The sequence below is a fragment of the Apteryx rowi genome, unplaced genomic scaffold, assembly GCF_003343035.1.
Source record: "Apteryx rowi isolate R43461 unplaced genomic scaffold, aptRow1 scaffold_41, whole genome shotgun sequence".
Taxonomy (NCBI): domain Eukaryota; kingdom Metazoa; phylum Chordata; class Aves; order Apterygiformes; family Apterygidae; genus Apteryx; species Apteryx rowi.
Genome location: NW_020450621.1, coordinates 3,920,940 through 4,055,389, shown reverse-complemented (window position 1 = coordinate 4,055,389; position 134,450 = coordinate 3,920,940). Strand labels below are relative to the sequence as shown.

General features: G+C 43.8%; 2 protein-coding genes across 6 annotated transcripts in view; one reads left to right on the top strand and one right to left on the bottom strand.

Annotated features, from left to right (window-relative positions):
- Nucleotides 1-42,173: 42,173 nt before the first annotated feature.
- MAP2K4 (mitogen-activated protein kinase kinase 4) lies at nucleotides 42,174-110,707 on the top strand. Of its 2 annotated transcripts, none has more exons than XM_026075720.1 (9): nucleotides 42,174-42,273; nucleotides 72,971-73,090; nucleotides 81,466-81,585; nucleotides 83,120-83,171; nucleotides 83,893-84,020; nucleotides 99,468-99,545; nucleotides 100,565-100,713; nucleotides 106,044-106,089; nucleotides 107,514-110,707. In XM_026075720.1, exons 2-9 carry the CDS (start codon nucleotides 73,016-73,018, stop codon nucleotides 107,625-107,627), a joined length of 762 nt encoding a protein of 253 aa, XP_025931505.1. In that variant the 5' UTR covers nucleotides 42,174-42,273; nucleotides 72,971-73,015; the 3' UTR covers nucleotides 107,628-110,707. The 2 variants fall into 2 exon arrangements, with proteins under 2 accessions (XP_025931505.1, XP_025931504.1); XM_026075719.1 differs by lacking the exon at nucleotides 42,174-42,273 and adding an exon at nucleotides 71,254-71,411.
- An 11,208-nt stretch (nucleotides 110,708-121,915) lies between these two features.
- The window catches only part of MYOCD (myocardin), a 279,089-nt gene continuing 266,554 nt past the window's right edge, over nucleotides 121,916-134,450 (bottom strand). For 3 of the 4 annotated variants that reach the window (XM_026075763.1, XM_026075765.1, XM_026075764.1), the window contains 6 exons: nucleotides 133,582-133,707; nucleotides 132,786-133,051; nucleotides 132,281-132,434; nucleotides 130,068-131,021; nucleotides 125,232-125,289; nucleotides 121,916-124,562 (listed from right to left, as the gene is read on the bottom strand). In XM_026075763.1, coding sequence (XP_025931548.1) covers nucleotides 123,994-124,562; nucleotides 125,232-125,289; nucleotides 130,068-131,021; nucleotides 132,281-132,434; nucleotides 132,786-133,051; nucleotides 133,582-133,707 — 2,127 coding nt within the window. In that variant the 3' untranslated portion in view covers nucleotides 121,916-123,993. The remainder of the gene's footprint in view (nucleotides 124,563-125,231; nucleotides 125,290-130,067; nucleotides 131,022-132,280; nucleotides 132,435-132,785; nucleotides 133,052-133,581; nucleotides 133,708-134,450) is intronic. The other variant, XR_003255188.1, reaches the window with a different exon arrangement.

The following is a 134,450-nucleotide window of genomic DNA, read 5'->3' as shown; positions in this document are numbered from 1 at the left end:
CGGTGCCCCCGGGGCCGGGCCGGGGCTGGGGTTCGCCGGGAGCAGGTTCGGGAGGAGGCGCCCCCGGGAAGGGGGCAGGTGCCGCTCGTCCTGAGTGACGTGTCCTGGCCAGAGTCACGCTTCTGCGTGGTGCTTTTCGCTGCTGATAATTTGGATGCCCGCTGTGCGCCTCTTAATCCACGCTCCCCTTGGTCCTCCCACTCTCTGGTCTCCCCAGCCTCGACCCCCGGCTCTGCCCCGCAGGCCGTACCCTGTGCGCCAGCAGGGCCAGCTCCGGGCCTYGCCAGGCCCGCGCCTTGCCCCCGGCTTCCCGTTAGGCTCCGTGCTTCGCCGCACCTCAGCGGTGCCCCTGCACTGCCGGGGGCACGGGGGCTTTTCCCCTTGCTGTCCCCTGTCCCTGCGCACACCGCCGTTTCTGCCTGCGCGCGGCCTCTCACGGCATCCAGGCCTTGCCTGAGGGCTCTCCTAGGAGGAAGGGCAGCTCTGCCTGCGGTCGTGGTGGCGGTGCCCCCCGCGCTGCTCAGGCTGGCTCTCGTGCCACCTGGGAGAGGGGCCGGGTGCTGCTGCCATGTGTACAGGGCCTAACCGCGGCTTTTGGGCCACTAGCGTCCTGTTCCCAGTTCGCTTTGGCTCAAAGCAGGTGTTGCACCCTCCACGTGCTTGCCTGAGAGGAGAGGACTCTTCTGGTGGGAGAGTGGAGAGAAAGGAAAACGGTCAGGAGAGAGACAGAGCCTGGGTGGACTTTTGCTCTGGCGCCTTTCAGACATGATCTGTTTTGTGCCCTTTGCGGCCTCCCCTCTTCCCTCGGTTATAAACCACTTTAGAAGACAGCGTGCTACAACATCTCTAAGATGGGCACACAGCAGCATTTGGCCGCCTCTGCCCCCATACAACTTTCTGATGGCCGGTCCAGGCTGACAAAAGAAGYGTGCCAGGTACCATGTCATGGTCTTTTCCTTTCTTTATGGACACGCTGGTGTTTGTGTTAACAAGATGTGGTAGACCCATGGGGAGTAGGGTGACCACGGAGGCAACCAGGTTAATATTTTTAAAACATTGCTGCCTGTGTTTCAGTTCAGTAGCTAGCCTCTTGCGAACTCCGGAAGAATGGCTGTGATTTGACTCCTGGTATATTCCTCAGTCACCAAGCAGTTTTTATTGCTTGGTGTTTCGTGTTCCTTTGTATCTGTTTATGCATTTTTTTGCAAGGCAGATGTTTAAATAAAAACAGTCTAATAGTGAGCTTCTGGTTAAAATATTCTTTGGTTTATTTTGATGGAAACTTAGAGTATTATAGTAGGGTAATATTGCCAGAGTTCCCATCTGCACTTTTTGATGGTTGACTATTCTTGCAAAAACAGTGGATATTTAGTTTTCAGAAAAGCCACAGCAAAAACCTTTGGATTTTTTTCTTTAAAGTTAGGCCATTGGGACTTCTCTACTTGAGTAACATTAGACTGTGGCCACACAGTGTGGAATTATTTTTTTTAATTTAATACGGGAATTGTAATACTAAAGAAGCTGTTTGCCCTGTTTGGGAAACTTTAAAAAAAAATAATAAAAACAAAAAAGAAGGAAAGATAGCTCTCTGTGATGATAGCATTGGTGCAGGAGCTCTCAGCAACAAATTTGTTTGTCGCAATTGTTTCCTATACTCAAGAGTATTCTATCCTGTTAGATTAGATTGCACTGAAAATGGAGACTGGTATGGGGAGTTTTTTGGGTAGTGAACTGATTATATAAACTGAAGATTTTAATATACTTAGAACAAGATGGTGATTTTATGCTGTTTGCAGCTTCCACTGTGTGAACATCTCACATTTGCTAGATTAAGGAGTTGGGAACTATTGGGCCTTGGGAGGTTAATATTATGCATGTTTATAATATCTTTCAAAAACTATAATCTCAAACTTCCTAAATAAACTGCATGAATTAAAAACTTGACTGAAGGCATGAAATGCAAAAGCAATATCAATAAATTAGAAATAGCAGGATTGCACTGTAGTTTCTAACTCTTTGTGTTGCCCCTTATATTTCTATCTGGCCAATACTTTTCATATTTATGAATCATTCCCCTGAATCTGATGCATCTTTAGGGCTGATCGTTTGGTTTTGCGCCCTTACGTGACAAAAGAACGTGTGATTCAATGCAAGTACGTGATGACATGGAAATATCCACGTCTTGCTYCAGGTAGAGGAAGGGCAGTTATTTCTTCTGCAGTTCATTTAAAATGTGTATTTAAATATGAATTCAGGAAGACGAGGGGTAATTTCATGATACGCATGCATCTGCAGAGAAAGCCGGTGTTAGCTAAATGTGTAACTTCTTTTAAGGTAACGGATGTGTGTTGAGGCACCCTGGGAAGAACTGAGTATATGTATTCTAGGTAGGCTTTAGAAAGCCAGACCTTGCTGCAGAAGTGAGCATGTTACTGTTACAGTGGTTGTGAATGAACGTTGCTTGGAAAGCTCCTGTAGCTGGCAGGAAACTCTTTCTCAGGAGGATAACCCTCCACCAGGATTCCTGTGCTTCTGTACAAATACCTGTGCAAAGCAAGGGAAGGATATGAGTGGGATGGGAAGGAACATTTCTTTAGGTGACTCTGCTTCCTCATCAGGCTTAAGGTGCTTGCTGAGCAGTGTGTTGAAGCTGTGGTACCACGGCAAGTAAAGCTGATAGGAGTAGATGTACTGCGGTCTTGTCCCTGGTGTGTGTTTCCTACCTCCCTCCTTTCACTGACTCTGGTTCCATGTTGATACCAAGGCAAGCTGGTTCAGTGAGCTAAGCTATCAGAAAATGAACCCAGAAAAAAGAAGTGGAAAGTTTTCTGTAGTGCGGATGCTCGGCATTGACTTATTATAGGGTTGGGTGAGCACTGGTGCAAGGAAGGTGGCAGGAATGCATTGCTGGGTGGGGAGAAAAGAAAGTAGGGCTGTGTCAGTGATGACTTAATTGGCTTAAACTATATGGCGAGGTGGATCAGGGAAGTCATTAGGCTGGAAAAAAGTAACTGTAGTAAAAAAAAAAAAAAAAGTTTTAGTTAATTTTCAGCCAGAAACATTCTCTGACCCAGCTTGTGCAACTGCTGATGCAAAGGCAGTAAAGGGATGAGTGGCTGTGGAGAGGGAAAGGGTGGGACAACTCCCTTAGCTTCAGCCCACGCTTATGTGAGCCTCAAAGTGGCCGCAGAACCACTCCCTTAGACTGCGGTTACTTCTGTAGATGATTGCGTTGATAGGACACATGCTTGGAAAGGACGGCCTGTGATAGAGCCTTTTGCTGGGCATTTTCTGTTTTGATGCAGAGGCTGGCGGTTTTGTGATGGGTATTTGCTGCCAGAGAAGATAAGGGGGATAAAGAGTAGCCCAGGAAGTGGTAGTGCAGGGGAAAAGTCTTCATGGAAGACTTCATGGGCCCCTCATGTTGAAGTCTGGAGCTGGGGCAGCAGACCCAGGACATCAGGGGGTCTCTGTATAGGTCATCACCCTGTTTTGTTTTATTTTTAATTAGATCTTCTATACTGTTTCTGTCTTTGTACACAGGCAAGAGCCCCTTCAAGTGGCGCTACTGAGATGAAGAGACACTTTGCTGTCCTCACACTAGGCTTATTGTACAGTGATGACCCTCAGGCCTTGCAGTCAAGCAGGGCATTGCTTCAGATCTTTTCATCCGCAACATTCTGCATGTCCCAGCTTTATTTTTGTGTGTCTTCTCCTGGCTAACTGTATTAGTCTTTCATGCCCATGCACCTGAGAGCTTCATTCCTTCCCAAAGGGTTCCCCTGGCCAGTCTAGTTGACAGTGGTGACAATGCAGAGTTGATAGATCAAAAACAAAGAAGAGTTGGAACTTTAAGTGATGAAAATAGAGGCTATTTCAGCATCTTTGAAATTGTAATTTTTGTTTTTCGTGTACAAACTGAAGTCTGTCTGGATACCAGTGACTGTTGGTGTGAAGAATTGTTGTCTCTCTTAGTTGTGTGTAATGTTAAAAATACAGGAACAGTCTTGCATGTTTTGTGTCCTAGATGTTCTGTGGAGAAAACTGAGATTCTGTGGGAACTAGGATATCCAACTTTGAAAGTGATTAAAAAAAAAAAAAATCCAAACTATAATTGGAGCAATTTTATATTTCTCTCACTGCCAAAATTAGTAGTAGTCTTTACTGCTGATGTTATGCAGAAAATTATCCTTTGAAGAATTACTGTATGAAATTTAGAAATTTTATTAATTCAAAGACAGAAGAAGAATTTTAGCTCTAAATGCAGCCTGCGGAATCGCTCATTATACCTCCAGAGCCAAGCAAAAGTTAGAAATGCTTATAACCAGCTATTACGGAATCAGATTCTATATTCAATATAAGTTGAAGGGTAACTGGGACTTTTTAAAATACTTGTTGCTTGGAATATGCTGGTTTCTTTCAAAATCAAAGCATATATATTGTATATGTCTTTTCAGGATGTGCAGGAATAGATCAGGCATGTTAGGTGGGCTGGGAATTCCCAATATATTCATTGGAAGTTGGGATTCTCAGACATCATCCTGTCTGTACACCCATCCAGGCCTTGTCCATCTCTACTCCCTTGCCCCTACTCCAGCCATAATCTTTTTGGTTTCAGTGAAAATCAGTGAAGTGTGGTATTTGGTTAGACAGACTTGTATGTGGATGTGAGGCAATGAACCTGGTGAGGAAGAGTAGCAGGGAAAGGGCAGAGAAGTATTTGTCTGAGTGCACTAAGTGGCTAATTTGAGTCCACTCTTGCCCTTGGCTGCCATTCAGAACATCATGTGAAGTAGTGGAGTTGGTAGATATGTTTCTGCATAAGTACTAGGAAGTTCTGCCTTGTACTTTTCTTTACCTGGCTGACAGGGAGCTTAAAGGAGGCTTTTAGACAGGTTAAGTATCATTCACGTTTGACAGATGACAGACTTGATGAGCACTGAGGTAGACATCTTTGTCAGTCGCCGTGGTCTGATGGATTTGCTGCCTGTGCGTTACCTATACTGTGTCTTTAGGAGATTTAGGATGTTTTGGGGGTGATCACAGTTACTTTAGACAGTGCTGTAAAAAGCAGAGTATTACTGAAACCGGTTGTGGACATCACTGTGACCAGTACACTCCTTGGTACAGGAATTTACCAAGACACTATCACTCCTGCATCCTCCTTCTCTTTGTGCTGCTCCCTTTGTGAGTGCAGGGAATGGGCTGTTCTCCGCACTAACAGTGCTCCTGGAGGAGGTCCTCAGCGGGAGGAGGGAGACAACAGAGACACTGATGTCTCTATGCTGAGATGTTGCACCTGCAGGGATGCAGTGTGGGCACTGCTTCAGTTCCTGAAGTAGAAGCTGCACCAGTAATGAGTGGGCTTGCAAGTCTGAGAGCAGAGCAATTATTTATGCTAGCCCAAGAAAAGTGAGAGGAAGATGCCTTGAGAGCTGAGTGTCTGTAGGGTGCAGCAGGCAGATAAAAGGCCAAAAGGCTAGAGGATGGACTTTGGTCTGTGAGCTGAAAGGCATAATGTGTGGAGAAGGTAAGAAGGACGAGTCCCAGTAAACAGAAGTTTGCTTAGAGAAGCTCAGAGGACAGAATTTGAGGAACAAGAAGACAGACTGTCAGGATGCGGAGAGGTCATGAAGCAAATAGAGCAGTAAGTGAGCAGATTAGATATGAAGCAGTGTTTGAATAGCCAGGGAAAATGAAACATATAATTTAGTTAAGAAAAAAAGAAAGMTAGAAAAGAACATGATAAAAAGGAGAAGGGATCAAAGAGGAGAATTAATGCTTGTACTCAATAGGTAAAATACATGTTATCTTTAAATGCATATTAATCACCTGTTCTTATTCTAATGTAGGCAAAGTGAGTTATATCTCTAGCATGTGGGAACTGATTGAATAAAATCTGATGTTGGCTGCAATTACTCTTGCCCACCGTGGAATTATAAAACCAGTATGTGTTAATGCGCCCAGCTGATGCAAACTGACATTTGTAGATTTGTTAGATTGATGTGTGTGTGTCATCTTGGATGTGTTTGCATTTATTATGGAAGATAATGATACTTGTGTGGTGAGCAAGTCTACATATTTCAGTCCATTTGTACCTGCCAGTTTATTCATGTGCAGTAGTTCTGCCAGGATATAGCTGACCAGATCTGCTCTATGTGTGTTTGTGTCTTGGTTACACCTGTGCATGCAGTATCATATTTATATGCAAGCACATGTTTTTGCACTTCAGCTTTACATTTTGGTTTACTTATAATCAACTGACATTCCTACACACCTGTTTTCCTAGCAAAGGGGAGGCCCCAAAGTACTAGCCAGTCTAATCAAATGCTAGGAGGTTTTTTTTTTCAGTTATTTTATGCTGACTTGATTGAGTTGACAGGATTGAAAATCACACCGTTGCTTGTCAAAACAACAAACATCCTGTGAAAGAAAGATGTGTGTGTGTGGAAGCAACAACAGAGATTTTGTACTTCCCAAACTTGAGCTTGTTGAAAAGGGGCCACCAAAATTAAACTTATTCGTAGTCCCTGGTGTATAGAATGAAGCATTAATTATGGGATATGACTGCTTTAAATGAAAGTCTTGTGTAACCATATCAAGCTCCCAGTGCTTCAAACAAATATAAACATCTTGCTTATATCTTCTAGTTGGGACATCATCGCTGCTTTTGAAGTCCAGCATCTTCTGTTGGACTTAAGTTTGATAAAACTTTATGTGAGTTGGAAGAAAAATGGAGGCCTACCCTCCAGTGGGGAGAGTAGCTGCTGTAACCTGTGGAGGGTAGGAAAAAAAAATACACAAGAGAAAGAAAAACTGCTCGGCGTGTTTGCGTACTGCTCTGTCCAGCAGTGCAGGAACCAGCAGCAGATGTCCATCTGAGTTTCACTGAAGTGATGTTTATAAAGAAGGTACCAAAAAATCTCTGAATGAATGTTATGCTTCTGGCATCCTCTCTAAGTTCCCAGATCTCACATACCTTATTTAAAATGCACTACACTATTCACTAAAGATAAATGCCTCCTTAGATATGTGTATTTTTGCTGCACTTCCACCAGCATACTGAGACTACAGCATCCTTTTCAGGGAGGTGGTGGTTATGTGCTGCAACAAATTATGAAGAAAACTAAGCTGAGTTTGTCAGTTGAACCTTTTTGTCGTGGTTCTGGGATTGTCACCTAGACTCTTTGGGTGTGGGTTCCTCCCTGGATATTATGGTCAGGAAGGATTATTATAATCATCCAGTCTGGCTTCCTAATTAGGAAAAATGAACAAATGTTTCAGTAATTCCTGTGTTGAGCCTGATCATTTGTGACTGGGTTATAGCATCTCTTTTACAAAGAGAAACCCAATTCCTGTAAAGATGCCAACGTGGGAGAATCTTCTGCTTCCTTAAGTAAGGTGTTCCAGTAGTTACTGCATTTTTAAGTTGATTTCTGTTTCATTTTGGGCAATTTCTGCTTTCTRTTATTAGCTCTGGCTATGTCATTGCTAGCCAGGTAGCCCTCCTTCAGAAATCTTCCTGTGCAGTTACTTATTACATTAGTCTGTTTGCCTGGCAACTATATTTTCAGTAAGGCAAATCCTACACCGTATTATACTAGTCTGTTGTTGTTCCCCGCAGAGGGCCTCTATTTGTCTTCTGGATCCTCAGATTTCTTTTTAATGTTGCAGGCTTGTCTGGTTGCAGAAGAAACTTGTGAACAGTGGGTAACTGACAGTTCAATGCCTGCTGAGCCCTGAAAACTCTCTTCCTTTTAAAGAGGTGTGTTGCTGAACCTGGTTTAATTAATGTGTGGTAGTTAACTCATGGTAAATCCCTAGTGAGAGACACTTTGCCTCTGTTTCTTCAGTTCAACTCGTAGTTAAGCTTGAATACTGTGTCTGTTCTAGGCTTTGACAGTGGAATAGCTAATGAGTGTTAGTTATCCATCCATCCATACATGCCACTCTTCAGTGATGTTGGCACCTCTGTTTGCAGAGTGCTGGAAAAAAATTGCTGTGAGTCTCACCCCCTTTGGTAGGCAACTGACTCAGATGTTTAGGGTGATTCTTCAAAGGTCAAAATGATTAATTATAAAAATCTATAAGAAAAAATGTACTCTAACTTAATTTGAAGGTGCCTAGGGGTTAAGTAGTTGCCCACAAAGCATGAAGTTGCAGGGAGGGTGCACTTGATTACATTCTTCTGGTACAGGGTTGCAGGAAGGATTTATGCAGCCTTGAAACCCTCTTTGGTTTTTCTCAGTGTTCTTCTGGAGGTATGAACAAGACAAAGTCATTTTTGCTATGACTCTGGCATGCTTGATAGCCCCTGCCCCACCTTTTTATACCGTTGGAAAAGTTGGCCTGTTATTAATCTCATACTGATTTTCTTTTTGCTAGGTGAACTTGTTTTATAAACTGTATATAAGAAGCTTGGAAAACTAACACTGCAGGTGGCATGACATGTGGCAGCCTCTGTAAGGGGTATGTCTTAGGAGAAGCACAAGATTCCCGTGTTATGAGCTTCATATTGACTGCAAGTGTTCATAAGGTTATACCTTTAATATAGACAGCCTTGTGTGAGTGGGCTCCTGATTATTTCAGCCTTGCCTGTCTCTCAGCCTCAGCCCTGGAGGTTGTGACGATCTCAGTTCACTTCAGGTTTGTCTTCATTGGATTTAAACAGAAAGAGACTCTAGCCTGCACGTATTTAGCATAATGGCCTGCTTATATAGAAAAAACAACGCAGGTTACATGGTCACTTTAATCTCATCAAGTCTGTCCTGCCCCTGAATGAGTTGACTCATTTGCTCCCTGACTCCCTTCAACCACCAGCCAGGCTCCCCAGTCTGCTCGTTTCTCTCTGCCTTCCCTGCTACCCCTCCAGGCAGGGCAGTGAGCTGGATCAGGAAACTGTTCTAGCTGAAACTGAAGCTGATGAAAATAAGTTAGTTGGTAGCTGGCTAATCTCCTTGCTGCAGCTTGCTGCACAAATGCTAGCGCCAGCACAAGGAAGACACCAGAGAAAATGGTCAGGGCTGGGAGTGGGACAATGCCACTCCTGTTGGTGATATACCAGTGCAGATGAATCATCCATGCCTGGTGCTGTCTGATACAACTAAACTGATCCAATAGGTAGTTGCTGTGGGAAGGGTCTTTGTCCTGCCCATGGTTGCGTGTTTCTGCCCTTATTCGGGCCATGTTGGTCATCCAAGTAACTAACCTTCCCCTCAAAAGTGGCAGAGCTTCCCAAACTGCTCTGCTGCAGGCTCTGATGAGCTCCAGCACTGGTAAGAGGAAGCAGGCATGGATGTGCTGCTGGAGGTGGCACAGAGGAGGAGAACCACTTTTTCAGAGGTAGCCAGCTAGCTTTAGATTGGCTTGGCTGCCTCGGTTGTCAAACCATACCTGTACACAAAAACACTGGGCATATGCTTATCCTAAATCCTGTTCCTACTAAACTAATCTAAGCCAAAGTCAGTTGTTCATGTCTGGCAACAGACTCCCGCAGGAGCTTGCGTTGGGTGTTGATGCTACGTCAACTTCTGAGGCCAGACAGACCTCACAACTTCCTTTGCTAAGAGGACAGAGGTGTGATGGGGTGTCTGCAAGACAGGCTGATGCTTCTGCCTTGCCAATGAGCCACCCTCTGCTGCCCAACTGCCCCACTGCCGAAATAATTCATGTGGCCTCCCCAGCTGTTTTCTTTCTCCAGTGCATCTTTGGAGTGGATAGTATGGGTGGTGGGCTCAATTAGTTGCTCTGGTGGCTATTTTTCCTTGGCTTTTTGTTTTGCCCTTTTTTTTTTTTTTTTGAGGGAACAAACAAGTTGCCACAGTTGAACTGTATTGGCAATCTACAAACAGCTAGAAGTTAAGAAATCGGCACTCTGGGTTACAATAACCTTATGAATTAGAAGAGGGCAATACTGGACCTAAATAACTTCCTGCCTGCCTTTAATCCCAAACTTTTTACCTCTCAGTTACTATGCCTGATTAGATTCTTTCTTCCCCCCCAAGAAACTTCTTGAAGGTGGAATAAAGGGCAGAGTGGAGGGAGGTTGGCAGCAAGGTGAGATTTGAATTAATTCATATGTTTTAATATTGTAAACTTTGTGTGCCCAGAGCACAGGAGGGATCCATTTTAACCCAAAGTAGATGTAAGACAGATAAACTTGGTCAGCCAACTACATATGGAGGTGCTAGTAAAGGGGGGAAAATTGAAAACCTGCTCAGCTTCAGTATTTGTTCAAGCAGCAAAGCTTCATGTCACCCTGAGCATCTGAATTCTGGAAACAGCGTTCTGAACAGGCTGCATACCTGACTTAAATTTTAAACTTTTCACTTTGCTTTATTTTAAGTTAGCTTAAGCTGTATCTTGTTGGCACCTGGAAAGTTATGAGGCTTCCCTTCATTTGAGCCCTCTTATGGTGTTGGGGGGAGACTTTAGACTTGAAAGATTTCTGTAGTATGCTTTTGTTGGTAGAGTTGTGACCTCTACTTAGGCGATTTTGTTGCTTCAATGTAAGTTCTTTTGTTAGTGTAGCTGCAATATGTTTATGCCTCCCTATGGTTAAGTTGAAAGGTAAAAGTATGACTTTTGTCAGATGTCCTAGAATTAGTTAAGTTTCTGTGCACAGTTTGTGAATTTTTGAAAAAAGACCAGACATCAGTAAGTAAAGGTCCTTGTAAGACTCTCTGTGCAGCCCATACAGCCCATTGAATGTCTGCTCCATGCTTGCATAGACCCTACACAAGACATGCATGTCGTTGGCCTGGATATGTCAGGACAGACGTGTGATGCTGCAGAGCATCTTCCAAAATGTGCGACCATGACTTTCGCAACTTTGGCCCTCCGTGGAGGGAACTCTGCTATTATTGTTTGTGAGGAAATACAACATGATGTTGCCAAGCATCTACTCCCTGTCTGCTGCCCAGTTCTGCTTTGAAAGGAGCTAAATTGCAGTTCACATGAACATGGGCAATAACTTTGTGCTTAGCAGGGTAAGACACATTAACTTTTCTATGAGCATCAAGGGAGACAAAGAGTATGTATAGCGCACAAATTACATATTTATTAGCTGCTAAATTGATTTCCTGTTCTCCAAATCAAAGCCTTTGCATTTGCCCTTTACTGAAGGCAGTGTGAGCCCTTCTGAAGGCACACATCTTGCACTGATCATAGAGTGAACAAAGAATCCAAGCACCAAGAATTAGTCTGTTTTGAATAATTCATCCAATATTCTTTCTGAGGTATTTTCTGAGATGCCCTTTGGCATAAAGAGGACAGCTGTTGGGAGCAGATATAGCTAAACTGAAAAGGAGTCGGCCCTTTTTATCAGTTTGTGTTCAGGCTTTTCCTGTGGACCAAGAGGGTTTTATGGTTTGCTTTGGACCTGATTCTCTGGAAAAGGTTCTCTGAATTGAACTAACCATCACTTTGCTTTTGGACCAGAGAGCAAAGTGTACTTTGAAGAGGTTTGTGGACAGAGATAAAACAGTTTCCTTTAAAAACACATGGCTATGTTTCTTTGACCTGGGAGGGGTTATGGATTAAGATAAAAGCATCACATTTGGAAATCCCTTCTGGGGAATGATGGAACCATGTCTGAGTTTTCCTGTAATGACCAGTTCCCCTACTGAATCAGTGTCAGTGTCAGTGCAGGACCTGGTCTCATGCCAAACAGTTGGAAACCTTTCCCTACCTTTGATGTCCTCTCCTGTCCTCCCTTTCCCCTCAGAAATGTGGCTGGGTGGAGAATAGGAAGGAGTTCTTTGAGGGAAGATTGTGTAGGGGGATGACCTGAACTGCTTCATAGAGCTGATCAAGGCTGGAAGCCCAGAGCCATGCATGAGGTGGCCTTTATACTTTTGGACAACCTGATGTAGCTGTAGAGACTATATGGACCCCAAACGTTTTTACTGCTGAAAAGGTGTTACTTCCCAGAAAAAATTTGATGAGTAAYTAAATGTAGTCATGCCATTTAGAATTAAATATGCTGCTTCAGGATATGGGAGTTTTGTTCTTTCTTCAAAGTACTTTTTTTTCCTCAGGGTAATAGGAACAGTCATCCTGTGTAAACTGGGGTATTTGGAAGTCTAATTTAAAGCTGGTTTCCTTGCTGATACAAAGAAGAGCAGAGGGCARCTCTCACCTTTCTGAGAACTACTGTTCTAATGTAGCCCAACTGTTACAGCTAGAAAATATGACTGTATGGTACAAGAAGTGTGTATACAAGTTTATGCAAGGGAATTATGAGAGAGCTCTGACTTCTGTTGAAAGAAGAGGTGGTCAGATCTAAAGGGTTGGAGACCCTAAAGCAGCAACTTGGCAACTGAATTCTTACTGCACTCGGGACGCACATGTTGTTAAATATGAGAACAAGCTTGCCAATGTTGTCCTGGAAATGCAAAATGTATTTTAAAATATGTTTCTAATTCACTTATTTCTTTCTGAGATGAATTGGAGTTACATCCTGGAGCTCTTTATTTGCCTAGCTGGTTATACCAGAGTCATGGCCAGATAAGCTTCACACACGTTAAGCTTTGCCAATCCTAGATATCCTCAGGGGTGAGAACAAGAATTTACTCTCTGGCCTGTTCACGTGGCTCATCTCTGCTGATCCTGCTGACAAGGATTGCAGCTGAGAGAATGGGAGAAGGAACATTTCAGTAAGTGTGGATATGTTGAAAGTTGAGCTAAGCGTGGCTGGAGCTGGTGTCTCTGGCCCACATGGTGTGCCTGTCCATACACTCACGCAGGAGGACTCAACTGGTTTCGCTGTCCATACTAGCAGGGACATGATTTGGGATCATTTATGCTTTAAACTGGAAATTCCGTTTGATTTGTTAGTGCTGCTGCTTTGTTCCTTCCCTACAAAAATAAACTGTAAATGATGAATGTGTGAACACAGAGTATATTTTAGTTAAGACATGGGCTGCCTCTGGGGCTCAGTCAATGTCATTTGCTTTGATATAGGCAGGTCTTAGTAAGAACTGACTTGAATGTGACCGCGTAACATAACATGCAGCAGGGAACCATCTTCATCACTGAGTTGCTGAAACTCAGCTGTACACTGTGTCCATTGAGGGCACTGTATTACCCTCATAACACCTGGGATAGATTCCAGGAGCTGCTTGTCCACATTGTCTATTTTCATTTAGTAAATAGAAGCTTTCTGAGAAGGTTTGTGTTGGGTCTCCCTCTGAAATCTGATTAATACTCTGAGATCTTTGACAGTGAAGTGTTCATATCCTCCAAGTAATCGTCTGCTGGAGTGGCATTAGTGTTTGAGACCCAAAGCAAACAAAATGAATGCACTGTGGCAACATTCTTCAACTATTTGATTGCCCATGCTGTGGAGCAATGCACCAATTTGCAGATGCAATAATGCTGGGATCAAAACCTTGCTATCTCTTAGGACATCATACTCAAGAGATTTGGGTTTAGCAACCAGTATTGGTTGCTCCATGGTAGCTGAGCTGCTAAAGGTGAGGGTTGAGTCATCCTCTTACCAACTGGCAAGAGCTGCTGCTGCTTACTGCCCAGTAGGAACATTGAGTCATGTTCCACAAGAACAAGCAACTGGTCAGTAAATGTTCAGTCCAGAGAGGTCCACAGGATGATTAAATGTCTCTGTTCACCGTGGCTTACAGCATTCTTTGTATTCCCAGCATTCTCGCAGCAGTACTTTATTCCGAATTTCTACCCATAGTTAAAGTCTAAAACTTGCAACCGTGATGTGCCAGAGGAAAAGTCTCTCCCCAGTAGTCTGGATCTTGCAGAAATGGGAATTGTGAACAGAACTTGCAAGTGATCCTATGAAGTAAACTTTGCCAGAATGTCAGAGAAATAAAGAAACCATTATGCTCTGGGTGAAAAGTTCTCCTGGTCCCAAATCTGGCAGTTGTTTTAACTGTCTATGAGTTTGACATGCTGATCCATGTTAGGATTCAAAGGAAGCAAAAGATCCTTGGAAATCTCTAAAAAAAATCATGCAATGGAAATGCAGGAAGAGACTTCCTCCCCCTTCCTGTCACCCCGCCCCAGCCTGCCGGGATCAGCAGAAGCCCAGAAATGTGAAGCTAATACAATAATCCCTTCAGTTGCCCCTTAGAGATGCTAACAAGCTGGATACCGAAGAACTCCTACCACAAATTTAATATTTTGTCTCCAGTAATTCCCCCTTTCTGTCATATAATATCATATATTCTTTCTGTAAGCTTATCAAGCTCCCCTTTAACACAATTTAGACCCCCTGCTCCACTCTGGTTTCCAGCAGACTATTCCAGAATTTCAGTCATTAGTTAGAAATGTTCTTTCAATTTCCAGTCCGTGTTGATTTCATGACAAATTTACAACTGTTGATGATCTGTTGTTGTTGTTCTTCAACATACATGCCACTACTCTCTCATTAACCCCTCTTATTTGGTTATGTTACAGGGTGTTACAATATTCCCATTTTGGCATGCCTTTGGCTAGGCTAAAGGAACCAGCTTCTGTTACCCTTTTCAGGAAACAGACACACTGTTCCTGTTGATATGAGGTTATTTGCAGTTACTTTGGAATTCACTTTGTCTCTTAGTTTGCCTGTTGACTTAAATGTGGCAGAAAATAGAGGCAGGAGACCCAGGCTGAACTTAGAAGGTGGCAGCATAAATCTTTATACCAATACCTCCAACTTCTCTATTTCTCTTTGGTGCTTCCCAGGCCAGCAGCAGTAGCCTCAGTACATGAACTAGATCTGAACTATGCTGTGCAGAGTTTGGATCAGATATGAGCAGAGATGTGTTAATGTTGTGGATTCAAGGAGGGCCTTAAATGGCTTCCACCTTTCTCGGCAAGCAATCAGGCATCCTGTTATAGTCAAGAAAATTTGGGGTCTTAAACTGAGGCATCATTTTGGGTTGAAACTTAACAGAAGACTATGAGCAGCGTCGGTTCTGGCTGTAGGCCTGAAGACCGCCCATAGAGTGTTATGAAGGTTGAGAACACTTCTATCTGTGGTGCTCTGACACCTTGCAGGACCTGCCCCTTTGAAAGCTGTGCAGATTCATTGTTACTTTTGCATGGGAGAGCCAGATTTTGTATGTGGAGTTGATGAAACAGTCTCTCTTCTAAGGAGCTCAGAGTTAACTCAGAAGGAGTTAATGGGGACCTGAACGAGGGAAGAAGATAGCTGGACAGTTGGGGCTACAGGCTGATGTTTTTGCAATAGTCATCTTCTGTTACCCAATTTGAGACCGTGGGGATTAGTCATGCAGACTCCTAGACTCGTTTTCCTAACTAAAGACCAGCCTGCGCTCTGCACAGTGATAGAATTTTTTTTCCAAGGAGCTTCAGAATCCAATGGACTTCTGGAATTTTGGGGAGAATCTGTGCTGCTTATTTCTTTAAGAGAAAAGCTTTGTGCTTGTTCCCAGTTCTGGGACTTTGAAAGAATGAAGAATCTTGTATAACCACAGAAGGAATCATGTCTGGCTTTATGGCTTATAATAATACTATCAAAACAGAAAGTAAGAAGTTGATCAGAAAGAAAAATATCAGTAAATAAAAACAGAATTCTTGTTCACCAAAAATCTTAATTAATTGAAAGTATCTGTTTGGAGTAGAAGAGCTGTTTATAAGAACCATGATGCAACTGACCAACTCTAATGTGCACACTTGTCCCCAAACCTGAAACTAGGAAAAAAACATTCTCTGGATAAAGCAGAGGTTATAGATGCAGAGCTGAGCCAAATGAATGGGAAGAAATTCTAAGGCAAAACAGAGGAGTGTGAACTTCTAAGCTAGTCAGAAAGTTGTTTTTATGGGGAAAAAGGAACTTTGCAGAAAAAATAGAAATTCTTCCTTTCTTTTAAATTTTCATGTTTTTCAGCTAGTCAGGTGGTTAGCTGATGTATTTTTGATCTTCACTGATGAATTTATATCATTATTATTACCAAAATTTCTTTTCAGAACCTTAAAACTGACATTAGTAGACTTCTGTGGGTAATTTTAATTGCTGATCTTGTTTGCTTCTTGTCTTCTGAACATAATTCAAGCATGTTCTGGAGGCTTTTTTGTTATTTTTCCATTTTTATATTCTACTGTAGAGGGAAAAACAAATTAAAAACATAGAGTCTTATTCAGAAGATTCTGCAAGTTGGAGCTGTTCATGGGAGGGGACACCAAATCTTGTAAGACTCTTGATGAAGTCCAGAGTTGGCAATATTGTGTCCATAGGAAATGTACAGCACAGTTAGCTGGTAACTGTAGCGTTACATGGAACTGCGCTACACCATCAGTGCTACTGATGTGAGAGAAAGCAGCACTGTATTTTTCATTTTTCTTTTTTGACTCCATAATGCTGGGATTGGGATGTATGGCTGTTGTGTGCTTTTCACTTGTTACTCAAACTGAGTCAAAAACTTGCTGTATTTTTATGTATCCAAGGATACATATTCCATGGTGTGGACTAAAATGTGCCACATATGTGGTACATATTGTAGTTTTCTGCAAGCTGAAATAGTAGCTAAACTAAAGTCTTTAGGCTTGACAAAGAGCACCCAGAATTTTCTGTTAGGTGGCTGATATTTCTTATTCTGGTGTATGGTGATGTGCCAGTGCTCTCTTTCTGCTACGTGCCTGGGCATGTAAACATGTGCAGTGCTRTCAATATGCACATCTTCAGTGAGCCAAATGCTTCCCAGAAACCTGCCTCCATACGCTATTGAGCAGCTCTTGGGAAGAAAGCAAGCTCCTGTGAGCTCCTCTCTGTCTCGAGTGCCTTTAACGCCTTCCTTGTCGTATGATAAGGGGAGACTGTGGAGACACCAGACAAGGTGGTGTCTGAAGAGAGGAACTTGTTACTTCCCAGCTAGTCCTCTGACCCTTCAGCTGCTCCCAAATGGGTCCCAGGTGGGGTCGATTGTCCTAGCAGGCCACATTGGTTGGCTGGGGTATTATTTTAATGACCTGTGAATTACAGAAAATCTACTTAGATGGTTCCTTCTGGCCTGAATTTCCATGAAACACCAACTTCTAATTTTTTGTTGTTGTTGAAACTTTTGATCTGTCTTGTGTGGTCCCTTGCAAACATATGCATAAACTTCCTGCACAGTGGATACTCTAACCTAGTTCACTATAGAAACATCCCTTAGTTAACAGAAATTAATATTTTGAGAAGACAGGCATGGAGACTGTGTTATAGGTATTAAAAATAAAAACAAACCCAATATGTATTAACAATATGGAAGGTAATAAAAAAAAGTCTAATTTCCGTCTTTTACCATAGCTGAGGTAAGCGAAACATTCAGTGTTCGTTTATTAAGATAGGTGTGATTTGAAGTATGGCTCCCATCCTATATGGCCGTAATGTGTTGCGTGGACGTAAGGTGGCTGACTCCTGTAAAATTGGTTCTAGGATGGCAAAACTGGTTATGATATTGTAAACACCCCAGTAAAAGTCGGAGGGAATATCTGTCTCCATCCACTAGGTCAGCCAGTGCTGGTGTGGGCCAGGGCTGATCTAGTGATGGCACTCAGTTCTTCTGCAGGCAGGGCACATCTTGTGCATCCTTTGGGCAGCTGCTGTGCTTGGCAGAAACTACCTTTTGCAGGCTTCACATCAGGTGCGCAGCACTTTGTTGCAGGAAGCAGAAGGCCCCTGCACTACTCATCCCTGGTGTGATGTCAAAATGAGCAAATGCTATGAGCCGTGAGCAAAGTTTGGATTCTTCCATCCTTTAAGTTGTCAGTCTAAAAGGCAGAATGATCGGAAATAGTAGCCTGCAATGTACAGTGTGCTACAGTCCTGAATTCCTCGTGTGTACACTTTAGTGCCTGCACCACCTTCTCCTGCTACATCGCATGTGGCTTGTACAAGTGTTGCTGGGTCATCTACATTGCTCAGTGAGATGGAGTTGGAGTTTTGCCATGGCTCCTATTTGTACCCCCAAATAACTGCACCTGTAGCTAGGACTTAAACATAGTTACTGCTATTGCGAATCTTAGCATGTTGCCATGAGACATGAGGAGAGAGATGACAACTGTCTACGTAAAGAAATCTTTGGTGAGAGAAGAGAGAAGGGTTCAATCAGGAATGCTGGGAATGCCAGCTGTTCAGGTCGCTTTTGTGTGGTTGAAACCAGAGGTAGCGGCATCCATCCTGGGATATTAAAATGTATTATAATATGTTCCTTCTCAAACACCGCTTATTTTGAGCAGATCTAATGAAAACCTTTGACTTTTGGGGGACAAAACAACCTCTTTAGTCTTCAGGAATGTTACCTGTTACCACAGAATTCTCATAATCAAACTGTTATATTCAAGTAATTTTTTATACCAATTGGCAAGAAATCCCAGAATAATTACTCTTCCGGTTTTATTAACAACTTAACATTCCTCAAAGTAAATTGATTTCCTCTTTACTTGATGTGTACAAGCACTGGTTGCCTTCCTGGTACATTGAACAGTGCAGTTGCTTGAGACTGTGTTATGAATGAGGGATCCTGAAATGATGGGATTGTTCTATATTCAGCACAGGCTAAAATTTTATCTAATAAATTAGTTTTATTTATGACTTTAGAGTTAATTAATGAATATTGAAACGTAAAACATGATTCTTAATAGTTGTGCAATTCTTTGACTTTCAGTGAATGAACAAGAACTTGTCTCTTTTGCTTTAGGCTTTCAGATAAACTTCTGTGAAAAGGCACAAAGTAAGCTACATATTTTTATAGTATTATCCTGCTTTTTATATCAGTCTTGGTACTGGGAATGTGTCCACTTTTTGTTCCAACTAACCAACTGTGGCAGTCCTACTCTTAAGAGAGCTTCCATTTTTCACAGTGCTGATAAAGTAAAAGCTAAATTAAGAGGTTTAAAAGGTCACTAATTGTAAAAGTGGCCTTTTGCCTTCTGTTTTACCTGTAACAAATGAACAATGCTCTGGAAATACACAGGTAAACTAAACATATATCAGGCATAGGGTACACTGGAAATTTGCTCCCTGCCAAATCGCTAGGAAACGTGAGCTAGGTGAGATTTGGCAGTTTGATTTGCAGTTGTTAAACCTTCTGCTGTATGAACACCTGACTTTGTATGTACTTTTCCATTTAAGAAAATGGAAGTGAGGAGTATAGTATGCTTATATATCCTAAAATTACCTAAAATTTCCTTCTTAAGAGCTGGCAGCATTGCTGATGGATTCTATCATGAGTTGTTTCTGTCCGTGCTCCCCTTTGAGAGGTGAGAACAGTATAGAGAGTTTTCAAAACAGTAAAAAGTTGGCTGGCTATTTCAGCTAAGGCTAATGTTGCAGAAATTAACACTAAAATCTGCAGAACACTAAATATTGCACAACAATTTGTGATGACTAATGGAAGCTCTTTAGAATTTTTTTTTTCATTTTCTTTCATTGGCTTCTCATGCTATCTGTTGCTCTGTCCTTCAGTCAAAGTACCCTTTGCAATAAGGCGATAGCTTTATTAGAAGACAAAGTAAAGTTTGGACAGCAATTCTTCTCTCTGCTTGGATTTTTTTGCTGAATTATAGAAAATTTTTGACTCTGCATTTCTTTCAACTTGCATCTAGATTTTTTTTTTATTTGCACTTAATATGCATATTTGTTATGGCAATTGTAATATCTAGGGAGATAACTGTTACTGTTTTTTTTCATAGTTGGTGTTCTTGGGTTTTATCCCAGTACAGTTAACATGACCAATGTTCAGACACATTTCTTCTGAGGTGCTTGCACACAGAAAATCTTTTGTTGTCCATAGCTATTCACAGACCAATACTTGTCTATTTTGGAAGAGCTGAAAAGAACGTATGCTTCAGGGTTGCAATGCAGAGTGATTCCTGTGTCTCATAATTTTTCCTTAAGACAAGATTGGAATATACATATTTATCCTCTAATAATTTTCTATTAATATGATATATACATGTTTAGGAAACTTGATGTCTGAAGCAATGATTTCAAATCTGTTTTACAAGCTAGACCTGTACAACAGAGTTGAGTTAGGCTTCTAGACCTTTCTAGTAAATTCCTAAGATGGAAGATCCTGAAATGTGAAAAGTGATGGAAGAAAATCAACCAACCAGAAGTAACAGTTGTCTGCTGAAGTTTATTTGATGGAGATGTGTTAATGGCTCTGCAGGTGAAATTATGTGTTAGARGTGGAATTTGCTGCTGGGAGCAGCTGGCATGCCATTTTTTATATAAATCTTGGCAAATTAAAAAGATGATTAATGTTTTTTTAGGACACCATCTTGCTTTTGTGTCAGTCTTTTTACAAATTCCCAGTTGTCCTGTATGTTAAAAACACTGTAAATGCTTCTACAGGGTTTTAGTTCTTTCCCTAGTAGTGTCTATCACCTGAAGCTGGGATCTTATGTCAGGCATATGTAGTCCCTGTTCTTTGGAGGAGCTGAACAAAACAAAAATTCCTCAATAAATGACATTTCAGCACAAAATCAGCTTTGCCATCAGAATGTTTTGGAAAGTGTTTAGCTGCTCCAGAACTTGGCAGCTCTGAGTCTGGCGATAGATAGCCCTGAAGCAAACTGGTGGAAGGATCTCAGGCAAAGGAGTTTGTCATTTTGCCCACTGCAGAAGTTGACAGCTTCTGAGGCTTAAGCACCGAATAACTAATCCGAATAATTTCTGAACAACACATTTGGTAAAATACACTATCTAAAAGCTTAGGAAAAAAAAAACTGTACTGTTTTGTCAGTGGCAGAACAACATCACAGTCTTCTAGGAGGATGGTGCTAAAGCTACTGGTAAGGACCTCATGAGAAGACGAGACAGAAAACATTGCTCTGGATTTTTGACATCTGTATTTCTGAGGTGCAAACCTGTTAGTGTGCCAGCTTCTAAAGTGGGGTCTTTCCTATAAGCAGGGATGTACTTCAGCCTGAAGGGATGAGGTGGATGGTTTCCCACCTGTGTTCTTGAAATGGAAAATATAGAGGTACCTGCTGTAACTTCTCTACAGCAGCTCAGTGAGCTGCAAAGGCAAGGCCTTGCCTGTGTAGGTGCTTACATAGGGTAAGTCTGTAAATAGCTCCCTTACATCCTCTGACCTGTATGCCTAGTGGTAATAATGCATCTAGAAGTGTTTATAGGATCAGAACAAGGAGGAGACCGAGAGGCATTAGGAAAAAAAGCTTTGACATGTGTTTGTCAGAACACTGCAGTTTACATTAGAAAGAGCAAAATACACAAGAGTGGTTGAAAAAAATGCATCCGTCCATCCGGCCCTTGAGCTGCTGCAGAGCTGTGTTTGGTCAGACCTCAGGGTTTTTGCCAGTTCGCCTGCTTCTCCCTGGGGCATCAGACACTCTGCAGACAAAAAACAGTGGCCAAGAACAGCCTGGAACTGAGAACTTAAGCATGTAAAACACTCTCGGAAATCTGTCACGTCTGGCAAAAGGGAGATGCCTCAGTGTGGGTGTACGTACCCCTCTCCTTAAATACTGCTTAGTTGAGATCTTCATCCTTACATGGTGGTGTAGTGGAAGTGAAACCCGTTTTCATTGAAATAACTGCTGCTATACATCTTGGGGCAGTTCCTGTTGGTTTCAGCATCTAGGGAAGTTGCAGCTCACCTGAGTTTTATGCTAGGAAAGGTTTCACCTCTACGAAGGGAGAAGAGATGCCCCTGTGCACACTGTAGACTTTAGGTTGTTTGCTTAGTTCCCTTTCCGCTTTTGGAAATGTGCATAAAATGCAGCTAATTAGTTGTTCCCCAAAGTTTAAGATGAAGAAACTAAATTTTGTTGGAAGTAAGTTTAACCTAGCACAGTGAGGTTCTGGGAGAGTGAGCATGGCTCCTTTAAAATAAATCACTGCCTCGCTCTGCCGACTCAGACACTCATATGAACACCCTGTTCCCCCTTCCATCGCATGGCAAGGCTCAAACAGTTTAAATAGTGGGTCCTGCCTAATCTGCCTGAAATGGGTTAGGAAGAGCCTGTAATGAGCAGCTGGGCCATGCTAGATCCACTAACCCTCTTAACCGGCCCAGCTGCAGTTGGAAGGGCGCGCGAATCCACACCGCAGAAAAGGCAGTGAATGTTCATCCAAAGAGATGAATGTGAAAGGGGTAGTGCGACGGTGACTTTTTTTCCTTTAGATTTTGAGCAAGTTAATTAAGAAATGAATTATTAGGAAAGTACAAGGTCAAGAAGATTCTTTTGACAGAGAAAATTCTATCTGATTTCTTTCTTCAGAGAAGCAAAAGCATATTTACAGCAAAAGCAGATTTTGATGTTGAATGTTTTCCATTAAAAACACTGTTGACTGTTACATAGTGACAGTTTGTTCATTTGAATTAGCCCCTGATGTATATTTTATTTGTATTTTTCTCTTTAACACAGGTTCTAAAATGTTCGAGTATTAGCTGACTTTGTGCATGTTATATATAAATGTCACATTTATTTAGAATGAAAGGGTAATGAAAGCATTAATGTATTTATGAATTCCCTTACCTACTTAAAGGGCTTTTGTCTTACAGGCAAATTTTTAGGAAATGTTTACCTGCTTCTAATGAGAATGACGAGAGCTTTTTCTTTCTTTTTTCTTTTTTTTTTTTTTTTTTAGTCTGCAATCAATACTCTGTAAGTGTTAGCAGCTAAACTGGTGGAGCTTGCAGTGTGCTGGAGTGATCTAGTTTGATCTGATACTAAATTAGATATATCTGCTTCTCCTTCTCACTGGCCTCTCTCCAGAGAAGTGATGATTTCTACTGTAAGTCTAGTTTTTGCTGGGGAAACGCAATCTAACCTCTTTATCTGAAGATGTTTTTTCACGCTGAGAATTGAACAGGCTGTTGCTGTTCTTCGTATACAAAGATCAAAGATGTGCAGCGCAAGCAGTTGTTTTGCAGATTCTCTTTTTGTTATAAATGAAAGGAAAGTAAAAGAGACTTCTAAATTTCAGTTGTAAGCTGTTGAGAAGTGGCAGTATTTGATTCCCAGTTCTCTACAGTTCTCTCATGGAAAAATAATAGTGAATATCTCTGTTCAGAATCTCGGCTTTGCCTTTCCAAATAATCTGACAAAATCACATGTTTTCCAGTGAGGCACGTGGGATATTGATTTTCTGTTGAACCATAGTTGAGAGACCAAGGCAGTAAACAGTCATTTTATTAATAAAGTATTTAATGGGGGCAGGGAAAAGGTTGCAATGTGATCTACTTCCTGCTCCCATAAAAGCTTTTTTTTTTTTTTTATTCTGCAGCTTCTGCTGTATGCATTTAGGTCCAGCTCCAGGAAGTAATTGAATGCAAAACTAAACCTCCCGTGGCAAAAAATGCATAGCTAGTTTAAATCCATTTCTGTTTCCCATGGCATTTTTTGCAAAGGTGATACCCCTAATGTAGTCAAATTCTCTGTAACCGAGTAGCTGGAGTCTGCTCAAGGACAGTACAGAGACTCCTACCTTTACAGATCCCATATGAATTTCCTGTGCTCTCCTCCTATGGAAGCGCTGTCAGTAGGAAGGGGCACAAAGTATTCTTACAGGTAGGGGTATTTTTTTTTCTGATTTATTGTTGTTTGTTGATAAGTCTGTATATTGTAAGAAAAAACACCATTGCCTACAATAGGCAAGAAAGTAATCAGAGCCTATTTTTCTTTTTTTTCCCCCTGTTTTTTTAGTGGCTGCAAATGTTAAAACTATTTGAAGCACATTTCCTAGACTTTGGTAATAAGATAGTTTCCCAATGTAATTTTCCTTTTTCTACTAAAAACCTGCAGCATTCACGTAACGTTACAGGAATATTGTCTATTTTTCTAGGCTAGGTCTTTCAGTGCTTGGTTACTGCATAAGTTTTTGTTTGCTTTAATACTACATGTGTGTCAGATCACACTTTTGAAATGACAGCTGTACTTTCATAGCAGCAAAATTTCTGCTTTTATTAGATGACATTTTAACTTCTTTCTCTGGTTTTGTTTTAATAATTAATCAACTTGTGTATCTTTTTCTGCTCTAGAACCCAGGCTTACCAATCTTCCAGAATCAGTATTTACTGTGTAACGTGTTTGATACAGAGTGTGCTTCAAGGGACACTTGAGACTTAAATATGAAATAAGACATAATGTAGAAGGATAAAGGAAAGGCTCCTAGCTTATGACCAGCCAACAAGTCAATGAGGACATATTTTCAAAAGGGCAAGTTCTTCCTCGTGCAGGTGAAATTTGCTTTTATACCTGGATTGTACAGGAAAATCCGGGGGCTTAATTCTAACAGACTGATCTGAGTCTGTTTGCACCATTGATCCCTTTGATGAGAAGAACCCAGAACTTGGATTTAATGATCTGAGGGGCAAAAGGCTATTCTCCTAGTTTTCGTATGGCCTATAAATGAAGAAAGATACAGCTCTAACAGAGACTTTTGTTAGAAGATATTCCTAATACATGTTTTCTTTACTTATATATATATATATATAAGAACAGATTTTCAGGATACTGACATTATATTTTTTTCATCAATAGTTCTATGTTATACCATGAATATTAATATATATGACACCAGAAATTAACGTACATATGATTTTTCTTCTTTCATAACCAGTGTATAAAACTAAGGCTGTGGTTCTCTGAAAAAATCTCTCTGCTTTMTGCTGTTAATTACTGGTGAAATTACCGTACTATTAATTTCTTACAGATTGAATAAAGTTAGACAAAATAAGAAATAGAAGCTGTCCAACTATCAGATATGAAGAAATTAAAAAAAAAATAAAATCAAGATCAGCTCAAAACAAGGGAGAGTCTTACCTAATGAGCTTCATAAATAGTAATAAAACTGGCTCATCTGAATCCAGTATTCTTTTAATTCCAGACATGTATTTTATTCTTTGAGGCAAAACTGCCTGCTCTAACAAAACTAGTTTTGCTAAATTTGCTAAACTGACCTTACTAAATTTTGAGACTGTGTTTAAAAGTAAAATAACACAATTTCTGAAATACAATTTTTTTTTAAACACAATTTTTAAAAAAAATAAAGTCTGCTTACATTGCCATCTGCTATAATTTAGAAAAGAAGAACAACTCGGAAAGATAAATTGAGACCTGGTGAAATTTCAAAGTGCTTTGGACATTTGAATATGAGACGTGTTGTGTAACAGGTAGATGGGTATTGTTCATTGTGTCTTCTGGTACAAGAACTGATATTCATCAAAATAAACTAGCAAGGAGGCAGGTTCAGAAAGCAAAGGGAAGTGGTTCGTTGTGCAATGTGTAGTTAAGCTGTGGAAATTTGTGGCACACAATGTTGTAGACGTTAAAATTTTACATGTGATCAAGAAGAGGTTGGACAAGTTCTTGGAATGAGCAATCCACTACTACTCATTCCATGGAAACCACATCTGGCTCAGAAAGTCCCTGAGCCTCATGGCTGGGAGAGTGCTCAGAAGTAAGTTGTACGCTTGACCTGATGGTGTACGGTACCCTAAGCCCTCAGTTACGTTGTTAGAGATACAGCAGAGAGCTAGGATATTTGCTTGAGCAAGGTATAGCAACTCCTGCGTTGGGTGAAGGAATTTTTCCCTCCTATCCTTTCAGAACAGGGATACAGATAAATGCAAAAGAGCCGATGAGCATTCTGCCTTTTGACATGTAGCCAAGTATAAAGACACACCATAAGCAGTCACACTTTTTTTTTTCCCCAAGTATATTTCTGTACTGTCTTGGCACGGTTGTCTTACAGTAAGCTGATGAACAGGATGGATGACATTAAATCCTAATGTTGATTAGTGTGGGCTTGAAGACGGCATTAGGCCAGATGTTTCCGATAGATGGACGTGAACCCTTCAATGGTTACTAGACTTTTTAGGAAGTTTAAATGACTGCATTTGTAAGAGAATTACCCTGAAAAAGCTTGGAAAGTATGGTTTTGGATGAGACACTAAATGCTGCTTTCTGTTAGTGAACTTCAGTCACTGTTTCAGTTCTTTATTGATTTGAACACAGAAATGGTGGAGTCTGTGATTTTAGAAAGATGGGGAACTACTGCAATTGTTATATTTTTCAGTGAAGTTAAATTCACTATTTACTGTAATTCATATTTGAAACTATTACTATCATTTCTTCTTAGTTAAGCAGCTTTTTTCTCTTATTGTTCAAAAGTGTCAACAGTAACTAGGAGTATATATTTTGAAGGGAAAAATAACATTTTGCAGTATAATATAGCTCATTTGTAGAGTGTGACAGGGACTAAAGCTGAAAGCTAGCTACAGGCAAAGCATGCAAAATATCTGCTGGATGTCTCATGGCTAGAGGGCCACTTGAAAAGTTTGAAACAGGAGACACTTATTGTAGAAGTGTCTTGGGGTTTCTCAAGTGGCAGCAGAATGAAACCGATGTGATTCTTACCGTTTTTTCTTCTGCCTCTAGTTTTGAATGGAGCTTTTGACATTTTATTCAGGCTGTTCTCAGATGAACAAAGGCATCGATAGAGGCTCTGGAGCTAACCTCTCTCTCAGCTCCGAGCCGAGGGCGTTACAGAATGACACAGGATGTGCAGGTATGCTGCAATCAGGCTAGATTCTTTTATTTCTTTACATAAATCCTCAAAGGTCCTTTCAGATTCACTATTTCATTATTCAGTGTTTTAGTGATAGAGGAACGTATTGCTCTTTTGAGGAAGTCGCTTGAAAAATTTGCTTTCATTTTCAAAGACTTCATCTCTTCGTTTGGGAGATTGTTCGATATATGTCATGCCAGAGGATTTTCCTGTCGCCTGTCATTGCTGATTATTTTCTTATAGCATTTCCCCCTTTGGTATTTACACAGTTCAAGTAGGCTATTATATTTATTATTCCTTTGACAAACTACAGAGACATTTAATTCTTTAATCTGTCTTCATGCAAGTCACCTCCAGCTGTATGATCATCTTTGTTTGTAGAACTCCATCTGGTTTGGTAACACAGTGACCAGAAGTGATTTAAGATTTCCATTAATTCCTTGAGGCAGTCAAATCAGCTTATTAGTGGCTAACTGTAAATTTAGGAAGCTACTGGGGAACATTATTCTAAAAGAGAGGATTCAGGATTTGCCACAAGTTAAGTATGAGTTCTCACTGACACTGGCTGCTTTTCCTAAGAGTGTCCAAAAGAAAGGAACAAGAAAAACAGGCTGGATCTGCATCTCCAGATAGTCCCCTGCCCCTCCCAGGAGTGCAAAAATGTTATCAGACTATGTAGAGAAGAATGACCRTTTGATCCTGCCTAGCATGATTCATGTATGTGGAGCTTCCAAGGAAAAAACAAATCCACTACAGAGTGTCATCATGGCTGGCTCCTGCTGGACTGGCTTTGTAAAATATCTAGAGTTCTCTAAGGGATAGGAAAGCTACGGGGACTATTCAGAAATTGTCAGCCTGTGGGAGCTGTAACACACGGGCTAAATACTCAAAAACTTTTATTTTCCTGTGGGTGCTGAACCTTTGCATCTCCTAACAAATTGGGAGTTTGGGTACTAAGAAGTTGGGAGTTTTGGGTGCTGAGCACCTCTAGTAGTGGGCCCATTATAATACTTGCTGTCTTACAGGTGTGTGCTCTCAAGGGTCCCTTTCTAGTGGTGTGGTTCCTTTTCAAAGCAGTCTGGGAACTGGTGGCTACCTCGGTTAGGTTTTGATTGGTTGCACAGAATATGTTTCCATAATCATGTTACATTCTTTGGGTAGCAGTGAACTTTCAAGGGCACAAACTAGGTAATCCCCATGTGTTCATGTTCCTAGAGCTTTATAGCACTATTGAAACACAAAGGAAAAATAGGTGGGAAACAGCAGCRTTAGAGGAATGGTAAGGTGAAATTTCTAGCAGGGATGGGTGATTTGGTGGATAGCCAAAGGTGGGTAGCCTTGCCTTTTGTGTGTCTGTTTTTATGCTGTGGTTCCAGAGTAAATTAAACTAGTGATGTCATTGAAGGAGGTAGCTTGTCTTTTCTCACCCTTTCCTGTGCTAGGACATAGTGCATGCAGCTGACAGTGAATGGGATGGGGAACAGATATGGGTTAAAGCTAACCCAGGAAAAAACATCAGGAATGAGCACCTGTGGGAAGATGGGACTACTTCTTCTGGTGGTAATACTGGTTTGAAGTAACTGGAGATCCTGCTGTGCTGACGCCTCGTTTGCAATGCCTAATCCTCCTTCTGCATGGCAGTACAGTGCTAAACACAGGGTGATCCAATTCCTATGATCAGGGCCTGCAAATAATGCTGTAGTATAAATACAAAGCAATAAAAAGGCACCAGTATTGGTAGTTTATTATATTATTATTGAAGTTCCTGCACTTTGGAAAGAATCAATTTGAATGTTCTCTTTCACTTGAGTGTTTGAAAGGCAGGAGAGCATTTTGAACTAGGTGGTAGAAGAAAGAAACCAGAACTGAATAGAAGTTGCACCTACTGACTGTAACTCGTATTTTGGAGCCAAAATCTTGAGATGCCCAGTTTCATCGTAGTTAGAAACAGTGGAATTTTACTCATCTGGAACCACACAGAAAAGAAAAGTCACAAAATTGTCAGCTTCCTGCTTTGCAGGTTAACTTGATGCTGTGCTTTCTTTATACTCCTACTTTTTGCACTTTTTTACAGCCATAAGAATGGCTATATTAAGATCAGTAGCTAATTGTATATATTCTATTAGTTCCATCCTCTCTAGACGAACAGGTTTAAAGCTCTTTATTTAGAGATGCATTGACTGTTTTAGCAACTGTTTGTTGCAGAAGGTTACGTGAAGTTATGTGGACTTCATTGTTGCACATACTTTGGCCATTGTTCTGGTATGAGAATTTACTCTGTGCAACTATCCACTTTTTCCATCAGGCAAAAAATCATGATGATTCCATCTTTATTATCTTTGCTGACAAAAATGAGGATTTCTGCTGCATAAATAAATACCGCAAGCATCTGAAGTTATGGTAGCATCCAGCTATTGGCCTATTAGAGGCAATTTCAGGTTATCTGCAAGTTTTTGAGAGCTGTAGCACTGTGACCGACTCTATTGCTGTATCCAGCAGTCAGCTAGAGGGTCATAAGAGATACTGGTTACCAGAGCGAGTTCTGTCCCCCAGAAGAGTAGTACAGAAATAGAGCAACAAGATTTACTACYAACGTTTAGTTGTTTTGACAGCTGAATGAAAATTTAGGGAAAGAATGCCAGCCTTGTGCGTGTTTCCGAAGACTTTTTGATGCTGCAATTCTATTAAAACTGCAAATTTTGTTGGAGTACCAATGTCTGTCTCTTATGTTTCCCTACATGTGTCAGCAGTGTAAAACATATGGATTCCTCCTATATTTTTTCTTTTTACAGTACATTAATATGGAAGACTTCAGAAGGCACCGTAAATCTTGAACTTTTATTAGCGTACAAGGAGATATTAAGTTTTTTTCTTTAAGAAATGTGAAACCAAAAGCTGATTTTAGCGGGATGGGGTTGTCTCGTTTAGTAAGGCCTTTCTGAGTACCTGTTAGACTTGAGTGTTATTTTGATACTGAGGAATAAGTAGAGTTACAGATGTGTTTGGCTGTTTCTGCTGGATTTCAGCATGAAGAACAGTTTGAATAAAATAATTTTAAGGGAAAGTAAACCAAGGTTTGGGKTTTTTTTTTCCTTTTTTTTCCTGCTGTGTGAATTTTCCTTTATTTTTCCATCTCCAATTCCTTGAAAAGTAAAGTAATTACAGTGCTCTGTGACGAATTATGGTTCAGTAGTGAAGAGTTCATGGCCATGATAAGTGCTTGTCTGCAGTAAACTGCCAGCATTGTGTGTCATACATCCATTGCAATGCATCCACTGCTGTCCTGTGAAAAATAGGATGTGAGCAAATAAAGGACCTTGGAGGCAGCTGGACCTCTTGCATGGCAATGTTGAGGTCCATGCTGGTGTTATACTAGATGAGGTGCTGAAATGTGGTGAACTCACATTGTGTCTCAAATACATGTGCCAGGAGAGCTGAGAGACAAGCAGACAGTGTGAACAGTGGCAGGTTGTTGGGACTGCTTGGCATCTACCTAGGTTTTTTGAAAGACAGCACATAGCTGGACTGCAGAGTTTGACTTGCTCTTGCTCGAACTGCCTTGATACCTGAGGGCTGGAGTGCCAAATGTGATACCAATTTTTAAAGACAGTGAAAGGGAGATCGAGGGAGCTATGGAGCATACCTGCATGGAGCAAATAGTTAGAAACTGCAATAAGGAATAGAATTACAGGACCWATGAATAACTGTGTTACAGTTGGGAACAGTCAGCATATGTTTTGTAATGGAAGTCCTGCCTCATGAACAGGTGGATTTCTTTGAAAGGATTTAGTATGTTGTTTACCTAGCTATCCAAAAAACTTAGTTGAAGTCTCTTATCACAGTGTTTCTTCAGTGGTTCGTTGACAGTTTAACTGCGCATTTTGTGATCTAGCTGCATGGCATGATGGGTTCTGAAAGTTTTCATGAAAACAAGAGAAGACTGGATGTGTTTGTGAAAGTGAAACCTGTTGAAGATTGTTAAATATGTGGGTACTACGTTTGGCTGAGGAAGTCTTTGAGCTGAAAGTGGTTGAAGGCTGAGAGGATATCTGAAGGAAGCGTGTTATGAGTTTGTTCTCTTCTTACTCTCTTCATCTGGCATCTTCTTGCGGGCGTGATTGGGGACAGACTACTGAGCAAGATGAACCACTATAACTGTTCTTATGTTCCAAATTTGGATATAGTTCCTACCTCTTGTGTTAARTATCTTTCTCTGAAATTCCAAATTGGAGAAGTACAGAAATGGTATCTGTAGATATACAATGATCTATTTTGGAAGCTTAGCATAAAATCTTCTCAGTTTGACTGTGCAAAAGTTCTCTGAAGAAAGAGTTAAATACATAAAAATTAAAACTACTTCTTCAAAGACAAGTAAAGGCTCTTCTACGATTTGTAGGTTTGCATTTTTTTTTTTCCAGAGTCAAGTAACTAAAAGATATTCTGTCACTTGTTCAGCAGTTGTACATAGCTCCATTATAATTCAACAGAGCTAAGCAAAAATGATTTTTGAGACCATGAGTCCGTAGGAGTTTTCATGATCCACACCAAAATCTTTCCCAATGCAACAATGCAGATAGAACCCTGCCACTGAGACCAGACTTTCCAAAACGTTCAGCTCTTCTTAATGTCCTTAAAGGCAATGATTAGATTTACAAAAGAATAAGACACCCAGGAGCTGAAGAAGGAAATAAGCTTAGCATGAAGCAGATCCTAACTTGAAAATTTGACTTAGTGTATTTTTAGCTATGCATAGATATCAGGTATTTGGAAAAATATGTCTAGATTGCAAAGTTTTTGATCCAAACTCAGCATGGAGATGTGCTGCCCTTACTTTGCAAAGGATTACTTCTTATAAGCTTTAGTGATTAAGTGCAGTCCCTGAATCAAAATATTACCAGCTGCATGATGGAGTCTAGCACATGTTAAAAGCTTGCCTCCAATACAAGTCTTTTCATTCTAGTGCAAGTTGTTTCTATCGCTTTATTTGTGCAGATTAGTGCAGCTCTAACATTTTCACACGGACACTCTTTTTGCTTTACCTTTTTAGGTATTACAAATAAACAGTGTCAAATAACACATAGTGTTAACAACTCTTCTTTCCCCCAGTTATGAAGAGTTCTAGAGATATTTCCCCAGCTTTCCACTGCCCAGCTGGAACCTGTTGTTATTTCAAATAATTTGAGCCAATTTCTTAAATTTACTTTAAATGTGTGTTCGTGCACAATGAACCTCTCTCAGGGCTTAAGGGTAGAACAAGATGACGAGGTTCCAGTTGTGGAATACTTAGGTGGTTTGGCTGCTAAGGACCTGTTTTAAGGCAAGAGTTTGAGAATATGAGAGTTGCACAGAGAAAATATCTGTCAAGGGCCAACTTTGCATAATTGACACTGCACTGAAACCATTTGTCTCAAAGCAGTGCTTTGTTAGGCAGTGTTCTTCATGTAGATGATACCAGGCTCAACAAAAAAAATCCAGTTTGTATAACAGGCTTCTTAATGGGGAGAAACACAAATGAACCTCTTATGCTGTAGGGATGTGGGATAATATGTTCCGAAGTGGGGGAGTGCAGCATTGGGAAAGAAGAGACATGAGAAGAAGGGAAGTCAGTGACATGGATGCTTGGATTCCCTTTCACAGCTTGCCCTTGTCCCTCCCTGAAAGGTAAAAAATGATAACCTGAGAAGCAAAAGGCAGGAAACTTCCCAGAGTTTCTATGTGAGAGTCCTTTGGATAAAAGCAAGAGGCAAGATAGAGATATGTGCAGAGGAGGAGGAATCAGAAGCTCCTGTAATTTCTGTTGCCATTTTGGAGACTGTTTTGCTTAAATTAGTCCAGATTTGCTCTGTTAATCCCACCATAGACATCAGTAAGTCACTTGCCCTGTGGACCTTTTCAGTGTTAGAGAGGTATCATCAATTACCAAAGCTGCTTTGTCAGGATATACCTCCTTGCTTGATGGCCCAAAGGTTTCTTCATGCTTTCTTACAGATACTTATAGTAGTGTTTCCTAACTTCTAGTAGTATTTCTTGTTTTCAGTAAATTCCTCTAGTGATCTCTTTTCTCTTCAGAATTAAAACAACAACAAAAAAAGATGCTAACACTAAGGTAAACAGAATCAGTTGCTTCCCCCCCAAATAATTGTATCTTAAAATGGAAAAAGCCCCCACACTCCTTTGATTCGTGCTGTTCTTCCTAATAATTGATTACAGCACTCTCAGTGGCAGGGTCCGAGATGCTTAACAGAGCCAGCGGGATGGAGATTGTGATTGACACTGCCACTTTTCTGGCATAAGGTAACTAGAGGGATGATGAAAACATACTTGTTGCTTTATCTAAAGAAACCAAATCCTTTCCATTGACATTAAGCAAAGGCCTCAAGGGCAGATTTTTTTTTAAATTAACTTTTAATCTAACTCCATGCTCCTAAAATTAAAAAAAAAAAAAATACAACCAAAAAAATCTCCAGTCCTTTTCCCCACAGTATAAATACTTGCTATGCCATTTTATGATGAAAAAGTACCTGGCATGGTCTTTTGCAGAAGGGCTCCCAGTGCCTCACAATGAATTTCCCAGGGGAACGTCACCATTTCCTTCTGACAGCTCCAGTACAGTCTTTACAGGATTATGCTGTAGCAGGAGGAAATGCGAAGTTGCCTCATGAAAATTTTTCAACATTTGCATCTGAAACAAAGTGCTTCTTTGAAAGCATCCCCATTTTCACAGGCACCTGGTCTGGCAATGCCTCACAAACGTAGGCTGTTTGAACTGGACCTTCCAGGTTGTCTCCTTTAGGGTTTCGCCACACTTGCCATTTGACTGAGCGACAAGTTAAATAACGTTCTCCAGCTAGAAATTTCTAGAATTCCAGTTTCTATGGAAAACTAACTTCTAACATAACTGTTAGGTTCCGCGCTGTCAGCAGAGAGATGCTCATCACAGCCTGATATGGACACAGTTGTRTGCATCAGTACAAACAGCTATAATCAGCCCAGAATGCTTGCCCAGGTCACAGGTTTAAGTTCTTTTACCACAGCTCATCTGCTCCCAAGACTCAAATAATTTTGAACCTGTTTATGGCTATTCATACAAACTATATTCCCATGTAGGGCAGCATCAGGGATAATAAATGCTAAAGGTTAATGGTGGATTTTAGAGATTTGAAGGACTTCATTCTCAAGTCTTAACTGCTGGGAATTTTCAGTCTGAGAGAACTAATCTTAATCTGATTGGAATTTCTTGCACTCAAAGCCTAACCTACTTTAGACAGGCTTCCTAGTGAAGATATTTATAGAAGCTGTTGCAAGTGCTGTTGGATGTAGCATAAAGCATGTATTGCAAGCTACATAGGTAAATGCTGGTGCTGAGAGCATCTGTGCAACTCTTGGCTATCTCCCATGGTTAAATCACTGAAAGGTTTTTGCTAAAGTGTTATTCAGGGGAAATGTTGCATTGCTTATTGTTTTCATGACATAGGAAGGTAACAACTAATAGCTGTTCTGGAGTCCTGGCTGATCTGGGCTCTTACATTTTTGAACCCTGTAAGTGGAAGCACGCTTGGGGTTGTAAATGAATTATGGATAAACACTGTTTCTAATGAAGTGATTTCTAAAAATGAACATGCTTAGTATGTTTCTGGAGTAGGTCTTCATTCAAATTCTGACTCTTGGATTATCGTAAATCAAAGGTTCTCTTTCTCTGACATGTTCATTAAAGGGACAATATGTGTCAGTAGCACTACACAAGACATACTGAAAATGTTTGTGCTATTACTCCTGAAAGTAAGTTTCTTTAGTTACAGTTCTTAAAACTATTAACTGAAACTCTACTTCTCTTCTTTCATTCAGACTCCCCAAATAACTTATTTTATGTACAGAAATTCTTCATGTTTTGCTTCAAAATAGGACTAGTTGTTTTCTTGAAAAAATTAATTCAGTATGTCTTGAGGGTAAGGCTGGAGACCTACCTCACTCAGAAGTTAGTAGTGCTGATTTTGGAGTACATCCATCACCAAGATTGGAAAGGAAGGAAATATAGCTGGAAGACTGTAGTTTGGAAGGGTTTATAGGAAGGTGGAACTGTGCTAGCAGCAATCGAGATAATGAGCAGTGAATTCCCCATGTATCAGGAAATCAGCAGCAGCAGGGCTGCAGCTCTGAACGTGGATAAATGTTCCTCTTATGTCTCTACATCAAAGCATATGTTTTGTTTGCAGACGAGATCTAACAATTTGGACAGTAAGAGTCGTTGGTAGGTCAGCTCTGTTTTTTTTTTGTTGTTGTTGTCGTTCTTTTTTTCCCAGCTTCGTTGGGAGTTCACACTAGCTGTGCTTTGAGATGCCCTGGAAGAAATTGTCAAGTAATACCAGGAAGATATCAGACCTGATATTTTGCAGTTTTATAATGTTAAGAATATAAACAAAAAAAACCCCATTCAGCTTCCCTCCCAAACTACAGCAAATCACCAACCCATCTGGCTTCCCGATACCCATTCCTCTCTGTTTTTTAATGTCTCTTTTTGACATGCTGTAACTTTACTTGGGAAGGGGTAYGCAGTTCATTTCACATTCTTTGATCGTCTTTCTGTTGTTTGTTGTCACAACTCATTTTTTGTTATATTTATTTTTTTCTGTTTATATTAGAATAAGAAAATAGAGTGTAGACTTGGTTCCTGGCATATTCCTATTACATTAACAGCAGAGAGACTTCAACATCCAGCCAGAGAGAATAGTCACAATCACACTATGACAAATAACAAGTGCTTGATGATGCAGGTTGGAACCAAATGGATAGCACTTTGGCAGAGGTCAGTGTGTCCCTGCAAGGCAGAAACCTTGAAGAAAATTGTTGAACTATTGTCATTTTGAAAAACTTACTGCCTGGAAAGGATCATTTTCCTATGCATAATATCAACATTGTTACCAGTGTTGTTGAGGTATGTTTAAAAGATGTAGTGTGCAGGAAAGGGGGGTAAGGAAATTCTGCAAAGAAAATATGATTGCTTTGTCCAACAGGAGGTGATTCAGAAGCTTGCAGAAATCATAGATGTCTCAGGTGAAGTAAAAGTATTAGTAAAGAATGCAACTCTAGAGGAATACTTTGGACTGCCTGTTAGGTACTAGATAGCTTTTTCCTTTTGTATGAAGACAGCTTGGCTGTGGTTGTGGTAGGGGGGCCTCAAAAACAGTGATGAGAACCTAATTGCAGAGCCAAGTGCCTAGATTAATCCTAGTGATGGATAGCAGCACATAAATAATCATATAATTAAGCTAGCCTTCTGTTTACCAGTGCTGCAGGAAACAAATGCATGTTGTGAGCCTTGGTTCTTTTTCTGGAATAACATTGGGAGATCAAGTTCTGGGGCCTGCTTTAAGCTGTCTCTTCATTGTATAATCCCAAATGTTTCAGAGATACTTGGGTGAAAGCCACACTTCTTAGGCAGAAATATGAAAAGGAATGGCATTTTCTGAAATGAGAAGATAGGCCAAGTTAGGGCAGTTCCTTAAGACTCTTGATATCTGGAATTAAATAAAGGACTCAGAAAAATAACTTTCCCTTAAAATTGGACCTATTGAATGAGCTGTCAGGAATGGGCAGGTAAATATGCATGTACCTTTGTGATCAGACTCTGTGTTTGTCTGAGAATGCTATTAATCTGCATTAATCAGAATTTTTCTGTGTGAGGGAGTATTTCCTTATTAACCGAGTGTCCTGCAGAGACAGTATTGTCCTCTGCTATCTTTCAGTGCCTTATAAAGGCCTGTTCTCTTTCCCAGTCTAGGTAATGTGGATTCTTGCAGTGAGGAAAGATGGAGTTCTCAAGGGCTTCTGAGCCAAAGCAGCTCATTTTATACCAGCATGGTGAGGAACAAGCTACACCTTGCTGGCTATAGCCCAGCTCAGGGAATTTATGTGAAATTGTTTTTTCTTATTTCTTTTTGCTGCTTCAGTAAGGTCATCTTTTCTCTCCATGGAGCACTACCTTGTAGTTGAGACTGGATTGACTTTCTAGAAAGAATGCTCAGGCTTTGCTGGTCTCTCTGTGCAGAGAAGGTACCTCTTCTGCTTCTGGCCATTGTATAGTTGGGTCTTCAAATGCCAGCTGGGCAAGGCTTCCCAACTGCCTTTTACTGTGTCCATTTTGGCCGTGGTTGATAAAAATGCCAAAATGTGTATTTGTACAATAGTAGGACACAAAGGAAGATGTTCTCCCTTACCTCAGTGTCATGCAGTGGCCTGTTGCTAAAACAGCCTCTTTTTTAAAATAGGATATGAAAACAAGAGTACTATTATTTTATGGATACAGTGATTTGAAATAAGGAAGACTATCATTTTATGGATATAAAATTATTTACCATCAAAAAGCTATTTGGGCTGTCTTTTCTTATCTGAGGGCATCGTAATCCTGTTTAGATGCCCTCAGAACAAACACAGATTCTTCTGTTACAGCTTCATCTCAGCCAAATCCAAGGTAATCTTGCATTCAAATGTAATCTGAATTTAGTGTGACCATTAGCATACTGCTTAACAAAACCATTAGTCAAAATTCTAAAGATCCTAAGTCAGGAAAATTTATAGTTTTGGGTCTGATTTTGAGGCTTAACCTTATTTATGAAGAAGTAATATGTTCCAAAGCAAGTTTTGGTTTCTTCCAAATATTTGCTTCTCCAGTGCATTCACAATTCTCAAAGAAGTGGATATTATAGTAGTCAGTGATAAGAATTACATATTGCGCTAACAAAACTTTTTAAGGAAGTTTAATTTACGTAAAGTGGAACATGCAACCTTGATGGTRATAGTGCATAAGCTAAATCCAAAAGCAAGATTTCCTAGGGCTTTTTAATTCGTTATGGAGAAACAGGGTGATCTGAATTAAGTCTGTGGATAGTAAAATTGCCAGTAAAATGCTCTTATCTCAAGTGACTCTTTTGCCTTCATTTGTTTTTTTGCCTTCATTTGTTTTTTTGCCTTCATTTGTTTTTTAGCAATGTTTCTGCAAGGAACAGAGGCATGAAGCTATCAAAAGCAGAGATTTTTGGTTTAAGCTTAAGCTTCCTATCTGAAGTCCTTGATTTCAAAAGGCTACTGGAGATAACTTGCTTTGATTCTAGTCTGACTTTTAATTCATTTTAGTGTGTCGTTTCATRTGCCATTTCATTTACAGTATGTGTTTCTGCATGACTTGTGCTAAATGGAAATTCCCAGCATTCCTCAGGATATCTGTTTCTTTACTAGRTGTGTTGTTCATCACTTGAGCAAAAGGAAGCTGTCCTGTTTTCTTCCCAGGGATAGGTTAAGCTTCTGTAYTTATGTATTCATGCAAAATCTAGATCTATGTGGAGGAATTACGTTATTGAAACTATTCTTGGAAGACTGTTGAGACAGAAATCAGTAGATTGATGTTTAACTGGGACAAAAAGTGTTCTGGCACAATTTGAAAACAGGGGGAGACTTGGTATAAAAAGTTTTCAACTAAGTAAAGAATAGGAGAAGCTTTTGAGAAGAGGAGATTTTACTGATAGGAGTTAGCGAGTCAATTGTGTCACAGTTTTGTGCCACTTCAAGGACAAATGTTTTTATTAAGTTGTGTAAATGTTGTAGTTAGAAATGGAAAATCTTATGACACTGTACTATTGCCCTTCAAAGAGAGGGATGGTGTTTCAGACATGTGAATAAAACAAAACTGGAAGAATGATGAAAGCYGTAAATCATTGGACCTAGTCTGAGAGCAGAATTTATGCAGCCGTAACAGGAAAAGTGACTAAGGGCTTGTATAACCATTATCTGCAAGTACCTGCCAAGAACTTACACCCACACATGTCCACACAATGGCAGGGGCAGGACCTAGAAAGAATAAATGAGCAGGGGAAAGTTTTAGGAATACATACGCAGACTAATAAGTATCTGAAATCCCTTGCRGTAGTGAATTCAGTGTTTGTGCTTCGCTCTGTTTAGGAAGGGAGACGCTGTCAAGGATTTAATCGAAAGAGGTCTCTGAGATCAGTTGGGCAGTGGTGCAGTGTTGGGGCTGTTGGACAGGTTTGTACTCTGCAGAGGGCCCTGCCAGGAAATCGCTGTTTCCTCTATAATGTCAGACCTGCTCAGTGCTGTGAGCTTCAGAGGAAAGTGGCAGGACTTGTCAAGAGACAGGTGTAAGATGTAAATTATTCTGCTTCTTTGTTGGCTCAAAATCCTTTTAGTGTTAACTGAATATTCTTGTTGTTAGTGCAACTGTCCGATCTTTAAGAATATTCCTAGATGATTGGCCTCAAAGATGCGGAGGGGTAATGAGTCYTGAGGTTTCACAGGATATGATAGACTATCATCTTGATTTTGCCACCTTGCTGGTGTTGTTCAACTCCTCCTTCGTTTGTGGATTATGTATGAGGGAGAATAGAGCTCCCACACTTTAAGTGATTCTCCGCTAGTTCATTGGGCTCATGTGTGCTACAAGAGCCTGAGCTTAGAAACTCTTCTTTCTGATATTTGCACAACAGCCTGTGTGTTTCGCAGCAAAGGCGTGATTCTCACCTCTCAGCTGGAGGATGCCAGGGATGCAGGGAAGAAGGAATGGAGATCAGGACATGGTATGTGTGGATAGGCAAGTATTTAAAGGAGAAAGAAATGTTAAATACACCTGGCATTCTTTGGAACGTTGTGTTGCTGCTCTGTCCATCTAGAGGTATTTGCCTTTCACTGTCCTCATAGGACTTTAAGTTGCATTGCCTGTTCTGGAAGGCTTTGGAGTGACAAAGTCCTAGTAGTAGCAGAGGCTTGGTTATCCTGCTTAGAAACATGATAGTATTAAGTCTATAAACGCCCTCCTCTGTGTTATTTTGCACAAAGCGAGGTTATGTTGGTTTTGTCAGTAATAGATCAGGTACCCTTTGTGCTMCAGAATGTTGGACAGCTGCGGTGAAAGGCAGGGATGGAGGTCCATCAGGCCACCCAGCCAAGCCTGGGGAGGGAACATATGATTCCARTTAGATGCTTTTCAGTAGAATAAAGGATGTGTAATACATGTGTGAAAATAACTGTCTTTATAGGAAAAAAAATGAGAAAAAGATTTGAAAGTGGCAGCATTGTTAAAAGGTGGAACCTCATGCTGAGGAGCTGTTTAATCAGTTTGTCAAATAAGATGGTTAAATGGATAGTTTGGGCATTCCTTCACTTCCTAAAGTAAGAGCAAAATAAACTACTTTTTTACAGTGGATTTAATAAGAGGCAAAATAAGAGGATGCTATGAAAGGCGAAGTACACCAAATCAGACCAGCTTTCAGCACCAAAAGTGGTATTTCTCCATATTCTGGTGAAGAGATCTATATTTTTACTTAGGAAAGGAGAGCGCTATTCATTGCTTGTCTTGTTGCAGTATTCTCAAGATTTTTAAACACAAGTATTTTATTGTTTCTCTCCTTATAGTTCTGCAGCCTAGGCCCTACTGTGTCATCTCTTTAGGGACAATGTGGCCAAGAAAAATGCAGTGGGAATGGAGGTGCCCCCCCCTTACCCTCTATTTTGTAGCACTGAGCTCCTTAGTGCAGCAGTCCTAACCCCAACCAGCTGTGGGCTTCAAGCTAGGTACCTGTTACTTTCTGGCTAGGTGTCCTTGCTTTTCCTCTTCTCCAGCTTCTTTAGTGATGAAAGGCCCAGTATCACTGACTGTGGCCTTATGCAAATCTGCCAGTGAATTGATACCTAAAAATGATGATCTGTAGTTTATTTTAGGTGGTTGATGCAAAGCTTTTGCTAAATGGTTTCACGCTGTTGGATTTTGGTCAAGTTTCTTTTGTGGCATTCATGGGTGACAAATTAAGTGATTAAAAAAAAAAAAAAAAAAAGCAACGTGCATACACATATTTCCAGATAAATTGTTGTATTACAGTTGGATCAAAGCTGAAAGTATGTATCAATAATTTAAAAGTAAAAGGTATTATAGAAGAAATATGTAATCAGCTCTAAGTGAAAACTACACACCATGAAAGGTCAGAGTTGCACTGCAAAAATCCAAGTGCTTTAGGTATGATAACACAAGCAGCTGTAACTGTGTCCCTCAGTGGTACCTTAAAGCAAAATTTAAACCAAATACATTCTAAACTGTCATTTAACATCTAGTTAATCTAATAGAGAACTGCAAACATTTAGGAGCCTTAGTTGGGTGTGTGTCAGTGTTTGGTGATCTCAGCATCGCAGTGACATTGGCTTGTTTTGCAAGCTTTCCTCTGCATTTCAGACTGCACTGCATTTAAATTTCTTTTGGCTGCATCCTTCATTCTGAGTTTTCTAGCTTTATCATGTTGTTTTTAGATGAATGCCACCACCCTTGTAACACTCCGTGGCTGGAAATTGCTGTTAAGCGCTTTCACATGTAATAAGCTTTTTTTCCTCTCTCTTCCTCTTTCTGTTTTTTTTTCTTGGCGCTACTAAAAACACACATACAAGGTAGAGGAATACTGCAGAAGGTGCTGGGTGCTTCTGCTCAGGCCTTTTGCTCTTCAGTGCTTTTTCAGGCTGAGAGGCCTGTAATATAGTGGAGAATTATGACATCTGTTTTACAAGTGTGGGCAGAAGAAGGGTGTTGGGATTCGGGGTATCAAGCCCATTCCTGATGGCCAGTGCCTCCCGGGGTGGGAGGTGCCAGGATCCACCTTTTAGATGAACAGTCAAGGGTTAAGGCATCCACCCACGAGGTAACAAATCTGGGCTGAGCCCTGCTCACCCTGAGGGGGTTTCAGTCTGCTGTTCCCGGTTTCTGGGCATCCGTAACAGTCTGTGTGGAAGAGGCCCCTTTCCGTCGTGCCTGTTGAAGCTGGGCCGCTCYGTGGGGAGGAATGCAAGTTTGCTGTGGCTGAGCAGGGGTAAGAAAGGGTCTTCTGCAGCCCGTTGGGAGGCTGGGAGTTACGGCCCTCCCGCAGCCTGTCAAAGTGTGCGCTCAGCCTTGTTCTTAGGGTTCCTTGTTTTCAGTCGCCCCCCACCTTTTAAGTCTTTCTCATCGGACTACAGAGCAAAGCTTTCTCTCCGCTGGTCGCCTCTCCGACAGGCTGCGTTTGGCGCCCTGCTYGGCTCGGGGACCCGCTTTGGCAGGAGGAAGGCCGGTAGATCTCTTCCGTCCTAGCTTAAACCTGATTATGTCCACGTGCTGTTCGGCTGAGGAGGGTCAAGCCAACGCTCGACGTGCAGTGGCTTCCCTTCCCTCCTTAAGCGAAACTCCCTCCTTTCTGGATTTGCTAGGCATGCCCAGGCTGTGCTGAGCAGGTCGGATGCCTTTGGCGCTGGAGCTGAAGCTCAGCCTGCCGGTCACAAAACACGTTTGAAGGAGTGAGGGAGCACRGAGGGGCGCTGGGCCCTGGGGTGGGGGCGCCGAGGCTGTTGGCGGCTGGTAGCCGACGCCTGATGCTCCCTGCGTTGCCGTTGTCAGAGAAGACGTTTTGAGCACCTCTGCTAAGTGACCTACCAGCCTCGCAGAGTGAGACCAAGGAAGACCTTGGGATGAGAACTGACTCCATTTCTCCGCTCCTGTTTTCCTCACAGAAATTATTATTTGTTAATGTTGTGGTAAAACACGTTTTCCTTTTCTTACAGTGTGTTTGTTTTTTTCCTGTTTATTTCCGGGTGCTCTTACAAAATAATATTTTGTTGCTGACAAAAAGTTTACTTTATGTTCGTTGTCTCCCAGGTAAACGCAAAGCGCTGAAGTTAAATTTTGCAAATCCACCTTTCAAGTCCACAGCAAGATTTACTCTAAATACTTCTGGAGTTCCTTTCCAAAATCCACACATGTGAGTATAAAGCCAAAGGCACAACTAGTGGAACAACTTTGAAATTATTTAGCCAACGCAGTGTTATTTTTAAAGCAGTCTGATTTCTTCAGTTATCTGTAGATTGTTCAAATTATGAGTTTGAATCACTGTAGAAGAATTTTTGTGAATTTTTTTTCCCCCACTTTTTTTCAGAATGAAAAAAGGTTAAGTTTGGGATCATCCTGTTTTACACTGGAGCTACTGTCTTCCAGAATTGTTTAATTTTAGCTAAATTGGAGCTAATAATGCAAGTTATGCCTGTAATTAATTTCTGGACCTATTCACTGTCATTTTCCTGTCTCTTTATTCAGTGCTTATTACTTTTCATTAGAGAGAAGTTCTTGTTTCTGTGTTACTTGTGAAAGACATAACTGTGATAGAATCTTTAGCACTCAAATACACAATGAGGAACTGAGGAATATAATTCTACCAAAATGGAGATTTAAGGGAGTTATGCAGTGCTTAGCCCTCGCCAAATTTTCTAGGTAGATAGTTATGGCATATCCCTATCTAAAGTTGAATGTAAGCGTGGCACAGAGCTGTTCCTGACATTGATAATAATACGTCGTCACAGAAAATATTAGCTTTGTATCCTCAGATCCACCGATCTAGATTGATGGGTGACCCACCCACAGCCTCTACATTTGGCAGAACCGAGATAGCATGCAAAGATACCCCAAATTTTTCCTCTTTAGGTTCCCTACTGGGTCTCAAGAGTTTTGTCAATGGCAAGTCTCAGAAAGTGCACGTGAAGCTTTCCCTGCTGCCTGGACTCTTCAGGGGTGTCCTTGGTTATAGCGTGCTTCTGCTTTGCTGTGCATGTTGCTGCCTCTTTCCTTTAGCTGAGTTCCTTCTGCTTCCCCAGGATATACTCTCTATGGTCTGTTCCTATTTCTGGTAGCTTCTTTCATACTGGAGATTTTCAAGCAAGCTTTTACTGTGTTAGAAATATGTTTCTGGTGATTAAAAAATCTAAAGATTTTTACATGAATACTTTAGAAGATTACTCTTACCACCCCAAGTGAGTTTTCCAGCAAGTCCTCCCTCTCTCTTTCTCTCTCTTTTTCCTCTCTAAAACAGAGTTTTTTATTGGTTGTAGGGCTAGGCTTTATATTTTCACTTTCTGTGTCTCTCCCTCAACATCATCAAACTCTCGTAATAATTTTCTTTAGACCCCCATCTTGGACCCCTTCCTATCTCAAGCCTACCTCACTTCATTATATAAGGGATTTAGTTTCAGCTGGCAAGTTCCCACCATCAGCCTTCTCTAGAGATTTGACTTTTCTGTGTTTATCTACATGGATCTCTGTCTTGGATTCATTGGCAGTCACGGTGGTTCCTGTCTAGAATGGAAGAACTCCCATTGTTATTTGGTGACATCTTAAATTCCATATTTGTGCAAGTGCTTGTCAACATTGTCAATTAAGAAGGTGCTGCTCTGTCTCTGTGGGGATTGCAGTTGTTGGCAGGGGTTGGATTCTAGGCTGGTTAATAGTGTAACTGGTTTTGAAGGTTTGGAAATGTTTTGGGTCAGATATGAGAGTTGTTAAACTGTCAAAAAATGAAGACGAAGGTCATGTGTCTGCGCTAAAACTTTCTTGGGAGGCTGTAGCCATTCCTAGTTGAAAGAGATGGATGTTGCAGGTTGGATTGCTTTCTTTGTGTGGAGGTTGAATAAGCTTGGATATGGCTATTATATCCTCATGTCCTTTATATTGTCCCTAGTGGATTCTGTTCTTCAAAGGCAATGGTCACATCTTCTGGTCATGCATTTCTCCCAAGACTGTTCCTCTCACAGTTGGTGCATCACAGCAATATATTTGCATTCCCTGTCTGGTTCGCCAGATAGGCTGGAATATTTTTTCCTCTGTTGTCTAGAAAACTTTCTAGACTTTAAATTTAAACTGGATATTTCAGATCACTTGGCTCAGATGCATTCTTAATTCAAGATGTGCTTCTGTTTACTGAAGTGTTTTCTCTTCCTCAGCCTGATGGAATTGAGTGGACTTGGGCTTGTTGGTACTGTTTGACTTCTCGTGACAGGTGCTGGCTCGACACTTCTTTTGTGGATTTCCCTGTGTAGATCCTATTGGTCCAGATGGGTGGATCTGAAGATACAGAGAGGTCAATTTCTCACATGAAATTTCGGTTTCTGTGACTTGGATCCACCAATCCGGAGGCTATCCTGTTGTATCTGCCTCCAGAAGGGCAGAGTTTCCTCTCATCAAATATGCTTTTGCCTTGTTCTTCTCTGAGCTCTGGAAATAACCTTTGGGGAGCTGAGAGGAGGCAGTTTAGTGACCTGCAGGTGCCACAAGATGTAAATTGCCTATTAGCTGTATTTTGCTTGATTAACAGGTTTTGATCGGGGAACTGATCAGGCTGGATTGGTGGATATTCAGGTAAGAATGTGGATTCTTATTATGTAAATAGAGAGCAAAGTAACAAAATGGGGTTCTTTGTACTAGTGCATTGTTTGTTAGAAAGGAGGAAGCCTCCATATAAACTGTATCACTGGAGCAAAGAAACCACTGCAGAAGAGAGAAAGCATGTCATGCCAGACATGACCTCTAAAATTTCAGATCATCAGTTGTGGCCATACTCATCATCAAGGCAAAGGTGTAACAACCAGAGACCAAAATTGTCTGCAGTCTGTGATCTCTCTTGCTGGTCTGGTGGAACTGCTTCTTGGCTTTATACGCTTGTGAAATGTGTATGGCCCTCACATATCCTGTCAAGGTGTGAGTTCAGTCTTGTTTTTAGGGTTTGTTTCTTGGTGTGAGAGGTCTTAGGAGTGTTGGAAAAGAAGTTGGGGAGCATGGAGGAAATAATTTGGGGAAGAACCCTAAGCCAGGGATAGAATTCAGCTTTTGCGAGGAGGAGGTGATACTCATGTTGGCTGAAGTGAACTGAAGCCCAGCACTTGGTCTGGTTTCCACAGAAGGCAATGAAAGGTTACTCTAGTGATGTATGTTTGATATATGACTCCATTCATTCCTATTAGTTGCTTGTTTTTATTGGCATGCTATCTGGAATAAATATTTCAAATGCCATGAAATCCCAATTTCAAAATGTGCCATTATTAGGAGCCTAGGAATCTTCTGGACTATCAGCTGTACTTCTTTGTTGTTGCAAACCGTGTGTTACAGAATACCTTCTATAACCTAGTGAGCTCTGGTATAGGATCAGGACAGTTGTACTCCTATTAGCAAGCCGTTTCCAGAACTTCACTGTTTGCATGGGTAAAAACTCTTTTGTTAGTATGTAGGATGTGCCCTGATATACTCTTTCCTGGGAAAGAGAGATCGTAGATCACACACTTGTTACCTAATGGAGAAAATGGAGAAAAGTTGTTACCTAATGGAGAAAATTGGAGCACAGGTTCTCAAATCATTTTCTTGTCCAAATCATTTCCCCTTCACCACCCCGTCTTTTCTTTCCCATCTTCTGCAGTGTTTTTTGAGCCACGTCTTACAGTTCAGTTTTCAGGATGGGGCTGCATCCCTCTGGGATATATCATAAAGCGATGTGCTGCCGTGGATCTGTAGGGAGCAAAGGAGAGTGGTACTAGGCCAGGCTACAGAGCAACATTAAGAGAGGTCAGACCGTGTTGGGGAGAGTGGGGTAGTTGTGCAGTGTGCAGGAGCAGATGGAGCCTGTGAGTGGTGGGGACCTCGGAGCTTAGCAGTGTCATCTCGGTGTGGGCCTCGGAGCTGAGAGCCAGCCAGGGCTGCAGTGGCTGAGTGGCAGCAAGGGGGGCTGGCAAGGGCCCCACTGCTCCTGTTTTGTCCCTCCCAGCCCATGGCACTCCAGACTTCTGCCCCTGCTAGCACACTTCTCTGCCGAGCCCTTCTTCCCCCTTCCTTTAAGTCTGCTATCAGCTGCATTAGGACATCTCTGAAGGTGCAGCACTTCATTACAGATGGCCAGGAAACTGAGCGAGGAGGAGGCTGACAGAGCTCAGTGCAAAGCTGGAGGATGGAACTGAGTGCTACTCCCATCGAAGTCGGTTGCAAAASTCCCCGCATCTTCAGTAGAGCTAGGATTTTGCCCAAAATATTTTCTGAATTAGAACATCTGTTAAAATGAGGGGGCTTTAAAGTGACCTTTAAATAGGAGACTGACTCAGACTGGCTTTGAATGAGATTAGAAACAAGGTACATTTCTAGTTGCTGTAATTTGGGCTATGGATCCCTGAAATCTCCCTTCTTGGTGATATTGAGCGTTGTGTTGCCTTTTTGCAACTAAAAGCCACTATAAATGGCTTTTCTGTACAGACCCTGTGGAGTGGATGGGCAGAGCTTGAGCTGACTTTTGAAATTCTCTTAATGTAGCTTGTATTGCCTGTGGTTTTCTTTCACAAGTAGAATATATTATGCAATAAAATTGAGTTTTCATCATGATCTGTGCCCTAATAGTAATGCTTTAAAGGGCTGATGCCTGCTAAAATCCAGAACTTCTGAGAAGTTGAGCTAATAACTAATCTTATGAAAGGTGAGATGGTTTTGGTTCCTTTGATGGCATCTTCCAGGGCTAGGTCCCAGGCTGAAGTGTTCAGTATCAGGAGTCAAGGCAGAAGTTTTGAAATGAAGACAAATTCTGGTTCTATGGCTGCATGTGACTAATGAAGCATGAGCGTGACCACTTAAAAAAGCTAAAAAGAATAAGCATCTTGTTTAGTGCAACTGTGACTGTTGCTACCAAATCTATTTTATGAGTGCAGTGAATGTTTTTTTTCTAGTTATGATATGCTACCCAGCCTGTCTGTAGAGCATCTAGCATGGTAATGTACATAATTTGCATGCAACCTATGCAGAGTAAAGGCAGAATAAAGCCTTTATTACAGAGATTAATTTGAAAAATAAAGTATTTAAGCAGTTTATGCCTGCAAAAATAAAATTTGTGTTTTGCATGCCACGTTAAGCAGGGCGATGTCTGTTCGGTGTGGTTGTTCAGCTAGTTAAACCATCTTTGGGGAGTGAARTTCTTACTTGAAAGGGTGCAATCTAGAGATGATGTAAATATTTTATTGACAGCTGAAGCTCCAATCCAGGAAAGCATCTGCACCTGCTTAAGCCTGGTCAAATTCAGGAAAGCTAGTATGCGGTTCCTGTGCTCTAAAGACTGGGTAGTAGTGGATGCTCTGGAGAGGTGTTGCTTGAGACCACAGCATGTCCTCATTAGTTTAGACTGCATTTCTGATTTACACAGGGTTAAAAAACCACTAACTTTGTTTTGCTCTAACAGATACTACAGAGGCTAGAGAGCACAAGCCATGATTAGAGTGATCCCTTAAATTTCAGAACCACTGTTTTTTAATTGCTACTTTCAACTTATTGAAACTGTCCCACCTTTTACCTTCTCTGTTCTGCATCCAAATAGGATTTAGGTCACAAGCAAAATTAGATTACTTAATTATCTGTATGTAAGCTCTACAGAGCTAGTTACGACTGGTGGCCTTTGCTGAAAGGAGGCTCAAATACCACTAGCACTGGAACAATACTGTGAGATTTGACTGGTATAGTTGGGCATGGGAAGTTTGCCTGGCGGCAGTCTGTGCTGTGCTGGCTCTCATTGGCCTCAGTGGAACCAAGCTGTTGGGTTGTGCTATAGATGTGTTTATTGGTTTTCTGGAAAGCATTGTACTCTTCTGGTGTACAGATGTCTTGATCCTGACTTTAGACTACAGATTTTAGATCCACCTGCTACGAAATGAGCATACACAAAGGATTTTGTTTGGCATCTGTTTCACAGTATGTTATTACTTGAGCATCTTGTCTGTTAGCTGGGAAATGTGTTGCCTTTTAGGGGTACCACCTCTCTAGAACTTGAGCACAGCGCATTGCAGTCTGATTTGGAAAGCTGTCAAGGTGAAATGACCTCTTTTAATGATCATGAATCCAGCTTCTGAACTATCTGTTCRCCTGTAGCCTCTCTGTAGCGCTTAGATGTCTTTTTCTGGGTTCATCATCACTTAAAACTCTAGAGGTGCATGGTGCACTTCTTCCTCTTGTGACATCTGAGAGGTTCACACATACTCTCTAGATAAATGCTCAAAAGATGTGTTGTCAGACATTTATTTAACTGACTTTGAGGTTAGGTTCCTCAGAAGCAAATTGAGGTCCAGTTAGTTGAACTTCAGACTCTGCTGCTTCCTTTATTTCAGCATAGTTTAAGGACTGTCATTACCTGGAAAAGATTTTTCTGTCTGTCCCAAAGTATCTCTCAAGTGTCTCTTTCTCTTCTAATCTCCTCTTACACTTTTCCAAACCTTTTTGGCACCTGGTTTCAGGCTGCTCTCTAGCTGCCTAACCTACAGCTGGCTGAGTTCCATAGGAAATTGCTTATGAGAATTTTTAACGTTTGTCTGAAAAATATTAAAACATGAAGTGGAAGTTCCTGAATCTGTCATGTTCGCAATTACTTGTGTGAAATTACCTGTAAATAGTTCTGTGTCTGTTCCCCATTTCTATCACAGTTATTCCACATCTTTGCTATTACAGATTTCTGATACCTCTCTGTTGCATGATACCTTCCTATTACATGATTGGATGACTGGAAGTCTTAAAGATAGGTTTCAGTGGAAAAGATATCAGTTAAGAATTTGATTTCTTTTTTTTTTTTTTTTCCCTGTGAACATTCTGCAACATTTCCTAAAAGTTGCAGTATCTAAATGTAGTTACCAGGAAACTTGTTTGTATTTTCAATTAAGTATAAGTAAAATGGATACCAGGACTCAGCTGAAGCATTTAAATGTTTGAGGGAGTCCACAGAAAATGTTTTAATAGGTTTGCACTTTTAATAGGAACATCACTGTAGTTTAAGTGCTAGAGCAATGGTTTTTTTACACAACATTTTTTCAGGAGCTTTCTTGACAAATTGATGAGTTTTGTCAGTATTTAACATTTGTGTTTCTTTCCAGAATTTTACAGCAATTTTAGTTGGCCAGTGATCTCTGTGGCCTTGTTGACAAAGAGGTGGTATGGTTTGTAAAACATCTGTGTTCAGTGTCTTAGATTTCAAGTAGATCTCTTTGGAGAGGGTTTTACCAAAGCTGGTGTGAGATTTTGATTAAACATGCTACCTTAAGCTCTTTTTTTCTCACCTTCTATGTTTCAGAGTTTCTCTAACACGGTAATTCTGTTCTCTGAAGGGGAGCTTTTTGGTGTATGCTGCTTCTCAAAATACATTTCTGTAGAAACTCCATGTCCTTTAAAGTGCTAGTGCCCTAGTAGGACTGTTTGCTTCTGTCTGCACGGGTTTTGGTACCTCAACCCTCTGATTCTGATTTTGAGCCTTTCATTTTTGGGACCAAAATTTGGAGCTTGTAAATCTATATTAAGCTAATTCATACTGATTTTTCAAATGTGCTGAACATCTGTAGCTTCCTTCCAATCTAGTGGGACCTGGGGTCCTCAGAACTTCTGGAAATCTAATCACCTTCGTTTAAGTGATCCTGATGTTAAATGCTTATCTGGCTCCCGTTACCATGGGTTTTGAGTGCTTCACACTTGTTCATTGATTTAGTTTTGCAAGCCTAAATGGTTGCAGAAAGATCTGTGTTCCTCATTTTGCAGATGGGAAACCGGAGAGTAACACAATTTGGAAAATGTAAAGGTTAAGCAAGAAGCTTGTGACGGGGTAGGAATTCAGTATGAATCTCCTAGTAATCTGTGGTCCAGAGGTTAACTTCCAATTACCTGTCCCATCCCTTGTGTAGTTAGGTGCTGTTCTCCTGGCCCCTCGCATGCACCTAACAGTAGTCAGAGCTGCTCATTTGGGAGCAGAGTTTGACCTTGCAGCTATCAAGCTTTGTGCTGTGGGTGTAAAACTGATTCCTCTTTCTGACGTTCCTGTGCAGTCTGCCTCTCCGGCAGTGTGAAAGAGTATTGCCCTGACGGTTGATACTAGATGTCTGAAACACACCTAGGAAACTCCTGTGAATTTGCAGCACTTTTTTAATTCAAGGCTTCAGTTCCTCACACTGCCTCCTTAAGCCTGTTTTCACTGGCATGCAGGGAGCAGGAACATGGGAGTAGTCCTATCTGGGAGCGATAGAGGCAGAACGGCTACTTTGTGTTTTCTGTAAGGGTGTTTTTAGTGCTATTCTCCACAGTTTTTCTTCTCCGGGGAAATCTGGATGATTTCTAAGGAGATTCTCTGARGATCGATAGTTTTAAGATTGATTACCGTATTTTTTTCTGCAGTGCAGAATGATATTTCCTATATTCAAAACGTGGAGCGAAGTGAAGCGTTTACTTCTGTGGAGATAAGAAAATTMTGAGGTAGAGAAGTGAGGTGGAAATGCTCATTTTCAAAGGGAACTTGATTTTATTAGTCCTCAAATCTGCTGTCTATTTATCCATATAAAAGAGTCTATACAGAGCACTAAGGCTGGGCTGGCAATGTCTCCCTGGAATATAAGTATCCTGCAGAATTTCTTTCTAGTGCCCGCTTTTCAAAAAGCAACATCTCCCTTTTGCCTAGTGACATGAATGTCTGGGTGACTTGTGGCTGGTTAGGCCCTTTCCTAGAAGCGTTGTCATCCTYGAGTCCGTCCACGCTCATGGCAAAAGCCAGGTGCTTGCAGCCTGCTCAGGACCRAACTCCTGCTCTGGAGGTACCTGCAGAGCAGAGCCCTGGGGTGGCAGTGGTTCATGCTTAATCAGCCCAGTTTAGATGCCCAGCTTTATAAACCTGAGTGTGAAGTGAATACTTCAGTAACAATTTCTGTAGTCTAACAAGGAAGATGATGTAAGAATTGTCTTCTTGACCACTTAGAAATTTTCTTCCCAACTTTAAAGATTTGGAAAGGCAGAATCCTTGATGTGTTTAAGGTGAGGGACGGCACTGATTTTATTTGAAAGCAGTTTAAGATTTCAGAAGTACTGAAAGCTTGGTGTGGTGTAAGAATTTGGTTTATTTGTTTTTACTGCTTGGATCCTGCTTGTTCAAATGTACTAGGTCTTATTGGAGCAGCAGATGTAACATTAGTATTTAGTAGACCCCAGGGATTCCTGAATTACAGCTTTCTATTCACACATCAGGAAGAACACATCTGGTCCTAGCATAGYGCTATAATTCACATGAAGATGTAACAAATGCAATGCTTATTTAAGAAAAGTGGAAGTAGGTCAAGTAGTTTCAGAATCAGTATCAGCTCTTGTGTTCCCTTTGTGTTATTCTGATATCGCAAGCACATTTTTCTCTCCTTTTTTCTTTCCTTTGTTCCTAGGTGTTGCATCCCCTAGCAAGGACAGCAGTGTACATGTTCATATGTAAACTGGTTGTAAAAGCCTGCTGCGTAGAGATTTTRAAAGCATTCAGCACACAAAAACACCCTAGTCTCCTCTGGAGGATTAGAGAGAAAATGAGGGAGCATAGGTCCATTCATATTGGATTTTCCAATGAAATTTTTAACTGTTGATGTATTTTCAGATTATTTTAACTGCTAATTTTTTTAAAATGTATGTTTCTATGCTTTACTATTTTACCCAGCAAATAATATAAGCCATTCTAAAACTTGTATATCATACCTTGTAGATGAAGTGTGATGTGTTTCCATCTCTGACCCTTCTTTGATGTTCAGGCCAGCTTCAGAGGGTCTAATTATCTATATTCAACAGTAATTTTTTCATGATTGAGAAGTATGGCTGAGACACAGAATTCCATTTGGGAACTGGAAGTACTGGAGAGTAACCCCCAAATTTCTCCCTTCCTTCCTCAAGCAATGAGGTGTCTTTGGGACTTGAGCTTTTTGATAAAAATTTCTTGTGGCACCTGTATGTTACCTGTGGCCCGTGCCCCAAAGTGCCACTGGGATCTGTTGAGCTGTCTGGATTGCTACTATCCTGCATAAGAGCAGAGAGGAAATTAAGCATTCCCATATCTGAATTCAACAGTTTGCAAGGTGTACTCTGAAAGCATTTAAGATGCTACTGATTTCAGGTAAATATAGCCGGGGGGAGGAGATGCTGTTATTCATCTTTACATAATAGCTCAGAGGCTGGAGTACTTTCTTGGCATTTTCATTTTAGTGTCTTGTCTTCTAGAATGATGAATCTTGCTTTCTTAGCTGTGGGTTGATCCAAGTTCAACAGGGGGAATAAGTGTCCCATCCTGCATGTCTTGTAAGTCAGTCTCTTGGGATGTAGATTAAGTCCTCAGACTGAAGAGAGCCTGGATCCAAGGTTTCCACTCTTCATGGGCAAATACAGTAACCACTAGCTTAATACACAAAACCTGCTGGTCTTATGAGAGGAGAATGGTGGTCTAGCTGTCTGTACTCCTATGCACATTTTACTCTCCGATGCAGAGGAAATAATTTCAGGGTATGTCTCCTAACTACATGTATGCCATCCATTGAGGTTTTGACATAGGGACCCAAGCTCAGGTGAGAAAGCCTCACATGCACCCTACTTTGCACCATTTCCTAGGGATTAGCTTTTGTCCTAGCATYCAGCCTGCTCATTACTCTGAATCCCAGATCTGCAGATCTGGGTCTCCTGATTCAGTGTAGAGAAGCTTGCAGGTGTCTGATTTAGCTCTGTGAATTCTGCTCCTAAAGCAGAATGCTACATGTCCAACATTGCAGGGCTGCACATCGGTGTTTAGCTATCTTTTAGGAGCCAACCCAGTTTACCTGTGCAGATACCAATACCTTCTTCTATTACAGTTCATATGTAAAATCTCTATGTATGTATATATATATGCATATGCATCTGTATGTTTGTGTGTGTGTGTATATATGTATATGTATACTTAAATAGGTTTGGTCTGTACTTTTTTTTTTTTTTTGATAAATGTATTGTTTGAATAATTACTTACAGGTATCAAACTAGCACATTGATAAAACATTGGAACCAATTTAATGTCTGTGTACAGGAATTGTCTCCGCTGTATTGTATGGATGGTTTATCTATTTTCTGACCTTAAGTGATTGTCACTGATGGGCGACAATCACAATAAGTGATGGTCAATCACAGAAGTGTTTTGATAGTTGTGTGACACAGAGAAATGTGAGAAAGGGTTTATGTACAGATAAATCAAATTGTGATATGTGTGATTTAAGTTGGACTTGAACCCTAAGTTTGCAGATTTGGACCTTGTGAAATGCATTCCTTCAGGAAACCCTAACAGACTGCAGCTGCTAACTGCAGAAACAAACTTTAGTCACTGCTTTTCTGTATACTCAGAATCACTATATTTCATCAGAGCAAGAGCATACTTCACCTCTTCAAATATTAATTACCTCTTTGTAGTAAAATATCTTGCATTTTTCTCTGCTACTGAGAAGTGATCTGAGTTTTCTGCTTTGAGTTCAAACTGAAGGAATTGATTATCCCTTTTGGCTTTTGTAAACATGAAGAAATGGAGAAAAAAGAGAAGAGAGTGCAGATTCAGAGACTGCTTCGACCTTGCAGGTCATCATCAACAACTTCTATTTTCTTCCCTTGCATAAATGAGTGACTTTCAACATGTATCTGTAGAAGTGGAGGACATCTAGGCTGAATGAATGGGATGCACCCAGAGAAAAACGGCCGCCGTACAAAAAGAGCTCATGCAAATGACTTGCCTATGCATTGGATGGATGTRATGGAGGTGGGAGCTGGCCTGCAGGACTGAATTGGTTTTGCCACTCCACTGGTTTGAGGAACTGGCTTCTGAAAAGGACTTAGATTAAGTGGGCTCAGGTAGAAATTACAGACCTCTTCTTTGAGATTCAGATGGATGTTGTTGCTTCCTATCGTGAAGGTCCCTGCATTTTGGGAAGCCTCTGAAAAAAGAGACCAAAAGGCCAAGCCTGTATACAGTGGATCACTGTGACCCTAAGTAGTCTTTTCTTCGAGCTAGTCTTAATTCTCTCCTTTCTAAAATATGTTTGGAATAGATCTGGATGGACAATTGCTCCTTTGTGCCCAATGTAACTGATACATTTGCTGACAAAAGTCCACATCAGTTGAAAGTGATTGTTTCGAATACCTTCTGCTAGAGCAGTGTGAAGGTGATTGCCATCTTTGAGGAATGTGGGGGGCTTCTGCCTAATCCAGTTGGGTATATTCAGGCTCTCCGATGTTCTAGGTGGGTATTTCATGCCATTGAAGGATGGGAAAGGTGACTATCTGTACTATTGGCCTAACTCCAGCAGAGCATCCTTACACAACTCTGGATCCTTACATTACCTCTTAGACCCTAACAGTCAGTGGAGAAAACTGTGCCCCCACAGCCATTTGATGAGACCAAAATTTAAAATCTTGTACTAGTACTATTGAACTGTGGAGCAAGGGACTGTGGACAGGCAGTTACTTTGACTGGCATATAGGAATCTTATGTTTTATAGGAGGGGCACTTTTAAAATACAAATCAGATTTGATCCGTTTAGTCTTGTTATGAGCTCTCTTTTGGTCACTAGATTTGATAGATGCATCTCTGGAAAAGCAATCTCTGTCTTGCAGTTAGGTGATTCCTTTGTCTCCCACCTGTCCTTGTCTGCCACAGGAAGAAAAAAAATACTGCCAGGTACATTTTTCCAGAGTTGTACTGAATTTCAGGTTAAGCCATGTGACATTACTGAAAGCTTTTCTATCCCAAACAGAAAAAATATCCTAAAGTATAGTTTGGAGAGCTTCTAGCTTTCTGGTACTAGAGTTGGAGCTTTCTAACATGCAAAAGTTTAAATTAGAAAAATTCCTTGTTAGAATAATTGAAGCAAAAATATTTCATGTAGCTGAAATAACACAGTGCTTATTATTTAGCTCTCTCAAGTGTTTCCAACGAGGAGCTGAACAAAACCATAAGTAGGCATTTCTGAACCTTTGGAGATAGCTTCATTGTTCACTTGTAAAAGTGCTGTATGTTTGTTTTCTATTTGTCCTCCACGAAGTGCTTATTAAGAACCCATCTTGTCTGAACTACTAGAACTGTTCTGAGATAATGGGTCTTCATATTGGGAAAGGAGGGTTTTGCAGGTGGAAAGCTTAAGAGACCCAGAGATCCAGAACTTGATTTTTGCTCTTAAAGACGACTTATAATATAGAGTGGTAATTAACTTGTGGTTCATCTGTCAGTTATGCAGCTCTGGAGGTAAAAAGAAACTACATAGTATATTTAAGGCATGCAAACTTATTCACTAAGAGATGGGCTGACCTACCAGGAATGACAAGTCCACATAGAAGAGACCACCAGTCCTAGATTGGTGGTTCCAAAATGGAAGCTAGGGTTTTTTTTAGTAAGTTCTGCTTTTTGGACCACAAGAAAAGCGGTGCAGTGATGGTCAATGTGCCTTGAGGCAATGTGTCACTAATGTATGGATATTTGGTTAGTAAGGTTAATACGATTAGTCATGTTTTTAATCATAATAATGATACAATTGGAAATAATAATTGCCACTGTTGTAAGAAAACAAATTGCTTGCAATTCATGTGTGAAATTACAGTTCAAATCATGAAAAATATATGCTGTTGTTTTGCTCCCAATGAGGGAGGGTTCATTAGGTGAAATTTGGAAGAAAGATATATAGCTCACTAATTTCTTATGTTAACCACTCCAAAGGTAGTGTGACTAGATGAGTATTGTGTTATACGTTATTGTGTCATGTGATAACAGCACCATGTTTTCCTGTCATTTTCACAACTTTTCCTGGCTGAAGTGATACACAAGCAACACTGGGTAGTAATCACATTGTCCCGTTCAGTTTCAAAAGGAGAGAAGCGGACCTCATCCAGAAACTTTCCAGCAGGCTACAGTAAGCTTAACTGTCTGTTAGCCATTGTCAAATATTTTCCATATCCGCAAAAATGGCATCTATAAAGTAATGGAATTTGTCTCAGAAATAGCGTCATTCCATGAGTGATATCTGTGTAATGATAATGATATTGCATCTCAGTATCATTTTTCTAAATATTTAAAATATATATTCTGATTCCTTTGTTGATTCTTATCGATGTGCTCATGTCTCTGTTTCCTGTTCTTTCACGGATAGCTGACCATGGCTCAGGAAATGTAATGTTTCAGAAAAAGAGTCGGCATTCTCAGAAGGGTTATTTAAATTAGTTAGCTCAGACTTTTCAATATTATTCCAACATGCTTAAAGCCAGCGTAGGCTTAGAATAGCCAGCCGTGGAAATGTGAATGTGCTGCGGTCTGGCTCATGTCCAAATAAAAATGAGTTTGAGATTAATACGCTTAGTTAAATTCAGGACAGGCTTCACCATGATGAACTGAGAGGTTTCCTCTGTGTCAAGGGCAGGGTTAATCAAAATCTATTGCAACTCAATAGTTTACCAAGGGAGTTTAATATAAAATATTGACATTTTTAAAGCCTCAGCCAAACCCCATTAAAGTCAGCAAGAGTCCTAACAAGCTTGAATGTGTGCTGGACTGAGTCTCAAAGGCTGTGAAAGGATCTGTGCAGTCTTCCATGCTTTGTTGCTATCTTTGTTTTAAAGTTTTGGAGGAGCATAGAAAGCCAGAGAAATGCTAAGGAGAACTTCGGCCACTTGTTCATGATGAAAGGGAGCAAATGTGCTTTTGCTTTTAATCTGAGTAGGTAAGAGATGCAAAACTAAATTATTTCCTTCTTTTGATATGTTTCCTGTATCTCTTCTTCATGTCTAGGAATCTGGAGTTATTAGTATAACTGATGAGACTAAGCCTCAGGATAGTTTAAATGAGTCAGAGCAAAAACACTTTAATTCTGCCCCTCTTGAAGGGACCTCCATTGCCTATTAGCTTTTTTATTGTAAGCATAAATTTCTTCCCCTGAATCTGTTGAAATCTCGTGAGACTGCTAACATTTTCAGACCTCCAGAAATAACTGAAAGTTTTCTTTTGGAGTTTTTCTCCGGTGAAATATAAAATAGGGTTGCTGTTTTACTAGCATTAGCCTGCAGGGTCTAAAAAACTCTTTTATGAATAACTCGGGCATTTAGATAGAAGGATTACAATTTCTCTAGGCTATTTAAAAGACTTGGTAGAAATGTTTTAGCCAGAGTYATAAACCTCACTTTTTTCTCTGAAGTTGTGAATAGTGCACAATGTTATTAAAACTCTGTAGTTTGCATGGAAGCTTTTCTGTTTGGATTTAAGTTTTAGCACTCCTTTGGCTTATTGACCATGCTGACCACAGAACAGTTTCTAAAATTCCATCGTTTCAAGCAGCTTTTTACCAAACTTGTCGAGAATTAGAATTGTGATATATTCTCATTAACCAAAGCGTAAATAGAAGCTTTAATGAGAGACTTCCTTGAAAAATCTGGCATTAAGCAGATTTGTGAAGCACAGCTGGTCTGTCTGGATCTTTTTGCCTATGCAGATCTGTTTTATTCATGTCAACTGTAATGTTGAATCCATAACTTTTAGGTTTCTTTGACCTGAATCCCACAGACTTCTTAACCAAGTGATGCAAAAAGCAGAAGATTTAGGCAGTTACCTGTAGCATCTTTCTGGCCTTGCTTCATGTCTGATAACTTTCAATTTTGCCTAAAAATACACCAACTTTTCTCTGCTTGTCCCCACAGTCCTCCTTTTTTTCATGCCAAAAGAAATGCTTGTTTTAAAAAGTTTTGGCATCCCTGCAGTTAGGTGCTAATATCAGGGCTTGAATAACTAACACAGCCTGTCCAAAAGCTTCAAAATGTCTTTGTGGTTCCCTTCCAGTAGATTTTGTGGGCCTATTAGCTGTGGCAGACTTTCCGGTGTGGATCTAGCTCACCAAGCTTGCAGTGAGCAAACTTATGTCCCGAATGTGTGTGACACTGTCCTTGGCCCAGCTGTGGTGCCTGGCGCCAGCAGTCTGTGTGCCTCCTGCCAAGCTGGATCCACAAACATTTTTATTTCTGACAAAGGGCAACTGTTAGGAGGAGTTGTTGTCTTGCTTGGTGTTCCTAATCCCTGGGATAACTGCTGTGACAAGCATAGTAACCATCTGCAGTAAGACTGATACGTTGGTGTCTTTCCAGCGCAATAATCACAACCACCTCCTAAGCCTATGATAGTTTTTGCTTTTAAAAAATTTCAAGGGCAATAAAGGGAGTTAGAAGCTCCAGTGCTGGACAAGTCAACAGGAGTTACAGTCCCAAAATTGCATTTGAAAATCCTACTTTTAAAATTGTTTGAAGAGTATATGAATCCAGCCTTCTTCTCTAGGTATTAATGCATGGTTTAAACAATAAAACAAAGCCCAGCAAGTCCATTTGAGGCATCCTGTTCTTTTGAAGAATATATGCCTGGTTTTACACCAACATTGCTAGCTCTAGAGAGATTTGGATTGCAGTTTTAAAAAGAAATGGTAAGAGAAGACTTACGTCATATCTGTGCAAACTCTAATGAGTACTAAACGCAGTGATTGAAATTTGATCTATTACAGAAGCAGGAACTGGACCTTAATTACTTTTTACCTTCACTGGACCCTGTTCTGTACAGTTACTTTTCTGTTCTCTAAAGCAAGCTAGTAGAGTACCCATTGCACTAGGAAGTAGTGTAGGGTTTAGACAGGCCTTGTATTTTTTCAGCATGTCTGCCCTGTGGATTTATGCACTCATACATCTGCAGCAGTGCAAATCTAGTTATAGATGTACTGCATTGATGTTTTATTTGTTTGCATTGCTTCGCTCAGTTTTGCGTCAGAATATTCCCATTTTATATCAATGCAGAGAGTCTGTGTTCTGGATTTGCATTTTTGAGCTGCCTCCTGGAAATCCTTTGGGTCTTTTTTTTCTTTACATTGAAAAATTCCTGGTATAAAACATAGTTTTTTGATGYTAAAAGTAATCATTGTGTTCCAGTTATGATTTTTAAGCTAGGCCATGCTGCTTAAAGGAAAACTGCAGTTTTTAGATCTGACAACTAGCTAAATGAGCAAAATCTCTATTAAAATGTCTGTCGCTCTGTCAAGCTCGTCATTTGGTTATATGACCATTTCTCTGGGTATTTGAAAAAAATGCAGGAACTCTGATCACGATGCAAGGCAGATGGCATCATAAATAAATAATGGAAATTAAGCCAAGCTAAAACATATGAGATTTTGTAGGTGGACATCGACAGTACATCTCATTTCAAACCATATGCCCAACTAGGGTAGGGAGTAGGTTTTGTAGTTCCCTGGAGCTGCACTGCTTCACATCAGAATATAGCTGCGGAGGGCACCTAAATAAAAACCCTAAGAGCGGAGTATTTCCTAGCTCACATCCTCATCCCTGCTGCTTGAAACCACYATCCTGCAGCTGCAGGAACAATGGCATAGATTTGCTGTCACACTACAGCTGGGGAGAAACAGGCTTCTTGTTTAACAAGAAATTAATGAATTCAGATGTGCTTTCTGTTCTGCCATAGGGTGAGAAAAGCAAAGTTTCGTGGGCAGAGGAACAGACAAAGGAAAGACTTGAGATCGGTTTAATTGCTTTCTTTGAATAAACCATGTCAACATTTAAATTTTTTACCGCTGTGAAAACTTAAATATGGAGTGTTGTTTGGAAGCAAAAGATGGTCAAGTTTTGTTCGGAAAATCAATGCTCACATTTCAACCTCGTGGAAATACCTCTTTGCCTTTTCTTTTTCCTGCCTTTCAGAACAAGATTTTGCTCTTTTTGAATGGTCTTGCTTCTTCCTTCCCTCCAGCTGGCAGGAGGTAGGCAGGAAATGTCCATTTGCCAGTGCCTCCTCAGCATGTTGCTTGTCACCTTAGTTCTTCCATCAAAAGAAGAACTATTTTTATGGTACTGACAAAATAGGATGGTTGAGCAGTTAAATGGTAGCTGATTCATGTAGCCTTCCTTCCAGTGTAAGCTGCCTGCAAAGACAGCTGGTGAGTCTGGAGGCCATGTTTCTGTTTTTTTCATTTCCTTTTCTCTGCTCTTCTTTCCTTTTCTCTGCTCTTCTTTCCTTTTCTCTGCTCTTCTTTCCTTTTTCATCACTTATTTACTTATTTTCATTCCTTGCTTTTTGTAAGCAGATTCCGTGGAGAACCCAACTAAATGCAGTGTTTTGTTTGAGGAATCAAATGCACAAAAACTTAAAGAATGTAAAAAATGCTAACTAATGGATGCCACCTCTGCCTCTGCAGGCTTCTGTGTACTTAACATCTGTAGCACTATTAATAGGTCTTCCCTGATTTATTCTTAAGGGCAATGAAGCTGGAGGGATGCTCTAGGGAGTGGCAGGTTGGAAATAGCAAGCTAGGAAAATCAGAGAAGGGGAAAGAACAGGACAGTCATAGCGTAACGTTGCTGGGGGAAGCAATTCAGTGACACAGCTCATCAGATGGGTCAAAGGTTCAGAAAATGCAGCTGTTCAAAGCCCAGAGAGTGCTATACCAACGTGTCGCGGAGAAGCCAGCAGGCAGCAAATGAAGCCATTTGAACCTTAGTTGCTCCAATAAATTGACCTTTGGACCTGACCTCATTGCCCTCACAAAACCCAGATTCCAAATAAAACCCCATGGAGGTCAGGTTTGGGTCCACCATAGCATCAAACTGGGTAGCGCTTGCAGCTGCTGGTTGACAAATAGTCGGTTGTATTTATCAGTGTGGAATCAGCCATAATATATTTATTCCTTTGGCTGATAAACTTAATGGGTTTTATGCATTTGATCAAATACCTCATGTATGTTCTGCTCATTTGACCAGATCTTGGAAAAGCCGGTTGCTCAATCAAATGCCCAGGTGAAGTGATCAGAGTCCAAACGATTAGTTTGACAGAATCTCCCTTGTACTTGAGGTCATCAAAAATACCCATCTGCTTTAATATCTGTGTGAGATTGGCATGTCCTACAGTGAGAACCATCTTTAATGCTATTACTGCTACTTTAAAGTAGGAAGCTCAGGCTTTTGACATACTTCATGACCAAAGAAGTGTGAATCAGCTCATTAATTAATGAAAAACTGGAAACTTGTGTGGCTTTTTAAGGTGAAAAATGTTGAAAATGCATGTGAATTTCCTACTAAATCAGTGATAGCATTGCTGCATTTCAGGGAGTAATTGGAAGCACCTTAAAACAACTGTGGAAGTCTTCTACTTTTTTCCCACAAACTTTGGGCATCATTCTGCTCCTTACCTGAACAAAATCCTTTAGGCTTTAGTGGGAGCAATTTCTGCCCAAGAACACTAATTTGGGTGTTTGATAAAGATGCACTTGAATAGGCAATTTGTGTTTTCGGATGTCACAACTTACGTTGTTTTTTTTTTTTTTTTAATATAACATAAATTATTGGCTTTTCATTTGTTAAAAAAAAAATCAAATGATTGTCTAAAATGTTTTGAAATTAATTGCAGTTTTCCATTAAGAGCAAGCTCTCTTTAAAGACCCCTTGATACAAACAGAAGATATTGCCCATGTGGAATAAAAATCAAACTAAAAATGAGACAGTTGCTGTGGAGTGTAATGGTGTAGAGTTGTAGAAGCTTTGGGGCTCTGGGACTGGGGAGTGCTCTTCAGACTCTTGGTTCTGCATGTTACCAGATCCTGCTTTAAGCCTGATGTATTTTGTGCAAAGCAGAAAGAACTGTGTAAATGAGTGAGTAGAATGACTCTAATATATGAGACACATTGAATTTTATGCCACAGCTGGAGAAACTTACCATTAATTGAAGCTGTGAGCAAGCGTATGTCATTTTTGATTTAACATCCTCCCTCCCCCCCTGCACCCTCCTTCCCCCTCAACCAAAATCCTGCGTGGAGTCAGATTGTTGCTGTAGCCTTTGTGAACCCCTCTCTTCTAATGTGTAATCAAGTGCTGAAAAAGAGAAATTTACAGACTATTTAAAATGTGGAAAAATTGCTTCCCAATATTTTTGACAGAGAGAGACTGAGAACACACAGCATTGAATCATCAGGAAAATTGAAGATTTCCCCTGAACAGCATTGGGATTTTACAGCAGAGGACTTGAAAGACCTTGGAGAAATTGGACGAGGAGCTTATGGTTCTGTCAACAAAATGGTCCACAAACCAAGTGGGCAAATTATGGCAGTTAAAGTAGGTGATGCCCATACTTACGTTTGTACTTCAGTCCATTTAGGGTTGAAATGTGATGGAGAATTAATGTTCTTCCATCTATCACCCATCTACTGCTCTTTTCTATTTGTTTCCAGTATAAAGGCTGCTTTTTGCTGCAAACACATTGTATAATGGGCATATTGTCAAGTGATTTGTGAAGCTCTCATAATTGCTTGTGCCCTTTTGAAAATGCCTATCAGGAACCTACTGTTTTGAGGGGATCGCATGTCTCTGGAGACTGATAATGTGACATGGACCTTCACCTCTGGGTCACTGGTTCAGATACAGCCTAGGTTAGTAGTAAGCACAAGTYAACATCCAGTAGCCTCTTGGTGTTTTTTGTGAAATAAGGTAGTGACTTAAAATTTGCTTTTTATGGAAGCATATGCCCATGGTGTAGTAATTGACAGCCTTTCCAGGAGGAGCTGGGATGGGGTAAACACATTCCAGGGAGTGTTTTGCTGTTGTTGATGTATGATAGAGTGTCCTTGCTTTGTGCTTACCATGCTGAACCTGCTCTGGAGATGGAGATTGTAGTGGTTTCTAGGACTGTCCCTTTTGTTCCTTATGCTACCCGGAAACTCACCTTAAAAACAAAAACAATATGCAACCTCATTTCCAAGCTGGGCAATATGAAGAAATCTTTGTCTTACTGTAGTAGTACTGCTTATTGGGGGCTTTTGAGGAATTGCTTGTCCGTGGAGCTGGGTGAGGTGGACAGCAGCCATTCCTTCTCTCTCTCTCTCTCCCATTCTCCCTCTCTCTCTCTCTCTCTCTCTCTCTCTCTCTCTCTCTCTCGTTTCCTTTTCTTTGCTTGCTGCTGGGTGGTGACTAATGACATCAATCTTTTAGCTCCGTTGATGAGATCAACTGTAAGTGCTCCTGTGGCTCTAATGAAAGAGTAGAACAGGGCTGTGAACTATACAGCACTGCATCGCTCTCTTTTTCAGCTCTCTCTGCCTTCTTCGGAACACTCTCTGATCTGGTCTGGAAACATTCACTCCTGCTGGTTTCATGTGCCAGGTGGACATGTCTAAGCCCCACCTCTGGCTACTGTGAAAATAATTCATACTTCTCTCAAGTGTGTCAGGGCCCCTGGAGTAACCACCATCCTCTGATTTTTCTCCAATAAATGTTGACTTCCTCACAGTAGAGGGATATTGGCCAGGTCTCTCTGAGATTTCTGGATCCCAGTGCAGTGATGTTTCAACCGTTTTTTGGATCCCTAAAAATCTCTGGTGGAGCTAGAGGGTTCTTGTAGCTAAAGGCTTGTTTCTCTTAGTTGCCTTTAGTGGAACTTCTAGATGGAGTTTGCAGATCAGAGATTGAAAACTGCTGATGTGTTGAAATGATGCCTGGGCAAAGTGTGCGGCTGTGGCACCCCCCGCCTCAGGCCTGGGATATGTGGCCTGGGCGACAAGTTTTGCTACCTAATCATGTCAGTTGTGGGTAGGAAAAAAACCATACCTATGGCTGAGTGACTTTGTTAGCAAAAGCTCTGCAGTGGGTACAGCTGTGCTGAGAAGAGTGCTTTGTTGGTTTAGCTAACATCACAGAGAAGGGGACAGGTCCGCTGGCGCAGCAATTCTGTTGTCCCAGGCTGTGTTCGCACAAAGGACTCTTAGGATCATAAAATAATCTTGTCAGTGTCCAGCGTCAATGATCTGTGATGCAGGTACGACCTGGGAGGTGGAAGGCTCCAGTGCTGTGCTCTTGAAGCGCACAGTTGGAGGATGACATTGCATCACCTGCCACCTGGCTTTCCCAAGGGAAGGGAAGTGGGCTGCACCCAAGTGGGGTGCTTGACTTGAGGAGTTGATATTTAACAAACAAACAAACTTAGTTTTACAGTGTCTGAACCTTGAAATGTCAAAGCTGGGGCTGGAGTGAAGCCACCTTCTTTCCTCTGAACCCACTCCCCTTGGGTGGGCATGGCTAAGCCTGCAGCACTTTTCCCCGCTGGGGTGGGAAGGAAGGACAGAGAGTCTGGGGAAGCAGTATCCATTTTTAAGCTGTAAGCAGCAAAACAAAGGGCTGTTCTATATGGCCCAGTGGAGATAAAGCATGAAATTGAGAAAAGGAAAATTTGTAGGTGAAACAGTATGTGAGGTCTCCCAGGCTGAAATAGTTACTTCACAGCTTGGATAATGCAGTCACTTGAGATTAGTTTTCAAGACAGGGTTGATCCTGGATGAGCTATTAGTTCATCCCAAACTATTAAGTCTTTCTTTCTCAGGTTGCTTAGACTGTTGCTTCTGGGGCAGTCTAGGCTGTGCATTTATCTCTGTGCTCTTGCAATATCTTAATCCACCTTGCGGGCCATGCGTGCTGGGGGCCGTCTACCTTCTCCTCTGTTTTGTGTCACTCAAGCCTGCAGTGTCCTGACAGCTGATGGAGCTGTTGCTTTCTGAAGGCCCTGTTCCTCACCTGCATTCAAATAAGCCAGCTGCTCCCTGTGGTCTCTCCTTGCTCTCTATAGGCAGGAACTTTCCGCATTACATTGTTCTTTTTTCTCCCTCCACTCCATGGCCTTCTGTGAGAGAGGGAAGTCTAGAAGGGGAATGGCTGCTTGAGAGGAAATTATGCAAGTATAGTGCTTTCACATCATAGCTAAGATCTAAATGATACCTGCTCATAACTCACTGGCATGGCACTGTGCCATGTGCAGGGCATCAGGGGGACTGCCCTTAATCTTGCTGAATTTCAAAGCCGGCATCTCCGCTTATTTGGTGGCATTGCTGTTCTTTTCCTCTGCCTCCCCAAGAGCCGATTACAGCAACATCAGTGCAGCAGGCAAATCATCCTTGGAAGGACATTCAGCAGTAAGAAATAGCTTTTGGAGGCCACAAGCCAAAAGTTGTTGGCTGTTCTGTAATGATGAGTGAAATACAGAGATGTCTCCAGAAGCTGCTAGTTAGATGCAGAGAAAATTGGTATGTAGGCCTCCTCCAGCTGCCATCACTACCCACTGCAGATTTCCAGAGCAACCAGGCATCTTTGTTTCCCCCCATGTGTTTCTGAAAGGGCCGAGTCCTGTTTGCAGTTACCATCCTCAGAGGGCCTCCCCTTGTGGCTTGTCAGCCTCCTCCTGCTGTGGACAGATTAAAATTCTGCTTGTTCTACAAGCATGCTGCATTTATATTTTAATGAGCAGATGAAAATTTGCTCTTTTTTTCCCTCTGATTGATTACAGTTCTTGCTACGTGGAGGCAGACTGGGGATTCTGCGCATTTATCTGGCTCACCTCTCAGCTTATGCAGATGTAGCTCTTCTGTAGCATGCCATCAGGTGCTGTTTCCAGCTCCTTCCTCTGGCTTTTTTTAGCCTGTCATGCCACTTTCATGGTGCTTTGCAGTCTTTGGTTTCTTGAAGTTTGGTTTAGTTTAGCCTTTCACTTTATCTCTGCTTTGTATAATTCATTTTCCCTGTGACACAGATGCTGCAGAGCATTCAAGCTCCTACTGCTAGCCGTCTGGTACCTCACTTGTGATGTTCCTGAGCTCTCTAATCAAAGCCTTTTTGCTACCCTTGCTGTCTACATTCCTTACCACTGCGGGAAAGCCATTCAGCCTCTGTTGCCCTCCTGCATGTGCTAAAAGATGACCAAAATAACTAAGATCTGCAGGTGGAGACACAATTCTGTTTCACTTTCCAGTTTCCCCTCTTTTATGCAGTTTGGCCTAGTCAGCCAATTTATGGATCCTGGCAGCTTTAATCCTAGCACCTTTAATGAGGGTGTCTGGTTGCTCTCACCAGCAGGCCTGCCAGTCCCCTGGATGAGTCAGAAAGCTCTCATCTGGTACTCAGACGTCAGCGGGAAAAGAGGAGAATGTGCCTCCGCTGCACTGGCGTGAAACCACTTCAGCAAAGCCTTCAGGCTCCCAGAACATTACTGAGGGAGCAAGAGGCTTCAGTAATGAGCCCTTGTGCCTGATCCTGCTCCTTCCTCTCCTCCCCTTTTATCATTCTTTGCCTCTATAAATGTACATTCAAGTAACAAAAAGGCATTACCGTGCTGCTTCAGGGGCAGGCCAGAGGCTGGAGCAGCAAGACGGCCACTGCAGAAGCAGAGAGCTCACGCCTGCGAGGCTGCCTGGGGCAGCGGGCTGGGAGCTGGGCTGTCGTTTCGGAGGTGGATGGTCACAGTCTTTGCTGTGATGCTTTTGCATCCCTTACCCTCTCTCCTGAAGAAAGCCWGTTCCTAGAGATGTCAGAGAGAAGGGGAGACAACGAGGGAACGGAAAGAGAGATCCAACCAGAGGATTTGCATCCAAACCTTTCATTTCCCCCCTGGAAAATGTTGTAGTATGTTTTCAGAATCTTAATAAAAGAGAATCCTCTCTCACAGACTTTCCTGGATATTCAAAGCCCCTTTTTGCTCTGGGTCAGTCAGCTGGCATTGCAGTCTTCCTCTTGCCAGAAGAAACTATTTGTTTTCCTGAGAATTGATTGGCCTCCATCCTAAGTCAAGACTCTCCCAGGTAAAAAAGAGAGCAGCTCAAGTTTGTCCAGTACCAGCCCAGTCTGTGCAAATTCATAATGACAAGGCCAGGCTGTGTGTTAACTCCTCACCTCCTCGGCAGGTTTCTCTTCTGGACTCCACATTTTCCGTGGAGGAAGTCTCTCCCCTGGCAGGCATTTGCTGACATCACCAGCACTGTTTGTACTCTGCAGTTTTGCCCGGTCTGGTTACCTGTTCTACCTGGTGTCCTCTGACTTTATTTCTGGTTTCTCGTTTTCTCTTTAGTCTAACAGTGGTTTTGGCCAGTCCATGGCAGTTCATAAGTGACTCATGGATCTGTCTGGCTTCTTGGTCTGCTCTGCGGAGTACCCTGGTGCCTTCTCAGGATCTGGCCTACTGCACTCGTTCCTGATTCAAGTCCAGAGGCTTCACAACATATGCCGTTTTTTAGCCAACTTTGGTACTTGCCCGCCAGTATTACTATGTGTTTTTTGTCATAACTRCTCCGTGATGGTTATGCACCTTGTTCCTTGATGATACTACAAATTCTAGGAACCAAACTGTCTTTGGCGTATCAAAGAAAGCTTAGAGAAACCCCATTTCATTCAAATGAAATTTTAGGGGGGTGAATCTCACCAAGCATTTGAGGGTGTGTTTTTTTGTTTTGTTTTGTTTTGTTTTCCTATTTTTAGATTTCCCTCTTGGTGATCATTATCACAAAAAAAGGGCTTTAAAAAAATCTTTGGCATACTTGATTTTCCAGACTAGTGTAAAAGTGTGGAAATAAAATAAAAGCCCAAACCTGAATGAAAACTAGGAAATATTCTCACTGCTAGGACAGGAAACTTTGGTTATTACTTAAAGAGTAGATTTTGTACGTAGTGTGGATTTTATTACCCAGGGTGTTTAAAAAGGCCCCTTGGAGGCTAGGAAAGTTTCTTCTTTGAAGAGTTCACAGTATAAATAATCATATATTTAAAATAGCCAACCTTTAATCTATAAAGGAGTGTGCATACCAGTCAGAAGTCTGAGTATGACAGTGATGTCTTTGAGCCCTCAGAAGGTTGGCAGAAATGTGCAGTTCAGACATCTGCGCTCAAATTCCTCTCTCCTATCAGATCAGCATCCTTAAACTTTCTTTGCTAGACCAGCTGTTGCTGTCTGACGGTAGGGAACTCCTCTGATGTTTGGGTAGCAGTATTAGGAGCTTCAACTAATTTCTTCCTCTTCCAGTTCTGTTGTTTTGAACTGTCTGAAAAGTAAACTGTCAAGAAACTGGTAGAATGGCTTGCGCTTCAGCTAACCCTCAAACTTACTGTTGTGGCCAAATGGAAAAGTCTTACACCTCTTTTCTATTGACTGATTTTTCTGTCAGAAATTGCTGTGACTAGGAATGTAAGCAAATTGGGGAGGGGACATTTTTGTCTGGAATCCTTGTGTTTCAGGTTTCCCTTACCCCAGAAGATATAATGCTTTTCGGTCATACACTAGAATTTTCTGTATCTTCCAATATATACCATATAAATCAATCTAGTTATCTTTCTTTGCAATATTTCCTAGTCTAGTTTTCATTTCCAGCCAATGCCCTTTGACTTTGTTTCTGTTTTCTTGTTTTCTCTTTAATCTAACGGTATTTTGACCATTTCATAGGCAGTCTTCCATTTCTTCTTGTGTAAACTTGTCCTGAAGAAAATCAGAAGCAATTTCAAGATCAGCTGAGTAATCAGAGAAGTTGGCCAAGGTGCTATTTGGAGATGCATGAAATTCAATAGGATGTCAAGCCTATAAAATGTTCATAAAAGGTACCTGTTCTTCCCAGATGACTTAGTAAGCTATGGAGCCATTTCTTGTTCAGAGCATAGTGCTTCTTTCACATCATTTTGTCTTGTATTCACTGTTTAGTCTCTTATCCATAGCTTTAAAACAGATGTTCAAGTCTTTGCTTGGCTTTCACAGATTGTTTTTTTCTGATGGCAGCCTCCCACTTTGAAACAGGTTGCTAAATATCAGATATCCCTGAGAGCAGAAATTTAACATTTATTTCTGCCTCCATAATTTCTTCATCCTTCAGCCAGATAGTCCATAAAAACCCACCAAGATGACACATTAGTATATTAAGTTCAGCCAAGGGGCAAATTTCTCTGTCCTTCCTACTTCCCATATCACTTCTGAAGAGCAGTCTTGGGATTTTTGCAGGCTGGGATATGGCTTTGTTGTAAAGCTTCATTTCCATTCTTTGCACATTTAGGTACCCTCTCTGAACTTGACGCCTTTTTACTATTGTTTGTTAAGCAGAATTTTGTGTTTCGTTCATCTGTTTTGGTAGCTAGCTGTGAGGGAAATCAGTGCTCCAAGGACTGCTGATACTACACTGAGAAAGGAGAGGATGAGGAAGAGGTTAAAAGGAAATGGGGAGAGAGAGTAAGCCTTATTATAGGAGATGGGAAACTATTTGGGATCTATGAAAGACCTTACATACTTCTGTCAGCAGTGAAAATGTTTCAGATGGGTAAGTAAACCTTCTCTTCCTGAGCAGTGAATGGGCTAAAAGCCCCTTCTTCCTGGACATTTTGTATCCTTAAGTCACTGTCATTCCCCAAATAATATCCAACCCTTCAATGACACTGGCAAACACTACTGTGGTGTGCTTTTTGCTGAACACAGCTGAGGACAGCTGTGAGTCCTATGACATGTGAACAGAACAGCACTGTTCTTGCTGTCAGCTCAAGAAGTTTATTTTCAGTTTGGCTTTTTTTTTTTTTTTTGGACTGGTCGCTGCCCACTGCACCTGAATCTTTTCCTGCGCATGTTGGGATGCGGTGATGTCTTTTCTGTTTTGGGTCCTGTTGATGCTACCCAGGGCATAGTGGAGAGCTCTTGTTTCTGATATTGGAAGGCTTTGTCTCAGCCTGGGTTTATACTAACATTTTGTCCTGGAGGATTTGATGCAGTTTACATTTGAGGCCAACAAAGAAATGTTAAAAACAGACTTTCCATAAGCCTGTACTACAAAAACGTTTTTCCCGTACGTGACTTTTGGCCATGACAGTGACTTTATGCAGTAGAGTAACCAGGCTGGGAGAAGAAAGACCTGAAGCTAAGTCAGACCTTTCCATCCCTGTCTTAAATGGCATTCTCAGTCTGCCTTGCCTTGTGTCTTGCTTCCCCTGCCATCTCCCACATCCTCAGGGGATTCTGTCTGTGGGAGCTACTGCAGCCTTGCACTCTGGCTGGGACTTAGATAGCAGATCTTCACTATGGCCTCAGATGCTATTTGGGTAGTGACTGCTGTTCACTTCAATCACCTTTTGTGCTGTTTTTCCCTTGTTCTTGTTTCGCTGGTGAATGCTTGTTCCGTAGCTGGTTAATTGGGACCGCTGGCATGCAGCAGACTCCCTAGTGCACTCTAACTAAACAAAGCCATCATTTTTGGCCTAGGCTGCTCCCCAGCTCCGCAGCTGTGCTGCATGCTGCCTCTGTTTTTTTCCCCTCCTCTTGAACTCACAAATCTCTAGTCTCCAGCACTCTTGTGTGAGACCCCCCAATCCTGCAACATGTAGTTATTTTCACTCCCTGAAGCGTATTTGCTGAGGAGTCCATGCTGGCTTTTCAAGGCATCCTTCAGCTCCCAATTCTGCCTGGAAGTTCTCCATTATAACCAGCCCTGTGTATCTCCTCTGGGTCATCTCTCTGCCTGTTCTGTTTCTCCCTGGGGAGAATGTGTTTGGAAAAAGGAGGAATCTTTGGGTTCAGTGTTGTTCTGGGGTGCCATTAAAATCACTTCCTCCATACAGCATATATCTTGCATGCTTTCCAGAGCTGAAGAAGTAACAGAGGAGAAAGAAATGTCAGAAGTAGGAGGAGGTGCTTTCAGGTGAAGCTGTAGAGTTTGAGAAGCAAGGTAGGATGGCTGTGACAGGATCGTGCAGCGGAATGCGGAAGGAGGCTAGGGAGACTCCCAAATAACCCAGAGAGAGGCTTTCAGAAGGCAGGGAGTTGCAGAGTTGGCCGCAGAAGGGATCTCTGAGTTGCAGTGTGGTGAAAAGCTTCTTTCAGCATTGCTCCTCACCTGTTTTGTGAACTTTTCAGTAGTGAATAGCATCTCCATGAGAGTTGCAGTTGTTCCTGATAGGTCCCACCATGGTGGCTTTTGAATCCATCATTTTCTGTCAAGGTCAGAGCAGTGGCATTATCATTTCGTACTCACAGTGCTGATGGTGTGCCATCTAGAAAGAGACATTTAATCTGCTCAGTCTTCGATATCTCAGCAGGGGTTTGTGCTGTTTTATATGATGAAGGCAGAAGACAAAGACTGATCAAGCTTGTCAGACTTTTTTCACTGATATGACTGAACTTCCGTGAAATAGATTTGAACCAGTGACCTAGAGGTGAAGTGTTTTAGTTTCATTAGTAGTCCCTTGAGCCATCTTCTTGCTCTGTTTGCGACTACAAAATCCTACCCGCTCAATTGTGTTGCAGGATGTGGTTGTTACAGATTCATGGTGTGCTGGACAAGTCTCTTGCCAGTTTTCCCAAGTACTCTAGACTTCATTGGGAAGGAAAAGGGCAGTATAAACACAATGATTATTGGTCTAGGCCAAGCTAAAGCTACTAGAACACTAAGAATGAATGGTGAAATACCAAAATATCAGGATACACCAAAGGTAAGGAAAATTACACAGTGTCAATACTGTCCTCATTTTGTGTGGGTCATCACAAAATAGTCTTAAAGTACATAATCACATTGCTGATTCTCAAATGATGCAATATGAATGGCCGGCCTTGAAAGTGCCTTCATATGCTTAGCCTTGTGCTTGCTGTGTGTGTGATCTTGCTGCCACCAGTGGTTGCACACAGGGCAGTGAGCTCTCTGCTAAGAAGTGTGGGTGGGAGTGGGTGCTACTGTCATGCAGGTTTTTCCCACAACCTAAAGCACCTGCATAGTATCTTAAATAGTCTTTCTTTCTTGGATAGTCAAACAGTTTTTCCTGAAAGAGAGCCCAGGCTACTTCTGTTGGTTTGGACTTCATGTCAGAAATTTTTTTCTTGTTTTTTAATGATTTCTCAACATGAGTCACATTTTCAGGATCACAGTTTTCCTCACCTGCATTTCAGGGAATGGATTAATTACTGCAGGATGCTAAATATGTCTGTAAAATTACAGAAAAAACTGTGGATGGTCTACTCTGTCCTTAATTTAACAAGCTGCATGGTTAAACATCTACAGTTTGCTATTTTTCAAGCTTGCATTTTTCTTTCCAACCTAAATCAGACTTTTCTGGGATGTGGTGCTAAAATGTCCTCCATTGGAGATTATTTCCATGACAACTGTGTCTTTCAGATTTGAGCCATTTCAGTGTTACTGTAGCCTTTGAAAAGTAAATAACTTAGGGTTTTTAATTTTTTTTATTATTATTATTATGGGAGAAAGTGTGTTTTCCCCTGCCTCTCAAACTGGGGTGTTAATGAGGTGGTCTTGTTTAATCCTTCTTAATGTTTTAGGAAGATAAAATTATTCAAACACAGGCCTTTGTATGTTGTTAATGTTACCTAGGCCAATGCTAGGTAAAGAATTCATAGTTAGTTTTTATGAGAAGAGCTCCTGGGACTGTTGGCCCCCTCTTTAAAATTACCAGAGCAGTGTCTTCTCTGGGTTATGTAATGGTCCCTTTTCACCATGCCAGACATGTTCTGCCCCATGAAGACCTTCTGATCTGAGATTAGCAACGAGCACATGCACCAATGTAGTGTAGGCATGGTGGAGGGAACCTCTTTACCTTCCGTGCTTTCCTTAGTAATTTTAAACATAGTATTTCTTGGTTAGATTTCAAAACTGTCTTCAGGTCCCATCTAACATGGATAATAACTATGTGGGAATTCATTTTGAAAAGAAAACCTGAATGTATTGTTTTGCTGTAGGTTTCAATGAAATCTCTGGGCTTTAATTTAATTCTGACGTTTCATCTGAAAGTGAAAATGCTCACTAGAGTAAAATTTGATCAGAGATTTTACAGGCTGAATTAAATGGCCTTAGGGGTTCTCAGTTGCAGGTCTTTTCTTATTTGAGGACATGGTTTAATTCTCTAGAGTGTGTTTGAGCATGCCTTGGGGATTGTGTGCTCAGCTTTGGGTTTGGGGTCCCTGGCATGTTTCTCCAGAAGTGGTTCTGAAGTACAGTAATGGCATGTAAGTGATAAAGTCTCTGCTAATCTTCCTCTTTCAGAGAATTCGGTCGACAGTGGATGAAAAGGAACAGAAGCAGCTTCTGATGGACCTTGATGTAGTAATGCGAAGCAGTGACTGCCCGTATATTGTTCAGTTTTATGGCGCACTCTTCAGAGAGGTGGGCACTCCAAATTTGCTTCATTCATAGCACAGTTTGTTTTTTGCTAATTTTTTTTTTGCAGTTTTCCACTTGCAGTGAGGAGGAGAAAGTTAATTTGTGTTAGTATTTTTAGGCTTCCACTTTTAATCAAGCATATTTAACCAAGCAACCCAGATGTCTGAGTGCTGCTAAACACATGCTGTTCCCACTCACTGCCATGTCTGTCTGCATGTGTCAGTCACTCCTTCCTTCCTGCCATTCTCTCCTTTTGATGAGCTCCTGGGTTTGTGGCTCTCCCAAGCAGAGCCTTTGCTGACTGGGTGTGTGCCACTCTCCGACACAGCGTTCAGACACAAACATGCTTTATTTGAGCTGTTATCAGATACAACCTTATGAAAGCTCTGCCCAAACTCAACATCCCTGTAACAAAGGTGCTGCTGTGATAGTAGCCACAGTTCCTCATAAGCTTATCTGACGTTCATACTGTACCGAGGCTGTGTCAAGAGACTCCTGACTGACATGCCTCTTCCTCAGAGTGGTTTGTGTCTGCAGATACATCAGAATATAAGGGCAACTACAGTGGTTCAGACCAGAACTGCTAGCCTTGTGTCCTGTCTCTGGCAATGGCCCAAAGTATTTGTTTACAGAAGCATATGTGATACTTCCCCTAAGCCTTTGGTCATATGCAGTGGGTGTCTTCAGAGCTAGGTGTAGTATCTGTGTAATTCTTAATGGATTCTTAATGGATTTCTTTTCCATGAAAACATTCAGTTTCCTCTTAAATACATGGACATTTTTTTGCATCCATGGTGTTCTCTGAGAGATGCTACTGCTTGTTGTCCTGCCACCTTGGTTTATTTTGAATTTACATTCTGCTAGTTTTGAGTGGTACCTCTAGTTTTTGTATTTGAAGAGGCAGCAAACAATTGACCATTATCCATTCTCTCCAGGCCACTGAGGGTTTCATGGACTTTGTCGTCTTCCCCTTCTGTCATGTCTCCTCCAGTCTGACAAGTTCTAGCCTACTGTGTCTTACATGGAACCCGTTCCAGACTTTTGATCATCTTTCTTGTCATTCTGGGCATCTCCTACAGTTCTGCTCTATCCTTTTGGGGCAGATACCAAATTTCGTGACTGTTCTTGAAAGAACAACACTGTATCTGCAATAGCTAGCCTAGGGACTATAATTTTGCTTGGCCCTTTTATACACATGCATATCATATGCTGTAGAGAGAGTTATTCAGTATAATGCTTCCATGATTTATACCAGTGAAGACCAAGATTACAGATTGAAAGCTATATAAGCTGATCACAGTTAATCTTAACATAGTTTAGCTATGTTCATGGCCAGGAATATGGTGTTAATCGCTGGCATGTCTGCAACTGTTTTAGCATCTAACTATTGTGTTAATTTATATCCATACTTAAAGGCAATATTATGCTGCAGGGCCACGGAAGGTATAATGGTGCCTCCTCCTTGCACTTTTCCCAGCCATTCCTATTGTTGTCTAGCTTTGAATGACTGGGAAAAACAATTGGAAGTTGGCCTTCTCCACAGAGCCTGGACAGTCTTAAGCCATGCTTGGAGGCTAGTCATGAAGCTGAGCTGAGGCTTTTTAATACAGGCACAAGAATTGGAATATAGCAATGGTAGGCAGCACTGTATTGCAAACCTTTGGTCCATTTGCAAGAGCAAGAGTGAGCAAGAGTTATGTTCAGGATGAATGTCAAAACCTGGTTACTGCTTCCTCTTCCTCCAGAGAACAGCAGCTCTTGTAGCTCTTCTGTAGGTGTAGATTATTCCTCCTCCTGTACTTGCTCTGGTGTTGAGGCTCACACATTGTAGGGGAATAGACATGCAGACTTGCCGTTTTCCACCACTTCAGCCTAATTGCAGGACACTACCCAAGAGAAGGAGGAAGACAGAGACCTACTAGCTGCTGTTTTTCTTTGCACATTATCTGGTCTATGAGTATGAAAGGGTATGTTTCCCTTGTTGTATTCCCTTACTGTATTCTGGCTCATTTGTTCAGCAGGCATTTTCTGATAGGGAAAGTTTTAAAATGCTGCATTCTCTCTGACAGTTCTGTCAATTTGGAAATCTTCTCTTGAAAAATAACTAGATGACATAAACTGTATCTATACCATTGATTCACAAAAGCCAGACTGGGGCCTGACAGTCAGTCACTACCATCACACTTCAGGGGAACTTGACGTGGGAATGGGTCTTCTTTGTGAACTGATGCTGTTTGTACCTCATCAGGGAGCATCTTAACCCATTTTCTTTGTTCCCTGTTCTTCAACCGTATGGGCCCTCCCTCTGTTACTTTGTATGTATGTATGTATATGTATATAATGTAATATGTAACAATGTGAAAACTATAACTTGATTGCCAGGCATGAAACTTTCTTTGAATTCTTAGGCACCCATTAGATGAGATTAATTAGCTGTTTATTGAAACAGGAACAATGTTGGAAAAGTCCCAGGAGACAGAGTTGCAGCCTTTGCATGAAGTAGGGGGCATCATCACACTGATGCTGTATAGTGTACATGCCAGAATCAGGTCCTCCAGGTCCTCCATGACAGAGTCCTCTACTTACTCTTGCTCTTGTTGCTGGAGCTGTGGAAGCTATGTCCTTCATCTCACCGTGTTGCACCTCTTGGTGATGTTACAGCACCCTTTGTTCCGCTAACATAGCTATTAAGTGGATTGCTCTATATTCTTGGTTCTCCAAAGATCCTGGGTAGAAAAAATCAACCCCTTTTTTTAGTAATGAAAAGTATCCTTGGGCATTAGTTTCTTGACATGTGGCACTTGGGATCATTTTGATGCCCACAACCTGGTGAAAAAAGAAAAATTTTATCCGTTAAAGGATGGGGAATGAGGAGGATCAGGAGGAGACAGGCCTGGAGGAAAGTGTAGAAGCCAGAAGGGACAATTATGCTATTATTCCTGGTTAAAGTGGCTATAGAGGAATGAATGGATTCAGTGCTTTAGGAAGTCAGTTACTGTTTTCGTACTGTGCCACTGAGACCCTTGACTCATGTAAATGCACACAGAACTCTCTACAAGTTATCAGTCAGGAGAGATCTATTTTGAAGAGGTTCTGGTTAGTCTTGTCAGTTTGTTACCTCTTAAATTAATGCATGCTAGTTGTGAGTATTAAAGATACTTGCATCTTTAAGTAACATTCCCTAGAAAAAAGAAGATTGCTAGGATTTTTACAAAGAATTCACCTGAGTCACTTTCTTTTAGTGAGAATATGGGACTGTCCATCTCTGAGCCATACCTCTGCATTGGGTAACTGGGAAGCTCTTTTCAGTGAGTGTTTGGAGAGCTGAGAGCTCTGAGGAAAAAAAAAAATTATCTTTCTGTGTGTCTACTGGAGGCTTTACAGCTAATCCAGTTTTAGACAGTACCTCTCAGACTTAAAATTGAGAGTGGTCAGTTACCATAACCACACTCTTTGCTCTTTTAAAGCAACTCTTCCCGTTGCTTTTCTTAACTTTGTCTGACTTGGGATCTCAGCAGTGACTCCTACATAGTGCAAGCATAGCTGAGCTAAGTTTAAACTAACCAGCTCAATAATTGATGAATTTCATCCATGCAAAATTCATTACAAGCTGCAAAATCTGCCCAGGAATCCAGGCATACTAGCCTATGGTGAGCTTCTGCTGGTACCAGGAAGAGCTAGCATGGACGTGTCAGTCACGTATGGCTGACGTTGTTGTGAAGTGTTGATGTATCCTTGGTCAATTATTATACGGTGCTTTCGCTCCCTTCACTACTGATGCCTGCTCATCTTGAGTGACCCACAGGAGGATGGTTTGGAACAGCATTTGCAGTGCCTTGAAAATTATTTTCATGTTACATACATTAGTTTCCTCAAATATTTGCTATGCTATTCCCAACTCCCATAAGCAGTGTTTAAAAGCCCACCCTGGGGTTTTGACCAGATAAAACTCAGTTCAAGGCTATAAGATGTACATGAGTTTTCAACAGTTAGGAATCCTTTGGAGGTTTCTTAAGAAACTCTCTTTTGGTTGGTGAAATATTAAAATTCCATAAAGAATTAAATATTCCATGAAATTCCATACTGCATAAAAGCCTCCAAAAAAAGAGAGAATGATAGTCAGCTTAGATTTTCTGAGACAGGGCAGAACCACAACTAGAAAAAGAAACAGTAGCAGAATAAATGCTTCCTGTAGGCTGCCTATTCAGTCAGAGACAGGATTGTCCTGTCTCTCTGAGATGTCTGTCACATACCTGAAATAAGTATGATCTTCAGGATAAGTGCTAGCATTTACAAAGACTTTCAAGAGGAGGGACTGCATCTAAGTGTCTACATAGGACACACCATCCAAATAATTTCTTAAATCTGCAGTAGATGTTATTTCAAAATCTTCGTCTACCTTTGGTACCTTAGAGAGCAGTCTTCCATCTGACTAAGACCACTTATGGTTTGTAATGGAGCTGCTCTGAAGCATTTCTCTGGCGGCACTCTCCCCTATGGAAAATTTTGGCTGTGTTGACATAGCTCAAGGCATGTGCCCCGGAGAACACTCCTTGGTCCCTAGGAAAAGTGTCCTCTGTGTGGTATAAACGATGAGATTCTTGATTCTCTCTTGTTAGTATAGATGCAATAAAAAGTTTCTTCTTCTTCATAAAAGGTTGCCTGTTCCCTGTAATGCCCTAACATAGTAAATCTGCAGTGTTGGTATCTGTGTGACATGCCCAGTTGTTGACTGGGAACTCGGGATACTGCATTTGGAAGTTGGAGCATCCCAGTTACTGGTTCAGAAACAGTTTTTGTGCGTGTCTTGGAACATGTGTAGCAATATTTTGAATGAAAAACTAAGTGCAGGGTGTTCCTAGATATTTTTTGGAATGCTTACAAGACACACATTAGCAACTAGTAATTTAATGTGCAGTAAGAACTAAAATATATTCTTTGGAAGAACAACTGTAACTGGAAGAAAAAATTAAGATGCCTCCTTCATCATTTTGTAATCAAAAATCAACCTGATGTAGAAGCATAAATTGAAGAGAAACTTTCATTAAGACAATTTTGTCTTCGTATTTCAAGGTGAAGCAGCACATTCCCATGCACACCAGCACTACTCTGTGTTTGTTAAGAAAGGGGACTGAGTGACTGCTACTCAGTCATCCCTGCCAGTCTTTCTCTTTGTTCTCAGTAAAATTTAGCAAGTTTGCCAATAGGTAAGTCTTTGTAAGTCCCAAAAAGGGATAAGAACCTGTAGAATTTTGAATCTTACCATCAGCTTTAATGATGCTGCAAAATTGAAAAGATCTGTCATCTTTCTTACAGTTGATCTTGCTGACAGGAATTCATGCTGATCAGGTAGATTTTTATATTACTAAATCAATAAATTCCCTCACTGAGAGTTCTATATGGCATGTACCACTTCAGGAGACTGAGTAAAGGAAGTCTTGCTTTTTTTTTCCCTTGGTGCTTTTTATCATGTGCAATGAAATTGCTTTTTTCTTTTTTTAAATACTTAAATTAACATTGGACAACAATTTATGTATTTATTAGACTGTTTAGTAACACACACATCACATCCCTGCAGACTTGCATAATATTTTCTGAAGCTTTTGTTACAACAGCTCTAACCAGGTTGCCTACTGTTCAACTTTGGTTCCCTTTTGCTGTAACACCACCTGCTGTAACCTGGGTAACTGAAGATGCTCACAATATTAGTGCCACTGGACATATATGCAAGACTGCAGACAGTCAATAGTGTTCTGGCATTCTCACATGAACCCAGTCATCCATAGTCTCAGTACAATAACACAGGAATATATCGCAGTACCAAATTTTCATGTAAGCCTGGTCAAAACAGTAATAATATCTTAACTGATTTTACAGTAGAACAGTTTCATGCTTGCTTTCATTATAGATGGTTCCTAACGGTTAGTTGTGATTCTAGTTCCACTTGATTTATATACATCACTAACACTGAATCCACTTCCCCTTCTCTGAGCCACTATTGGTAATATGAAATGCAGCAATTGCACTTTGGATTTGTTGCCAGTGCTGGAAAGAGAAACTGGGTTCTGCATTCATTGCCTAACTTCATTTCTACAGTTTAAATTTGGACAGGTTCTCAGCCAAACTTATGCATAGCCAATTTGTTTTCTTTCTCCAGCAGCCTGATCCTTCCTTGCTCCTTTCTCCATGTTTCATGTCAGTTATTTGAAATGTCCTCTTCCCCCCATGCTGCAGTTGTCTCTTTCTCTGTGGTTTCTCTGCCACCGTTTCCGGCATGGTGCCTCTTCAAGCAGTTGCTTTTGTGTTGTTCCAGGTGAAATGCATGTTTTCTAGGTTCAGGCTTGTAGCAGCCATTTCCCTTAGATAGGTAACATTAGATCCTGCTCTACCGTGTGCTGAAATGAAAAACCTGGTACCAAACGAGCAGTGTAAAATGGAGCCTCCCATGGCTCTGATTCTAGGGTCTTCTTACCCAGCTAGCGCAGCAGAGTCTCAGTCCTTCCTAGAGAATCTGGTAACCTCTTTTCAAAATAGGTAAGTGTATCTTCTCGAAGGCGGCATAACTCCTTTGACAAGAGGTCGTGTTGGATTCATCATCACTGAGGACAACCAGTTCTGAACCAGTGACATACATAATGCTAGCGGCACATGAGGTGCTTCATAGCAGTTTGCTCTCTGCATTGCTGAAACCACTTTCCCACGTGTGCGAGTAACGCAGCACAGAGCTGGGTGCTACCAGTGCTTCCGCTGATGCTTAGCACCACAGTGTGCAAGCAAACATTATTTGAGAGCACCTTTTGTGGGCGGTTCTGTTCCGACTAAACCAAGCATTTGGACTGGAGGCAGGGTCTTGGCCGATTAAGTTCCTTGGCTTGTGTTTCACAGGAGGTCATTCTCAGTGAGCCCAAAATCCCTTTTTGCTCTTAAAACCTGTGGCTCTACAAGCTTTTTTAATCATGTGAGTGAAAGTTTAGAATTCCTCCTGGCTACTGCAAACACCAGGAAATTGCCTCAAACAAAAGTGACTTGAGGTGTACTAGGTGGGAACACTGGGCTTTGCTGCACCTTCAGACTGTTTGTATTCTAGTTTCCTTCTAATTTCTTTTCCATGTATTAACAAATAGCTTGGTTGGTTTGTTTTTTGTCCAATCAGGAAAAAATCTACCTTCTACAGGGTAATTGTATAGGGAAATCTCTTCTATATTTGTTACTTCTTGTATCACAAGAGCATGGAGCTTACTCATAACCAGAAACTTAGTCCTGTAATCCAAATCACCCAAGTAGATGAGGGCAGTGTTGCCTACACTAGGCATTGCTCTTTACAGAAGTGTTTTGGGTGTGGGTTACCCAGAGTACGACAACCAGATTAGTCATCTCAGTTCTACACTTACTATCTGACAGTTAATGCCATTTTAACACTCATTATAATACAGCGTGTAAAAGAATATGTAGTTTCTGTTGAAAAACAGTTCTGGTTCTGTTGTTGTAGGATTTGTGACAATGAAGAATTGCCTTAAGTACTTTAGAATCCACCAGGAATAGCTCACACAAAGCCATATGTTGTCCTCAGCTGTAAATAAAATGTTCAAAAAAATTGAAATAATTAAGATTAATCCATGGATAAGCTGGTCTTCACCGTATGCGAGATACATATTAAAGCAAAAGATGAAATCCTTTTGTAGATCACATTTAGAGATCTATTTGTCATGCCCAGCAACTCCACAGTGTGTGGGTAGATTCACAGATCTCAGGATAGAGTTTGAAAAAAAGGCATGTTATTCTCCTGTGATGGTTTTAGTTTAGATTTTGATTGAACAAAGATACTTGTATGTTTTATAATTGTCTGCCTTTAAATTCTTTAATTGTAAAAACGTAAATCAAAAATGAAGATAGCTCATACTTGGATTTACTTTCATTTTCTCTTTTCCGTATCCTCTCTCTTAGTCTTGTATGAAACATCCTCTGTAGGGTTGCCATAAACTACAAGAAATTTTTTTTTAGTCTTATCGTGTATGGTAGTGTCTCAGTGTGCCTTCAATCTTCTTGAAAGCCAGACAGGTTTTGAGGTTTGGATTCATCTAACTTCAGACATCTTATATTAAATGTCAAGTCTAAGCTGGCTGTCTAGACTTTTCCGTTGGTAAATGGGAGTGGGGGAGAGGTATGTGTAGGGGTGATTCTTCCATTGCCCTCGCTGACTAGTTCAGAGTAGCTGCTGAACAGATTGCTAAAATTAGTCAAGATTAATTTAATCTTTCATGTCAAATGTATGTTGCTTGTTTAGGTGGTTGACTGGATTCAAGGGATCTCTTTATATTCTCTGGATTTTTGTTTATTATTTTAGCTTGACAGTAACAGAGATTCTTTTCTTTTTCTAGGGTGACTGTTGGATCTGTATGGAGCTCATGTCTACCTCGTTTGATAAGTTTTACAAATATGTATATAGTGTATTAGATGATGTTATTCCAGAAGAAATCTTAGGCAAAATCACTTTAGCTGTGAGTATTTTGTTCTTCTTTATACATTTTTTGAAGATAACTTGAAAACATTCAGATCTCTTTCACTTGCTTGTGAGGAAGCTGGCTGACCTGCATTCAGTAGAATTGCTGTCATCGTATTGCATCATGGTTTTAATGATCCTTGAGTATACTCTAACTGTCCCATAGTATATTGAATGATGGAGAAGCAGGTGCTGGGGACTGTAACCAGTCCATAAAGAGAACTTTTCCCCATTTCCAGAATCCCAACAATTTGCTACATGGGGGTACTGTCAGTCCTAGATCCTCTGGCATTTGGCTGTTTTGTACTCAGCATAGCCATGTATGTTAAAGAAACAGTTTCTAAGTGTGGGTGCCTTTCAGTAGCCCTGTAAAATCAAACTTGGCTTTGCAAAAATGGACCCTTGGTTGTGTAAACACAAGGGCAAGTTTTGGCCCTGCAAATCGCACTTTTGTTTTTTTGGCTGTGGAGGAATGGGTGTTGAAAGGTGTGATGAAACCTTTGTCCTGCTACTGCCTAAAAAGATCTATTGCGTCCACTGGATTTCTACAGGGATGCTGGTCCACTCCAGTCCAGAGAAACTTCTAGTGGCCTTGAACAAAGGCTGTCAAAAGAAGTGTGTTCTTCAGCAGGTGAAGAAACTTGTTGATGTTTTCTTGACTTAACCTGGAAGTACTTTCCTGGTCCAATAAAAAACCTAGGCCAAGCCAAAAGAATTAGTTCCTCAAGGGCTCTGGAAGGTGAAGGTTTGCAGAAGTGAAGTAGTATTCAGAAGTATCTGAGGAATATGTGAGGGAGTGCTGGACTCATGCTGTGTTGATGGCAGATGCCACAAACTCTTTCTCTATCAGCTCCAGAACGCGAATGCCACAACAAATTGATGTCATGAGTTCTCAGAGTGATTGGGAAGTGCTCAGCAAGTCCTTGAAAGGATATGGGCAAGTTCTGCTCAGGGCCAGATACTGGGACAAAACCGTCTTCACCCTTCCTTTCATTCATTTTCATGAATGAAAATGATGAACTTCCAGTGTTTTTAGAATAGTCCTGTGAAATAAGGCTCTCTGGTGTCTCTTCCATTTGATGGCAAACAGGTAAAGCAGAACAGGCTCCTCTGCTGCTCTTCACAATACTGAAATGAATAGCTGGTACTTGGCCAGTAGAATGAGAATGGCAGAACAGGGACCTTGTTACCTACTTAAAAATACAGCATAGGACTTGAAATAAGTTATTCCTAAAGATGGTTAACATCAGGAATTGTTCAACTTCATCTCTTGTTCTCCTTTTCCAAAATTTAATCTTTCCAGGTTGCAACAAGTGGTATGTGTCTTATTTAAACACATACCCTCTTTTATATCACCTCTGTTTGTATGAAAAATTGCAAGAAAATTACTTTATTATATGACATATTACAGGATTGATATCTTAATACCTTTAATTTTCTTCCCCTAAACACAATTCTTGATGGTCCAAAAGTTTAATAATCATAGTATTCTTATGACACTAGCTTATTTTTCATCTGTATTTCTTTCCTAGACTGTGAAAGCACTAAACCACTTAAAAGAAAACTTGAAAATCATTCACAGAGGTAAGTTTATGTCTTTTTTTTTATTGCCTACAAGAATAGTTGTGAGAATTTTAAATGGCCTTTGTTTCAAGTCAAAATGTCTTTAGCATCTGTACTAAAATGAATGGAGCACTAAGGGAGCACTACAGATTTTGCACAAATGTGAGCCTAGTGGTTAGGCAGATGTTTCATTACCTCTTTGATCAGAGGTTTTCCATACTAACCAGTGATCAGAATTGGGGTATGAAGTGGCACAGGTATATTTCCCATTCAATCAGAGAAAAGAGAAGAGAGTAGGGATGTGCTAGCATTTCCAGACTAGTACTGCTGTTCATTGTTTCCAAATTTCCCCTCTGACCACTCATTGCAAGTGGAGTAGCAGTGGCTGCACACAGCCGTGTTGAGCGGGCTGCAGAGGGATTTTGAGGATGAATTGGATGTCTACATCTACCTACAGGGAAGTGACATCCTTGGGCAGGAGGATTCAACGAGATGGTCTGCAGAGGTCCCTGCCAACTCCAGCTGTTCTGTGATTCTGTGATAGGGGGTTAGCTCCACCTCCTGTTGTTCCTGGGCAGACACCTTAGACACCTGTGGTGAACACATCCAGTTGATACCCACCCCACACTAAGAGACAGGCAGCACACAGTAATCACTACTGGTGTTGATTCTCTGCAGCTGCTGTTTTTGGAATAGAAACCTCCAGCCGTGACTTATCAGTTTAAATTTATTTCTCTTACAGACATCAAACCTTCCAATATTCTTCTGGACAGAAATGGAAATATTAAACTCTGTGACTTTGGCATTAGTGGACAACTTGTGGACTCCATTGCCAAAACAAGAGATGCAGGGTGCCGACCGTACATGGCGGTAAGTGGAGATGGGCAGTCCAGCAGGGAGCTGGCATGCCCATGGAGGCTTTTACCCACCTTCTTCAGGCATGGTTCAGTATGGCAGGGCCTGTCATCTGTCAGCTGACTCAAATGTCAGCCTGTTTCATGTGGGTAAGCACTCCCTTCCCAAAAGAAACTGAACTCTAGAAGGAACGCTGTTTCTGGCAGTGTCAGCAGAGACATCCAGGCTGTGGCAAAGTGACCAAACTCCTTTTTTTAGCTGGATTCCTCTGCTGCTGCCAGTGCTGCAGTTGCTTTGGAACAGAAAACTTCTCCTGCATCTTCCAGCAGCACCTATTCATGCTCCAAAATAAACAGTACAGCTCAATGGCGAAGGGAATGCAGTCTGTGTACGAGGTTTTCTTGGTCTGCAAGAAATCCATTTGTTATGGTGAGATTATGTCACAGTAGTTATCTCAAAGCAAAATCTTTCAGAATTATAGTGATTTTTGAAAACCACTTGATTTCCAAATTGTGCCATGGCTTATTCCGGGAGTATGTAATTCTGGAGAGCAGCATTAGAACAGCAGCTGCATGGAAATCATTCAGTCTGAGCAGTGGCTCCTGAGAGTCTGTTCTGCTTGTTTGCTTCCCTCCTTCTCTGAGAGATAAAAGCTGTGATTGTGATTTTTAACTCTAAGGCGTTTCAGCACTTCTGTACATCAGGGCTGCTTTGAAAACATATTTCTTGATTTCACCTGAGCCAAGGGTTTGAGGAGGGGCTTATGTAGGTAGTTATTTTTCTGCTGGTGTGAAGGTAACTTAAATTCCAGCAGCTGTATTTAACTCTTATTGCTTATCCTGATGCCTCAATATGCTGAAAAATACAATGTGTTTTTCTGAACTGTCTTATCTAGTTTCCTCAAAGTTCAGGGGGAAAAAGGAAAATCTCTACCTTCTAAGGTTAAGTCCCCTTCTGGTCCCAATAACTGCTCTCATAGGGTTTTTATCTGACTGTGTTGTCCAAGGCAAAACCTGTTTGCCCTGATTCTGATCTCTGCAAACACAGAGTCTGAGTTTGTGAGCGTTTGACCTCATCTGTATATTTATTTATTGTCCTCCTAGCAGAACTAGTTACTCAACTAGGTGGACAGGAAAACACAGATGAGATCTGCTATTGGAATCTAGTGCTGTGGTACAACAGTGTGTGCAAGTTCCAGATCTCCATAACTTCATGAAACAGGGAAGTTCATTTAAATAAAGAACTTGTGAGGCTGGAGAGAGGGCAGATATGTCTCCTCTCTGAGTACTTTTGGCAAGTGTGTGAAGCTCCCCGCAGGGAAGGGGGATCAGTAGGAGCTGCAGTACTCTGTTGTGTTGGTAGGGAATGAGATCCTAAGGGCAATAGCAAAGATTACAAAGTAAAGAGAAGTACCCCAAGAAGGGGCTGGAGCTAGTGCAGAGTCACTGACCTGTTCAAATCCAAGGCTGATCATTTGCCACCTCAGATTGCAGGTAGTTCTTCTGATAGTCATAACTCTACCAAGTGAGCTTTGTTGGCTTTTCCCTATCCTCCAAGGTGTGTATAGGTTCTGTAAATAGTTGCTCATCTGTTTTTCCCCCACTAGTTCAGTGGACTAAGATTGCAGAAATTAATGTTACCACTTTTTCTTAAAACTGTAGGTAAATGTTTAGCATTGCTCAGGCTGTTGGTTTAGTTACTGCTTTACAGTTACTGGCATCTTTGTAAATAGCTGAACTGCTTTATTTCCCTTGGGACTTGGGTGGGTGGATGCTTCTGGTAACCCTTCGGTTTTCCTGGTTGTCCGTGCATATTGGACAAAATTCATCCACTGTGTTCTTTGGGCATCCCTGTTACCAGCTCCAGATTGTGTTGGATTTTTAAATGAGCAAAAGTGTTTCAATTCAGTTTGTGTTTTTAAGAGCTTTGGCATGGTATATAGTTTGTGGGTGAGCCAGCAGCTGGCAACTGGTGTGGGAGACTGCTGGCCTCTTCCCTTCCACTCTCTGGACTCAGTAACTCCTCTCCGAGTACATGTGCGTTTCCACGTACTGGAAAGCCTGGGAAATGGGGAGATGTCTCCAGCATGCAGAATCCCAGCTACAACTGCCAGCTCTTTTTCTGACCCAACAAGGGCTCATGGCTGTAAGTGGTGCTGCGATAAAACCTGAATATACTTGTGAGGGAGTCAAGTCAGTCACACTCCTTTCAAAAGGAAAAAATATATATATTTTAATGCAAAAAGGTTAAAGGCACTTGCTAGACTGTCACTGTATAACTACATATAACCAGGGTGAGTCTGATATTGGCTGCTGAATGATGCTCTGTGGCCATGGGAACACGTTATTCTGCAAGACCCACTTGACCCTTGGCTCTTGCAGTAATTCTTGTTGCATGAGCACTTGCCCATCAAAGGAACCTGATAACACCATGTTCACTGGAGCTGGGTTCCCAAATAGCCATTGATAACAATAATATTGGATGTCTGCCAGTTTGACTGCCTATCTGATTCGGAAGCAGGAGCCATGTCCAGCTGCTAAGCAAGTGCTCGTGTATTTTAACCAAAATCGTTAGAGCTGTCACAGAAAGCAGAACATTAGCCTTGGAGCTCCCAGTGCTGGAAAGGTTATTTTGCTTTTGACTTTTAATTTCGATGTGATCATTATAGTAAGAAGTAAAGGTTCGTGCCTTGTGTTCTTTGAAAGAAAGAAAGAAATGGAAAGGCTGGAGACTCTCCTCTGCCTGCCCGCAGAGTAGTTCAGTCTGTTTGCCTGGATAGTGCGTGACACTGAGCTGTTCCAACACCTGTGTTGGTGCCAGCATTGTAGATTTGCTCTAGGTGAGATTTTGCAATACGGCAACACCAGTCTTAAAGGCTGTTGCCAACAGGGGTGAGATTGCTCCTTGCCAGCCCCTGGTCCTCCCCATGTGCTCCTTCTGCTTCACTTCTGCTACCTTCATTGCTCCTCTGACCCTGCTGAGAGCCAGTTTGAGGAACAGGAGTGATAGAAAGCTGACCCTACCAAAAAGGAGATGGGATATTTTTCCTGCATTTTGCTATCTCGAGATGGCTTAGGGGAGCTCAGAGCTCAGACAAGCACGAATGGTAGTGCAAAGAGAAGGGGTGAGAAAGTGCATCTGAGAAAAAAGAGAGAACGAGAGCATCTTTCAATGGCAGGTAGCTCTTGATCAACTTTTAGCTCCACTGTAATATCAAGCTCACTGTGTTTATTCCTTAAGGGTTTTTTGTTTGTTTTGTTTTGTTTTTCTGGGAAACAGTAACCTGAGTGGTCTGGCAAGTGGCCCTGTCTCCTTGGTGATCCCTGTAGTTGTCTCCTGCTGGAATGAGTGGTTCTGATTTGGGCAGGATTGGAGACTTTCTGTGACATGCTGGTGCCCACAAGCTTTGTTGCATTACTACCTTGTGCCTTCTTAATGCTCAGGTGAACCCAATTTCTGTGTCAGAAGCAAGTGACCAGACCTGATATGGTTTTATATAAGTCAGGAACCAGCCAGTGTGTAGACAGATCATCTGCCCTGTCCTGCTCCTTTGAGATCTCTCTAGAGGCAGTTGCAACCATCCTCTGTCCCCCAGGTCCTTTCCCCTGGTCCCCTGGGAGCTGCGTGGCAAAGGCCCACTTCATGACTTGCCCTCTACAAGCTGCGACTGTTCCTGAGCGTAGGCACTCTGTGTGGCTTGCCTCGTCCTCCTCCGATTTGCCCATTCAGCTCTTGTCCTGCTCTTCCTCAGCTTCCCGTGGTTGCATAGGAGCTGGGCAGGGAGCAGCAGAGGCAGCGTCTCGCCCCAGTGATGCAGGCAGCAGGGATGGAGCGGCTGCGCTGAGCATGCCTGCCTCCACGGCTGCTCAGAGAGGTGACTGTAAAGACGGTGCCTCTTGTTGCTATCCTGTGTTGGAGAGGCTGATGTATTACTACGAGGACTGCAGCTGATATTTAGAGACCCCTTAGAGGCACCAAACGGTCCTTTAGCCTGGAAGACGCTCGCATAGCATCGCCCTTGTTGTGATGTAAGGATGGAATTGTCACAGTTGTGATGAGACCTCAACTGAGGTGTTGTCCTCTTCCCGGTCAAATTGCCAAGGCCAGGTGGTGTGCAAGGAGATGTACAGTGATGAGGGGACACAGGTGACTTCTTAGTGCTAACGTACTGCCTGTGTCCCAGCAAATGCACTTCTGGTGCATTTCCATGTGTGTGCATGATGAAGAGGACCAAAGATTCACTGCCTTCACCTCATTTCTCCCTCAGTGAAGAAAGGCACTCGCTTCTGGAGCTGGCCTCCATTGCTGCGCGGAGGCTGCGTCACCACATTCAAATGGCTGGTACAGACAGAGTTCAGGCCATGCGCGGAAAGAGAGAATTCCTAAGGCAAGTAACAATGAAGGCTCTGTGCTGTGCTTTCCCCGGCTCCCCATGTGCATGTGGAGGGAGAGGCTGCGTGGATGTGGGAGCTGTGTGAATCCTTTATCCAGGCAGAGCAGCAGCAAGAGTCTATGTTTCAGCTTCACATTCCTGACCCAATGCCCAGGTTTTCATCGGGCTCAGTCAGTCATTTAACTGAACAGTCAGGCTGTTTCTAGGTTTGACTTCAGGCAGTTAAAAGTCCTCTGGGATGCTTCTGAATTGTAATCTGTGTGTTGGATTTATTTGGGTTTTTTTGTTTTGTTTTCTTTTGTTTTTTGGTCTGAAACTTGGCACCCAGCCATAGTTCTGTGATTTAAGACAACGGGTTTTGGGGAAAACTGTCCCTGTCTGAGCAGTGTGGATCGGTTCCACTTTCTGACAGTAGCAGCATAGCAAATAACTCGGGAGATGCCTGAGCTCTGAGCACATCCCTTCTATCACTCGCATGCTGGTGATGTCACTCGCATACTTCAGTGGTTTCGGCTGAGAACATACCTCTGCTTACTCATTCATAAGCTAAAATTGTCGATGAGGTTCGCCCAGTGTGGGACTTCTCCTGTCCAAACTTAGCTCCTTACATCACTCAATGCACAGCCCATGCTGAACAGCTTCCATTGCAGGCACTGAGGTCATGTCTGTGCTTCAGCACTTTCACGTCTCTCCTTCTGGAGAAGAGACAGGAAGGGATTTCCATCTAGTCCATTTAGACACTTGTCTGCACAGACAATTTACATAAACCTAGGGAAACTTGCTACCAGCCACCTGTGTAAGCAAACCATTCAGCTAGAAGTGTTTCGGGCAGGATGTGAGTTTTGTGGAGGAGAATATTAAAAGGGGGGAAAAAAAAGTCCCCCCCCAAGTTGTTTTTACCCTGGAATTTATATGGGAAGTGCCTAAAAATCAGATTTTGGAGATAGTTGCTCTAGGGAGGCATTGCAGGTTGCTGAGCAGAGCTTGTGTCTTTAAATGAAGAGGAAGTAGATCGGATCTGATTCACATTCCTGTTCTGTGAGTTCAAGCTGGAAACAGCAGACAACTTCTGCTTGACGTGGGTTTGCTCTGCGTGGGGCGCAGCTGATTGTGCTGGGGTGGGCCAGGGTAGCTCCCCACTGATCTTAGTTACGTATAAAAAGGCTGATTCAAAGCCAAACATAGCAGGACATAATCATCATAGCAATGAAGTTGTAGACAGAGATGGGTAAGGCTCATAAGGCAGGGTCAGGTATGGGGAGGGAGGCGAAGGATGAAGGTGAAGGGTTGCATGGGAGGTCTGAGGTGCACAGGTGTGAGTCTCCCCTGTTGTTCCTGAGCTATCTGACAACTCATTGTGTGGCTCCCTGACTCTTGCTGCTCATGCTGTTGAGGGTAGAGAGGGATTCTGCTTCGGGAGGCCTGATGGGGATTTTGCAGGAGGAGCCCTGAAGCTGAGTGTTTTCCTACTGAGAGTGGGAGCACTCTGTGCACCTGCTGCATACACAAAGCAGGCTGAGGGGCTGCTGGTGCCACTTGACAGTGTTACTCTTTCTCTCCTGCCAGTGAATTACCCTGGTACTGAGATCTGGACACAGATGAGTCCGGCCTTCGCCTTGTCCATCCATTCCTTGCTGCTGAGTGACCCTCAGCAATGGAGCAGGGAGGACATGCAGGCAGCTCCTGCTCTGAGCTATTGCTGGAGCCTGTAGGCCTGGGCACACTGAACAGGAGGTGCAGCCTCCATCCTCTGCCCTGGGTTTTTGAAGCCTCTCAAATGCTACAGAAAATCCCTTTGGAGATTGATCATTCTTCTGAGTTTTCTTGGACAAACAGCACATGGAGAGGAGAGCAAGGCCTTTACCAGGACGGGGACAGATCCTTTTTCTTGCCATACCTTCCCAGATTGTGCAGATCAGCTTGGCATTCACGGAGTTGGGCATGTGGGCTGGGCTTGGAGGGTCACATCCTACACCATCGTCTTCACTTCCATTTTAGACTGAGAGGCATTTAGCCCTATCTGTGGTAGTTTTTTTAGGACATTCCTCTGAGTTTGCAGGCAGTCTGAAACAGTAGCTCAACTCTTCCAAGGTCCTCTGTGGCCTCTGGGCTCAGCTATACAAGCCAATCTGTGCAGCCGGAGGTGAATAGGGCAATGTGATCTGTTGCTCCATTAGAGCAAATTCACTTCCACCCTTCTCCCCAGTGCCAGCTCTACTACGTTGGAACAGAGCCTGTTCCACTAACCCAGGTTTATTTAGGGCCAGATATTCAAGAGCTTGTGGAGTGCAAGGGCTCCTGATTTCCCTTAATATGGAATGGACTGGGGTCAGAGTTAGAGCTAGGAGTGAGAGCCTTGCTGGGCAGAGTGCAAGTAGAAACTTTCACAGGTGACGAGACCAGAATGACAACCATCTGAACACAGATGGTGCAGCTTCAGTTATGATCCTTTACATGGACCAAGAGCTTCTGATTGAATGGAAGTGATTTTTACAAAGAGAAACCAGATTTTAAGGCTCAAAGTGACAGTGATTCTAGCCTGTTCCTGCCCTGTCTGAGCTACCCGGTGATGATTCACCTTTGCTGCTGACCATCTGCACTTTGTCATACTTCATTTCTAGTTGGAATGTATGAAATTTCATCTCTAGACATCTTCTCTTGTTTTCCTTTCTCTGCTACATCAGAGAATCCTCTAGGATCAGAAATCTTTCCATTTCATTGCTTTCTTCTGGACTCCTCCTTCGTTTCAGTATGTGTTTGAAAACATGCATACTGGTTAGGCCTGAAGACCATGGACTGCACTTTAGTCTTTTGTAATGAATCCAAGGACTTCCAGGGCAAAACTACCAAACTCGAGATATTCAATGAGGTTCTGTGTTGAAACTGCTTAACTTGACTGAAACAATGCCTCCCAACCCTCCAAAATTGCTTCCTCTCCAGAGCTTGGCCCTCTTATTCTAAGAAAGTTCTTAGAAGAGGTGGTGATGATGGCACTGAAGGGGTGCATGGAGCTCTGGGATACTGATGTGTGGTCTTTTAAAACAACACCAGATGGAGATGCCCTTCAAGGTTTCAGTCTTACTTCTAGACTCCTCTTCAAGTATCAGAGAATCTACCATATTGCCCGTGAAGTTGTCCTGGTCAGTAATTACCCTCCTACCACCATCTTTTTTATATGAGTTAGTCTTATTTTAATGATGGCCATGGACTCTTTGGTCCTAGTTTGTTTGCTGAATTAAGGAGTTCTTTACTTACCACAGCCTCTTTCCCCAGTAGGTACTTTCTAACTGTGATGAAGTCACCTTTTAAGGTTTTCTTTGAGAAGATTAATAGACTGAGCAGCTTATGCCCTTAAGGTAGATTGGATTGCATTTTATGGCTCAGATGTAAACCCTTTCTAGTTTTTTAGCATCTTTTTGCAAAAGTAGACCTTGAAATTGGACAAACTTCCAGCAGTCGTCTCACCTGTTGTGAATATAATAAGAGCACCTGCTCCTAGTGCATAACCTCTGTTATGCTCCTTTAACCATGATATTCCTATGGGCTTTTCTGCTCTCTCGTCCTTTTCTAGGACCCTGTCCCTCATCACAGAGTGATGCTTTTTCTGTTTCTGGCTGTGTGAGTCAACATCCAGCCATATTAAAATGAGCCCAGCTTATATCAAGTGGTTCAAATCACACTAGCTCATCAGGAACCCTTATTTAACACACTGTCAACTTTCTGATGATACACAGAATTTAGTAGAACTAGTTTTATATTTTCTTGGATATCAATGGCCTTAGGCGAAGGAAAGATCCCTTTGAGAGCCTATTATAAATGCTGTCTTTCCCACTGTTTAGTGACCTTTCATGAACAGTTACATTCTTGAACTCAGTTTATCATTTACTAATGCAAATATCAGTGCTTGATTAGTTGTGGTCTGAATGATGCACTGGACTAGTCCAAGTATATTATGGCAACACATTTGCCTTTTTCAACAGGATGGAAAAGGTTAAGCCCAGTAAAACCTTGTTGCCTTCATTAATGTTCTTGGCCATCTCTACATGCCTAACCAGAATCCCCTATCCACCAGTCCGTCGCTTTCCTGGGATCCTCCTGCTATTGAGATCCAGACCGAGGAATTCAAATTCTGATAGGAAAGCAAACTGGGAGGAGATGGTATTCCTGTGCGAACGGAAACCAGTGTCTCCACCTGGAAAATGCTGTTGGAGAATTTTTTAAATGAAACATTCTCTCAGAGTAAATATGTAAAGGAAATAGGAGGGGAGGAAAGGCCATTCTCTAGAAACATGATCTCTACTGATAATCTCTCTGCAGCCACAGGCTTCATTGCTGACCTGGGTGAGGGGGAGGGACAGGAAATCAAAGAACAGAGGGGATTTTTGAAGGAATGTCTGAATTAAAAAGTCAAAACATGGATGAATATTTTGGCTGATGTATTTTTTGATAATCATAATACTCTAATCTCTTATGTAGTGTTTTTTCATCAGTAGGTATGAAAGTACTTTACACGGAGACAAGTGTTACTGCTGCTGTCTTATAGATGGTAAACTGAGGAGCAGGGGGAAGTGGCTTGTCCACAATTGCTCAGCAACAAAGACAGAAGAACTTGTGTTCTCCGCTTCCCTATCAGCTGTTCCACTCATCATGCTGTGTTGCCTTTCCTCTGCTGCATCACACCCTGCTTGAGCAGCCGTGTCTCCTCCTGCAACTAGGACAGGCTGCTGCATAGGATGTTCCATGATCCCTATAGTGACTGGTGCTGAGATAACAGGCCCAGAGAAAATAAAGGGCTAATAGCTTTTTCGTCAGTCACCTAGTACAGGAGAGGAGGGTATAACCTTAGAAAAGACTTTACCGAGTAAAATATGACTGTGCATTGCTCTCACTGCTTGTGTGAATGACTCACATCTGTGTTCTTAGACCAAAGCTTTTCCAGCACTGAGGTCACCTTCTGTGAGCTTCTACGTGCCCAGCATGAGATCCAGAAAGCTTATTAGGCATCACTGCGCATAAGAATTGAGATCTCAATGAAATTAGACACTTCAGCTCTCTAGCAGCCAGTAGAAGAATTAGGTGTTACCTAAGGGAGAGCCCCCAAAACTTCCTGTTGAGCAGAGTAGTAACACCAGGCAGAAGGAGTGGCCGAATGTCCATACCTGTCTGGAGCTCTAGCACCCACTGTAGGGCTGTGTCTTGGGCGCCAAGATCTGCTCAAGGAGCAGCATGGCAAGTCCCCCCAAGGATAGTCACCTCACAGAGCAGGACTGTCTCTTCTCCATGAGGTATTGGTAAAGGTGGTTATGTCCACAGGGCTGGTGGTGAACCAGTTAGCTTGGCAGGGTTTAAACTCCCAGGCCAGCCCTGTAGAGGAATCAGGAAAGGGGCTCCCTCCACTCCTGTTGTTTCCAGGATCTTGTACAGTCAGGAATAAAAAATTCAGAGCTCTCAGCAGGCAAGAGGGAGCTGCACTCGGCATCCTAGTGCTTTGGAGAAGGAGGTAACAGGAGAGGTAGGTCTGAGAGCCCAACTAGTCAGTGCCTTTTTCGTGCTCTCCTTTCTGCCCATGGCTTTTGTCCCTGGCTAGGCCACAGCTGTCTGTTGTTTTGCTGACACTGGCCGTCGCTCCATGCTCCAGTTGTGAGTGTGCAAGAGGCCTGTGTGGGAGAGAGCCTCGAAAGAAGAGCAAGTTGCTCTTCACCATAGGAATATTCTTCTTGAGAAATACAGAAACATGAAAAGTGAGTGACAGGATTTTCCTTTACTGAACAGCAGAAGAATTTCCCAAACTAGTTATTTATGGTCCTAAACATGGTTTCCATTGCTGTTGCACAACTCTGCAGGCAGCTGTTCAGAAACATTGCTCCCCTGCTTTCTGTGGCTTCAGTTTGGAGTTAGCCTCGAGAGCTGAGTTGCTTGGACAGTGACAAATGCTTCTCTGAGAGCACTTGCCGAGTCCCTTGCAGGGCACAGCCGTGTAAATGATAAAGCCATGGTAATGGGGTCATCACCAAGGGGGAGATGACATTTTTGTCTTGAGCATTCCCTAAACAAGTACATATTTGGTATATTGGTTAACACAACGGCAGAATAGCATGCTGAGGAGCCACGGTTCTTGCCTGCAAGACTTGTATCCAGTTTGTGTCAGAGCAGTAAAGGTCTATTAACTCTAGCCAGCCCTGTTTATAACTTGCTGTGTGATTTGCAGCTGAATTTGGCATAGATAACTCTGCAGCTGCAGCCTGCATGACCAGTTTTCAGAGGTACAGTGCTTTACCTTACTCCTATTATCAACCAAAGGCAAGGAAGTCCCTTAACTTTGTTTCTAAAGCTCTTCAATCGCATGCTATGTATGTCTGAAGATATCATCTCCAAGGGAAGCTGGCAGCCTCCGTCTCGCATCCATCTGTTCCTGTGTTTTAGGGGGAGGGGGAGTTTATATACTGGAGATTTCATTCTGCTTTTTATATTGTTAAATTTTAGCTCTTTGTAGTGTTTCTTCACTCCTTATAACCTTTTATTTCTTTTACTTTAGTGACACATTGGCTTAAGATGCAAGTAAGAGTTTGTTATACACCTTTTAATGCTGTGTAGGCAGAACTGCTGAATTTACAGTGCATGTGGTATAAAATTCCTCAATTAAATAACCAGTAAAAATCCAGGATTTGAGCTTCAAGAATTGAATTTTCCTAGAAATGTACTTCTCTCTTTAGCAACACAAAACAGCTGAACACTGTAGGAAGCTGTATGTGCATCTATACTTGTGAATACTTGTGTACCCTGACTTGCATGCGTTTACTTAGACAGGGGGCTTGGAGAAGAGGGGAGGATTGGTATTTCATACCTTGCTTATTTTTTTCAGTCAAGATGCTGGTGCCTACGTGCACATTCAAATGGAGAGAAGCCCCTGTGACAGTCTTTACCTATGTTTCATGCATTCATACCCTGCCTCTTTACACCATCAGCACATCCAGTGGTTGATCTCCATCTCAGCCATTTCCTTTCCTCATTTGCACTTGGCATTAGAAGGACATCTGGCAAGAGCCGAGTTTTGTCTGCATTTCTCGTTCCAGATCCCTGGAGTGTAACACACTGACTCTTCCTTCATTGGTGCTAATTGCTCCCATGTCATCCACATGGAAAATTCCCAGGATTCTTTCTGCTCTGAATTTAGACAGGATTTATTTTGGTCCATCCTGCCTTCCCTATAACTGTGCCACCACTGTCTAGGGCCAAGTGCCTGTTGCTACATCTGCACTCCTCTGCTTGGTCACAGTTGAAGGCTGCCCCTCTGTGGGTGCTTCAGACTAGAACATGCCAGCTCTGTCCCCACTGTAGACCTCAAGGATGCCCTATGGTGCCCAGAGATGTCTAGCCTGCTGAAAGACCTGGATGCTCTTTGAAGTGCCATCTACCTCTCTATCCCTGTAATGCACAGGCTTTTAGCACTTGAGCCCCTTCCCAAGATATCTGTTATCCATGCAGTCCCATAACTCATTGTGCTGCACAAAAAGCAATCATTTCTCCAGTCTGTAAACTTCTCTTGCCATCTCTCATGCTAATGCACCGCATTCCCTATAAATCTGTGATATAGGAGCCCTGACACTGGCAAGGCCACTATTGCCATAATCTCTGTAGCGTTGTAGTGGCCCTGTGCCATCTGGTCTTCAGTGGCAGCTTTCTGACATGCAAATGTCCTGGCAGCACTCAGGAGGTATGGCATGACCTGCTGTGCCAGGGCTGCAGAGAGGACATGCATTCCTCTCCAGTGTCCCCAACTGTCTGTACTGTAATTCCTCCAGTTTGCAGAGCCAGGTCACCCCCATTATTCCTGCATGCTGATGTCAATTGTATTGGCTGAGCACACCATATTGGTGCATTAGAGGAAGTCTTTAATCACAAAGTGTTCCTGGTTCCTGTGAAGTGACTCTGTTTTTCATGGTGCGAGGGTACATACTGCCCACAGAATCCATCTTTTGTTGACCATGGTGGCCTGCAGCACAGCTTGTGTGTGGACAAAGGGAAGTCCTGTGCCCTGGAGACCCTTGGCAAGCTTGGCAGTCACCCCATGCTGTACCTCCGAAACCCTGGCAATAATGGCTGTTCATGTGGCCATTTTCATTATTTTAGCAGAGTCCTAGTGGCTGCAAATCCTCCTGCTTCCATTTCCCCACACATCTCCTGACTTGTTTGTGGTTTCCAGGTCTCTCCTCTGCCTCCTTGAAGTCAATTCCCTACTCTTCTCCATCTCCTTTTTCCAGACAGGGCACAAACAGGGGGAGCATAGTGTGAGGGAACACATAGTCTTCTCAAAGGATGTGATATCAGAGAACATTACAAGTGTACTTCGCTGTTGTCAAGAGTAGGAGCCTTCACTGGTGATGAGGGTAAGCAAGGCAACATGCCAGCTCAGCAAGGCAAAGTCTTGTCACAGAACCTGGGAGACTCCTGGCGGAAGCTAGTGGTGCTGGCCAGGCAGTGATGCAACAGCTGCCTCACTATGCCCAAGTGACGCAGTGCAGTTACATCCTTGAGTAAGAGGTCACTGATGTTTGAGAAGCTGGATGTGGTGCTCCACAGACCTTTCTCTACTCCTTGACTGTCATGACCTACATGTTGTCTAGTGGATATCATCCTTCTGAGGGCTCAGATTACATACCCAAGCAGAGGAGGTGGTGTGATATCCTCACCTCCTTATGCTCAGATGTAGGGACCACCACACCCTCCACAGTCTCAGAGAGTGCCGTGTGCTCTCTCAGAGCTGATGTGCTGAGGCATTTTCTGAAGAAAGAAGGAGCATTGGTGACATATCTGAAGGACAGGGTAGGGATAGGTTGATCTGCTCCTCTCCCTTGTCTCCTGCTACTGCTGGAACCAAGAGGGCAGGAGGAACATGCTGCCAGCGCCTGGCAGGAGTGGTTGGAGGGAAGAGGATGGCAGCGGAGAGCTTTACACAGAGAGAGAGACCAGGGCTAGCGTTGTGGGGCCGCAATCACAGCAGTACAGTACAGTTAGAATGGGGTGTCCCATCGGGCTGGGATACAATTACTAGTAGCTGATGGAGTCAGGCTGTTCCTGTGTGATTGCTGCTCTGGGACCTGAGATCTGTGGACCAAGGAGGGAGCTGTGTGGGTACCTTAGGCAGAGCAGGCTATGGGAGGGTTGGGGGTCCAGCCTGCCGCCCATGGCATTGAGACAGGGAGGATAGACACAGCATTATCTATGAGTGTGATTTATGAGAGTTTCTGGAAGCACTTTTTCAGTGCAGGATTCTTCTGTAACCTTCTCTGTATGGGGGGACAAAGAAAGTGCCTGCCATGCCACATCTAATGCTGTTCTCTTGTTGATGCCATGTTCTTCTATCTGCCTTCCTACTGCTGACATTTTCTGTTTGCTGTCTTTCTTGCAAATGTTTTGGACTGGTTGTTGAAATACATCACAGAGAGCATTTTGACTTCGAGAGAGGTTTAAGAGAGTTGAATTTTAATAATCATATCATTTCACATGTCATCTCACCAGGATTATTGAAAAGTCCGTAAAAGTCAGTATGGCAAAATCTAAGCCATGATCTTAAGACCAAATGGAAGTCATAACCAAAGGGTAAGAATGAGAAGCAAAGTAATAGGCCTGGGAGGGTAGGAAAGGGCAGAGCGTCCAGGGCATGGCCTTTGGACCCAACCTGTTTCAATGTGGGCATTATAACTGGAAGCAAGGATGATAAAACACATCAGTGACATTGGGAAGGGAATATACCATGTACTGGACAAGGGGTAGTGGAAACAAGAAGGTTCTAGGAGAGGCCAAAGCAAGCTGGGACGTCCACTACCAGAGTGTAGAGCCACTTAAGCCTGATGGAAACTTGATCTCCCTTCTCTGTGTGGATATGTGTGGGTGGCAACCTGCACAAATTTCCTTGTTGGAGAAGAGCACGGTGATTCAGTGAATGGGAGAGATCTGGAAGCAGTCACAGCTGGGGCAGCTGTGTGCAAATGGTGGGCTGCAAAGAGGAAAGCAGGCAGCCTGAGAGAGCAACCAGAAATGCCATGCTTGTTTGGGGCCAGGAGGTACTGTATCATGCTGTGAGATTGAAGTAGCCTTCGTCACACACATGGTGGTCCAGTGGAAGACTGTGAATGCACTAAGGGGACTTGTTCATTACGTGGCATTCTTCAGCCTCCCTCTTTGTTAAGCACTGCAAAATTGCATGTAGCTTACAAAGCAAACAGTACTTCCATAGTATTTCAAGTACCTGATATTTTAGTATTTTACCATAATTCAGGTCTCTTTATCACTGTTGTAGTCCAAACTAAGTGAGGCCGTGTTTCTTTTGGCATCTTAATAATTACGTTTTTAATAAAAGGAGGCAGAATGAGGTTTTTCACAAAGATGATGTGCACTTGTGCACTCGCTCTGGATATGTCGTTCTTTGGTATAGATCATCCACGTCTAGCTCAATATTGCTATCTAGAGAAGACTTTTTGAATGTCTGAAGACCCAGTAACATCACGACCTCTTAGTTGCCTTGCAGGGATACCTGAAAACTCACAGAGAAGAGTGGTTCTTAAAATGCATCTTTAATACCTCTTGAGGTTTAGCAACCAAAAAACAGTTGGGAAGAAGAGCTCTGATAGATGCTGCTAAACCTCAGTTCCCCGCACTGATGGATGAGATGATGTTTATTCGAGTTCATGCGGTTCCCTAGGGAGAACTCTGCTGCAAAAACAGAGAAAGCTAGACTTTATGTTAAAGAGATCTTGAGGTTAAACAAAACTAAACAAGTAGTAGAGAGTAATAATTATTGAGACACTTGCAAAAAAGGAAAAAAAAAGGAGTGGGCTGTGCTGAATATTGCCTTTGCAGATCACCTTTTAGACTAGACCTCCATCAAGTCAGTGTTTGATTCGTTAAGATGTTTCTCTGCTGGAGCTGGATGTCCTAGCAACAAGTTTGCCTCTAGAGACATGCCAGGCTTTGCCCAGGGGCACGTTAGAGTTTTTTCTAAGTTTGAAGATGCTTGTTATTCCTTCCCGCACTGCACATTGTTTGACTAGTTCTTCTTCCTGTTTCAGCCTGAAAGGATAGATCCCAGTGCATCCAGGCAAGGCTATGATGTCCGCTCAGATGTCTGGAGCTTGGGAATTACATTGGTAAGTGAGTGGCATTTAAAGCCTCTGCTGCATGGTACTGTACTTTCCTAATGGGTAGCCTTAATGCCCTCTGCAGTGTAATGGAGTTGGTTGGTGTCAAATGCATGCATGAAGCAAAGCCCAGCCCCTCTGCTGTGAAGCATTTGCATGTTGTGATTGAAGTGGGCACCTCCTGGCTCATAAAGAATAGAATTCCTGTCAAGGCAGATGGCTCCCCTGAACCCCTGAGGATACGTTTAGCTGCAGCTATGTTTTGCAACAAAAGAGATGTGAACAGGGAAGATGGTAGAGGAGATTTTTTCTTCAAAATCTCAGATCAGAAAGGCTAGTGAGTATCGTGCTGCAGAATGGAGCACCTGGCCTCTGTAAAATAAGCCTCTGGTAGCCCTGGCTTCTAGTGTACTTTGGCTGTGCAGAAAGCTGCCGCTAATCCTGGATCTCAGCTGCTGATTCCTCTCTGGCTAACCACAGTACTGGTGGGTACGTGCATTGATAGTGTGAAAAAGTCATCCATTCCCAAGATGTTGAAGTTGAAGAGAAAACGGGAGCAATGAGTATGAGTCAGTAGCCTCTGTCAATGTGCTTTCTTTCCTGCTGGTGTTTTAAAATGATTGTTGTGTCAGTGTCCGTTTTCTCTAGTGATTGTGGGATGTTTGGGAAGGGACTGGAGAAGGATTTTGCCCTCCGACCTTTAAGCACCTTAATAAAAACATTGGTCCACTTTATAAATTCGGTAGAGGAGACACATTCACAGCGTGCAAGTATGGCATAACCAGGTTAAATCTGGAGGTGTCTCTCTCCGTTGACTGTATAGGGAGACCAGGTTCCCAATGTAGGCACCAAAAATAGCTATTGAGTATAACTTCCCCCCATCTCTTCCTCATTTGAGCTTTGTATAGGGGATGGGAAAAGAATAAATTCCTCCCTTAGGGGTTTCTGGTGTACCTGTAGAGATTTTCGTATCCTAATTGAAATTCCCTTTGAGTAACCTAAGTGGTGTGGTTGCTGTCTTTTTGCAGTATGAGCTGGCCACAGGGCGATTTCCCTACCCCAAATGGAACAGCGTGTTTGACCAGTTGACACAAGTAGTAAAAGGAGACCCACCACAACTGAGCAACTCAGAGGAAAGGGAATTCTCCCCAAGTTTCATCAACTTCGTCAACTTGTGGTAAGTGTTTCCTACTTGAAGTACCTGGAATTCACTAGTTTTGTCATGGTCAGATATTTGGTAAGAGTCGCATGCCAAGCACTTCCTAGCTTAGTTTCACATGCCTGCACCAACATGAGGATGAAGACTGCTTGCATTTCACTTCTTTGGGAGGTGATGAGTGGAGGCTGAATGGCAGACCTTTGGATACTGTTCTTCAGAATAGGAATAAAGAGAAAACCTCTGAGAATCTGTGCTCAGAAGAGGCATGATAAGACCCATTGCATGACCGGGTGAGGGCCTGTCATGTGCAGCCTGTTCTTCGGTATGAAGCGGCCTTGTGACAGACCTGTTCTTTGCCTTTTCTTCTGCAGGCAGAAGCTTGAGACCCCAGGCAGTACTGTCTCATGGTTGTGCCGCAGGTCTATGTTAGTTTTCTCTTTTGCATAGCAAGGCCAGGAGGCCTTCCTTCCTGGTAGGAAGAGGTTCTGTTCAATGTAGTAAGTGTCAGGACCTGTAGCAGGTGGCCTGCTTGGTTGTTGGCTTCATATCTTGTGTCAAATCAAGACTGTCAGATCAAGACTGGAGATGCTTTTCTGAGAGGGCTGGACAGGGCCTCTGCAGTTTTGTCAGCCTTGGATGGGAAGCGTCCAGTTGTTTGCATGGCACCTACTTAGAGCAATCTGTCTGCCTGCCACATGTGCATGGTCCTGGTTAATTTAAGGACTGACTGTGAGTTTTCTGACTAAGCACTTTTCCATCACAGTGTAACACTTGATCTAAACTAATTTTGTTAACCTAGTGGTGAATCCTGCAGGAGGTCCTTCAATGTGACCTGCATTCCTCTTCTGGGTCCTTCTGCTCTGAGAAAGACCTGCCAGGCTGATGGACAGCCCCAGGGCAGGGGTATCTACCTCAAAGCTCTGTGACACAGGAAGACACAGCTCTGAACAATTTTTAACTTCATGGAGGTTTTGTTTCAGGATTTTCCATCCAATAGATATGCAAAAGGTGTGCTGGTTTGGGGTTTTTTTGTCTTTCAGAATTAGGAATTTTTATGGAACACTAGTTCTGACTTTCATCTGGCTGCAGGGAAGACCACCTCATTGTCTTTTGTCTGCAGAAAATAGGGCATCAAAATGGCTTGCTGCTCAAAAGAAATTTCTCTTTTTCAGTATGAAGACTGTGTGGTGTTTGATTAGAAAGTCAAAGTCACTTTCCTGTGTGCAGTACAAGCAGTAATTTCTTTCCTATATAGTTCTCCTTAGAGAATAAATATCGTTACAGAGTTCACAAAGCTAGGAGATTGCTCTCTTGCTTACAGACTCATGAGTTTGGCTCCGGAGGACCCAACAGAGGAACCTGTGTGACATCTCTCTAAACAGCAGCATCTTTGGCCTATGTATTTCATTGGCTTAATTCACATTTCCTGCCCATTTACCTCTTCCAGGGTCTATTGCTGTGGGACAGCCCCTGTGCACAGACCATGTGGCAGTTCCCAGTCTAATTCTGTTTTTTGTTTAATCTGGTTTTGCAAATAATCTGACTTCTGCCTGGAATATTTATGATGTGTCCATAGCAGTACTGTAATAAATATTTTTCTTACTAACCTTTAGTTAAGCATAAACAATAAATGTTGGTGTTCCTTAGCAGACAGATGAATCTCCAAAAGGCTGTGGTTCTAGGTGATGGGCATAAATCTTGTGGGCATTACTCTGCAAACTTTAATCTAATAATCTTTCTATTTTTGTGTGTTAAGAGTCATGAAAAATGGAGAACAGAGTCCTACAGTGGCAGTCACATGGCAGTTTGAATTTTGACGTTGCTGCCTGCTCACTCTGATAGATCAGTGAGAAAAGGATATTGCTGATAAAGTTAAAACTTAAAAGCTGTGAAAGCCTGGGTGGAACATTTTTCCCCTCCTGCCCACCTCCCTGTGTTCTTTAGATGCCTAAACTCACGTTCATCCTGGACCTGTTTACAGAATTAAGCTTACTGCTTCAGAGTTTGCAAAGTATCCAAGCTCTGTTTCTGGCTATTTGGAGCTTCATGCTGGCAGCTGCAAAGTTAGTACTTGCAGGAAGAGCTGTGAGATCCAGAATGCCTGGGAAGGAGATTAGAGGTTCCATCAAAAGAGTCGTACAGCACTTGATGCTCCAAATGGCCATTCCAGACCCACAGCTTCACATCAAGCTCGAAAAAAAAGATTTCTAGATCTGTTTTATGAACATACACATGGAAATTTCAGAATGAAACTTGGACTATGAGCTGAAGTTCTGAATAGTTACATTTAAGGCATTGTGAGGAGCACATTTAAACCCCCAGAGATCAGTAAAGGAATAGCTACTGGATAGCAAAAGTTTGAAGTGAGGATGCTTGCACAGCAGCAATGGGACTTCTGCTCTCTCTGTGTCTGTGCAGCTCCGCAGTCAGGTCACAGGACAGAGAAGAGCCAAGCATGTACCGTAGTCACCCTCTCTTTCTCTGAATAATTTGTGGCCACACTGTGGTCGTGCCTTAGCTTGAAAGAGGTCCTTCTAGAATTCATGTGGATAGAAATGCTGCTGTTGGAAATTAGGTTTAACTCACCTAGTTTAGGCAAGACACTACATCCTCCCACATCCTACTGCCCCCCCATCTAACTCTGGCATTCTCAGCATGACTTCCTCAGAGCTCTGCAGAGATCCCTGCTGGCTCGGAAATGGTGGTCCTCATGGCAGCGTTGGAGGAGCCCTCTCCTCGAGCTGTCTCTCTCCCCACCTCCTTTTCCCCATGACTGGGAGGCTGCTGAGTGCCTCTGCAAACACTGTTGCTTGCACCCTATGCCCAGTGTGACACGGAGGGAARAGCTGGGTGTGAGTGCAGCAGTCCAGCTGAGGTGTCTTTGCCAGGATGGATGAGCAAGAAAATAATAACAGTCTGAAACATTCAAATAAGAGCAGAAGATGATCCCTTCTGTGCGTTCCCCCAAAAGATGCTCTCAAGCCTTAGTTTCATCCCTGTCCTCTCTCTTCCCTGTGATTGTAACTCTCAAGGTGACTGTGTGTCGCCTTGCTGAGCCCCTTCCCGCTCAAGGCCCTGCCGTGGCACCGCACTGCACCCTCTCTTCTTCTCCAGTCACTCCACTGGGCACAGCAGGACTGCAGCTCGCAGCCTCACGTGCAGGGCGTCGCGGGACTGCAGGGACATGCAGCCAGCTCTGCATCCCGTGCTTAGCGTGCCAGAAACCTGCCAGGCCTGTGCCCTTCCTTGCTGTGGGCTCATCCCTCCTCTTTGAAGGTGGCACCATCACCTTTGAACTCGTCACCTCAGACTCACTGAGGCAATAGTGAGAAATGAGCGTGAGCTGTGTTCCAGCGGTTGGCTGGAGGGAGCGATGGATGGTGCCCTGGGCACCCTTGGCCTGGCTAGAGAGGGGCCCAGGGCCCTGGAGTCAGGGGAGGACGTCTCCAGTTAGCCCGTGAATCCTCTTGGCTCTCAGTCACTCGGCCGGGAGGTCTGTGAGGGCTCCAGGATTGCAGATGGGCCCGCCTTGCCACCCAGGAGAGGGGAGCTGGTTAGCCCAGGCACAGTGGCAGGCCTGGTGCCCTGGGTTTGCCCCGCTGTGCCTACCAGGCATGCGCCATGGCCAGCAGCTCTGCAGAAGCCAGTCTGGGCCTGCTGGGACCTGATCCCCAGTACCTCCATCATGTGTCCCCACGGCAGTCCCCTGCGCCAGCTCTCGGAGGGGCTGTGTTTGTCTCCTCAGGTACTCTGGGGCAGCCGCTGTCACCCCAGACATCTCCCTAGGCACCCCACCCCATCTGTGTCCTCCTTACCTGCTGCAGGTTTTCTTCGTGGCCTTTGCTGCCACCTGCTGTCCCCACCATGGTCTGGGTTATGACCCAACCCATGGTGGCCCAGTCCTTAGGCTGGCTGTCTCCTTGCACTAGGAACCAGGCAGCAGATGGGATCATCCCAGTGCTGATGGCTTTTGGGACACAGCGCCGCTGCTGCTGTGCCTGCCTGGATGAGCCCCTCATCCAGCAGGGGATGTTCTCCAGCTTGGCATCCCTCTTCCTCACACCCATCTGTAAGGCCCATTATCTGGTACCCTGCAGGGCACCTTCTGCCTTCCCACAGGGAAGGTGCCCTGTGGCCATGGCAGCGGTGTGGGGCTGCTTTCAGGGCAGTGCTCAGAAGCAAACGTTCTGTCTCACTTTGGGCTGAGCCTTTTGCATTGGGCCTCGAGGGCCAGCTGCTCCTGCCACAGTGCAGACGGGCTTTGTCTCTCGTAGCACAGGAACCTGCTCCACGGTGGTGCTGGGTACATCCAACACATTACACAGAGCCTGGCTCTGGGTGTCTGGTTGATGAAGGCAGAGTCTTAATGGGAGCAGGGCTTAATCAAGCCTGCTGTTCCTGAAGAGCTGCCACTGAGGCTGTGCTCCCAGAGTCAGAGAAGCAGAGTCCAGAGTCCCATCCTGATAGCCACCCAAAGCTGCCACCCTCACAGGCCTGGGAGAAGGTGGCAACCAGCAGCTGCAGCTTTGTGTGGGCGAGACAGAGAAAGGAATAAGGGGAGGTGGAGTGGAGCTAGGGCAGCATGACAGGCTCTTCTTCTCTTAGCCAGAGAGACTCATCTGCTATCGCCATGCTGGTCTCCTAATCTCTCCCGGTTACACCAGCAATCGCCTCTTCCAGCTGCCCTCCTTTGTCTCTTCCTGGAGGTTGTGGCTCACTCAGCTCTGGATGTGCCAGATGTTCACCAGTGCTCTGGATGAGCCGGCCTGGGGCCTGGGAGCCTGGACGTATCATTGCAGATTGGTTCATCTGTCTTCTGAGTATTACAGCTCCATTCCTGCCTGCACACATGCCAAGAGGAATGTGTTGTGTCTGTGTTTCCCCGAGAAGAGTATGTGCTCCCTGGCAGGCAGCGTCCAGTCTCCTCTGCATGTGCGCCATGCTGCCCTCCTGGCTGGAAAGCAGGCTGGAGTTGCCAATTGCTGCTATCTGAAAACTCCAGTTACGCTGAAGTCAAACCTGTTTCCATATTGAGGCAGCAGCAGTCGTGATGGGGTTTTAGCTTGCAGCTCTCTGTCTCCAGCAGGATTTGGTGATGGTCATGGGATTTAGGCTTTTGCCAGCACCTTCAGTCATGTGGGGAGGAAGGGACTCCATGTGGTGACTCACAGTATGAAAAGTATGTTTATTTCAGGAGCCAAATTCCTGGACTTGAATGGCTTGGCCGGCTGTGAATCACAGTGTGACAGCAGTGAAATCAATTTCTTATCCTGTAAAAAACTAATATTTAATGTCTGTAGTGACTTCCTAAGTCTGCCTCTTCCTAATTCTCTTTCTGCTTTCTTTAGCCTTACAAAGGACGAGTCCAAAAGGCCAAAGTACAAAGAGCTTCTGGTGAGTGCAAAGCATGGCTGACTGTGCCAGCTGTTACGACTGTGCAGTGGAGCTGGGTTGCACATCTGGGGTAGCTCTGTGTTTTCTCAGATGATCAAGGCAGAGTGTCCGTTTCCACAGCCTTAGGGAAAACACTGCCTTGATGCCATTGTCCCTGGCCGTATGTGGTTTGTGATTATTAGTGTCTGTACATAAACACCCACTTGGTTTTAGTAGATCAGCACACACAGAAATGCCAAGTTCCAGTGGATTAACTAACTGGACTTGGCTAGCCTGTGTGATCATTGAAGTGCACAGGCTCAGGCAAAAGTTAGATTTGCCCTACAAATTCTGCCTTTGCTTGAGATCCTGTCATCTACACTCAGAAGCATTGTCAAATTGCTGGCAAACATGTAAATGTAGACATATAAATGCTTCCAATACACCAGCCACACAATGAGGTTGTAAGTGTACAGGCAAAACTGCGTCCTGAAAGAGGACAACACAGTGTACTGGAACAGGAATCAGCAGAGCCTGTGATGGTGGGGTCCTGAAGGAGGGAACTCACAGGGGCTAATGGTTGGATAAGTCACACCTAGCAATCACACCTCTTCAAGGAGCTCTGGGCAGCTGGAAGCCACCTCTTCAGGGGAGATGCAAAACCATGTCCTAAAGTCCCTGATGGTGGTGGTGTGATATGAAAGGAATCTGCCTTGTGTGCTGGCCCCATTTCACATTGATCAATGGCATTCTGTCTGCCAAAATTCCCTCAGTAGTTTCAGCATGCCAACCTGCTTCCACTCCTTGGTCTTTTATCCCAGGGCAGCGAGTGTGGAACCCAAGATTTGAAACAGAGGTGGTTTGGGAAAGTAGCAGGATAGAGAGCAGAAAGCACATCTGGACCAGGGTGCCATAGGCAGAACAGTCCCTGCCTAGAGTCACCTTGTCATTTCCTAGCTGCTCTGAGTTGGGTCCAGCCTGAACAGCTTCATGTGCAGAGCAGAGGATTGAGGTTCAAGACAGCTGGGTTTGGGACCTGGCCTGCTGTTTGACCTCCACAGGTCATATCTCCCTGTCACTCCTGTCTCCCCATTGCTGAAGAGACTGATGACGAAATCTCTCTTGAAAGTATTTTAGCAGATGTCCATGAACCGTGTTACAAAAGAGCCAGGTGCTGCTAATACTGCACCCTTGCTGTGTCCAGTTCAGCAGGTCCTTAGCCTCATGGATGCTTGTCCAAAGTTAGCTCTGGAAGTACAGCTCTCTGCATTGCACATTTAATTCCCCTTTTGTAAACACCATGGGCAAGGCTGTCCTACGGTCCTACAGTTACCACTGAGTCCTGTGTTCTTGAGTCAGTCAAATCATATGCTAAACTTTTAACTGGGGGAGCCAATATGTATCACTAAGGTGAAGTAACCTTGTTGTTTCTTATCTGATTCCAGAAACATCCCTTCATTCTGATGTATGAGGAACGCACAGTGGATGTTGCATGCTATGTTTGTAAAATCCTGGATCAAATGCCAGCAACTCCCAGCTCTCCAATGTACGTCGATTGATATTGCTGCTACATCAAACTCTAGAAAAAGGGCTGAGAGAAAACAAGCTGTAAAGAATTTTCATCACATATTGCAGTGTTTTTAATGCTCGCCCAGACACCATGTGCAATAATATTGGTGTTATTTCCATCCTGTCTGTATACTGTTGTCACATATAAAGTGCATCCCTGTAATACCTGATCACACAGTGTTAGTGTTGGTCAAAGAGAGACCTCATCTTGCTCTTTTGTGGACATATTCATGAAATGTGGAAATAAGTACATTTATTTGTTGACCGTGATTGGATAGCACCTAAAATTCATTTCTAGACTCGAAACTTGGAGACTTCTCAGCAGCTACTGGAAAGATTTTTCTCTCAAACTCTTCCAATTGTTGTTTCAAGTAATAATAAAAAGCAAACAAACAAAAGTTAGGCGTTGTCTGTCTGAACATTAAGAGACTTTGCCTGGAGGGAGAAGAACTTGCTTAACCAACGAGATACTTTGCCTTCTGGAGCTAGAAAGGCAAAAGAGAATTTTATTCTTCACAAAGTGCAATAGATTTACTGCTATGAAATTCTGTTGCTTTACAGTCGCAGTGTACTTTCTGGGGACAGTGTGCTCAGCTGAACTTCCTGTTAAAGAGAGATCATGTTAAATATAGTGAATATGTCTTTACCAAAAATATGTTGCGTTGAAAGAGGCTAACATTAAAATATTCAGAGATGGGACATAATGTATTCTTCTCTCCTTTTACCAAGCCAGCCACTCTTCACTCTAACTAGGTGTCCTGTAAACTGTTACCTGGTAAGATAAGACCTTTGACCTGAAGAATTATTAAACTACTCGATTGAATTTAACCTGCTTGTGACCTGATTTATAGCTGCACAGTGCTCACCAGCTGGCTTTGCTTTGACTTCGACAAGTGCAGTTCACAAAGTCTGCAGCTGTTTTAATGAGCCACAAATGAATGTCTGTGATTTCTAGTCGATGTTTATCGTTCTCTTCACTGTCCTGAGCCCTGATGCTAGCACCTCTTCACAGACCCCAGGCCTAGCCCAGCAACACTGCCACTTACCAGCCTAGTATATCTTACAAGATAAATCTCAGCATTTCCTTCTGTCTACTTCAAGCAGGGTGGTGGGGATGTTCCCCCACCCTCACCACTTTGGGGCTCTGTGGCTAGTTGCATTTCTGCAAATATGAGATACTGCTTTGCTTGTTGGAAACCTGGTTCATCTTCTCCTGGGTATATTTACCCTCTTTTGTGACCCTGAGTAGCTCTTGTTACTGTTCCTCAGAGTAAACCTCACTAAGATTGTTTGGTGCAAGGTGGTAGAAATGGTGGTAAAAATCTTTTTTTTTTTTTTTAATTTGGCATCTTTTTCAAAGCTGAATTTTTCATGGAAATAGTTTTTTTTTCCCAAAAATATTGCAATATCAAACATTTAGTAGTGTACCAGTGATGACATGGGGCCTGTGGACACTGTGGCTTCCAGTATATCATTTTGAGTTGACTAGCTTGGGCACTTGGTAGAACTTTATCAATATTGGAACAACTAACTGTCAATGCCCTGCAAGCAAAACTGGATGCAGGACACAAAGACGTGATAGGAGTGAAAACACAACGGTACTGGCAGGATTTCTGTGGAAGGTGCTTCCCACTTTGAAACCAATGCTACCAAATGAAAAACCGGGCTGATGTGAAAGCACTGGAGAACACCTCACTCGCATCCCTGCTCTAGCTGCTCAGCTGAGAAAGCAGAAAGCCGAGGCAGTGCTCGTGTGGATTCTTGGCATTTCTCTGGCCACTTGTATGATGCCCTCTTATACAACCTTGTAGTAGCGTGTCATCTCCAGCTTGGCTGTCTGGAGCCGTTCCTGTCTGACATTGCAGGCAGAAGGGAACAGCTGATATCCTGTGGGACATAGAGTGCCCTCAGCTCCTGCTTAGCTGGACACCAAGCAGTTTGTAGTGCCTGACAGCTTGGGCCCTTCACGAATTATGTTCCTAAAGGTCTGTTTTTCAGATGAGACAGTCTCTAAAGTCTTCCCAAGATGGACAAAGCAGAATTCTCTGAAGTAACTAGTCATTCTCAGCAGCCCTGATTAATCATGTAGCAACATGGAAGTATTAGTCAAACAAAATATGTGGTATCTAAATATCTAATATCAAAAGTAGTAATTCTTCCCAGAGCCCCTTAGCCTCAGAAAACTCAACTTTTCCTTGACTTGGCAAATCCCAATACCTGTTGATTCATCTCACCAACTCACAGCCACCTATAATGTAGTATCAGGCACTAGTGAATTTTACAAGGTGCTGGCTAGGCTGAGTAAAGATAGACTGTATAAAGAAAGACATACTCAGAGGTGCTCTGCCCTTGTTCCCGCCTTTCAGACATTAATGGTTGATTCACAACTTCTCTCTGATGACAGTGGCAGGCCAGATAGCTTTTAGAGGGCTAACACTAGGAGAGATGAATTCTCCCCAGAATCTGTTTCCTTCCACTACAAGCAACAGTCTTGCCCTGCTCATCCAGTGCGTCTTGGAGTCTGTTCTCCACTGCCAACCCCACCATTAGCTCATCTTTAGCAGGGCAATTAATTTGCTTTCAACTGATGGGAAATGGAAACCAGAAGCTTTGCACTCCCGGTATCAAAGTCAGGTTTGGAATGTGCTGTGGCATGGATGGGTATACAGAAAGGCAGGTCTAGCGTATTAAGTATAGATTATTATAAACTATTAAGGGTGCAACATTTATTACAATGTATCTTTATTAAAAAAAAGTATATAGTGTTCAGAAGCTGTGAAAATAGTGTAAGAACTGTACATTGTGAACTCTGGTTATTTTTTTCTTCTTGTACCATAGAAAAATGTATAAAAATTATCAAAAAGCTGATGTGCAGGGATGTTGCCTTATTGTCTGTAAAATGGAGCTCAGGAACATAACTGCTTCAAAGAGCTTCAGAATATTTTATCCAATATCCTGGTTTGACTTCCTCCTCTATATAAGATATTATACATGGAATCAGAGTGTTTATGTAATAGTTCTATCCTTTTGCCTGCAGGTCAGTTGTAATAAAACTAGGATGAGACTGTGACCTTGTTATTTTCATTTTGTAAGGTCAGACATAAATGAGAAGATTCATTAAAAGTTGTTGAAATACCTGACTTCCAGGCCCTTCCTGCAGGTGGAGGTGGCTTGGCAGGAGAGAAGCAACCTTCAGTTAGAAACTGCTTATGCTAAATTAAAAAGAAAAAAAAAAATCAGGGAGAGCTGGATGTATTTTCTTTCTCTGGAAGATTGCTGAGAATTCAGCAGCTCCTCTCTGCTCTTGGGTGCCTCTAAGATCAGCCCTGCTTGCTGCACAGAGAGCTCTGATGGGATCTGGTGGCTCAGGATACTCACCCCTGTGAGGAGGGCAGGTGGCTGTGCCCACAGACTGGGGACAGGGCAGCTGCGACCTCTTGCCAGGTAGAAGCTGATACTCCCAGCCTTACATGCTTCTTTCTTTTTGCAAGATCGATGACTGTCTGCAAAGTCCAGACAATCTAAGAGGACCTAGAGCTGGGCAAATCCCACCACCAGGCCTCCTGGTTTTGGGACAAGTGTCTGTCCTGCCTGGAAGCCATGGAGGCCTTGGACACTGTTCAGACAGGTGGCTGGCTCAGCATAAGTGGACCTCAGAAATCTTACTAGGAAAGAAGGCAATGTCAGGACAGAGTGACCGGCTGTGAATGTCTGCAATGCTCAAACTGGCTTGATGGGACTGCCCCAGGAGTGCAGGATTCAGAGAGGAGGAGAGCCAGAGCATCCTGGCAGGCACCACTGGTCATACCACAGTTTAGGACCAGAAGTACTTATGAATAGGTGGAGTAACCTGACATTGACTCTTGCAGTGTCTCTTCATTTTGAGGGTGAGAATTTTGTCAGGAGAAGGAAAGGTGGAAAATGGAGCCGAAGAAACTATTGCTGCACAGAGATTCACAGAGTGAAAGGTTAGAGGTGGTTGAATTCTGTCAGTTGGTGTAGATTCAGTGTTTCCACCATATCAAGGTTTCTCTGGAAGGTTCCTGTCCCGAGCACAATTCTTTGGACTTTTTTGGACCACTTTTGGACCCATCTTCAGCCAGCACCCAAGATTCCTGATTCACTGAGCTCCAGGCACAAGACAAAATCCAGAGAGATGCTGGGAAAAGAGTCTTTATCTGTTGGGCAGACCCTGGAAGATCTGTCTCCTCACCTCACAAGTCCTTATTCCATGAATCTGAGCTGCTCTGGGAGTCTGTTCCTTTTGCACCACGACTTCCCTTTGCATGCTGCATTTGTTCTCAAGGAAGCAATCACAGCTGATATGAAGAAGCTGAAAGAAGTTGGTGGATATATGAGAGTCCACCTGCCCATCCTAATACTGGCTATTCCCATGCTCTGCAGGATGCAGAGCTAGAAGATTCCCTCTAGCCTCTCTCTTCCCCTGCCATTGTGTGACATGTAAAAGGGACTGTTACTTGTGGCTATTTCAGTTCCTCTCAGCTGCCCTGTTGAGCTGATGCTCAATTTTTCTTTTCAGACTCTTTATCCTTGCCCATTTGGACTTTTACAGCCTTCACTGAGGACTCCTGTTGTCACTGTGTCACTGCTGAGGGTGGCATATCAACCTTCCGATCCACATCCCACATGCCTCTACTGTCTCAGATAGATAGGATCCATACCTGACCAGTACCACTGTTTCTTCTGCTTTGACCACTCTGGCATTCCTTGCTTGAATAAGCATAGATGGCTTTCTTCAACCCCAGAGCTGGAAGTCCTCCTGTGGCCAGCAAGACCAGGTCCATATTGCTTGGGTCTGACCTCAGCTCCTCCAAAGGTTTTCAGTGCTGAAAGGTGACCAACAGATCCCTACCTATCTCATTTTTTCTGAATGGTTCTGACAGAACCAGTTGCTGTGGAGTCTGCTGAGACAGGCCCTTCAGCACTCATTCTCCCTGGCATGTCTCCTTCTAGCCAAGCTAAAACAGACTTTCTACAGGGTCATGCTCTCCCTGCCAGCATCAGTTCATCAAGTGGCAGCTTCATCTGCCTCAGTGCTATCTTGCCACCACTGGCACTACCCCACTCTCCAATTTAATATCAGGGCCTGGTCTGAAGCCTCCAGCTGCTCCTTCATCCCCATTCCTGGTGCTCCTGGGAGCATCAGGCCTGAGAACCCCATGGGCTCATAAGACAGTGACGGCAGTAGCAGATGGAGTATGCAGTGCTGCCACCGTGGTGCTCCCAGGGCCTTTGAGGCCTCTGTCTCAGAGTCACCTCTTCCTATTGCTCCTTCTCCAGGGTTAAGCTGGGTCCGGCAGCTCTCTGCTGTGCCTCAGCCCTGATCCAAACAGCTTTTCTGGTGTGAACACAAGGAATTGTCTTATTATTTGTCTTGGGAAAAGCCATCTGTTCTCTTCATGAACTAGGCTGTGGAGACCAGGAAACCAGGCCAAGCTGCTATGGGACCAAAGGACCTTTTAGGGAATCCTTTGGAGAGAAGCCAACTCTTTCCTCATGCCTTTCTGTGAGAGGCTGAGGCTTGCCAAGGTTGAGGCATCACTTGCCATTCTCCAAGTCCCCTCAGGACTTCTTGCTTGTCATGATACCCCACACAAAGAATCACACATATGAGAGATGCTCCAGTCCCTTAATCATCTTAGTAGCCCCCTGCAGGACTTGTTCCGGTAGTTCCACATCTCCGGGCTGCACACAGGACTCCAGGTGTGACCTCACCAGGGCTGAGTAGAGGGGAAGGATCACTTCCCTCAACCTGCTGACAATGCTTCTCCTAATGCAGCCCAGGATACCATTGGCCTTCTTTGCCAAAAGGGGACATTACTGGCTTATGGTCAGCTTGTTATTTGGCAGGACTCCCAGGTCCTTCTTTGCAAAGCAGCTTTCCAGCCAGTCGGACCCCAGCCTGCACTGGTGCATGGGGTTATTCCTCCATAGGTCTTTCCACTTCCCTTTGTTGAGCTTCATGAGGTTCCTGTCTGCCCATTTCTCCAGCCTGTCAAGGTCCCTCTCAGTGACAGCACAACCCTCTGGTGTATCAGCCACTCCTCCTAGTTTTGTACCATCAGCAAACTTGTGAGGGTGCACTCTGTCCCATCATCCAGGTCATCAGTGGAGATGTTAAACAGTACTGGACCCAGTAGTGACCCTTGGGGGACACCATTAGTTACTGGCCTCCAACTAGACTTCACACCACTGATCACAATCCTCTGAACCTGGCAGTTTGGCCAGTTTTCAGTCCACCTCACTGTCTGCTCATCTAGCCGTACTTCCTCAGCTTGCCTATGAACATATTATGGGAGACGTAGCCTTACTGAAGTCAACATAGACAACATCCAGTGCTCTCCCCTCATCTAAGCAGACAGTCATTCCATCGTGGAAGGCTACGATGATTTCCCCTTCGTGAACCCATGCTGGCTCTTCCCGATCACCTTGTCCTTCACGTGCCTGGAAATGGTATTCAGGATTAGCTGTTCCGTCACCTTCCCGGAGACTGAGGTGAAGCTCACCAGCCTGGGTCCTCCTTCTTGCCCCTTTTGAAGATTGAAGTGCTTTCTTCCAGTCCTCAGGCACCTATCCTTATTGCTATGACCTTTCAAAGATAACTGAGAGTGGCCTTGCAATGCCTTTGGCCAGCTTGCTCAGCTCTTGTGGGTGCATCCCATCAGGGCCCATGGACCTGTGTATGTGTAGTTTGCTTAAGTGATCCGTAATGTGATCCTCCTCCACCAAGGGAAAGTCTTCCTTTCTCCAGACTTTCTCCCTGGTCTCTGGGGCCTGGGATTTCTGAAGGTCAGTCTTACCAGTATAGACTGAGGCAAGGAAGGCATTCAGTACTTCAGCCTTTTCTGTGTCCTTTGTCACCAGAACCCCTGCCCCATTCAGCAGCAGGCCCACATTTCCCCTAGTTTTGCTGCTGATGTACTTACAGAAGTGCTTCTTGTTGTCCTTGACACTCCTCACCAGGGGATCCTTGCCTCACAAGCCTGCTTGGTGGGTAGCTCTCTGTTGTAGATTCATCATACTCTTCTCCAGCCTGAGAGACTGTTGTTAGTGGCAAGGATGTGTCCCTCTTTTCCCTCTTCTTTCACTGAGTTAGCTGGAGGAGCCCCGGATTTCTCCCTTTGGTCTGTCCTTGCTTCATAATCAAACCATAGGAGAGAGGAGCAACTTCCCAACAGACTACTGCCTTTTCTGCCCTTGGTGTACCATCGCGTGCCCATCACCTGTTCTGGGGCTGCACAGCTTCAATTTATAATACCTTCATTTTATTTTTAACTTCCCTTTCCTCAGAGTTTGTAAGAATTTACAGTATCATTGCATTTTATGTGAGCAATCAGGTAGCCTGACTCCAGGCTTTCTCTTGAACAGCATTTCAGGAAGTGACAGACTCTCTTTCAGCATAGCTGTCCCATAATTTAGAAGGGCCAGAAAGGGATCTGAAATCAGCTTTTCTATGTTCTAAAGCTTTTTACAATTATAACACCATTTACTGGGATACCATTCAGCAATGGATCCGCTGGCCTCAGAACCATACCCTCTGCAAAAGACTTCAACCCATAACAACAATTTGTTATTAACACAGCTGTTTCAGTGATTTTACTTGTGTAGATACACATTTATTTGTTTTATCATTCTTTATTGTAGAGCAATAACTGAGAATATATATATTTTAAATATATATGCATACACACATATAGAACACAGAGAAAAATCTGTGCAAGCTTGGGCCTGAGTTTTAAAGTCTTTCTTCAGGTGCACCCACAACCTCCTAGTCCAAATGCCTGAGACCCACGAGCATCCATAGAGAGAGTTTTTTATTTTCTCTCCACTAACCTAAAAGCACAAGTGCAATCTTCCCCCTGCCCCTATCTCCATTAGGCACATATAAGGCTTCTGCTCCTCTCTGTTGCCCTTCTTAGTCAGATTGGTCCCTCTCTTTGATGCTGTTTGATGCCTAATAAGAAGTATAAATTTCTATTTTATTATTCCTTATGCCTTTGTATTTCTTTTTTATTCCCAGGTTCATGTCTTTCCTTTTATCCAGGTGTATCCAGTATTTGGGCTCTCTCTGCTTCCGTGGTACACCTCAGAAAGTGTGGCACCATTTCCCCTCTGTACCACTGCACAGCCCTGAACACAGGGCTCTACTGGCTCTGAGGGCTGCCCTTTATGCATACCTGCAGGGCTGAGGCTCTTTTCAGATATTCACCTAGCATTATATAGCATCCAGAAAATATACTATGCTCTGTTATGATTATTGTCTGTCTGTGAGGCTCCAAGACCAACTCTGAGGTTTTGATTGCTTTGAGTACTGAATGGACCCAAGCAGTGTGAATGGGCATGTGCACCATCACCTCTTCCTACATGGAGCGCTTTGAGTTGTGCTGTCCATATTTCCACTCATCTTTTGCTTGATTTCCCTTAGCCTTCAAACTCTTCTCTTCTTTGACTGCCAGACAAAAGCAAATGAAGTATTCAGGCCCGGGTTTACCTCATAAATTCTGCTTAGAAAAAAAGTTTCAGCCTCACTGTGACACATGGTAAGAATCACAGAAGCTGACGTTGCTTTGAATGTGTGAAGGGGGCCAAGAAAAGAAGCAATGGCTGTGCCGATGAATAAGGATAGAAAGCAACTCTTGAATTTTCCATTATGTTTAAAGCTATGCAAACACTTCGACAGTAGGCTGAAGCACAAACTCCCTCTTCTGGAAATAGACAGTGTCACTATTGTATTGGAGAATAAAATCAGAGCTGACTATTTGGCTGAAGTTTAGCTGTGCTAACTTCCCAAAAGCACATGCAGGCTCTGAAAGTGGGAAGGGTGAAAGGCCTCGGCATGTACAGAAAGGCCATCTACTCAAACTGGAGTAGATGTGCTTGCTTGTAGGGTTGTATGTAATGAGTGAATGGTTTTTTGCGTGCTGTTCACGTTTATGCTTTTGAGTGTGCACACATGCATGTACCACAGGGGCTGTACATGTAAATTTGGGGCCCACTTGCAGACTGGTTTTGCTGGATGCCAAATGGACAACACTCTATTAACCAAGAGTAGGTGTGTGGTGGGAACTCTTGCTGGGCAGCAAACACTTGCTCTGACTCATTGGCGACAGTGTCCTGCTGTCTGCCCAGCTAATTTCTCCTCTGTTCCTTCTTCTCCCAAATTTGGTCCATGCTTGACATAAGGTAGCCATCTCAGACAGAAAGACAAGAAGAAAATGAGGGGTGAGCGGAATCTGGATGCCTCAATTCTTTCTCTGCTTCTGGAAAGAAAGTTTGCTCTAATGGCTGACCGTGGGGGCAGTCTCTCCCACAGCCAGGTGGGAGGGCAGCCTGTTGGTTAGAGATGGAGCCTCCCAGTGCTGCAGCAATCCAGGTTATGTTCAGTCAGATTATGTGTGGGAAGAGGAGGTGATCTTGCCTGACCTTCCAGGAAGATAACATGTAGCTGGGAGGCTGAGAGGAGACTAAACCACTCTGCAGGATTTAGATGCTTGCAGACACCTTTTAATTAAGTAACGTGATGGTAAGGATAATATCATGCTAAAATTCCTCACAGTGCATCAGACTGAGTACTGCACAGTCCAAAGAGGAGCCAGGTAAGTAACAGCTGGACAATGTGCCAAGGATGAACAGAATGGCTTTTTCTTCTCTCTGGGATCACTGTTGATAGACCATCCTTCCCTTCAGCTAGTGACCAGAGACAAAATGACTATTACTTACTCTGTTTTAGCTTCCATAAAATTGTGTGATGTAACACTTACTGTTATGCATATATTTTGTAAATAATAGCTAGTAATAACAAGTAGTTATTCTGTGTAGAAGGAACTACTTATGACACTAGAGTAAAATGCAGTGTAGAGGGGTAGAGCCATGGGATGAAAGCACGTGCCTTGAAGGAACAGACACAGGATAATACCAGAAGCCCCAGAGCTATAAACAGTTCCTCGATGTCTGGTCACTGCTCCTCACAGTAATGCAGCCCTGGGAGTGGGGTAAAACTAGCTTTACAAAGGAACAAAGAACAAGTATCCAGCATATGTAAAACACACCATATATAGTTAATTCAGAGGTTATATGGAATTACGGACCAAGGAAGCTAGACCATTTGTAGACTGTGCTAGCAAAGTTATAAAAAATGACCCCAGTGCTTTACGAAGCCAACTGTAGAGTGAGGAGGAAGAAACTATATCAGCACCATGCTCCTCCTGGCAATGACTCAAGATGTGGATGACATGCCACAGCACTCCATGCCCTCCTACTCCAGACTGAAGCCATCAGCTTTAAGATCTGGAGGGACAGTGGAAAGGTGAGCACAGCCCCAGAGAAAGGGGGTAAATGCTAGAAAATCTGTGTGCATTTACTTTAATTGCATGTAATTTGAATTATTAGTTTTCGTGTCATCATAACTACACTAAAAATAGTTTCTTGATTAGACTGTTAAGACTAATGAAACTAATATAAATTCATATCTTTGTGTATAAAGTATGCTTCCTTTTGCTCACAGCAAAATTTTGAGTGTAACAAAGTAGTGAGAATTCAAGCAGCCTAGTTTGCTACTTGGATGCAACAAATTGGTAGCAGTCTGAGGGGGAAGGTGCTGTGATTAAAAAAAGCATCTCTCTGAAGGCAATCTTGTCCTCCTTTGGGTAAGCCAAGCAGTGCAGGCAGTCCTGATGGTCTTCAAAAAGCCAGTTCTTACTGGAATAACACTGCCAGTGTGTCAGGGTGCACAAATATCTGGGCTTTAAAACCGGACAGAGGCTGTGCTGAAGCCGACCGAGAGCCTCAGTGCAACCTGCGCAGTCCCCTTTCCTTGGTGACCTACTTACAGGTATTGCAGATGCAGGGGTGACTGTGTGCTCAAGGAGGTGCAGAGGGCTCCATGTGTGGGCGAGGGGTGGCCCTGGTCCCTGTGCATGTGAGTTAGGGTGAGACAGTGATGGAGGGCTCTGGCTAGGGATGAACAGAGGGATCTGGGAGGCTGGTGGGCAGCAATGTACTCTGCGAGCAGTGAGAGAGGGCTCTGTGTTGGCGAGGGACTATGAGAGGGCTGTGGGTGCCAGTGCTGGGGGGAGAGGACTCTGTGTGCGTGATGAGGCACCAGGGCTGTGTGTGCACAGGAGAAGGAGGCAAGGGGCTTTCAGCTGGTGGAGGGTGGCAGAGGCTGTGCTGGGTGCTGCCCCTGGGTATGGAGATGGCAGAGGGGTGCAATGAGGGGTGCCGAGCATTGCAGGCAAGGCAAGGACTCTCTGGGGGTGATGGGGCAAGGACAGGGCTTGTTGGGCGTCACAGGGCCTTTGTCAGTGATGGGGCGGCAGAGAACTTTGTGTGGGCAAGGCAGTGGCAGCCAGTGTGTGCACTGCAGTGCTGGGTAGGGCCTGCTGCGACCTGGAGCACGACTATGGCTGGGTGAATCATCTCTGTAGTTCACACAGTGGCTCTGACTCCTTCCTGCCTCTTTCCTCTCCAGTCTTCCTGTTATTGGGGCACCAGATGGCACACCAAGGCAGGCTGCATGGAGCTCCCATTGCTGTGCCGACGCCCAGGATTGCACACTCAAAGTGCCGTGAGCAGAGATGGGTCAGGAATCTGTCCCTCAGGCCCTGGTTCAGCTCCGTGACCTCTCCTCCAAAGCTGAAGCAAACTGTGGTCCCTCTCAGCAGGAGTGCCACAGATGCTGTCTCTCCGGAAGAGAGTTGTAGACAGTCCTGCAGCTGCATGGGCTATGCAGGCATGAGATGGGCCAGGCTGGACCAGTGTGGCTGAGACTTTCAGGCTCCTCCTTCCTGCAAGGATCTGAGGTAAGTGCATGCAAGTTCTTCCTGCTGTTTCCTCTTCATACCACACACATCAGAGGGCACAGAGACACCCATTCCAAGCCCAGAAGGGCTGAGAAACAGACGTTTTCCCATGTAACTTGGGAGGGAAAACTGTGACTCTCAGTGATCCTGCTGTAGGAAACACTGGATGGTGCACTGAAACAGGCTTCTCATATTTAAAAACCTTGCCAAAGACACAAAAAATGGTATTTGATTCTGGAACATTTGTTGGCTTTATATTTCCCATATTCTACATACAGTAAGGCCCAGTAAGAGTATGGCATGACTGGGATCCTCCAGCTTGTATTCAACAATAAGGAAAGCCCCAGGACCCTAAATCTGTTGGGACAGCCTGTGTGGGAAAGTCACCCACATGTCCAAGGCAGACAAATCCAAAGGGGACACCAGCCCCTTGAGGGAACAAAGAGCCAAGGTCATCAGCAGGCACTGAGCAAAAGAGGGCAGAGCACCCATGACATTGCCCTAACACATCGTGTACCAGGCAGGAAGGGAGCTATCTGAGATGTAAGACAAGGTGACACAGGAACAGGGGGTTATAAAGCGGCAGTAAATAACCTTGAAGCTGTAAAGGAAAGGATCTTCTTGTGACCAGCAGGGTTGGGTGCTGGCATCCCTGCCTGGGAGGACAGGAAACTGAAACACTTCCCTAACAGGACCGGGTCATACCCTGCCAGCAAGCCATTGAGGAGCTTCACATTGATAGCTGATGGCTGAAGGGGATTTGTTTGCGTTTCTCCTGCCAAGGCAATGTGAGAAAAGAGGGGGCCCTGTCCTGCTAGCCGGTCGTTCCCTCCAGCATGGCCCATCCTCTCCCAGCAGACAGCTCCAGTCGGGCCTGGAGAGCAATTGGCTGGGGCATAGCTGAGCAAAGCCCTTCTCCAGGCAGTGGAGGAGCTTTGCTGCAGGTATCCTTAGCAAGGATGGGGCCTGGAAGGACCTCAAGAGATTGTCGCATCCCTCCCTCTGCCCTCCGTCTGAACTGATCAGACCAAGACTAAGCATCTGGCTCTTCCAGATGATCTCATCCAAACCTTCACTAATATTTGCTTAGCACCTTATAAGAATCTTCCTTGCAGTTTAGATCTGTGGCTCCCTGTCCTGCTCCCCCTGTTTGCCTTTTACAGATGGGAGACTGGCAGCACGTCCTCTCAGCTCCTCTTCTGTAAGTTAAACAGCGCAGCCCTCAACGGTGAGATAGGACAGGTGAGCATTCCTATCTGTTAGTATTCCTGAAATAGTCTTAGCCTGAGACCTATCTTCTTATTCTTTGAGCAACCATAACTTGACTCAGCCCAGGCAGTTTATCACAGTGTATTTGGTTGCAGTGTATAGTTAAGAGATTAAAAGATGTTTATAGAAACTAGTTGGTTTTTCATCTTTTTTTTTTTTTTTTTTCAGATTCACTTCTGCAATATCTCAGGATCATTTCACCTTTTAAGTCCATCTTTCAATACAAAAGCAGTCCCTTGACCCAAATAGATGTGCAAATGTCCTGAGAATCTTTTTTAATCAAAGGAACAATGTGATGAATCTGAAAACTAACAGCACTGGGTACTGGGGAGAAGGACTCAGGATCTCCCCTGTGGTGGACAGGGCCCTTGCTTTGCTTCAGGCATGAAGATGCTGAGATATTTCTGTTTGCTCAGGAAGATCAGACAGACCCAGGTGAAGGTTTTCAGAAGTTGCATATGCAGCTTCACGAGCAGCTTTTGCTTTTCACTGTCAGCCTACTGGAATGACAGTAATGAGAACAAAAAGACTTTGAGCAGATAACATATGGTGACAGCAAATGAGTGCAGACATTAGGGGAATCTCACCGAAAATAAACCATGCTCTGCTCTGTGGCTGGAAATGTGTCCCTCCTTCCCTGTGCTTCCTTGGCAGGGCCAGTCACATCCAAAGCTTTGCTAGATCTTGGCCCTTGCAGGACAGAAGGAAACCAAAGCACCCGGCAAAGCTTTCCAGCCTGCCTCTGCCATTCCCCTGCAGGCAAAGGGCGGTCCAGCTCCGGGGAGAGCTCTGCCGCGAGCCCCCAGGCGTGCCCTGCAGCCAGCAGGCCTACCGCAGCCGGGAGCTCGGCTGCTGGAAAATGTAAAGGCGTTTGGGCAACAGTCCAGAGTGCTGACCTTTGAAAGGGATGCTGACCCAAAGAGCGGGGTTCATAAGAGAACAAAGTGAAACCAAAGCCAACAGAAGAAAAAGTCTTTAGAAACAGGAGACTCCAGCTAGCTTGTTTAGAAATCTTCCAGGAAAAACTGTTGCTTTGAAAGAAAGACTTATGCTCTTGCAAGGACTGTAACTGCCTCAGGGAATGGAGTTAAGACTAAATGACTGTAACTGGAATGGCTGTTGCTGTTGCAGCCGAGTGAAATCAAACAGCAAATTGTGAGCAGACAGAGTGGCAAGGCAAAGGGTTTTTTAATAATGAAGGTGTTGCTGGTAACATAGGTAAAGAAATGTGCTTGCTTACAAGTTTGAAGCTGACAGCATCCCTTTAAATAAGGAAATACATTTGTTGAAAGGAGAAAATTATCTGGAAAGCCCTGTACAATTATGCAGTGTAGCAGCTAACACTACTCTGAATCAAGTGCTATTAATATTCTCCATGAAACGGCTCTAAAAATCTCTCACTTACAAAAAGAAATTCCTTAAAAAAAAAAACGCAACCTGTGATTATCTATCCTAGCAGTGCACTGTGACCATTTGTACAATAGAAAAGTGGTGCTTTAAATAGTGACTTAAAAGCTACTGCCATGTTCTTTATACAGCATGCAACAACGCCATGAACTGGAGACACAGCAAGGGCTGCAGAGCTCCTTCAACAGCTCCAGCAGCCCTTCGAGTGGAGCACCCTGCAGGAGCTGCTGGCCAGACTGCCTGCAGGCCCCTCGTGCTGGACCTCCTCCCCAGCTGCTGCATCTCCAATGTGCTGTCCTTCCAGTAACACAAATATTAAATACACTCAGTCTGTAAATAGTTTAACAATCTTTGTCAGCAACAATATTTACTTTGGCAAAACCAGAATTGCAAAGAAGTAGACGTGTCCGTCAAACAGTCTGCAGCAAGTTCTTTGGTGGAAGCCAAGAAGTGAAGCAAAGGCTCCTTCTCACTAGAGCCTGAGGAAGTATATTGCACAGAGACTCGTAGGAGAAAAGCTGGTGACTTCAAACTGAAGGCATCACTGTAGGAGAGCATCCATCTCTGCTGGCTTCAGAAGAACAAGCTCCTCTAGGCTCAGTGATTCACAGCTGTTCTCTGGATGGCCTTGCTCTGAGCTGAGTGAACAGTGACATGGGCGTATATTCAGAAAAGAGGAGAATCTATTGGGGGAACAAGGAAGACTGGGGGGGGAGGAAGAAGGAATGGGTGCAGAGGAGTGGAGACTACAAAAGCAGATGCTCATACAAAACTGTGGCCACACAAGGACCTGCTCAGCCCTGTCCCACATACAGGTAGCTGAGTTGCTATTTCTGGCTCTCCTGGCTCCCAGGTCATGCAGGGTGTCAGCGATCCACTGTTCCTTCTAACCACATAGAGGACGGCCCCTACAAATCTTTGCGGTATTTTCCATATGACTTGCTCCTGAACTTGGGCCAAAACACATTACACATCTCTTTATCTGTACCACGCTAGTGGGGACATGGCAGCTCCATCTGAATGCCATTCCCTTCAACACCTGCATCTGCAGCCTGAGCAGCTGCGTACAGCATCCAGAGCTCTCTGTTTCAAGGTCACAGGCTTCAGCCTGATTCAGTTCAGACTGCAGCTGGGACTGCTCTCTGGCTTTCATCCCACTGGGAAGTGTGTGCACATCACTAAGTGCCACCACGAACATGACAGGCTCCATCTTTCACCCACCTGGAGCACGGCTATGCAGGAACTAGGGCAACATGGCTTCGAGGCCTTTGGGATAGGAGGAAGGAATCAAGGTGAGTCTGGCAGTACAGAGAAGTGTGCTTGTTGCCCTGGCTGCGCAGAGTGCTTGGGCCTCCCTGCTCCTGCACCTCCTGGTCTCAGCATGGCTAGGAGGTGCCTTGCAATATTGCCTAAAGGGCTAGCAGGGCAGGACGGGAGTAGGGAATGGGTAGCAATGGGCCCTCCTCTGGATGATTTCTGCTGATTCCCAGGTGAGTTCTCCTCACCCCACAGTTTTGTCATGAGCTGCTCCAGTTCTCATGGGAGTGACTCCTAAAACCGGTGGAAAAAAAGACAGAAGAAACAAAATGGAAGTTCTAGAAAGCTGTCAGTCTAGAAAAGTGTTTTTAAAGGCACTGGTATCCTCTGTAGGGATGTGTAGATGGAGGAAAACCAAAGTACCAGAGCTATTGTGCTATCAGTTAGCAGTACCTGGAAATTGGAACAAGTTTATATGCTGGGAAAATGACTCCAGTTTCTCCTGAATGTGACACATTAGCCCTGTAGGTTCTCTGGTGTGATGGAAACACTGTGCTGGCTGCTGTGGGCATATAGTATCCTGCTTCCACCACCCTCCCTTTCACCACTGCTGCAGGTGAAGGTCCATGCTGGTGTTTAGATTAAGATCAGTAACATCTAAGAAATCAATGTTGAAGATGCTGGGACCTGCAGGCGTAAGGGAGCCAAAGCCCGTGGCAGAGCTAGGGGGGGTTAGATCCAGCCATTCCATTGTTTCCCATGGAGATTCAGTGAAACTCATTTGTAAACCAGAGCCATCAGCAGGGGAAGGGGAGAGTTGGGTTTCCATGGGTGAGAGGGGAGTCTGTAAAATCTCCTGGGAGGTGAGCAGTTCATCTGTGGCTTTGCCAGAGAACCCCTCTATCATCCCTTCGAAGTGGGACTCTTCTCCTCCCATCTTCAGCAGGGCAATTTCTCCAACTCTCCCTAGCGGGCTGTGAGCGTTCAGTAAGACTTCAAGGTGAGTGTCGCTGCTGCCTGGACAGTGCTCAAATGAGAGCTGGGCTGAGGAGACCTGTTCAAATGGGGCAGATGATTTTGGGAGTGAAGTGCTGGAGTTCCCTGTAGACACTGTTATCTGAGGTACTTTCTGGAGGCAGGAACGATCTTCCTTGGCGTTGGCTGGCATTTCTGTTCAACAAACAAAAGGTGGTTGAGGTGCTCAGGCAGTGCTCATCACTGCTGGGCACAGAGGCACTGCCAAGGTCCCTGAGCTGTGCACTTGGACTGGGCATGCCTACGGAGAACCCACTCTTGAGTCAATCCCTCTCATGTTGCTCGCCCTGTGGGAAGCCTGACACATTCCCTTTTTCTGGCCTCTTGACTTCCCTGGGTTTGGACCCAGTCCCCAGGGCATGAGCACTGGCAGCTGTTCACATGGGTATGGTTTGGGTTGTGTATAGGAGAGGGCACTGGCAGCACTTTGCACAGGGGAGGGCACTGGCAGCACTGAGAATGGCAGAAAGCACTGGGGAAGGACACTGGTGGCTCTGCATGGGGGAGAGCACTGGCCTTGTGGCTCTTTCTCTCTCAGCAGTTGGCATAGGCAGTACACCCAAGCCCAGATCCCCCCACAGAGGCAGTGCATGTGCAGGAGTGGGCCTAGGCAGGCTTCCTCACTAGCACAGCAACTTTGTGCTTTTGGACTTGGTCTCAGCAGCTCCTGGCCTAGGGATGGCAAATGAAAGCTGTACTCAACTCAGGCATTTCCACTGGGGCACACAGACAGCTGCTGGGCCCCATGGACCTAAGCTTGCTTGGAGGGGAAGCGCTGGAGGGGAACAGAGAAGCAGTGCGTACCTCCGCTCTCAATCAGCACGTCCAGGAGTTCGTCCATCTGCTGACTTCGTGTCATCTGCTGCAGCAAACGGCAAAGAGGAGAGTAGAGGGCGTTAGGAGGAAGGTCCCTCTGGCCATGAGCCAGACGGGTGGCTCTAGAGCTCACAAATGGCTTCCTCCCATGCATGAAAGATGCCATGCCAACACGGGGCCAGCAGTGGTGTTCAGATGAGCACCACAGGGCCCTGGGACAAGGGAGGTGGATGCGGAGAGCACTGCGCTGCATTCTCCCCCTCCCTGCAGCTGGCTCTGTGCTCTCGGGCAGGATTCAGCCACCTCAGACTGCTTCTTCCCAGAGCAATTGGACACGCAGAATTTCTGGACCTGGCACCCAGCTTTGGCATGTGCCTGCTTGCACTCCCTGCAGCTCACTGGGGGCAATGCAGTGGCATCATCCTCTCCCTGACCTGAGACTGGAAGGACTTTCCACAGTCCTCCATTCCAGCTAACATAAGCCAACCTTTATCACTGCCAATGGCATCACTCTACTTTCCTAAAGGCACCATCACAACTGGCACTGAGGCTGTTGACAGACTTTCACTAGAAGTAAGGGGTTCATGGGTGATGGAGACAGTCCTCCCCATGGGAACAGCACTCCAGGATAAGGCTAAGGGAGGCAGATGATGTGGAGCAGGGCACTTTTTGCTCCTGGGCTAAAGGGAGAAGGTGAAGTTTCCCAGTGACTAGCCATTTAGGATGCCCAAGGGTCTGTTTCTCACATAGCACCCCAAAGAGGAGCTCCCCAAAGTCTCTAAACATTTGTGGGGGATGTCAGGCCCCCAGGGTGGGCTGGCACCTTTCACTAGCAGCGAAGACACTGCAAATATCATACACAGCATAGAATCTGACTGCTTTGTGGAGACTATATTTAGCAACTAACACTTCAGGGAAATCCCATCCCAGGAGATTTTACAGACTCAGATTTTACTGCTCACCTCCCAGGAGATTTTACAGACTCCCCTCTCACCCATGGAAACAGGCCTGTCCTATCCAGAGACCACATAACAGGCTGTAACTCCTGCAGCTGATAGTTACGCTAACTGTAAAAGAACACCCTGCAGAGCCCTAGCCCTATAGAAAAAAAAAATCATGCAGTTACCTGCTTCACTGCATCCTCATAGGGTGGAGGCTGCTTTACCTCTGAGAGGGCTGGGCTTGACTTACAAAAACTTGGGGATGGAATAGAAAACTTTTGACCTGCCTGCGTAGCCATCTGCGTGGGGGAAATATAGGGAAATGGAATCAATGCACAGGGAAAAGATTACACTCTTTTCGGACTGTTGAACGCCCAGTTCTCTTTCACCCCAACTGAAACCAGAGTGACTCAAGAGAAATGAATGATGTTGTAGGTCAAATTAGATCAAACAGGGCATGTGCCAGGCCTCTAGGCAGGAGACAGGTAGGTAAACTAGCGCCTTTAGCTTAGTTCTGAGGACACCAGTGAGGTCCAGGGCTGGGTTGACCTCTGGTCATTGTCTGAGATCTGGCCATAGACATGATCCCTCAGAGCAGACTGGTGCTCAGTTCAGCTGTGAACATGCAGAGTAAGATGGAGAGCAAAACCCCCTGGTGACAGAAAGCTGCATCTTGCCAGCAACGTGATGCTCCCCCAGCTGCAAACTGCTGCCCAGCTCCTTTCACTGAAGGAGGGGGCCTGAAGCCCCACAAAAGTGACCCTCACCCTGGGGAGCCCCTCATGGGCAGTTGAGAAAAGCCTAGGATGGTTCATGTTGCAACCAGGATGAGCTGCAGGATAGAGAGAGCCAATGCCCTGTGCATGCCCCTTTCACTCTGGCAATGAGGAAGGACCTAGAGGTCCCCTTGAAGCGTTGCTGCTTGCAGCTGGTGCCCTCTGATTATGGCCCAGTTCTTCAGAGCTGCCTCACTGCCTCTCTCGGTGTATCGCCCCTACAGCACTGCATCCCACTGTGCAGCCCAGTGATGGTATTGTGCCCAGCTGCCTATCTCATCTATATCCCTGTACCCTGGATGGCTTAGAGGCAACGGTGCATCCCACCTTCTATCTCACCCCATGGCACTTTACTCCACTGCCCAGGACACCACTGCACACTGCTCAGCATCTTAATTGTGGGAACGCATTTCACGAACTGTCCTTCTCGAGTGTTGGGTGTTCTGCAGTGTGCTGTGGACCTATTGTATATTCAGTGCACACTTGTTACACATCCGCTATGAACACAGTGTGCGTGCTCTGTGAATGCACCGCACACCTTGCACCACTGTGAGTGCAGTGTACTTTACATGTTGTATGATGGGTTCTCCTGCTGCCTGAGAAACTCTGGTAGGATGAATACTCCATCCCTGGAAAGGTGATGGAGCAGCTCATCCTGGAAGCCATCTCCACGCATGTGGAGGAAAAGAAGGTGATCAGGAGTAGTCAGCATGGCTTCACCAAGGGGAAATCATGCCTAACCAATCTGATAGCCTTCTATGATGGAATGACTGGCTGGGTAGATGAGGGGAGAGCAGTGGATGTTGTCTACCTAGACTTCAGCAAGGCTTTTGACACTGTCTCCCATAGCATCCTCATAGACAAGCTCAGGAAGTGTGGGTTAGATGAGTGGACAGTGAGGTGGATTGAGAACTGGCTGAATGGCAGAGCTCAGAGAGTTGTGCTCAGTGGCACAGAGTCTAGTTGGAGGCCTGTAGCTAGCGGTGTCCCCCAGGGGTCAGTCCTGGGTCCAGTCTTGTTCAACTTCTTCATCAATGACCTGGATGAAGGCACAGAGTGCACCCTCAGCAAGTTTGCTGACGATACAAAACTGGGAGGAGTGGCCGATACGCCAGAGGGCTGTGCTGCCATTCAAAGAGACTTGGACAGGCTGGAGAGGTGGGCAGAGAGGAACCTCATGAAATTCAACAAAGGGAAGTGCAGGGTCCTGCACCTGGGGAGGAATAACCCCATGCAGCAGTACAGGTTGGGGGTTGACCTGCTGGAAAGCAGCTCTGCTGAGAAGGACCTGGGAGTGCTGGTGGACACCAAGTTAAGTATGAGGCAGCAATGTGCCCTTGTGGCCAAGAAGGCCAATGGTATCCTGGGCTGCATCAGAAAGAGTGTTGCCAGCAGGTCGAGGGAGGTGATTCTCCCCCTCTACTCAGCCCTGGTGAGGCCACATCTGGAGTACTGCGTCCAGTTCTGGGCTCCCCAGTACAAGAGGGATGTGGCACTACTGGAGCAAGTCCAGCGAAGGGCCACAAAGATGATTAGGGGACTGGAGCATCTCTCTTATGAGGAAAGGCTGAGAGAGCTTGGCCTGTTTAGCTTGGAGAAGAGAAGGCTGAGAGGAGATCTTATCAATGTGTACAAGTATGTGAAGGGAGGGTGTCGAGAGGATGGGGCCAGACTCTTTTCAGTGGTGCCGAGCGACAGGACGCGAGGCAATGGGCACAAACTGAAACACAGACACTTCCATCTTAACATGAGGAAAAACTTTTTCACTGTGAGGGTGACAGAGCACTGGAACAGGTTGCCCCGAGAGGTGGTGGAGTCTCCTTCTCTGGAGATATTCAAAATGCGCCTGGATGCAATCCTGTGCAATGTGCTCTAGGTGACCCTGCTTGAGCAGGGGGGTTGGACTAGATGATCTCCAGAGGTCCCTTCCAACCTCAGTGATTCTGTGATTCTGTGATTCTGTGTTGGGAGGTAAATGGGCCTTCAAACAGCAGCACCTTGTGCTGCTCATCCTGTGGCTGCTTTTGCATATCTGCCAGTTTTCACACCAGTCCAGCGGGCTAAGGAGTGGTGGATGCTGAAGGGACAACTCTCTGCTGCTAAGTTGGTGGCCTGTGGTGGTGCCACAAGCTCTCTCATGACTGCAAATCTCAATGGCAAGTCTGCTCTGTCTTCTCAAGGAAAGGCTTCCCAAACGACTGGGGTAATAGCGCTCCTTCAATCTGGTGGTCAAAATCCCTCTAACACTGCTAGGAGCAGCAATGGTTCAGCAAGATGCTGAAAAGCCCTATACCACTGTGCCAGGGCTCCCCCAGGGGTATATGGAGCTGTGCCAGGGCTCTATGGGGCTGAGGGAGTTATGCCAGGGCTTTTCTAGGATGGGGGGAGCTGTGCCAGGGCCTCCCCCTGCGAGGAGAGGGAGCTGGGCTAGGACTCTTTTGGGCAGAGGGAGCTACGCCAGCTCTCCCCAGGACAGAGCGAGCCATGTCAGATCACTGCAGGGCAGAGGTAGCTGTGCCAGGGCTCCCCCAGAGCAGAAAGAGCTGTGCCAGTGCTTGCCCAGGGGCAGGGAGAGCTGTGCCAGGACCCCCTGGGAAGAAGAAGCTGTGCCAGGGCTCCCCCAAGGGCACAGGGAGCTGTGCCAGTGCTTGCCTGGGGCAGGGAGAGCTGTGCTGGGATCCCCTGGGGAAGAGGGAGCTTTGCCAAGGCTCCTCTGGGGCAGAAGGGGATGTGCCAGGGCTCCATGAGGCCTAAGGAGATGTGCCACAGTCCCTTCAGAGAAGAAGGAGCTGTGCCAAGGCTCTGTGGGGCAGAAGGAGCTGTGTTGTGGCTCCCCCCAGGGCAATTGGCTGTAGTGGCAACAGGGTTTCCCAGGAGATGCCCTGGAGAAGACCCTGTGGTGCCATCAGCTTTCAACCCATTCTCCATTTCAGCTACTCTCTACCTTTCCAGGTAGCCTTGGATGCTCCCACAACCCCCTGGATGCCCATCCTGGATGCCAGCAGTATCAGTCTGATAGGAAAGTTCACACAGGGAGGTTTGACTAAATGCCCACGAACACAACCACATTCACCACCGAGATGCCAGCTGAGACACTCTCCACTTACCGATGCTGTGCGAAGGCAATTGTTGGTCTGCGGGGACCCGCTGCGCCCTTCTGCCTGTGAGCTGGGGGACACTGAGAGGAGATAGTGGCTGTTAGGGGATGGCGGCAGGCTGATGTGCTGTGGGCTTTTTGCAGCCCCGAGTGGAGAGTGCTGGGGGGAGCACTGCGGGCTAAGGAATGTCGAGGAGGTGATGGTGCTCTGGCCTGCAGGCTCCAAGCAGTGGCTATTTACAATGTGAGGCAGCTGCGGCATCCCACAGTTACTTAACTTATCCGAGCTGCTGGCCTGGCCTTTCAAGGCAGTTTGTTTGGATGCAAATGGGCAGCTGGACACTGTGTTTTCTTGCTTGATGGGAACCCCAAAGAAATGCTGAGTGGACTGTTGCTTCTCCTCAAGGCCATTGCTTCTCTTCCGTTTCTGGAGCTGCATCCGTAGCTCTTCAACCTGCCTCTGCTCTTGCTGCAGCTTCCATGTCAGTTCGTTGATGACCTTCTGCTTCTCCACCAGCATCTTGTCTTTCTCTGTGTCAATCCCTTCCAGCTCCAGCTGGATGCTCCCTCCATTCATGCTGCTCATGAGGCTTTCTTCAGTGCTGCCATGTACTGGTGATGGCTGCAGACCAAACTGTGGAGAAGACATGGGCCCGTCGTTGAATGTGTCTGGCAAAGATCCACTCACAGAGAGGTCAGAGGAGGCTGGGGAGATGGGTGGGGTAGAGCTGGTGCTGCCGAAGTGGTAGAAGCCGTTCGATAACATGCTGGTGGAGGACTGCGACTGGTAACTTGACAAGGTGCTTGTTGGAGTGACTGGGAAGGTGACGGTTGTTATCTCACTGAAGTTTGGCACTGCATTGTTGCTGCACTCTTGGAAGGGCCGCAGCCGTTCCATTAATGCTGTTTTTGTACCGGATACAGGCAGGCCTCTTATTCGCAGCTGCTGTCTCAGTTCTGACACCTAGAAGGAAAGTCACCGATAATCATTCCTAATGCCTCCCTGCACAGACGAGCTCTCGGGTTCCTACCTGACATTTCTAACAAGGAGTCTCAGATAACAGGGGTTTCCAGCCTCCTGCTTTAAAGCTCTGAGTCCACAGAGGCTCACTGTCTCACCTGCAATTGACAGAGCCATTGTGCACAGCACCAATTGCTGTACAACCTTCAGGACCCTGAGCTTTCCTAACAGAAAAAAAACATTTATTCCTCCAGCAATTGTGACTGCTCTCCATGAACGAGCAGCAGTCCTAGGGCCATGGAGGTAACCCATGACTCACTTTCTAGCAGTTTCAATGAAAGCCAAGGAATTTTATACAGTCCAGGAACTAGCTGATGGTGTCTTTTAGCTCAGAGAACATGAACACATACCTGTGGAGACAGATACTCCAGGTTGAGGCATCTGTACCAGATTCAGAAATCTGAGCCAGGGCATCACCATGGCCAAGCTCATGTTATTTCTACCTCATCTTATTTTCTCTGTATAATAATGAGTATTTCACCCAGGCCTCTGCTCCTGAAAGGGCCCAGCTTTGGCCTTCCTCATGGCTGAGGCTCTATTAACAAAGCACAAAAGAATTGTTGATATGAATGTTTCTTCCTTGTGCCCTGCCTGTCCTGCCTATATGAAAGATTTAGATAGTATCCAGCTCAGTGCTCATAGCTACAGTCTCAAGGGGTATCTGCTTGTGCAGACAGCTGAGCTGGCCTGGCTGCTGCTGGCAGAGCAGCTGAAGCGGCATGGACTTAGCATGGGCTTACAACAGCCACGGAGCTGAGTCATTTGGTGAGTGTCTAGGCTGTGCTGATCTCCTAGCTTCTGGCTGGTCTGCTAGAAGCATCCATGATGGCTATCATAAAGCTAGAGCAGGCATGGAACCATGAACTGCAGGAGCAGCAGCACAGGTCTTCCTTTAGTCCTCAACCTCATGCCCTGGCCTGCAGCCACCTCAAGAGTTTTACACTTTAGGATTTGCTGATATCTGCCTTGGAGCAATGTACCCATGCAATACCTGCAGAGTAGCAATCCCATCTTTTCAATTAACACTGCATTGACTGATTCTTGACCCAATGTGATTGTACTCCTGGATCTGCATGCTGATCTGTAACACATGATCATTCCCAGCCAGCTCAGCCTGCAGCATTACACTGCATGCTTAGACAGTAGCAAGGCGCATTCAGGCTGTAAGACTCTGCTCTTGTGGTGACAAAATTTGCACTCACTTTCAGATCGTCCAGGTTAGACGGCAGAGGGCCTGGCTTGACAGATGAGACACAAGTCTGGCCTGAAAAGGTGGTTTTCACAGGAGAAAGAGGGGTATTGCTGACAGAAGTTGATGAAGAGTTTGAACTTTTGACCATTTGCTCATTTGATTGCCTGAAACAAGGAAGAAAATGTGATGTAACTTGTCTGCCCCTTGAGGTCTCTGTGCCCAGTGCCATATACCACCTCTCTGCTCCCTTGGGCCTACCATCTCCTGTATTAGACCTGAAGGACTGCCAACCCCAGGAAGAACCAGCTTGGACTGTGAGGTGATCATTGGGGACCTACCAGGAGGTCACAGGTGTCCCAACCAGAGCCCAAAGCCAGATGGCTTTGCTGTGTTCCCAGGCCTTCATGTTTCACTTGCATGTGTCTGTCCCCCTTGCACTGGCACAAATGGGCATGGAAGTGAAAAGGAAAACCTGGAGGGAGACTAAATCCTGCTATTGGCACATTGCCACTCACTTTAGTTGGGCTTGGTGCATCCCTGGATAGCTGAAGTGCTGCTGTTGTTGTTGCTGCTGCTGCTGCTGCTGCTGGCTGAGGATCTGGAGCTGCAGGAAGAGCTGCTGCTGCTGGAGGAGTCTGGCATATGCAGAGTCCATGGGTGGAGGGGACTTCTCTGCCTTCTGGTCTGGAGGGATGTACTGGTGATATTTCAGCTTCTTCACCTTGGGCTTGGTGTCTTTGGGCTTTTTGTGACGGTTCTTGCTATCGCTGGATGATTTGGACTGTTGGTCCAAGAAGAAAAGGAATTACCTGGGAGAACAGTTCTCATAACTCCCTTGAAAACTCAGAGGCCTGGGACAGAGCGAGGGCAGATCCCTGCAGGCACCCTGACAGTCCAGCTCCAAGCACAGATGAGCCTGCTGGGGAGACTCCCCCAGGGCAACATCTCATCCCAGCTGTGCTGGAGACCACAACAGATGAAGAATGATGCATCTTGCTTTAAGTGTATTTCCCCATTGCCTTGTGTCTCCTTCTGCTTCTAGCCCCAGGGGATGTTTTCAATGCAGGACCTGAGCAATCGTCTCTCATAGGGTGCAAAGCTATACCTTTATACAATTACAAAATGAGGTCAACTTGCAGCACTTGATGGTGCGGTTTGTCTCCCTACTTTCCAGGGCCTTCCTTAAAGGCCCAACCTCTAAAACTCCCAGTCATGTGAGGTGTGGCATGCTGGTAGTTCAGGCTCGGACCCAGCCATATACCCTGGGCTTGTAACCCCCCCCGCCAAAGATCCTGGACCTACAGACGTTACCTTCACCACAGAGGGCACAGGGAGCGGTGGGCTGTCCTGCCCCAGTGCCTGCTTGGGGCTGTCGCACTGGCTGCTCTGCCCCGAGGCCAGGTCAGGCACGTTGCTGTCAGTGCCATGGGGGTGATCCTGTAACGGAGAGGTGAGTTGTGCTATGTGAGAGCGGACGTGGACAGGCACAGGGGGCAGGCCAGCCTGGGCAGCCCCCTCCCACGGCCACGCTCCCCTCCCAGCCTTGCACGCGGTCTCTGCAGAGCCAGCGTCCCTCTGGCCCCTGCCTCTGCTCTGGCAGCCACAGGGGGCTGAGCAGCGACGGCGTTGGCCGGCAGCGCAAAGGGCAGATATGCAGAGCTGCACATCTGGCAGGGGCCGAGAGCAGACGGGCACTGTGAACACGCTGCCCTCTCCAAGAGGCGGTCTCAGGTGGGGCCTGGCCATCATCAGCCCAAGGCACAGAGTGCTCATCTTGCACTCGCGGGCAATGGTGCACTCGCGCCTGCAGCTCTTCCAGACCCTGTGCAACCCCCTGGGTGTCCCACCTGACCCCCTGCTGCTGAAATCCCTTTGCAAAAAGCAAAAGACAGCAGGCTCAGAAATGGTGTGCAATCATGCTTCCGGGGGAAAGGACTGCCCGGGCATCCCTGGCTCACTGCAATCTGTAACTTACTGGAAGTGTCTGTTTTCCTGAATGGGGCACCCAGCGTGCCATTCCCCCAACCCAAGTCTAGTCCAGTTCCCCCAGCCCACCCCAGCGCCCCTAATCCTGTATCCCCATTGCCCCAGTCCCTCCCAGTCCCTTAAATCGATTGCAGCACCCCAGTCCATCCCAGTTCCCTCCCAGGACCCCCAGCCCCCCTAGAATCCCCCAGTCC

What these genes read in the sequence shown, in the direction of transcription:
- MAP2K4 (XM_026075719.1), top strand. Translation starts at nt 71,328, where the DNA reads ATGATTATTGGTCTAGGCCAAGCTAAAGCTACTAGAACACTAAGAATG. An exon ending in GGAGCTTGGGAATTACATTG is followed by an intron (nt 99,546 to 100,564) that starts GTAAGTGAGTGG and finishes GTCTTTTTGCAG; the next exon opens with TATGAGCTGGCCACAGGGCG. An exon ending in ATCAACTTCGTCAACTTGTG is followed by an intron (nt 100,714 to 106,043) that starts GTAAGTGTTTCC and finishes TGCTTTCTTTAG; the next exon opens with CCTTACAAAGGACGAGTCCA.